This window comes from Labeo rohita, chromosome 4, assembly GCF_022985175.1.
Source record: "Labeo rohita strain BAU-BD-2019 chromosome 4, IGBB_LRoh.1.0, whole genome shotgun sequence".
Taxonomy (NCBI): Eukaryota; Metazoa; Chordata; class Actinopteri; order Cypriniformes; family Cyprinidae; genus Labeo; species Labeo rohita.
Window position 1 is genome coordinate 33,725,347 of NC_066872.1, and position 139,784 is coordinate 33,865,130.

A 139,784-nucleotide genomic window follows, 5' to 3' on the forward strand; every position below is an offset into this window, starting at 1 on the left:
AACTTGCAATTGCAAGAAAAAGTCAGAATTGGGAGGTACAAACTTACAATTTTGAGTTATAAAGTCAGAATAGCAAGAAATAAATTCAGAATTGCAGGATTTAAACATGCAGTTGCGAGAAAAAGTCAGAAATGGGAGATATAAACAATTTTGAGTTATGAAGTCATAATTGTGGGATATAAAGTCATAATTGTGGGATATAAACTCGCAGTTGTGAGAAATAAAGTTAGAATTGCAAGATATAAACTTAATTCTGACTTTTTTTCTCAGAATTTTGAAACTCGCAATGGGCAGTCATAAAGTCATAACTGTGGGATATAAACACGCAGTTGCAAGAAAAATTCAGAATTGGGAGATATTAACAATTTTGAGTTATAATGTCTGAAAAGGGAGATATAAAGTTATAAATATATATATGAACTGTTAACTTTAACTTTTACAAATATAAATACAAAATAAAAGTAAATTAAAATGGATATATTTATTTGTTGGAACCAGTGAAAACAAACGCATTACAGGAGCAAAAACTGCTGTTTCATGTAGACTTAAAAGAAATCAAATTACAGCACTGAAGCAAAAGAATCAAAGGGAGCGTTGTTATCGGTCTTCTAGATTACTAAATAAAAGAGTCAGACCTATGAAAACAATAAGAAGATAAAGTACACTAATTTAGCTAATCAAACCTTGTCTCTGTTGTTTCTGGTCTGCTGTTCTAGCTTTCATTCCCTTATCAGACCCAATGCAAAAGTGAGTCTGGGTAATTAGCTAGCAGACCTGAAATCTGATCTGGATGAGGAAGTCCTTGGCAAAACTCATTCACGTCAGCAAGCAAAACAGAAAAATTACTGCTGCTGGACTGTTGATGCTTTATCTCCTCATCCCTTGGAGAGATTGTGAAGAGGTGGTGGTATACTAAGAGTCCGTTATAGGATGAATTCCAAAAATCACTCTTCCTCTGCTGCTCTATCAGCATTTCTAGAGGCCATTACTTCTCTCTTAACCTCCAGGCCTTTAATAGGAAACCCCTGTTCCCCAAATAGCTCCTGATAGACAAGCAGTGACACTAGGGGCCGCCACTTAAGGCCCTAATGACAGGGCAGATAAGCTGCCACTCTGTGGCCACAGTGCCATTACCTGGCTGGGCGTCTGGATTGATGGAACAAACCTGAAATCTCATACCGAGACGACAGCATGCCTCTCTCTCCCCATTAACGACTCATTTCCCTTCGGATCCAAATTGAGTTTGGGCGTTTAATATTCAGAGGCTTCGGTACCCTCCGCTTGTTGTTGTCTGACATTATTCATCATTTAAGTGCTGAATATTAGATTGTGTCACTCATATTCGGTTTATAAGCAGGCGATGAGGGAAAGCGATAAATCTCGGATGTGCAGACCTCTGGCGATTTATTACAGACAGGGAAAAAGTAAGCGAGCGAGTGAGTGGAAGAAGTTTGCCATAAACTTCTCTCTGCATTTAGGCTAATTTTGTTGTGGAAATTCCCTGAGGTACCAAAAAGACGATGCAACAGAGCAAATAAAAGCAAAATCTAGTTTAAGGACTAAAAATGTGCGCAGCCCATGCATTTTCCCTCTCCATCAGTCTGCATTATGGGATTTTTTTTTGTGCTGGCACTGTGAAAGGCACTTTCAGTCAGACCTGCACTTGATAAATGGCTGGCCATCTAAATCCCACAATGCAATGAAGGTCAACAGTTCTCCAGGACGCACCGAGTAAGGAACAGATCCGCAGTGCTTATTATGAGTAAACTAGATGACAGAAGAGCTCTGAAAGTATGAAACACATTGAAAGTACCACTTCTGATTTAGTAAAGTGATTCCCATGGTGCCCTTCTTTCCTAACCATATCTCTGACAGTATATCATGTAATTAACTGACAAAAAACACTATTTTCATAACACCTACTGACTATTTTTACTGAAATCTGGCCATCTCCTGTCACACAAGCAATATTTCAGGGCTTTATGCATCATGTACTCTTATGAACGAACAAAAAGTATTCCCATAGCTTCATAACATTACGGTTGAACCACTGATGTCACATGAACTATATTAATGATGTCCTTCTGGGTCTCGACCGTGTCAGTTGTGTTGCTGCTAATGCAGGGTCAGAAAGCTCTCGAATTTTATCAAATATATCTTAATTTGTGTAAGGTCTTATGGGTTGGAATGACATGAGGTTGAGTAATTAATGACAGAATTTTCATTTTTGGGTGAACTATCCCTTAAATAAACTGTTTTGTCTTTGCTTTCTTATTCGATGAGTTATTTACAGTAAGTGTAGGAGAACCCCAGGTTACACAAACAACATGAATAACAGGCAGTGTTTGCAATGGCTTTGTGACTGGAAAAAGTTTGCATCAGATCTGAGCAGGATGCAAAGCATCGACTGCCTCCGATACTTTGAAACTTGCTGGATGTTGTCTGTGGGCCAATAAGGCCATTAACTCTGAAGAGAGTTCAGTCAAAGAAGCTGTTAACACCCACCCAGCTGCTCACACCAACTCCTTATGATTACGTAAATGAAGAAAATACGCTGAAATATTGGCTAGTGGGATGCCTGCATAAAACAAGACTGCAAACCAAACTTTTATCAACACAATTAGCAGTACTGCTATACGAATGAGCCTATACAGCAAGCGATAAAAGTTCAATTTGAAATTGAATTTAAACAAAACAGCAACAGGTGTTAACAATATGCGCACGGACAAACAAATTATCGCAGAGTAATTGAGAGATTAAATCTAATTTTTTGAACTCACGTCTCCCACTCTTCGCATATCTTCATCTCTCTTTCTCAATTAGGTGAGTTTTAGAGATTCTATTAAAGCTCAGGCATAATAATCAAGATGAGTGGGAGTGGGAGGGAGTAATATGAGAGCAGCTAATCTGTTTGTGATTAGTGAACTAATTTACAACATCTCAAGCCATCACTCTCCCAAACGGAAGAAAACAACAGCCGCTGGAACTTACTGGAAGCACCTTCATCTAAAGCAGCAACACAGTTATAAATACTAGGAGACTAATAGAGTCCATTAATTCTAGCGACACCAATACTAGCTTAAAGGTGCAGTCACAGAGGAAGAATTTCTGCAAAAAAATGGTAGTTCTTTATTTTCAATAATGTGGCTGTATCTCAACACCATTGTCAACGCATAATGACATTGCATTTTAGCAGGAATTCACCATGTGTTAAAGGAAACCCAGGTATTAAGACTTGTATGGCTTAATATAACGTAAATGTCTCTTACTAAAATATGTAAAAGAAAACTCATTAAAGATTTACGTTATTTATACATATTTTATACATATATACATATTTTGGACTATGAGGGGCGCCATTATTTCGATAATGTGAAAAGGTTGCACTCTGTGCGCTAGAGGCGCAACCTGTTGCCATTTTTACCACAACACAACTGAGAAAATAAAATACTGATACAATGACCACAGCTACTGAAAGAGCTTACAGGTGGTGATGGATATAGGTGTAGGCTTAAACCAAATGCCGTACCATTGATTTTTCCCCACAAGGAGTCTGAACGGCCCCAGATATCAAGTGAAATCCATGCTAAGAAACTCCTTCAAGTTGCTGCGCATGACAAACTTCGACATGACGTTTACATCCTGCCAGGATGACATCTAGCATTTCTTGTCTGCCGTTTGTAAGCTCTTTCAGTAGCTGTGGTCTATTAAAAGCCTCAAAGGCATCAAGGCTAAAGTGGAGAGAACAAAGATGTGGTCTTTAGGAAGTTTTATTCATTCATATGCGTCTTCCCATTCTTTTCTCCTCTTCTTATCACTAGGAAAAGCATGGAAGACTTGCATAGCTTCTCTTGTTGCCCTTCAACTAAAAATTACAACCAAAAGCTGCACAATGTGGCATCACATCAGTATTTTATTTTCCGATTTGTGTTGCGGTAAAAATAGCAACAGGTAGCGCCAGTAACTCACCGAGTGCGACCATTTGACGTCATTGAAATAACGGCACCCCCATAGTCCAAAATATGTGGACAACAATGTAAAATTTTTCATGGGTTTTCTACTTCATATTTCAGTATGAGACTTCATTTACATTATATTAAGCCATACAAGTCTTAATACATCTATCTCATGTAAAACGCTTTAAATAAACATATCATTATCCTAATCAAAAGCAACTAAATTGACGTTTGTCAATTAAATTTACCTTAATGTAAAAAGTCATTAAGGCATTAATGTGATAATTTTGTTTTCATTAATTTAACTGACTTTGAATATTAGGTAATATTACTAAACATTTGAAAATATGCTTTGAATTTAAGTGTTTTCATAAAGCATGCTTTAAAAAATAATAATTGGCTACTACTACGTTATTGAAACTGAAAAAAATATTGCTGTTTTATTAATGAAGACATAATATTGTTGTAATAACTTATTACAACTGATTTAAACTAATTGAATCATTGCACATTAGTGCCACTACTATGACAACTAGTATTAACGTGCGACTGCAGCATCAACATCAAACTTTATACATGTGCATACAGTATATAGTTGAATAATTTCAATGCTTATTGAGGTAAAAGAAAAGGAGTCATTGCATTTGTTAAGCAGATATCAGTACATCAGTATTTGGTTGAACTTTAGTAAGATTTAACTTGAAAAAGACAGCATTCAGATAAGAGACTGACGAACATTACCTCCCTATGTCACCGGTCAACCACTTTGATGAAATATAATACTTAATGTAACAAACTCCAATGATATAAATGACTGGGAAGTTAAGATTCAGAGTCAAAATGACCTCAGATATCTTTCTGCACCCACTGTTTTTGGCAAATGTGAGGAGAGATCACAGAAATGCACCATTTTAGGGGACAGCTTAATTGCAGATTTCTATGGGGGTTGAAATGAAAGACATGCTTCAGCAATGCCTATGGGCTATTATCGTAGTACTGTATGCTGGGGAGAGATTGTGTGGTTTAACAATCATTTTATAGGCAGAATGGCTTATTTTGCTGCCCACATTCATTCATAGGCCAGATAAACGATGACAATCTAGCTAGTGGGCCGACTTTGATGAGTCATTCTGACAACATTTCACTTGCACACCTACATAATGGCAACAAATATTGAACACTGGGTTGTAGACACGTCCACCCTTGATATTCAAATTAGTGGTCAGCTGATGGGGCTTGCAATGGTTTATTGTCAAATTATTATCTTTGATTGAATGTGATGACAAATAGTGCTAAAACTGAACTGGTTGAGGAGGACAATATGCCTACACAAAGAAAACATGCTGAATTTTAACAAACTGTTAGAGGCTGTGCGGCAGAAGGGAAAAAGGCGAGCGTCATTCAGACTTTTTGATTGTAATTACATGCCAGCACAGAAGGCAGTCAGACACACAAATTTGTATGATTTAATGATTTAGACATGTTGATGATACCATGGCTCATCTTTATTCCATTATCTGCTGGTACACGGATAGAGTGATTAAATGATGGTAAACATTGGATTTGATGAAAAGGAGTCACAGGCAGAGAAAAGAAAATATCGCTTTCTTGCTTTGACAGGCTAGACACACGACTGCAGTCACCCACATAAGATGCTATTCCATTGCTGTGGTAACTCTATGGCCTCTCATAGGATCCTCATGAAGCTGATTTGATTTGAGAATAGTATGCTGAGTGCCAGGATGGAGAGCCTGCGCTGATTTATTGTGATGCTGCTTCTGAGAGATTTCATCATCACATTTAGGCTCTCTAGATGAAAAAAAAAAAAAAAAACAATCTCTTGATCTTGCAACTTTTTTCTTGCACAGAAACTCAATGTCTTTGAGATCACTTTACTTTAAAAGTAGTGCTAGACAATGATTAATCGCGATTAATCGCATCCAAAATAAAAGTTTGTGTACAAAATATATGTGTGTGTGTACCGTGTATATTTATTATGTATATATAAATACACACATGCATGTATATATTTAAGAAAAATGTCATGTTTATATATTAAATAAATTTATATATAATATAAATTATACAAATATAAATACATGTAAATACATGTAAATATTTTCAAAATATATACTGCATGTGTGTGTCTTTATGTATACACATAATAAATATACACAGTACATGCACGTATATTCTATAAACAAAAACCTTTATTTTGGATGAGATTAATCACGATTAATCATTGCCCAGCACTATTTTAAGACTTAAGATTACTTCAAATTTCACGTTTGTATACTATAAAAAGAGTTTTAATATTTAAAACATTTTTGGTCACATGAAAATATTAGTAAAGTAAAATTAGCTGTGATAATTATGGTATATTTTGTATATAATTTTAAAATATGGTATATAATTTAAATATATACCATTTTTTTTTATTATTATATTTTACTGTTGTGTATTTTATTATAAATTGTGATAATTGTGGTATATTTGGCATATAATTTTAAAATTTATATTTTATATTTGTATATATTTTATTATACTTTATCACTGTATATTTTATTATATTATTAATTATAATTTATTTTATTATATTATATAAGAAATTATACATTTCAATTATATACCAAAAAAAGTTTAACAGTGGATATACATACACATTTTTGAAAAAAATCTATATATTTTTATGCTTTAGAAACAGTCATTTTTTTGAAATACGATGACAATTTAAAATATTTTTCTATTACAAAATATACATAATTCATTTAATAAAATGTAATTCATTTCTGTGATAGTAAAGCTGAATTATCTTTTTTCTAGATTTTTTTCCACTGAAAAACCAATTTACAAAAATATCCACCACATTTTCAAATTATCATTTATTTTGTGGTGAAAATGACATTTGAATATTTTTATAATAAAACAGCAATGTTATACATTTATGTATCTTAAACACACTACAAAACCTTTAGACAAAATTAAAGATTTTTAATTATGTACAATAATAATATTCTGTTCTAAAGTGGTATTTACATACATTTTTAAGTACACTTTTTGATAAAACTCCCTGTGGAACTAAAGGACAATTATAATTTGTGTAAAAGCTGATCAAAATTTTTTAAACAAATCCTGAAATGATCATATACCAGTTTAATCTTTGTTTAGATTATCATAGTTTGTATATATGGTGCATTTTTTATTTTAAGAGTGAAGGCTGGGTGTGGAGTAAAGGTATCTGTAAAAACTAAGGTTACTATGCACAAACTGTTGTATATTTTCAGAGTTTGACTGAAACATCAATACTGTGTGTATTACAACATGAACAGGTCAAACAGCAAGCTAAAAAAAAACAGCCTGGTTGCAGCAGATGTGGACTAATTTGAATGCATTTCTTCATCCAAAGCTTTAAATCTAAGCCTATAAAAGCAAATCTGTGCTTCAAAGCCTCAAAGCCAAGAAACCGAAAGTGCATTCATTTCTAATGGCTGATTTCTAAGAGTCTCTCTGCTTACTGTTATGGTAATATAGCCAGAAGATACAGTCACAGCCGCAACGTGTTCCAAATTCTATTTCTGCACTGACCCGGCTCATCCATCGCCACTATACATCTGAGCTACACACAGCACTGTCATCTGCAAGACACGTACACACTGCAGAAGAACGACCACAGATGGCATCTGAATCTTGTGCATCAGTGTGAAGGGAAAACTCATGGCACAGAAGGATAGGAGCCAGCGAATGCCAGCGTTCAAACCTGCGGCACACATACGCGCTCCTGCCTCCCACGCGCTCCTCAAAAACAGCTATATCTAATTATTCTTAATGAAACCCTCCATCTCAGTCACGGACGCCACAGTTTGCAGGGCGAGTTAGGTTGGATGGATGGGGCTCGGTCACAGCTGCGTCTCAGTTTTGCGCGATGAGACGTGTGAAGGCCTGAGGTTCTGTTTGACATCTTGAACTGTTGCGTTCAGCTTTAATGAAGAGCAAACTGGGGCATTAAGATGTAAACAATCACACGCACTCTACACAAAGGGCCAAACGATAATTGACAAGTGTTTCTGCTGCTTTAACAGACGCTTGCAGTGTCATCACTCACCATACTGATGGTGCTTTTATGTGCGTGATGATAAAACAATAAATCTTTTTTACAGTATAGTCTGGCTGGCACCATGGGGAATAAAGACTGACTCGGCACGCAGGATAAGCGCCCCCTGGTGGCCTCGCCGTGACCTCATCCAGCAGCCAAATTTAGCAGATTGATGGTGGCTGGATAATTTAACTACCAAAACAAATTAAGAAAATATTAAATTTGGCAAAAATGTACATGAGATATATTCTAGTGTCAAATGATCCTCTTTAAAAGGGTGAGCTGCTGTTTTAAGCTTGTACTTCGTAAAAACATTAAGAATATCTCACATTTTTGCCTTTTTTCATGGAATTCTGAGTTTATATCTCATAATTCTGGCTTTTTTCCCCCACACAATTCTCAGTTTATATCTTACATTTTGCAGTTCTGTTTTTTGTTTCCACAATGAAATAAATTGTGAACTTTTTATATCGCCTTATATTGACTCTCTGTATTTCCGAATTTCATTTTGTGCAATATAAACTCAGTTGTGCATTTCCTCAAAATTGCGAGATATAAACGTGCATTTCTAAGAAAAGAAATTAAGTTACAATAGCCTGATATAGGCCTAAACTCGCAATTGCAAGTTAAGAAGTCAGAATTGCGAGCATAAACTCGCATTTCTGAGAAATGAAGTCAGAATTGTGTGATATAAACTCGCAATTGTGAGTTGTAAAGTCAGAATTGCGAGATATAAAATCGCATTTCTGAGAAATGAAGCCACAATTATGAGATATAAACATGCAATTCAGAGAAATGAAGTCAGAATTGTCAGAAATAAAATTGCATTTCTGAGGAAAAAACTTGCAATTGTGAATTCACAATTACAAAATATAAACTTGCAATTCTGAAAAATGATCACAATTACAAGATATAAACTTGCAATTCTGAAAAATGAAATCAGAATTGCAATTCTGAAAAATGAAATCAGAATTGAAATGCATTTCTGAGAAATGAAGTTAGAACTGCCTGATATAAATTTGCAATTGCAAGTTATATAAAAAAAAAAAAATCACAATTATAAGATATAAACTTGTATTTCTGAGGAAAAAAAGTCTGAATTGCAAGATGTACACTTGCAATTGCGAGGAAAAAATGTCAGAACTGTGAGATAAAAACAAAATTTTTTTATTCAATGGCAGAAATGGGCTTCGATAGTCGTGACTGTTTCTAAAGCTCTGCCTGACTTAAAGGGTCCACTTGAAACTTGTTTTTTGTGTTTGTGTGTGTGTGTGTGTGTACAACAACCAAGGATACTCGGCGCCTTTGTATTTCTGTGTTTTAAAAGGTCTTGCTTGTATTTTTATTTCTTTTATTTCACTACTTTATCCTTGTAAAAGTGCCTCAAGGATTATCTCCACATTTAAAATGTAAGGCACCAGCAAAATTTGACAAGAGGAGGACAGCAGCAAATTTTGACAAGATTGTGTTCTGACAGGAAAGATGAACAAATGCTAAGGGCTGTAAGCACACTTCAGCTCCTCTGCAGATCTTCGGTTCAGGTTATCAGTCCCTGGACCTTGCAGGCATGTGACAAAGCGCTATACAGGATTATGCAGTCCACCGTAAACACGTTAGCTCAATCTCTACACTGGCTCAGAGCAAACAGGCAGCATAATATACTAATTTTTTCCCAATTTTACTAACACGGAAAATAGACTCTCTGGGAATTTACTAAATGCCATTATTGGATCATGTGAGATTTTCTATGAAAGTTTTTTACTTTAAAAGTTTGCATGTAAAAATTGGTTTGCATATGTTAAGCAGCACATCTGTTTTCCACATTGTTAATAATAAGAAGTGTTTCTCGAACAATAAATCAGTATATTAAACTGATTTCTGAAAGATCATGTAACACTAAAGATTGCTGGAAATTCAGCTTTGCATCACAGAAATAAATTACATTTTACATTATATTTTATAAAATAGAAAACAGGTATTTTAAATTGTAATAATATTTTACAATATTACTTTTTACTGTATTTTTATTTTTAAAAAATGCAGTTTTGGTAAGCATAAGAGATTTCTTCACAAAACAGAGCCACTACAAAAAAAGCGGTAACACTTCACAATGTCAATACATAAATGATTCATGCACTAATACCTAAATTAATGAATATATTAACTAACAAATATGTACTAACATAGTCAAGGTGGTCATTATTCAGATATGAACAACAAATATTGTAATTAATAAATGTAACAAGCCCTGGTCTCACTAATATGTTTGCCTTAGACAGAGAAAATGCTGTAAATCAGCAAACTGACAAGGCACATACAGTATATTTTTGACCTTGGTTTTTCAGCCTTACTTTATCCTAAAGCTTTTTTAGTTTTAGTAAAAAAACACTTTTCTCTGCTGTTTAGCACATCTATTTGTGGTCACTGCAAGCTAGTCAAATTCTGTCATCAGCTGTGCTAAAGGAACTCGTGAGACAAAAAAAATGAGGGTGCTGAGGAAAAAAAAGAGAAGAAGAGGAGGGAGAGATGGGGGAAAGTAATGGAAAAAGAAAGAGCTGACGCTGAGGGCGCTATAAAAAGGACAGATGATGGGGGAGAGAGAAAACCGGTTGATATATTGTGTGGACTTTTGCACATTTTAAATAATGTTTCACACATAAAGCCCAGCCAGACATGAAATTAGGCTTTTACTGTTTCTACAGCAAACACGCAGACCAGCAGAAGCAGCCCTAAACCGCCGCAATATCTGCCACACTGGAAGACTTCATAGTACAAAAACACAATTCCACAGACAGTAGTTTTGAATAGGTTCCCATCTTCATAAGTTATTTGTCTGTGAAAAAGGAAAATACAGCATGCTAAAAATTATCCAGTGCAGACAAAACGTCTGAAATGTAAATCTTTTACATATTTGTCAGTGGTTTAACATGGGCTCAACATTTTATTTTATTTTAGTTTAGTTTAGTTTAGTTTAGTTCCTTTTTTTTTTTTTTTTTTTTTGATAAGTCAGAAGTTATAAGTCTGTTTGTTGTAGATCTTTTCTCATAATTTAAATAAAATTATAATATTAAATTAGGAGGCATATATATGGCATATTTATATTATTATTTATATTATTTATAACGTTTTACATAGTATAACAGTACATCTTAAGTAAAATGTGGCAAGAAATAAAGCAAAGGACAAAAGCAAATGGAGAGGGAGAGAAAAAGTAAAATAAAATAAAATAAAATAAAATAAAACAAAACAAAATAAAAATTAAATTAAATTAAATTAAAGCAAAGCAAAGCAAAACAAAACAAAATAAATTTATTAAGCAAAATTTAAATGTGATGCACTGGATTATAGCTTGATAATACCTTATGCAATGTAAGCATCATAAAGTATGTTCATACCATATTATAGGAAAAATATGCATGACATTATAGGCCAGATATAAAATGCAACTCTTAAATTAGGAGGCATATATATATATATATATATATATAAAAAAAACCTTTTACATAGTATAACAGTACATCTTAAGTAAAATGTGGCAAGAAATAAAGAGAAAAATAAAATAAAATACATTTTTTAAGCAAAATTTAAATGTGATGCACTGGATTATAGTTTGATAATGCCTTAAGCAATGTAAGCATCATAAAGTATGTTCATACAGTATTATAGGAAAAATATGCATGACATTATAGGCCAGATTTAAAATGCAACACTCAGATTCACACAATATGTATCAGCGAATCCTTGATCCGTTTCTTTATCCATCAAGGGGTCTTTGGCCTGGAAAAGGTTCAGATTCTGCCTTAACTAAGTCTGTTTCAATTTATTCACAAATGTCCTTTGTTTCTGATGGATTTGTTTCATTTCAATCTCATTTCACCCCTCAAATGCATTAAAGACCGGTCAAATCAGGGTTACAACACATTTCATGAAGAACAAACTCTTAAAAGTTGAGGAGTGTTATTTACCTCAAACTCTGACTCTTTCCTCTTTCCACACTTCATTAAATAAAAAAAAGAGCTGAATGTGACATTTACATTTCAAAGTGATTTTCATTCTTTACAGCAGAGAAAGAAAAAAAACTCACATAAAAGGTCAATGGGCACATCTTTGAGCCCAGACGTGGGAGAGCGAGCCTGTGTGGATGTGTGTGTGTGTGTGAGAAAAGAAAAATGAAATGAGTTGATTTACAGAGACAGTAAATGAAAAGCTTGTCAAATTTTCCTCAACTCACAAACTCTCTTCTCTCTATTCTTTACTGCAATGCACCAGTATCTGCGTGCACAGTCCTCGCAGAGCAGCACTTATGACAACAGAACAGCACAAACCTGCGGTTCATCACAATGCTGTCTCCTTCTCTTACACACCTCTCCTAATCTTCGCCTTTCATTATCATGCTCTCATTCTTCCGCTCTCCCTCCATCTCCTTTCGCTTTTGTCCTACGTGACAGAGCCATTTTAACTCGACGTGTAACAATGGTTGCTGAAAGCATTTTTCAAACATCTACTGCCAATTGTCACTTCAGCTGGATTTCTGTTCCTCACAAAAAAGGTAATCAGTCACACAGAGAGAGTTTGCCTAATGCATCTTGATCTCTTCTACAAAAACCCTACAGAGTAAACCGTACATTGGCATTGTGCTGCAATTTTTGCAGCTTGATTTAGAGCACATTCATCGCTGCTACAAATTAACAAGCATTATTTGCTTCTCTCTTAAGAGCACAAACGGAGGAAAGAGTCTCACATTAACTGAATATTTTAAGCAGAAAGAAAGCTACTTGGCGTTTTAATTAAACAAATGTTCATTGTCAAAATAAACATATAAATTGGTCAACACATACTCCAAAACAATACCTATACATACAGTTTACTGCTGTTCTGACTTGGTAAAATTACTCTGTAGCTCACCCTGTACAACATTGTATACTTGCGATGTGTAGCACTTATAGTACGGATTAAAGACTAAGATTAAAGAAAATTACGTATTTACCGCCATTAACCACACATATTATTACTGCTGCAATTCACACAACAACCATAAAAAATAGCCAGATTTGCATTTAAAAAACGCAAATTTTTAGCACAACTAACTGGAAACATGCAAAAAGCAAGGTAATATCATTTTGCAGCAATGTCACCAATAGCACTTTTTTTTCCCAATAAGCCTGGGTTAAAACCGTTAGGTCTGATTTTGAATAATACCTTGCTTGCCAAACTGTTGTATAAAATAACTATACATACAATTTACTTCCAGCTAAAAATGAACACTGATTGCAATAAAACACCACCAGTGTTTATTCCTATTCGCACAAATTATGATTACAAGTCAGATTATCAATTAATGTAGACTTTTTTTGCGCAGTTCCTTGCACAATAATATGTTATGCCTTAAACACTTTTATCATAGTGCATAATTTGCAAACAAATACATTTTAACATTTACATCACTAAACCATCTCCACTCGGAACAGCATTGCATCTGCAATGTAGAGCACTTGCTTAAATGTTATGGTTGCTTTAGCAATTGTGTTTATATCGTACATTTGCTTTGGTTAACACTATTGGTTAGGTTTAGGGTAGATTTGCATTCATATGTTTTGGATAAAACTGAACATGCTTCAGTTGCGAAACATGAAAAATGTTGCGAAACATGAAGCATGTGCAGCAATGTTGCCACAGGCACGTTTTTTTCCAATAAGCCTGGGTTGTAATGGTTAGTTTTGATTTTGAATAAGATCTTGCTTGCAAAGCTGTTGTATAAAAGCAGTAATATCAATAAAAAAGCAATAATATCGAGCAACTCACATTTCAGAAAAAACGTGGCCAGTTCGTTCATAGCTTATTGTTTTAATATTTTAGTTTTCATTCTCTTTCCCCCTTTCATTTTCTCTCTATCCATTACAAACACACAGTAGCCTTCTCCAAAACGGACCCCCGAGTGTGCTGGAGTGTGACCCCGCTCTGTGGGTGAGTGTGTGCCCTCATTATAAATAACAGAAACACCCCAGTGCCATAACGGCAGGACAATTAGTGGCCGGCGAGGACCTAATTATGGCCCTATGATCTCCTTTAATGGCGTAGACTGAGCGCTCACGCCCGGGGCAATTTTCCTCCCTGTTAATTACGCAATTATTCTATTATTGCAGATTGAGTGATAGGCCTCGACCATGGGTGCAACCTTGTGGTCTTCAGCGATGAGGAGAGCTCTTCAGAGCTGACTGAGGAATGGCGCCAGTCTCTTGCCCAGTGATGAGAATCCGCAGAGCTGGCCAATTTCAGCTGAAGTCCCCACTCCTCCACTCTGCAATCTGCAGAGCTGCAAATGAATGCATTAGATCTATATTAATGGCAAACATGAATTATATAGCAGGGGTGACACAGTGAAGAGCTCCTGATGACACTGAGGAGAACTCTGAACACAGCTATATAGTATAAATGCTAAAGGTGCTTGCTTTTATTTAGAAACCTTTCATTTAATTTGGAAAATCTGGCTCCTTTACATATTATACCATGCGAAAGCTTGGGGTAAGTAAGGTTTTTGAATGTCTAGATGTCTGAAAACATAGATGTCTCAATGCTCATAACTCAGACTTTTAGGTTCTCTGAAGTATGCTCAAACTATTTCCCAACTAATGACTCCCCCTATAGGCAGAAGACACTTTCAGTGGATAAGATCATCTGTCCAGGGACTGTGAAGCACTTAGATCTGACCACATGGAATGATGTAACCATACATAATGGACTGTAATGATCCAGGGCATCTTTATGTTGGCAGGATGTACTAATGAACTGACCTCAATCTTCAGTGCCCGTCTCCACCTTGCAGACCGATCTTAAGACGTGTGCTAACATTTACTGTGGTCACATTAGATATCTTTTAGCAGTTTGGCATCAAGACAAAGACAAACAGCCCTGAAAAACATAAGAAGCTTCTCTGATGCACATTCACTGAATTGCATTCAAATCTTAAAGGTATAGTTTAACCAGAAATTAAAAAAAAGTTTGTATGACTAGTATGTAAGTACTGAATTCTGTTAAAACCAGTCCAGCGTTAGACTTACTTGCCCTTGTGTCAAGTGTTTTATAATGCTAACATACTTGCATATTTTTTTCTTTAGGGCATTTTCATTTGCTCAGGCCATCATGGATTGCACCATTAGCCCTGCCATTTAATGAAAGCCATTCATGTGAAACCACAAAGATGTGAACTCACATTAACATGTGTCCATACCGCTCACGGTACATGCAGTGACTTTAGACTTTATTGCATCTGCCTGAGGCTACAATCACCAACTCAATCTAAAGAAAATGGCATGCTAGAAAATGCATTTCAGCACTGTATCATTCACAACAAGGAAGCTGACACTGAAGGTGCAACTCACAAAAGTACATAAAGCAAGCAAACATATTCAGATCTCAAAGTATTTATGATAAATGTTGTTGTGACATCTACTTTATATGAGGAGGAGGACAACATGTACATGCAAATATTAATTAACGTACACGGAATAGAACCCAAACCCCAAAATCATCTGTATTCAGTCAGATTTACTAAATGGAAACAACCATGTACTTGTTACTATGCATGCCTATATTTCGAAATGTTGTACTAATAAATAATGCATTTTCAACACATTCTCTGTACGTTAAGTGTGGGTTACGGCAAAAACTGTATTCACGCCTGTTATGCTGCACTGTGTGTCAATACTCCAACCTGTTAACATGGCACTGTAATAAATACACACTGTTTCCCCATGCAGTTTGAAACAGGCTTTAGGCCACAGCAGCCTTCATGTTTTCTTGGCAGAGCTCTCCAAAGCCTCCTGAACGAAAACTGCTTGACATTTGCCTCGTTAAATTCATCAGAACTCACCATTTAAATGTGTTTCTTACTATGAGTAGGATGTCTTTGAAGAAAGGATGGCCTGTAGGTCACGAATGGGTTGTGAATGGACCGTGTGGTGGGGGTAAGCAGGCTGTGAATGTCGAAGAGAAAAATAAAGATGGCTGGAGACTCAATCTAATTGCGTGATGATGGTATTTTAAAGTCTTCTTGATTATAAAGCTCCAGCTAAGTGCTATTGATCTGGGACCTGTAGGGGATGTCTCAGTCATGCAGTATTAGGACCCAAACCGTTCCACCATGCATTATTCAACAGGCAGCTGACAAGCTCTACTGGCAGCCAGCAATCCCAGGGCAACAGGAGCTCAGCTGTGACTAACTTTCCTGGCCACACACACACACGCACACATGCTCGCTCGCTCACTCACATACCCACTGGCCCCTGGCTAGCCCGCTTTAGTGCCAGATTGTTGTCGAGAATTCATCGACCCAAAGCAGCCAGAGGTTAATATATGAACTGAGCGCACACTAGTTGTCTATACCTGCTGAAAATGAAGCAGACAATCTGAGATCACAACGCCCCCTGCTCTGACCCAGTGGAGGGCGGAAAACAACAAGAACAAAACAGTCCAAACATCCAGAGCAACCACCTGAAAGTCGAAGACTGACCTGGCATGGCAAGTCTGACAATTGTCGCCCTGGTTTTCTTGTTTTCTATCATGTTTGTGGACTTTTCACCTAAAGGGAAAGTTCACCCAAAAATGAAAATTCTGTCATTAATTACTCCCCTCAGGGCTCTACAGTGCGACCATTTCAGTCGCATTTGTGACTGAAAACTGCGTGCGACTACGAAAAATATTTAGGAGCACCAGTGCAACTGACCTGATCAGCATATTTGTGTTTGCGCTGAGGGGAGCTTCAAAGGTTTCTACATGTTTTTGCCGCGTTGACTAATGTATCCCAGACATATCTCACAAATTTTTTCATAAACTGAGTGTAGACAGGGTATAAATAAGAGATGCATTGTGCAGTGTAGGGAGCTTCGTTGATTATAACAGAACTTTGTGAGATTGTGATGAACTAAGATGAGACAGCTTGAGAGCTTTTAATGATTATTGAGGGAGTTTGTAAATGTGATATTGATTTTATACAATCAATATCACAAAAAGGAATATATTAAGGGACTTACATTGCCTGACTAAAACAGTATTGCCTGATTTTGCTCCATTTCGTCGACGAAAATAGTTGAAACAAAGTTACAGCTGAGCCGCTGTGCATCTCTATTCAAACACAGCAGTGTTTAGTTTATGAATGAACGTGTGTTTTTATGAATGTAGCGAGTCAATAAATCAACTACCCATTCATAAAGAGTCACTTGCTTTATTCCTGAATGAATCAGCTAGTCGAACAAATCAAATGAATGAATGATTCAGTAATAAAAATCAGTGACTTGCTGGCACCTACTGGCAGTTTTAGTTTCATTTTTAAAGTATCTTTTCAGTTATTTAAATCATTTCATATTTCTATATTCAAATTAGTGTATTTAAAACATTAATCTGAACATAAATTTATGAATTTAATTGCCACCTCTGAGCCTCATTAAACATATGAAAATACACTTATAGCCACTTGTGAGTTCTTCTGTGCCACCTCTGTAGTAGAAATTAATTTTGTTAATACTAATTTCATTTGATTAGTAACTTCTTATTCTGCTTGTTCTTACTCTTTTGCCTTAATTAGACATTTTAAAAAGCTTGTAAACATATTTTTGTAATTTGCCATAAAAGATACTTTTAATAAAGTTAGAAAAATGTGCACAAGTGCTCCTAAAAATAAAAGAACCTCATGTCGCTTCAAACCTGTAAGACCTTTGGTCATCTTCAGAACACAAATTAAGGTATTTTTGATGAAATCTAAGAGCTTAAACAGCAACGCAACTGACACGTTCAAGGCCCAGAAACGCACTTTGGCCGTGCGTCAAAGACTGACATGGAAGAGAAGAAATTATTAAATAAAGTAGTTATTTTTGTTTTCTTTGCACACAAAAAATATTCTCCTAGCTTCATTGAATGCGTCAGTCGTGTTGCGGTCTATGCAGGGTCAGAAAGCCCTCGGATTTCATCAAAAATATATTTTGTGTTCGGAACAAAGGTCTTGCGGGTTTCGAACAACATGGTTGTAAGTAATTAATGACAATTTTTTATTTTAAATTAATGCACACAGGAAACATTTTGTGTGCTTGTCTTAAAAATATTGAAAATATTAAAAAAAATAAATGGGAAAGCAGGTAATTGGAAATGACTTTTTAACAAGTTAATCAAGAGATCAATAAATCAAACTCATCCATTTAAAGCTCTTTACCATTCCATTCCTTCACCCAGTCCATGATCCACTGTAAGGTAAGCCCCACAAACCCTGCATAATGTATCTTTGTTTGCACCGATTGCAATTATCATGGGGATCAATGGACGTGATCAATACTTTACAGCAATTAACATTTAATATCCCTGCACAGCCACTTAGTCCATTAATGGGAGATTGATTATTCCACTGCCTTGCTGGAGCTCTGAGTGGCACAGATCTATTTCCTCTGTCTATCATGCAGAATCAGGGAAAACAGTGGCATATTTATGTTCTTAGCAGATCTTTTCTTACCAGAATTACTTAATATGCAGTGCACAATCACTTTATTGCCAAATAACAGGGCGGAGAGTTAAGAATACAAACAGGCTGGATTGCTAAAGTAGGCCTTAAGCTGTATTGCCCATGGGAAGTTTCCACTTACAGGTGAAACCATACCAGTGAACAGCACAGGATCCAAATTCAGTTAAAAATGCATTTTAAAGTGCAATAAAATGACATGAAAATATTGTAAAATACATCATAATGTTCATTAAAATTGTTGTGGTTCCTAAAATCACTTTTAGAACAATAGCATTTAAAACCATTTATTTTTTGCTTTTCGTGTATTTTTATTTATTTATTTTCATTAAATAGTATAAAATCGTATAGAATTTTCGTCCTTTAGTTGCCGGCTATAACATGATAATAAAGCTTATCAGTATCAACCAGAATTTAAATATCAGTGCATCCCTAACACACACTGTATAATTGCGGTTCATGGATATTTCAACATGCATGTAACACAAATATTGTCTGATAATAAGTTCAATAGACAGGGTTTTATAATGGATGGAAGACAATTAGAGCAGTGTAAATCACATTAATGAATAAATCGATCATTAATTCCACGCATGTGATCCTGCCATTGTTCCATCTCCCACAGAAAATCATTTACCTCCTTTCACATTTAATCTGCCGTGAAATAATTCTGTGTAGAAAAGGTTAAGACTGGCTGTGGTTGTCGCCGCCGTCAATGGCTGACCACAAAGACCTGCCATTTATGATCTGTCTGATATAATCACTGATATCAGTTGAGCGATCGGAATGAGAAATATCAATCTCTGCTGCCGAGAGCCAAACTTGCCCTCGGGAGTTCAACCCTGCTGCAGCGTCGCACACAAAACAAAGAACATTTTGCTTCAGTGACCAGGGAAAGTGTTTGTGTAAGCGAAAAAAGAAGGATCGGGCAATTAAGAATGCTGTCAGATAAACTCCTCTCGAGATGCTACAGGCATGCTTTACACTCAGGGGGTATTGACAGGAGAAGGGCCGGCACAGCCTTCGCCTCTGACGTTCACGCCACTGCAGCATCGCGAGGGCTTCTGCTATATAAACACTTTGTTTCTGCTGACGATCAGAGGGATGAGCTGGCCGCTACATCCACAGTATTGATCCTCTGATTAGTTTCCTGCAGTTACTGCTCTAAGAACCACTGTGGAAAAAGGGAGGATTATTTTAGGAAGGGGGAGAGGGATAAAAGGAAAACTGAGGGAAACGGAGGGTGGGAGAGAGAAAAAGGTTAGGAGAGAATAACCCTATTTGGACTAGTTTTCAATGGGGCGATTAAGTAATCAGGACATTACACAGATGTATTTTGAGATTTTAATCCTGTCTGAATAGTGCACATTTGTGTTTTTATTAATAAAAATTAGAGTGCCATACCTACTGTTTTTACAGCTCCTTAGAAAACTTGAATACTGCCAGAATAGAAACATTTTCTCCCCACAGTGCTTCTCACTTACTTTGACCGATAGTGAATGCCAATTACTGTTCAAAAGAATTGTTCATATCAAAAGACACAGAGTCACAAACTGCTCAGTTCATTATAGTAGCACCCCTTAATTCTGTCCCTCAATTACAGACATAATTTTGTATAATATATACACATAAAATGATATATGCACTAGTGTTTAAAAGTTGTGGTTGGTAATGTTTTTAAATGTTTTTTGATGTCTCTTATGCTTATCAAGGCATTTATTTGATTAAAAATACACTAAATAAACTCTAAAAAATGCTGGGTTAAATACAACCCAGCGCTGGGTAAAATATTAACAAACCCAGTGAATGGGTTGTTTAATCCATCTTTCTAGGTAGTTTAAACTCAGCTCAACTATTGTTTAAAGATTATTATATGGCTGGCTTAAAATGGACCAAAATAGACTGTAAATTAAAGATCAGGCACAATTACGAGAGGCATCAGCAATAAAAAATAAACATTTAATTTAAAAAGCAATTTAAAAATGTTTATTACTTATTATTTATTACATATATTAATAAATGTTCCTTTATTGAACATATTAATAAATGTTAATTTCCATTCATTTTAAGCAAGAAATATAATTTGTAAGCAATAGTTAGTCAATATTTTACATTGCTGGGTTGTTTTTAACCCAGCATTTTTAAGAGTGTATAAACATTAAACATATTTTAATATATTTTAAAATGTATATATGTGACCCAGGACCACAAAACCAGTCTTAAGTAGCTCAGGTATGTTTGTAGCAATAGCCAAAAATACATAGTATGGGTCAAAATGATCATTTTTTTCTTTTATGCCAAAAATCATTAGGATATTAAAGATCATGTTCCATGAATATGTTTTGTAAATTTTCCCACTGTGAATATATCAAAACTTAATTTTTGATTTGTAATATGCATTGCTAAGAACTTCATTTTGACAATTTTAAAGACAATTTTCTCAACATTAAGATTTTTTTTGCACCCCTTTAGATTCCAGATTTTCAAATAGTTGTATCTCGACCAAATATTGTCCTATCCTAACAAACCATGGATCAATCAATGGAAAGATTATTTATTCAGCTTTCAGATGTATAAATCTCAATTTCAAATTTACCCTTGTGACTAGTTTTGTGGTCCAGGTTCACATATTATAAAATTTATCAGATTACATGAAATAATGTCTGGGTCAACGGTATTCTTAACACCACAGAACAATTCAATTTCTCTCTTTTCTTGTTGGTTTTCATCTTTCTTTCTTTTTTAATAAGAGCTCGAACACAAACAGTTTTAGTTGCACAAAGCCACTAATTTTCCAAATTTACACAGATACAGGCAGAGAAAAAGAGAGGAAACAACTTTAACAGCAGAGCAATTTTTCGAGGAAACAGTAAACAAGCAAGAACATAACTGACAAAATTGCACTTGCCACTGTAACTCCTGTATCAGTTCCTTGCGCTTTGTTAATGCCTCTCCGAATTATGAGACTGGAAGTATTAAACGCTTTATAAATGCCGGTTCTGCCAGACACTGGATTATGGCACCACATCTAAGCTGTCAGATAATTAGGCTGTTCATTATTACATTCTGCCGCATGGACCAATTAGCAATCAAATTATACTCACTTCAGCCAATTACTTCTGGACTTCTGATTTATAAACCAATCGTCACTCTGATTATTTTAGTGCCTCTTAAGGCATACCCAGCAGTGCAATCGAATGGAGAAAAGAGATTCTCACGTACAATAAAAACTGTTCATTTTGTGATGCATTTTAAATTGTTTAATACGACTACTTTTGATGGCTGGTCACATTGCAGCCACAAAGCAGCATAATATTAATAAAACCCTAAAGCAGCTGAGAACTTTTGTTCTTTTGTTTTAGTACCTTTATACTCTCTGTACAAAGTACCTTTCACACTGTGTACTGTCCTCATTTATAACTCATTTGTTGCTTTCTGCTACAAAGAAAAACAGTAACAATAATAACAAGAAAAAATGATAATGGCATTTAAAGGAATATCAAACTGAAATAAAAAAAATGGAAAACACTGCCAGAGGTGAAGAGATAAGATGCAAGAAAATTAAATGGAAGTTATAGATGTCCTCTAGGCTATCTATATAAATATGTATTATTAAATGCTACATCACAGTGGACGTCAGACAGCCATTTCTCAGAGAAAATAGCTGCCGACTCCTGTTCTTGCCAATTAAATTCACCCCGGGGCCTTTCAGTTCTACGGCGCGTAATGCGGTAATCTTGACCGATCCTTTTGAGAAAGTGACAGAGTGCCGGTCACTGTGGGGTGGGCTGTAACAGCAGGGAGAAGGGAAAAGCAATCTTCCGAGCTGAAGCCACACCAGGCTGCGATATGCATTACAGCCAGAGGAGCCTATTTGTATCGAATCCATCACGTTCCGTCCGTACCCCTTCCTACTTTAATCACAAACAGTCTTTTATCTAAGCTTTGATATTGGCTGGGGTCTTCACACGCTATATGCGCCGCTGTCTGTCGTGAGGGAGAAGGTGAGAGTGAGCTGTTTAAAGTCCAATATTGTGGCAAGCTGGTAATAAAAATGACATTCCGAGTCGGAGAGTGCATGGCATGTCGACAGATCTCTGATAGAGAAATGTAAGGCCTGTGAAGAGAGTTATCAGCTTTCTTTCTCTGGGTCCCACACTCGGCGGACCGAAGAAATCATCACAATAATACAAACAGGAAGTCCTTTCCTTGGTCCAAAACTCAATATGATGTTTGGCGCAGATTAGAATAAAGAAACACAGCAGTGGTGAAGGTCACCAATATGAAAGCATAGTTAAGGTGGCTCTTTTTCAATGTAATCTGAAGTGCAGGATCAAGCACATAACACCTCTCAAAATCCTTCTTTAATATTGAAAAGATCAGCTTACATAGTGACTCAAAAGTAATCACCAAGCTGATATATTTCAAGGCTCCCGCTATTAAAATTCCAATCCTAGAATACAAAGCTAAAAATTAATGTTTTTTTTTTTTTTTTGTTTGCTTGTTTTTCATTTTATGAGCAGTTATGATTATGGATGTGTTTGTGTGTGCGCACACTTTTCTGTGTGATACTTACTCATGGCAGCCTTTTCAGCAGAAACCTAGAGACTGGGCTGTTCAGGAAGCTGAAGTAAAACAGACAAACAGAGTTATCTTGTTATTGTTATTCTGCAAGGGATGAAAGGTAAATCTGCGGTCTCAGCATGCCAAACCAAATGTGTGCAACGTGTCTCACTGCCTTCCCTGTGAGTGTGGTTTACAGGACTTACTGCAAAAACAACCTGACGGGGCGTCTCAATCAGCTCCCTAAATCAGTGGACTTTCCCATTGTCAAAATCAACCCAACCCACTGAAATGAGATCAGATGCACACTGTATTCACTTACTGGAAAAGTAGTCATGTTTAAGTTGTTAGAGGATAAGAATGAATACAAATCTGCACTGTAGATCCGCATATATATATATATATATATATATATATATATATATATATATATATATATATATATATATATATATACGCATGCATGTATATATGCATGTATTTACATACATGTATACATACATACCAGTTATGTATTAACTTTCTAGTAATTTGATCACATTTTATTGAGAATTGTCACTTAAATTCACAGAACCCAGGACCAATTTTTTCATCACAGCGTACGGACGATGTTCCCAGGCAGATACTTGGAAACACAATGCGAATAACATCTAATCTCGTCAAATGCTGCCCAAAGCAATCAGAGCGCAGATCTATTACAAGCAAGAGATAAGGATTAAATTAATAAATTTCCTCAGGGGCAAATCAAATTCTGGTCATTACCCACAGAGATTAACTTCAGGACAGATGGCAGGGGAAATAACAGGGAAGGGGGCAGGTTTTACATTTATTCACTGGAGGTTGTAATATTTAAGAGAATGAATTGCGCATTCTTGTAAAAAGATTCTGTTAGACAAAACAACATCCCTGTCAGATCATCACAGCTTCGAAAAGGTTAATAGTGTTAATGGAGGTCATCACTATCATTTACTAAGTCAACATGAAATCAAAATTAACTCAATTAACTTTCTTAAAGGAATAGTTCACCTAAAAATGAAAATTACCTCATCACCTAAAATCCAGGTGTATACCACTTTCTTCTTTCAGATGAATATAATCGGAAAAATATTAAAAAAAAAAATGCTCTGGCTCTTCCAAGCTTTATAATGGCAGTAAATGGGGTTTAAGATTTTGAAGCACAAAAAAAAATTGCATCCATACAACAAAAAAAAAAGTATTCCACAAGGCCTTCTGAAGTAAATCAATGTGTTTTTGTAAGAAAAACATCCATATTTAAGACTTTATAAACAGTAATCTCTAGCTTGCGATAACTATGGTACGTGTGTTCACGAGAGAATGGTGGTGACAAACATGGACGTGATTATTATTATTATTATACATTTTATTTATAGGCGCCTTCATTGCACTCAAGGACACATTACAAAGTCCATAAAACAGAGTGAAACAATGACATCAAACAATAAAAGCCAATACAAAAACAGATACTGCCTAAACAAGTTTTAAGACGAGATTTGGAAACTGCAAGATTGAACTATTGTGAACTTACAGGAAGTGAGTTTCATAAAAGGGGAGCCGCATAATTAAAAGCTTGTGACTCCATGTAAGTTGTCCAAGAACGTGGGAGGACAAGAGTAAGTGCAGAGGCTGATTTTAAAATACAGGAAGGAGTGTGTATATGAAGAAGTACTAGTGCTTTGTAAGTTAAAAGTAAAATTTGAATTACACAGAATTTAACTGGGAGTCAATGCAAATTTTGTATTAAAAAAAAAAAAAAAAGGAGAGAAATGTTCAGAGATGGATGTTTTGGTAATAACTCGAGCAGCAGCATTTTGTACCAACTGTAATTTGTGAAGTGATTTGGATGGAAGCCCATAAAACAAAGTATTACAATAATTGATTTGTGATGTTACAAGAGTATGCACAAAAGTAGCAGTACTTTTCAACAAAAGGACGGGACGCAGACGATTGATTTCTAATGTGAAAGAATGCAAAATGGGTAACACTGTTAATATGAGCTTCAAAAGACAACGTTTTATCAAAGATGACACCCAAATGCTTTACCTGATTAGACAGAGTAACAGCACAATTGTTAATATCACAGAGGAAATATTTTACTTATCTATTGTGTTTTCTGTGCCAACGAGAAGAATTTCTGTTTTACTGTTTAGTTACAGAAAATTACTTGAAACCAAAGGAGGGACGTTTGTGGAGGGTTAGAAGACAGATAAAGTTGGGCGTCATCAGCATAACAATGGATATGAATACCATATTTCCTAAAAATGGTGCCAATTGGTAAAAGGTAGATAAGAAACAGAAGAGGTCCCAGGACAGAACCCTGTGGAACACCAGTGACAACATAAGTGGGTTTTGATTTAAACTAGTGATGAACATGGAAGCACAGTGGAGAGAGCGAAACAAAACACTGGTCACAAATTAGAAGTACAAAACAAGGATTTGTAAAGAAAAATGTTGGCAGAAGCTATAGATTACGGTTTATAAAGTCTTAAATATGGATATTTTTCTTGCATAAATGCACCGATTCTCTTTAGAAGGCCTTTATATATATATAACCTTCAGGAGCCATGTGGAGCATGTTTTATAGTGTATGGACACATTTTTGGAGCTTCAAAATCTTAAACCCCATTTACTGCCATTATAAAGCTTGGAAGAGCAAGGACATTTTTTAATATAACTCTGATTGTTTTCAACTGAAAAACGAAAGTCATATACACCTAGGATGGCTTAAGGGTTTGCACATACTGGTGTACATTATGGAATGTGGAATAAAAGAGTTGCCTGTACGATTCTTTAATAGAAGAAAAAAGTGTCAATGACATGAGTGAGTAAATGACAGAAATTTAATTTCTGAATAAACTATCCCAGGGGTGGCAAACGTCGGTGCTGGAGAGCCGCAGCCCTGCATAGTTTTTCTTCAACCCTAATCAAACGCACCTGGACAAGCTAATCAAGGTCTGAAGCGTTACTAGAAAGCAACAGGCAGGTGAGTTTTAATTAGGGTTGGAGATGAACTCTGCAGAGCTGCGGCTCTCCAGGACCGGAGGTCGCCACCCCTGAACCATCCTTTTAATCAGTTTAGTCAAATGCACTATTGCTGAAAGCATCAATAAGGCTGATCATGCTAAATGCAATAGAGGGTAAAAGCATTATTTGTGATTATAGCCAAAGCCATTCATTAAGCAGAGCTCAATACTAGTCAATGACAGATGAAGAGTTATCTTGTTACACAAAAAGAAATATTCAATATGCACATTACTGAACGTTAATGGATGGACGAACCATGCAGAGAAAATGTGGAGGATGGTTTGCAAGAGAAGCAATAATTAGCACCAATATCAATCAAAGCTGTCTATAAGGGCAGGCTTAAGTGCCTGGAGTGCAGAAAAGAAGTATGGGAATGTGCAAGGGTCCGCAATTAACTTTTGACATGGCAGGTGCATTCAGAAAAATTACCATCCATAAATATATCTTACCAGCAATGAAAATGATATTTTGTAACTGCTGTAAATGTTTTTAATCTACATACACGTATAGAACAGTGCAAAATACAATATATACAATCCATATCACTTTAATTAATCCTTATAAAAACCTATTAATCATGTTAATGTAAGTTACCGTACCATAGTTTTTACTTTCAAAAACCATAAATTCAACATTAAAATGAAGTATACTACCTTAGTATACTTCATTTTACTGTGAAATACTGTTGAATTTATGGTTTTTGAAAGTAAAACTATGAACTACCATTTAATTTATGGTGAAAAATGTAAAGGACATTCACAGAAGTCCCTGTATGACACATTGCATATTATATTTTATTTTAAAGTTTAGTTTCTTCTCATGTTTGTAATCAGTAATGTACCTCAGAATGTTTGTTTTACATTTTATGATATTTTGCTCATGTTTATTGCATTATTTTAGTGTTGTGTGTTACCCTAATGTTGTGTACAATCCCATATTGTCCATGTTTTATGACGATGAAATCTAATTCATCATATGCCTTTAATAAAATATATTGTTAATAGCTATAAAATATGCAGGCACCAATATGCCATCCTGTAATTTTTTTACAGTTTAAAAAAAAATGAATTTAACAGGATATTGTGTGCGAATGGCAATTTGAAAAGTGAAAATGAAAAAGTTAAATATAAAATAGATATATAAATATATTTTAAAAATATATAATTTAAGTAATTTAAAAAATAATGAAATGAATTTGATTAATTGTAACCTTGTTACAACCTTATTATTTTTACTTTAAAATCATAACTTCTGTTGTACAGTTTTAACAAAGCATTAATCAACTCAAGTACCCCTCAAGTTACCACATGGCTATAAAATGAGCTAAAGGCACGCAGTGATTTTAGTAGCTTAGTGCAAAGAATATTCCACACCACATGAAGTCCCTTGGTCAGCCTACTTTGGATTGAAGTAAAAGTCTGAAGAGATGCACATTGGTTTACACATATTCATTCCAGCAGACTGTGCTTTCCCCTGCTGAAACAGTTCAGAGTCCTCCAAAGCATCGTGAGAGACGTTTGAAGCGACAGCACTGGAGAAAAGATGCTGGAACGGGACAAAGGCCCGGCTGGGGGCAGCTTGATGGGGGGACACATAAGAGAGACCCCCCTCCCTCACACGCAGATGAAGAGGAGCGGGGCCTCCTCGCTCTGATGGGAAGCCTCGGCGTCCAGCTTTTAAAGGGAAGGACGCAAACAGCGGGGTAGGGGTTTCTTCGCTTTCATCCGGAAAGGAGACGTGACCGGTGGCCGGCGTGGAGAAGCCATGCATTTCAAAACTACTCACATTCCTGTTACTAAGATCTGTCTGCACTGAAGCACACACACACACATATTTGATTTGCTTCCCGAGCCCCTGTGGAGACTGGAACATACGTATCTATCCCACAAACCAACACACACACAAACTCTCCAATTGTTGGATATCCTTCACAGGTTCCCTCCATGCATCTTCAGAACACACACTCTCATTTCCACACCTCACTTTTTCTCCCAGCTCACAGAAATGAGTTAAAGGAAGAGTTTCTGTTGTGTGGCTCAAATGGGCTTTGAGTGCTGCATTTCCAATCAGTCACAGCTGTGTCAAGGCATTTTTCTCAAGCTCTCCTTCCTCTTTTTTCTTATTTTTGGCGGTGGAAAGGCGAAAAGAAAGATAAACACATTTGGCACTTTCTGTTTAAGGTTCATTACACAGCCTCAATCTGGGGCGGGAGAGTCGGCGAAGAGTTAATTCCTCGCCGTGTGAGAGAAAATGCATTAACAGAGTCCTATCCATCTTCAAACTGACATATCCATTTAAATGTTTGCCTCTTATTTCTAAAGAGATGCAGGCCGAAGATCATTGCTCTCTTTCTTTCTTCTACGTACAAGCTCTTGTTCACTTACTTTCTGAGATACTTCTACTTTTTCCAAATTTTAAAATATTATGGGGTGAATTTACAACAGCTGCAATAATTAACAGTGCAAAACCTGCGTCTCCTTCACTAAACACTCGCAATACAGCTGTTAAATGCGTTGAAATAGCATTGTGCCAATCATTGCCATTTTTTATAGCACAAAATATAGGCTTACCTACATGAACTATATGCAGTGTTGCCAAGTCCACGTTCTTTCCGCAGAATTGGGCTACTTTAAAGGTGACATATCAGGAAAATCTGACTTTTTCCATTTTTAAGTGATATAATCATGTCCCCAGTGCATCTACCAACCCAGAAAACATAAAGTAACAACTTCTTATTAAAGTCTTCATAAGATATTATAATATTACTGCCCCTTATTTAGTTTTTGCAAGCGTTTAGTTTTAACAGTTTTAACGGCATGGCAAAAGTTCAGGCAAAGCATGCTAAATGTTCTTCACAGACATAACTGTTTTTGTACTCCTGTGTGTTTTTAACATAAACTTGTGTGTTTTTGACAGTTTAAGTGCAATAAGACATGAAAGAGAACATAGTTTAGTACTCACATGCCGTGTGGCAGACACTTTCTGTGTGCGTGCTTTGGATGTGTGTGCTCAGAAAAACATACATCAGAAGTTTAAACTAATATGGTGTAAAACGCATGATTTCAGTGTAATAGACATGACAATCAAAACCAAACAGATGTTTTTAGCAGAGTATCTGAGGTAGGAGCTGTAAAGGCATAGCAAGGAGGTGGGGAGCAGCAGCTCATTTGCATTTTAAAAAACATTCATGAAAATTGCGTGTTTCTGCTTCCACTCAAACAGGGCATTTTCAAAATGATGTAATAAATTATCTGTGGGGTATTTTGGGCTGAAACTTCACAGACACATTCTGGGGACACCTGCCACTTATAAAAATATACTGTAAAAAAGGGCACAATAGGTCTCTTTTAACACTGTTGCTGCAGGTTGAAGTGACCACAATAATGTCATATTTAGCCCATGGAATGCAAAATTTAGTAGGGTAACCCCGACAAAAAAAAAGTGTATTTAATCCCTGGAATGTGATTTTGAGTAGCAATTGGGAGGGTTTTGTTGTGGCAACCCTGACTATATATCTTTCTCTCTCCGATTTAAAAGTAAGGATAAATCCAATAATTTTTTTCCCAAGTAATAGTAATCAACATCCTCTGAAATTACGTGACATTTACAAATTGTGTACCAGAACAACCTTTTAAATTATTATTGGAGTAAAATATTATCTTCTGGAAAAGACGGCTGGAAGCAGCAGCTCATTTGCATTTAAAAAGACATGCATGTAAACACAAAGTAGTACAAGAAGTATATGCAGTGTTGCCAAGTCTGCATTTTTTCAGTGGAATCAGGCTACTTTAACACTGTTGTTGTGGGATGAAGTGACTCAAATAATGTGATATTTAGCACCTGGAATCCAGATTTTACCAGGGGAACCAGCCAACTCCCAGAATTTTAAGTAGCAATTGGGAGGGTTTTGTTGTGAAAACTTGGCAACCCTGTCAATATAAAGGTAAGAATAAATAATTTCTCAATTAATAGCAACTAACATCCTCTAAAATCAAGTGACAAATTACCAGTTGTATACCAGAACATCTTTTTAAATATTAATTTACAATTTACAGTGCAAAACTTGTGTCTAAACAATTGCAGTAGAGTTTAACCAGGTTTTCAAAGCGTTGAAATAGCATTGCGCCCTCATTTCCATTCTTTACAACATAAATTTTTTTTTCCTGATGGAGTGTGATATAGAGATTGCTCGGGGCGTAGCTGATTTTAATAACCCTGCAGATCCTTTCTAAAGCTGTTTATTAAACAGTACAATTGCAAACAGAGAAGACAACCTCCATGCATTCATTATTTCCAGAATAAATGAAAAGTGAAAGCTCTATATGGACACCAGTCAGGAAAATGCTGATGTTTTAATCCATTTATATTCTTCATGCGCATAAATGATCACAAATGTAATCTACTTTTGTGTAAATGACATTTTCATATTGCTATATATATTAAAAGGTGCATCAGGTTTACTGTGCAATCAAGACAGCACTCTCAGAGGAATGGGACCTTAAATATAGATTTCCCATGATGCTCTTCCTGATTTGTTGCATTGTGGATGTCTTTTTTTTAAGAACACATTTATTTAGGCATTAGCATAATTCAGAGTAGATTTTATACCAGTTTAATCTAATAAAATCAGTCAAAGTTATAGTACAAATAAAATTTGCTTTTAAACAGCATTTTAAGCCATCAGAACATTAGAGCTAATTTTACAAGCATAGTATCAGAAAATGGGCTTATTAGATGTTTAAATAAATTAATACATTCCAAAGAACACAAATTCCACCAAAGTACCAAAAAATAATTTAAATAACGGTCTATAAAATTGGCAGCAATGACATTATTTTAAAGGATGTTGGTTATTATTAAATAAGTTTTATTAGATGGGAAAGAGCAATGCATACAGTGCATGTTTACATAAGCCTAATTTACATTGAAAAGAGAAATCTCACAGTTTCTCTTCAACAAAAATGAACGAAAACCAAGAGAAAGAGAAAGATTTAAGACTCTGCAAAGGCATAGAGGGCACTTACTCAGAAATTAATATTAAAGTTGCTAATGAGGTTTAAAAAAAAAGAGGTTTGATTAAACTGAAGTGGATTAAAGTTATACACAGACATTAAAACTAATTACAATGTTTATATTCTTCCAAAAAGAATTCCTTCAAAATATCTCCCAGGCACAAACTGTTTATCGTTTGAATTGGATATAATTTTTCTTGTCAGGGCAGTGCAATAACCACCCGCCAGCCAAAAAGCAGACAGAAAGCCCACAGACAGAATGAGATGATCCAGGCCCTGTGAATCAGGGCAGAAAGTCTAATACCGAGCACCTTTGTGCCAGAGAATGAACATGACGAAGCGCTCTAACCTTCCTCAACACTTCAGTGGCCTTCAAAGCTGTTAGAATTCTCAACAAAGAAGAAAATAATTTCCAATACATATTAATGACTTGGACTAAAATCCATCCATGTCCTTGAGACTTCAGTGAGACAAACAAAGCCAACAGCTTCACTCTGTAAACACAAGGGCCTTGTCAATAAAACAATCATTACCTGAAACACAATGAGACATGTGAGACAGTGAGAGTAATCTGAAATTCACCATCACACCAAGCAGGAATTTATAATAAGTCTGAGGGCGGCACTGAGTCTTTAAATACTAAATAAAGGATGCTGTCAAAAGTGCTTGTAATATATCACCATAGAATTACTATTCATCATGATCACAATTCAAGCCAGTTGATTTGTTCAAAATGATTACACACACAAACACAAAATTATATATTTTCTTATTATTGTGTATTATTATTAAAATCATTTATTCTTATTATATTGTATATATAAAACATTTAATAAATATTAAATATATATTATAACAAGATTCAGATTTTATTAATTTATTATATTGTGTGTATAACATATAAATATAAATAAACATTTTATATAACATTTTATATTTAAAATAAATAAATAAAATAATTTATTATATTGTGTGTATAAACTATATATACAAACAAAATAAATAAAAAGGAATAAACAATTTACATTTTATAAAAAATATATTCATAAATGATAAAATATAAAAAAAAACTAAAAATATACAATTTCTTTATTTATTATGCTGTGTAAAATAATTATATTTACTTTATTGTGTGTATAAAATATTCTATAGATATTAAAATAAATAAGGAATAAAACAAAAAACAAAAATATTTTATATTATTTGCTATATAAAATTATATATTAATAAATGATCAAATATAAACCATAACTAAAAATACAGTATTTCTTTATTGTGCTGTGTGCATAAAATTTTCTATAGATAGTAAAAATAATGAAAATTAATAAACAATAGAATAATTAAAATAAATAAAAATGAATAAAACAATTTATAAAAATTAGATATGAAGAAATTATAAAATAAAACAATTAATCATTTGTTTTATTTATTTTGTACAAAAAAAATGACACATAATGTAAAATATAAAATTGTAAAATAATGATAAAATATAAAGCCAATGTAACTAAAAAAAAAGTAATTTCTTTATTTATTATGCTGTGTGTACAAAATATTCTACACAAAAAAAAAAAAAAAAATAAGTAATACATATATAATAATGAAATAAATAAAATCATAATCATTTATATTTATCACACACACACACACACAAACACACACACGTTATATATATATATATATATATTTTTTTAGTGTATATATATTTAATATATATATATATATATATATATATATATATACACATACACACACACACACACACACACACACACACACACACACACATATATAAAGAAAAAGATTCATATATATTCTATAAACGTTCATTAACATTAAAATATGTGAGATTTTTTTAATAAATAATATATATAAATAATATAGACTAAACTAAGATGTGTTGTTGTCCAAACCATATTAATGCTGTTATGTGGGTGATATTGGGGGTGCGAGATTGCAAAAATTTTAAAACATAAAATAAAAGGTTACAAACCAAGGTTATGAACCCTGGCTCTAATCACTTATTCAACAGTAGACCCAGAACACAACTAACAAGTAGGCGGAAAATGGCGAGGGCGGCCATAAGTTATCAACCCCATCTCTCCAGCCCACTTGACACCTCAACTGCTTTTGCAGCAGATCCTGAGGTCCAGCCCGGCCCGGCTCGATCCTTTTATCGGGCTCTCTGCATGTGGATCGATCGGGGAGGGAGTTACGGTGCAGACAGCAGTTCTCTGTTACAACCCTGACTCTGACACTAATAGCCTGACCGACAGCCCATTTACACTCTATGAATTACAAATTCAAACACGTATTAATAACACCTTCAGCCCTTTCTGGGGTCACATGTGTGATGCATACGCATGCACAAACGCACACACAGACAAACTTATAGTTGCAGACTCTGTATCATTAGATGTACACTCACACGCAGCTCATGGGATCTCATTTGCTATGCTGTGATGGTGCTCATGTGGGTGATGCTGCTGACCCATCACTGTTGTTATTTATAGACTCAAGACAAGAACTTAAGGGTCAGGGGAGTCAAAGCAGCACTCGTAATTACTGCTGACTCACTGCCTCTGCAGAGAAAAGGGTTATTACCCTTAGCATCCACACCGAAAGAGACTTAGGATGAAGACCTCGCCATCTTCAGTTTAGCATTACTTTTTTAATGAATTACTTTTTGTTTGAATCCATTATCTGCTACTTCATTTCTTTGTTTGACATCATTAGTCACATGGCCTGTGGGTGTAGTACTCCTAGCATATTTAGAGTAAAGAGGATGGCAAAGAGAGGGGAGAGAGAATTTAGGGCTTCTGTGCTGCCGAATCACTCTCCTCTTGACTGGACACTTTTAAAAGAAAATATAAAAGCTCTCCAGGTGCTTATCTCTGCCCTGTGTTCACAGATCCACCTGTTCACCCTGAGAGAGCACCGACTTCCCTGCTCGACCCTGCACTGCACCCTCAGATTGAAAACCACAGGAGAAGAATGGAAGCAATACCAGCATCAGCCGCTAGATGGATCTAATAAACACAGTCATGTAATAAAATAACATAAAACAAATTAATATTTTATTTAAAGTGGTTCTCAGCTGTGGTGAGTTGTAATTTGTAATTTTGTTGTTGTGAGAATAAAAAAAATAATTCTAAATGCAAATAATAAAATGCAACTGACCATATACACTGCTGTTAAAAAGTTTGGGATCAGTAAAATTTGTATTAAAGATGTTTCTGTTGTATTAAAGATGTTTCTGTCCTGTCATCTGTTCTGTGTTTAAAAATTTTATTTATTCCTGTGATGCAAATCTGAATTTTCAGCATCATTACACCAGTCTTCAGTGTCACATGATCCTCTGAAAATCATTCTAATATGCTGATTTATTATTAATTTTAGAAACAGTTGTGCTGCTTAATATTTTGGAACCCATGATACTTTTTCAGGATTTTTTATGAAATAAAAAGTTAAATATAACAGCATTTATTTAAAATATAAGTCCCTTGTAACAATATGAACTAACATTTTAAAGTTTGTGGTCAGTACATTTTTTTTTTCTTTTTTTGAAAGAAATTAATACTTTTATTCAGCAAAGATGTCTTAAATTGATAAAAAGTGATAGCAAAGACTTGAAAAGCAAAGAAAAGGTTTCTATTTTGAATAAATGCTGTTCTTTTAAACTTTTTAATCAAAGAATCCTGAAAAAACTATCACAGGTTGCAAAAAAATTACAGTAAAAACTGTAATATTTTGAAATATTATTACAATTTAAAATACCTGTTTTAATAAACTTTTAAATGTAATTTATTTTTGCGATGGCAAAGCTGAATTATTCAAAACAGAAGTCTTCAGTGTCACATGAACCTTCAGAAGCCGTGATACATTTTTTTTCAGGATTCTTTAATGAATAAAATGCAAAAAAAAAAAAAACTGTCCATAGCAACTGACATACTGGCCCCAAACTTTCAATCAATAGTATAACTGTGCATTTATGATAGTAAATAAAATGAAAAGTTAAAATCTGAAGAAAAAAAAAAAAAAAAAAAAAAACTTTTTGATAAGCCTATTAACAATACATGTTATGTACTATTACATAATAGTACTGTTAACAATACTATTATGTTGGGCATATGCAGTCATAATCATTTAAATACATTTCAGTATTAGATATTTGCTATTTTTGTGCACTAAAACACTTTTGGTACCATCTTGGGTCACCACTTGGTGTCAAATAAAGCAATAAGCCCCAACAAGCCATGGTTTACAGTGAATTTTTAACAGCTGAACAAAGGTGTATGTTTAAGAGTATTTTACAACAGCTCAGAATCAAGGACCAGAACAATTCGTTTTATAATAAAAGCAATAAGCCCCAAGAAGCTGTGGTTTACGGTAAATTTATAACAGCTAAGTGACGCTGTTAGGTACGACACAAACCAGTGCCTAAAACCCCCTTAGCTGTTATAAATTCACTGTAAACCATGGCTTCAGAGGGCTTATTACTTTTAGAAAATGGTTATTCCATATATGTAGTAAGGTTTAAAGTAATAAAACAGAGCAAATAAAGTGTAATGATATTAATACAAACATTATTCTTCCGCCAAACAATGTAGTTCCTCAGAAATGGTTGTGGTTGCAACAAAGTGGTGGGCAAGCAACACACAAACTTAAACAAAGGTGTATGTTTGTTGAGTAATTTACAACAGCTTCGAATGCAGCTCAACCAATCAGAATCAAGGACCGGAACTATTCGTTTTATAATATAAAAACTTGGTCATGAAACAAAATCAGAGAATCATTACTGGACTAAAAGTCAAAATATCCAATATGATTGAAATAAAATAAAAAAGATTCTATTTTCTAATTAAATCACTGATTCAATCACTTCTGTGCATGTCTAATATATGTATGAATGAATTATTCATGATGTGACGGAGAAATACTCCCACATGAGTCTTATTTGAATGAGTCCTGCAGATAAACAGCAGCTGAAAACTCTTTAAAACTTGTTCCGAGAGCTGCTGGCTTTTCAGCAGTGTGAGCTCTAAATGACAAAGGCGGCCTGCACTGCAGCAAGCACAATAACGGGCAAACACTCGCAGCACAGCAGAGCAGACGGGCCCAGGGATTCAGTGAGTACCGCGGGGGATTACAGATGGCCCTTCAAATTAAATCAAATAGTACAGCTCAGGATTGGGCTTACGGCCGCCTACGGGAGAGGTGTATATGACTGGAGCCTGAGCCAGCGGGTGTGGAGAGAGAGAAAATCACCTCCAAATGAGTTTCTGAAATATCTATAGATAAACTGAATTTGAAAATCTTGACAGTGAGTGATCTGAGGCTGGATGAGGAGTAAGTCAAAGGTTGGCAGTCGTTCTTTCACTGCTTCTCATAAACACACACATACACAAACAGAGAAAGAGATGTTTGGTTTTCTATCATGGTGGGACATTCCATTGACTTCTACTGTTTTTATACTGAGCGAATGATATTTTATATCACTTACTTCTTAATCTTTCAATAAGACATTAAGACGTAATCAAAACAAGTAGGCGTATGTCATTACAGTATGTTCTTCCTCCAAAATTAGTCCTGCAAGTCACGGAGTAAAAAAAAAAAACTTAACCTTGAAAGTCTATTTTAGTTTGTCTATTTATAAAATAGTGACCTTTATCTGAAGTGTTTCCAGACCTACTGATAGAGAATGCTACTTTGAGAGCCAAATTAAATAATCAATAGTTTCCATCTTTCAGTCTCTGAACAAGTTCAGGGAGTCATCAGCAACGAAAACTGAATAAGACCTTTTGGGGACAGAATTTACAGTTGAAAAAAACTTACAGTACAAACCAACAACTTCCAGACTTTTGTAGATTAAGTTTTACTTATGCAAACCAACATTAACATAATTCAAAGCCAGTAGAGGACAATGAAATGGTTTGCCCGCAAGTCCTTTTTCTCTTCATCTTATAGGCTTTTGGATGCCACTCTTCTGCTTCTTGTTTGAATAATACCTTAATTTCATGCATTTCTCATCTCTACAAGGTCCCTGTTCTTTCATTACTTATGATTCATATCACTTTCGCTGGCACATAATCATTAGGTAGGTTATTATAATACAAATACAAAAGGAGACGACATCCGTCTTTTCACTCTTGACTTTGAGAAAAATGATTATTGAGGAGAAACTCTCCTAAGAGTTCAGAAACCCAGCAGGATCCTGTAGAATCAATTACACTGGTATTTATGTGTTAAGTAACTGAGTAGATGTCTCTTTCTGACTGCTGGTATCTATACAGCACAGGGCTTTAAGATACTGAAAAAAGCACAAATGGCAGGGCATGTCAAAACTTCTCCAGGGCCCCAAAACACCTTCAGACCCCAGAGGGTTAGGCAGTTTAATGAACATGGCCAGTGCAATAAAATTTGAGGTACCAAACCATATCATAAAGAACATCACATGCACACTGTATCATAACTTCATAACTCAAGAATACATTAATCATTAATGAGACACAATTAGATGCATATACTTTATGAAAATACTTGCTTTGACAATGAATAGAACTTTTGATGATAATATTGATTATTGTGATTTGTGTATTTTTGAGTGCATATACAGATTTGGCTACACTTGTTGTGGCCAAATTTTAAAAGATGTAAAACATGTTTTTTATTATTATTATTATTATTATTATTATTATTATTATTATTATTATTATATCTAAAGCATCCTCACTATTTAAAATAAATAAATGTTATTAAAATATTTGTAAAAATAGATATTTCTGTAACCCTTGCAACAACCTAATAATAATAATAATAATGATGATGATGATGATGATGATGTTGAATTTCCCAATAAAAATATTTAAACAACAACAACAACAACAATAATAATAATAATAATAATAAATGGAATCATAAGATGTATGATACAATATGTATTGGAATGATGGTTTTCCCCATAAAAAGATTTAAACACAACAATAATAATAATAATAATAATAATAATAACAACAATTTGGAATCATAAGATATATGTTACAATGTGTATTAAACTATTTGATTCCCCAATAAAAAGATTTAAACATGATGATAATAATAATAATAATAATAATAATAATAATAATAACTATTATTATTATTATTATTATTATTATAGTAAATGTGGAATCATAAGATGCAAGTTAGAATGGGTATTGGAATGTTTGATTTCCCACTAAAAATATTTAATAATAATTACAATTATAATTATAAACATCTAAAGCATGTTAAAATGCTTAGACATCTGCTAAATTACAATTTCTTTGGTTTGGGTAAAGTAAAGAATATTATATTATTATGAAAATCCTTGATTTATTTTTTACTTAATATAAATCTGAACTTTTTATTTGCCTATATGTAGTTACATATAGATAACAGATATGCAAGCAAGCAAATAACAAAGAAACAAAGAAATAACTGTTATTAAAAATATTTTTAAAAATATATATTTTTGACACACCCAACAACCTTCTAACTATATATATATATATATATATATATATATATATATATATAAATTAGCAATTACTTCACAATCAAATGTAAACGTGTATTGTAAATATGTATAAAACATGTCATAGATAGATAGGTTTGTTTGAGTTCATTCCTCAAAAGACAGCAGGAGAAATTTTACAAGAACCACATTTAACAGGACATTTGCAGAAACATTGTAAATGTGTGTTTTCTATTTTGCTTTTCACTTTTGGTTTGTCTAGGATCATCACAGCAATGATTCAAATGAGACTTCCTGAGACACACACAGGCATCACCCTAATGTGTTTCTTTCTGCCACATCTCTTTACAAAGATAGACCATTAAAGCTGATCACAGAGGCATGTCTAGCATCAGTTCAGTCTTTTTTATTTGCTCGAGGGAGGATGCCCTTCATTAAAATAACAACGGTTCATCTCATGCATATGGAAATGGAACTTTCTCCATCTCCAGTACGGGGGTCTGGCCTGTCCTCTGAAAAGTCTTATGCAGGACACATTGCAGGATTAGGAGGAGGTCAGACCTTCATCTGCACGGCTCTACACACAGCCTATTCCATCCCCAAATCCTAACCTTGAGCAATGTGACCGAAACCACCAATGACAGTGAAACTCACCATCGAACAGAACCAAGATGTTTTATAACGCAACTTACTACGAACAATCAGGGCCAAAAAGTGAAACCCCTAATCACTCAAAAGCCTTCGTGATCAAAACAAGCCTGTTGAAATCAATGTTCCCACTTCAGACTGCCACACAGTCATCTAATTCCCCGGCATGTCCTTTTGTCTCGGTTGGATGAAAATGTTTGGGTGACGGGGATGAGAGGGCCTTGTGGAAGTGTGTCTCGCAAAGGGGTCAGCATAATAACAAGATTAGTGAGTTTTAATTTAGATTAAACAGGGTTTGGCTGTGATCGAGGCCCCCGCTGTCGTTCCCTCTGTACAAAGGAAGAACGTGCCGACATCAAACGGACATGAGAGTGACACACTGTTCACCGCTGCACTTCATTAGTCAGAACAGCTGGGTAAACGCATCAGCTTTGACTCGCCTGCTGCATTGACTCCGGAGATTTAAAAAGGATTCGCGTTCATCTGCATTATATTTATTCATGTCTAGCATTTTCCTTGCAAAACAGCATTTTCTGAGCTTGACAAAAAAAAAAAAAAAAAAAAAAAAAAAAAAAAAAAAATTGTACTTACTTTTGATGTCTTGAAAGTGTCCTGCTGTAACAACATCAGAATTTTCTTCTTGCTTATGATTTGAACAACAGTGTCCTGAAACTAAAGAGAGTTTTTGATTAATGTAGTATATATTTATTTATTTTTATTTATTTATTTATTTAATTATATTTAAGAATGGGACTTTTAAAAGTTGACCAATTAATTTTTAGGAGATAAAAACATTAAATTTTTCTGTTGTTTTTTTTCCAGAACAGATCAAAAATATTCTAGTACACACAGTATACAGTTTTATCCAATAAAATACTGTCTAAAACAGTGTCTCTCAATCTTTTTTGGCACAAAGGGCCCCGTTTTCTCCAACACAACCCCCGATATTCAGTATTTCTGCCATAATTATGACAAAGCTGTTTGTTTTGCTTTTTTTTTGTTGTTGTTAACAGAAACAGGCATATGTTTCATTAAATAATATAATTTAATTAATTTTATTTATTTAAATGATGTAATATATTTAATTAACCCTGGTTCACTGTGTGATTTAAAAAGTTGAGAACTTTAGATAAATTTCAATAATTTAAATACATTTGAGTTTCTATTTTGATCATCACTTTTAGCATTTTAATTTAGATGAAACGTTTTAATTATTTTAAAAAAATCTCTTGATTTACAAGGTTATTATAGTTAATCAAAGTCTTTTGTTACTTAAAATAAATAGCCTTTAATTTAAATAAAATAAAATAAAATAAAATAGTAAAATAATAAAAAAATTAAATTAAATTAAATTAAATTAAATAAACAAAGCTTGTTTTATTTTAGCTAGTTGCCAATGCAATATTTCTCATTTTCACTTAGTATCTTTCATTTAGTAACTTGATGTACTAAAATAACTAAAACTAAAATAATAAAAACAATACACATTTTATATTTTACAAAAATGAATAAAAATGTCAAAAACATGCAATAAAATAAATACATAAAAATAAAATAAAATAAAAAAATATATAAAAGTAAATAATGTTATATTAGCTAGATGCCAATGAAACATTTCTCATTTTCATTTAGTATCTTTCATAACTTTATGGACTAAAATAACTAAAACTAAATCTAAAACTAAAATAATAAAAATAAAATAAAATAAAATAATTAAAAAATATAAAAAATAAAATCATAAATAAAACAATTCTCATTTTAATTTAGTATCTTTTATAACTTGATGGACTAAAATAACTAGAACTAAATCTAAAATTAAATTCAAAATATTAATAAAAACTACATTAGAATCTCAATGTCACTAAAATAACACTGATAACACATTTATTAAATACTTTTTAGTCACCTTGTAGCCCATTTGGAAGTTTGCTGAGGCCCCCTAGTGGGTCCAGGGCCCCTGGTTGAAAACCACTGCTCTAAAACAAGAATGTCCCTTCCTCAAACCATAATAACCACCTGCCTCTGACAAGCAAAGTAGCAAATCATGGTTCTATGTGCCTTTGGTAGCACTAATGTTCATAATTTATTTTCTTTTTCCAGGCCATCAATTTGCAGCAAAAGAAGTGGCTAGAATTCATTCATTTTGAAAGTGACTTCATTTTTGTCCACGTACTTGTTAAGGGTGGTTTTGACAAACTAAAAGCTGTTAGGTATTAAAAAAAAAAGGAATTTGTGGCATTGTGACTGATATTAGCATAATGTGGATAAAATGTCGTTTCGTGCCTGTGAATTTTAAAAGCATTTCAATTCATCTAACCTACTTGTGAATATTAACGCAGATGACATGGAAAAAGAACCCTGAAAAATAGTTAAAGGCTGTTCTTTTGGACTTCAGAATTCGTTGACTCAATTACACCTCTGCTAGCATGGCAGTGGCAGCGATGCTAATGCAACTCCGAGCACACGTCAGCAGAACATTATGCATGTGCCCGATTTACGGCAACTGCCTTCATTACGCAAAACCTGATTAAATGTTCCCTCCAGGCCGAGGTAATGATCCCTCACCCATTGTTATTCATATTCGCTAAGGGTTTAGGGCTAAGCAGCTCCTTGTATCTCCACTTTGGGCTCCATTAATAAAGTCTATTCACAGCCGTAAGTTCGGCATTCGTAAATGACACCTGGGGGTGCCCGCAAATTGCAGATGGGGCCTGGTCGTGAGTGTATTAATGTCCATTTGTTTGTGTGTTTGTGTTTACGTGACAAGTGGACATATGTTATCTAGCATTTCTAGCAAAGGCCCAGATTGCCCTCACTAATGCTCAGATGCTCCCCAAAGAATCACAATGCACATATTTACATAATGCGGGAATGTAAAAACAATCAAACGAGCGGGCAGGAAGGAGGGAGGAGGTGGCGGCAGGAAGGAGGAGGAGAGGCTAAATTTCTCTCCCGTTCTCACTACAGCTATAATAGATGCTGCTGATTACCACTGATGGCGTCACACTTCTTTCAACTTCTGCATTAAACCCTCTGAATAGTCAAAGTGATTTATTTAAAATCATTTTTTGTGATGGCATGTTGTCTAAACTGTGGTATCAGTGAAAACGATGCCTTTTCACTCTGGACAGCCGAGCTAATTGGGCCTAGAGGGATTTAGGGAGGTTCTGATGAGCTGAACTGAATGTTCTTGTTTTGTTAAAGTTAAAAATGGAAATTTCAAATAACAGTAGGAAGTAATATAGACAAAATGTAGCACTTGAAGTTCAAAAGTTCACAGCTAAGATTCAGCCAACCCAACTTTAACATTCACTGATAGCATTCAAACTACAATTTGGTTGATTTTTTGTGGTTTGGGGTTTTCAGATGAATAAATTAATACATAAATTAATAATAATAACTACTTTGCAAGAGAAGAAAAAAAATAATGTGTCTATTAGTTTTTAAGTTTAAAATTTGGTATTTGGTGTCAGATACTTAGTTAAACACTGCTGTTCAAAAGTTTGAGATCAGTAAGATTTTTAATGATTTTAATGTCTCTTATGCTCATCAAGGCTGTATTTATTTGATCAAAAATACAGAAAAAAACATTATTCTTATGAAATATTATTGCAATTTCTAATATTGGTTTCCTATTTTAATATACTTTAAAATATAATTTATTTCTGTGATGAAGAGATGAATTTTCAGCATCATTACTCCAGTCTTCAGTATCACATGATCCTTCAGAAATCATTCTAAAATGCTGATTTATTATCAATGTTGAAACTGTTGTGCTGCCAAATATTTTTTGGAACCTATGATACTTTTTTATATTCTTTAATGACTAAAAACTTAAAAAGAAGACCATTTATTCAAAATAGAAACATGTTCTAACAATAATGTACTATCACTTTTATGAAAAGAAAAAAAAGGAAAAAAAAAATAAACACTGTTCTTTTTTACTTTTTATTTATCAAAGAATCCTGAAAAAAAGTATCACAGGTCAACAAATATGAAGCAGCACAACTGTTTCCAACATTGATTATAAATCAGCATATTAGAATGATTTTTGAAGGATCAATTGACATTAACGACTGATGCTAAAAATGTAGCTTTGCTTCACAGGAATAAATTATATTCTAAAGTATATTAAAATAGAAAATATTTTAAATTGCAATAATATAAGACAGTTTTTTTTCTGCACAAACAACATTAAAAATCTTACTGATCCCAAACTTTTGAATGCCAGTGTTTGTTTGTTTATTTATTTATTTGACAGTAACTTTTACACTGATACAAAGGATTTCTATTTCAAATAAATGCTGTTTTTCAACTTTTTAATTCATCAAATAATCCTAAAAAAAATTATCATGGTTTCCACTAAAATAAGCCGTTTTCAACACTGATAATAATCAATGATTCATGAATATCAAATCAGCATATTAGAATGATTTCTGAATAAAAGTAATGACTGCTTGTTATTCTTATTTATATTAATATTTCTCAATATTTATGTTTTTACTATATTTTGATCAAAGAAATGCATAGATATTCAACTTCAAAAGAATAACATTAATGTCTCCTTCCCACTGTTGATTCAAAAAGATTCTGCATAGTTCTCCAGTCATTACCATCGTCATCCTTCTGTTCAATCATCTCCGTACCACCACCGTTCCATCCGATACATTCTCTAAATCATCTTTCCTGGTTCAATACCTCCCCAGACCCCCAGCATGCAGACAATCAAGTGTTTTCTGAATCACTCCATGCCCCACCGCCTGATAAATTATTCAGCTGGATATAAGTAGACACTAAAAATTTAATGATTTGCCGAGTTGGATTCTGTAGAACAAACCGGAATACGAAGACAGGATCGATGTGGCCTGGATCTTAATATATTACTATAACCGCACAGCCGGGTTGTTTTAATAAAAGCCTTTTGAAATATTGGCCCATATACGCGGGATTTACTGATTTGTGATACTGTGAGCAGATGAAAGAAAACTGGAAGTGATATACACACATTCTAAGGTGAAAGTTATGTTCCTATGAATACAAATGCATTAACAAGCTGTATGTAAGGCAGCCCGAATCGCCATATAAAGCTGCATAAATAAATAAACACTCAATCTTCCATTCATCATCTTGGAAATGAAAGGTAAATTTAGATTTAATATGGGGTTGTGATTCACACACCTGCTGAATCCATATATCAACACAGCCACACAAGACAGTGTCAACTGGAGTGTAAAGAAGCACTTTACAGACACACACACGGTCGGGCTTTCTGCTATTTTTATACTTGGTTAATGATATGTTCCATACCCTACCCCTAAACCTAATATTTTCTGAAGTTGCACAGTATAGTTAACATTATATGGCAAATGTATACACACACACACCAAAAAAAAGGTCCTTCTTTGGGGTGGTTGAGGTGCTATATAGCACCGCTAGTGTATAAAAAACCTGTTAAGCCCAGAATGGTTCTTCAACGGTTCTTTGGGGTTTTCTTTAAAGTTTCTCTAACTCTCTCTTAGACTCTTAGTTTATTTGGGGAAAGGATAAAAAAATGACGTTAAAATTGTGTATTTCTTGAAGATATTGTGGTTCTCATCCTTTTTGCCCCCAAGGCCCCCTATAAAAATATTCCAGGGCCCCCTTGAGACTTTTTGACCTCAGAAAAGCATAACAGTGATTCAGTAGTAAATTCCCATTCACAGCAAACATATGAGAGCGTAGCAACATATCTAAAATCTAAGGGGTTCTACATAGCAACATTTGACAAAGGTGCTGTATAGCACCTTTAAAGATTAGGTGCTATATGTGACCCAGGATCATGAAACCAGTCATAAGTGTAAATTTTTCGAAATTGAGATTTATACATCATCTGAAAGCTGAATAAATAAGCTCACCTCCTCATGAGCCACTGAACCACTTTTAGCACTATTTTTGTTCAGAGAGATAGCAATAATGCAAAACTATTAAAAAACACAGCACATGCTGACTTCAGACATCTTAAATCAGGTTTTAATAATTGCTAACCTGGTTAGAATTTCCTGGTTCTTTGGTCAGGTTGTTCCGAACATTCACCTGATCCACTGAACTTCACCCAGGAGGACATTCTGGAAGACAAAAAGTCATAAAAAACAAGAGGTTACGTAGTGTTCCTTAGCTAAATTGTAATTGCAAATTAAATACACCAAGCTCCTGAAATCACACTTTAAAACCACAGGAAAATTCTCTGAATCTATTTTATGTGGAATATTAATACAATGAGTATTGATGAGTCACAGATGAGGTCAGAATCTAAAACTAGCTATGCAAATACTGAATGAGTACAGAACAAAACCCAGCAAGCCCAATTATGTAAAATGTATTTATACTGTGTTAAAAACAACCCAGCACTCGTGAAATATGGACAAATCTAGTGAGGAGGTTAAATGTTTAACCCAGCCTTCTGGGTAATTTTATTCAACTCAAGTATTGCTTAAATATATATATATATATATATATATATATATATATATATATATATATATATATATATAGGTTGGAAATTAACATTTATTAATATGTTCAATAAATGAACATTCATTAATGCACTGAATAAATAATTAATTAATAATAACAATTATTATTATTATTATTATTATTATTATTATGTGTCTGTTTTTTTTTTTTTTTATTTACAACATATTTTGGGTTCATTTTAAGCCAGCCATACGGTAATTTTTAAACGATAGTTGAGTTTAATAAAACTACTTTTTTGACACAAAAACTGCCCTTATAAAGGTAAAAAAATCCAGGTGCAAATTCTGATCCTTAATAGAAAAAGTACATTTTTGACACTAGTTAAAGGTCCGTTTGGATAATTTTAAGGACCATTTTAATGTTTTTAAAGAATGCTCATCAAGGCAACATTTATTGGATCAAAAATACATTTAAAAAAATTTAATATTGTAAAATATTATTGCAATTTAAAATACTGGTTTTCTATTTTCATGTACTTTAAAATATAATTTATTCAATGCTGAATTTTCATCATTATAACTCCAGTCTTAACTGTCAGATGATCCTTCAGAAATCATTCTAATATGCTGATTTATTATCAATGTTGAAAACAGTGACTCTTTTCATTTTTTGTTTATACATTTATACATTTATTTAGTTATTTGGAATCTGTGATACTTTTTTCAGGATTCTTTGATGAATAAAAAGTTTAAAAGAACAGTATTTCTTTAACATTTTTTTTTCTGCATTTTTGATCAAATAAATGCAGCCTTAAGGCATAAGAGACTTCTTTAAAAAACATTACAAATCTTACTGATCCCAAACTTTTATAATCAGATAAAAGATAAAAGAAAATACAGCCCAGACATTATAAATATGAGCACATTTGCAATTCACTCATATACAAAAGAAAGGGTATTGGATTACAGACCATGTTTTGTGTCAAGCAGAGCGTAGAAATATCATAATATTGATAAAGTAAAAGGTCTGAACTGAGGTATCCTGTTCATAAGTCTGTGGTATTGGAAATCTATGTCATTTCATTACTCTAGTTTACCTGCAAATCTCTACTGCCCCCAAATGGGATCAAGCAACTAGATAACATTTGCACAGAATGTACTATTCAATGGTCAGTTCTGCATTTTTGCACACAAGTTTGATTTATGGTTCCTATTGTTTCCCCTGTCCAATCCCTTTTTTTTCCTTCTTGCACCAAGCAAGAATCTCAGATGCCTGGTTGCTAACAATACACTGTTTATCACCAATGACGTCATTTCCCTTCACCTTACGTGAGCACTTACACAGAGGTGCAATTCAAGCAATAACCACACCGTGAAACAGCCTGCAGCCCTGCACGAATCAATGGCTGGGTTTTGTAAACCTAAACACGTAGCTCCAGAGTCAATTATAGAAAGGACAAGACATGTGCCCACCCTCAAGAGCCTGGCATTCAGACCACATTCCACCTTATATTCCATCCAAAAAAACACCACCAAACCCTTTCTCCCACAATGACTTTGCAAAAGCAAATGGTGTTAACACAATGAAAAACATCCGTGCTCATCTTTTATACACTAATAAGGGTGTCTGCACTCCCGTGCTTCGTATTCTAGCTAGTTGGCGCTTTGTTTTAAAAGCTTATCCTGTATGAATATAATTGTGCATGCAGAACAGATTTGGTCAACACTCTCAGAAGCAAGAAACGGCTGACAAATAAGTGCTGAGCGCGAGAACGCTCTTCTAGACCTGCAAGTCAACACTCACTGTGAATCAATAAGAGAAACAGAGCTCAGTTTCCCCATTTATTACTCCAAGAGGCGATAAATTACTGAACAGCACTTCACGCCGCAGCTAATAAGTTCAAAACAGGGGAGTTAGCAACTTTCCAGGGCATTATCATATTCCGTTTCAAATCCGAGCTATTGACATAATTGGGCAGCTGAACACTGCGGTGGCTATAGCAATCTGCACTCTATTCAGTGCCATGTCAGCCAAACTGGGTGTAAAGAGACTTAAAGTAATAAGGTCTCCTGTGAATTCAACCTATGAGAGAGGTGCCCTAGGATCCACCGTTTTGAGCTTCACAGTAAGCAGCGCTGCAGAGTTAAATGCCCCGTGTGTGTGTTGAATGGCCAATTCACAATGAGGAGTTTTGGTCAATCTCTTAAGGAAATGAATGCGGTGGAGTCTCTGAACTGTACACTCTTAAAAAAAAAGATGCTTTAAATGGTTCTTCAAGCGATGTCATAAAAGAAAACCCTTTTTTATTTCAACAAAGAACCATCTTTTCCTTACCTTTTTATAATCTGAAGAACCTTCTTTCGCCACAAAGAACCTTTGGTGAAACAGAAAGGTTCTTCAGATGTTAAAGGTTCTTTATGGGACCATTTAGACAAAAAAAGGTTCTTCTATTGCATCGTGAAGCACCTTTATTTTTAAGAGTGTAGGCACCTTCCAAATGGGTATTGAGGTACCTAAAGCTACTCAAATCCAATATTCACTCTTAAAAACAAAGGTGCTTCATGATGCCATAGAAGAACCTTTTTTGTCTAAATATTTCCATAAAGAAGCTTTAACATCTGAAAAACCTTTCTGTTTCATAAAAGGATCTTTGTGGCAAAAGAAGGTTCTTCAGATTATAAAACAGAGATAATTCTTTAAAGAACCTTTGACTGAATGGTTCTTTGTGGAAACAAAAATGGTTCTTCTATGGCACCGCTGTGAAGAACCTTTCAAGCACCTTTCTTTTTAAGAGTGTTGTACTTTATTATAATTAATAAAGTTATTAATAAGTATTTTTCTCAATTATCTGTTGAAATAATAAAATATGTCTTTAAACTTTCTGGGGGAAAAAAATGTAGGTTCGTAAGCATTCACACAAATGACTGAACAGTTAATTCTTCTATTGTGTGATATTTAATCATTTACATTTAAATAAATTTAAATAAATTTATAAAATAAAAATTTATTTATTAAATTATTTATTTATCTAAATATTTAATATAATATAATAGTTTAATATAATTTGAATGAAAAGTAACAAAAAAAAAATGAATTTGAAAGAAATAATGAACTTTAAATACGTGTTAAAAGTGTGAAGATGATTTTCTCCCAGAAATTTCATAAACAATTACATAAAATGGCATAAAAACATTTTTAAAAATAAATGTGAAATTTTGAAGCATTTGTGTTTTCTTGTAAAACAAGAGTCTGCCATCTTATTTATTTTTATTTTTTTCATTTATAACTTGGGAAAATAATATGATCATTGTCACAATTTTGATTATTTGATTAGTGACCTAAAAATCAGGGTCTAATAAGGCTCCTTAGTAGCATTAGCTAACATGAACCGAGAATGAACAATACGGAAACACTTTATTTTAAGGTGTCCTTGTTACATATGTTACATGTACTTACTATTATAGTAACAATTAATTATGCATAATTACATGCAAGTAACCCTAAGCCAACCTTAATCCTAACCCTATCCATATAGTAAATACATGTAGTTAATTAATATTACTAAGTACTTAAACGTATAATTACACTGTAACAAGAACACCTTACTCAACAATACTTCTAGAGCATTTATTAATCTCAGTTAATGTAATCTAATCTATTATTAAAATCACATGTGCTAAACATCAGTTAATGCACTGTGAACTAACACACAATGAACGACTGTATTTTTATTAACTATACTATATACTATAATAAAAAATAATAAAAAATACTTTTCCAGCACAGTAAAAATTACTTTCATATTTTCAGTCTTTAATTCAATGCATTACTTTCTAGCAATTTGAGTGAAAATTGTTTTTCTTCAGTAAGGTTTAAACAAAAACGAAAAGAAATCCAGATATTTAATGTGTTCTCAGACATTTGCACCCCACTGTCTGTCCCTGTCAAGAGAACAAAGATTTATTGTGGGGGTCAGGGGGATTGATTTGGACTGTTTGTACAGACCGCAATGTCTTTCTGTCTGTCGTTCTTTCTCTTCCTCTCGCTTTTAGCCCCCTCGCTCTTCCTCCATGCCCTGTCATTACTTGCAGAGCAAGAAATGTCACAGTGGGGCACTGATGTCAGAGCGGTACAGTCCCCTCCTGAGCGTTAAATTAAGCATTCACACCGAAGAGAGACAGAGAATGACCCTTTTAGTTCTACTGTAGACATGTGATACAAGACTGTTTAGACCACCCGGGCACATCGGCAGATGTGGTTTTCGGTTTTGTCCCCCTCTTCCGGACCTAAACCTTCTATAATAGAAGTCTACCTCTGAAATGACCTTCAGACCTGAGAAGCTCTGAATTTGAATTTTTTTTGTTCTTTTTTTAAATTCATTTTCTAATGAAAATGGCAGACACAATGGATATAGCATCTATACTGACGGTAAATTTGTTGAAATTACTAGCCAAGTTGCACAAAATACAACAGTACAGTATGGTTGAACATACAATAATATCATTGATATAATAAAAACATTAGCAAAAACTCTGCAAATGCATGGAAATGACCCGTCTTTGGCCTCCTTTCTGACATGCGACAAAGACACCATACGCAAAGTATTTTCGCCCTTTGTGAATGAGAGATAATTTTTGCACCTGTTCACCACAGGACTTGCGGGGGAGGAAGGCGCAGACGGAGAGAGAGAGAGGGGGGACAAAACAGAGGGAACACAGAACAGAGGAAGAGAAGGAGAGATAATATGAGATGAGAAGCAGGCATGGCAACAGGTTACGAGGGAAAAGCAAAAGGTGCCGATATCTTAATGGTTCAGTAAATTGGCTGTTTGCTACACATCAGCCCACAGACAGACACTCGGCACCACGGGGCCTCCCAGAAAACACAGCAGAACAACAGAGAATTCTCCTAATTATGAGCTGATTGCACTGACAGCAATCCGTGCTCTGATTACAGCTGGAATAAATTATACAAGCCTCTATTCATGGTTAAAGGGCTTGGGCTATTTCTGGCTTCATTCCTTCGTTCCCCACCACAGATAAGGCCTGTCTGACTGTGCTTGGCAAAGATTGCTCTAGTTGGCTGATTTGGTGTTACCCACATTTTGGGTTGCTATTTTTTCATATATTCATCCGTTTTTGAGTCATAAACAGTGCTTTGTTTTGACAGTTCCACTAATGAAACCCTATAATTTGTCAAATTTCTATGAAAACGTGCTTGAATTATTAAATTAACATGCATTATGTTGAAGAATACATTTGGGATACATCCTGCATCAGTGGTTCTCATCCTTTTTGATTGCTCTGATGAATTGCTGTCAGTGAAAAGAGCTCATATATATATATATATATATATATATATATATATATAATTAAAATTAGTTAAAATAATTATTCATTAATTCTGCTATAATTTAAAAAATTGCATACTTTTCAGATTTTTGTAATTTACGTAAATTTACGTAAATTAGTGGCAATATTTAAAAGAATATTTTCAAATTTAACATTAAATAAAATAATTAAATTAATTTTTCATTAAATGTTTTACCAATGAATCTACATAAATTAATTCTGCTATATTTAAATATATATATATTATTTACAGAAATTTGTGGCAATATTTATTTATTTATTTAATTTGGAATTAAATAAAATAATTCATTGAAATTATTATTTATTACATGTTTTACCAATGCATTTACATGACTTAATTCTGCTATAATGACAAAGCTGACATACCTTTCAGACTTTTTAATGTACAGAAATTATTGGCAATATTTAAAAAATAAACAATATATTCAAATTTAAAATTAAATAAAATTATTAATTAAAATAATTATTCATTACCTGTTTACCGATGAATCTGCATGACTTAATTCTGCTATAATGACAAAGCTGAGATACTTTTCAGACGTGTTCATCTACAGAAATTAGTGGCAATAAAAAAAAACTAATATTTAAAACATTTTAATTAAATGAAATTACAATTATTTATTACATTTTTACCAAGGAATTTACATGACTTAACTGTGAATTCTTAATTCTGACTTAAAGCTGAAATATATTTTTCAGGCTTTTTAATTTACTGAAATTATTTTACATTTTAAAATAAATAAATAATTACAAATTATTAAAATAATTACTTTTCCCATTGAATTTACATGACTTAATTGTGAATTCTTAATTCCTACTTAAAGCTGCAATACTTTTTCAGGCTTTTTAATTCACAGAAATTATTTTAAATTTTAAAATGAATAAGTAAATAAATTATTAAAATAATTATTCATTACATTTTACCAATTAATTTACATTATGTTTAAGATTCTATATATACAAGATTGTGATTATAGAATGTTTTTAAAAAAATATATATTTAATAATTATTTTTTAATTAAATGATTTTTACCCAATAAAATATTTTACAGCCTCATATTATGTTTATAAAAAGGACATTTAATTTGTTTATATAATAAAAATTGTAATCATTATAAACAAGAACCTTTAAAAATTCCATTCACAGCTTAAGTGTATACTTTTTTGTTTTTTGTAAACATATTTTCTCCTAGATTAATATGCAAAGACCTTCACATGTTGTTCTACCACATTACATTCAGTCATACCACAAATATGACATCCAAAAATGTCACGTCATTTTATCTTGTGTTTTTAAAGCCCAGCTATCATAGGAATGCAAGATTATTTGCCTGATGAATCAGGCAGCCATCGTAGACTGTATGATTATTTCATAAATTGCTTTAAAAAAGGGAAATCATTAGACATTCCAGAGGGAGCCAACAAAGAATTAGCCTTCCAGGCCCTACAAACTGACGTCATGTACAGGAAAGCAGTTTTAATTTTTTCATTAGTCACACAGAAATTACATGCTTCAGCTTTAAATCGAATAATCTTAATAAAAGCGACTTAAATGGTCCCATAGTGCACTCTGGCGGCTTTGTCTTCATTCATGAGTGTATTAGCCCGGTCTGATGTATAATAAGCAAAGCACAATTAGTTTTTCTCTCACAGTTCACTGCATTAACATAGTCTGTTTAGATCTGTGACCGGTCTCTTGGTCTGTCTTTGCCATGTAAGTGAGTGAAACGTCCATTATTCCTCCCTCAGTGGCTTCAAATCATGAGCTCCTCACTGGCCTGACAATTACCATGAATTATCTTCACTTCCAGACAATCAATTAAGAGAATTATTGAACTCCTCCGAAACCTTATCGGTTCTCCCCAGCAGGGCAACACAGTGAAGATCACAGATTGTGAAACCCCTAAAGACGACTCTTTATCACCTGAGAATTTGCTTTGCGTACTACCGCACTGGCCTGCAGTCACTCTGCCACAATGGTTAAGGATAGGCTGATCTAAACAAGCTTAAACTCAAGCTTTATGCAATACACTAAAGTGGACTGCAGGTCCTCTGCCAATAACAAAAGATGCCAAGCTAATGGAGTGAAATCATGCCTATTATACAATTTCCCCGGTGATTAAACAGCATTTTGAATACAGTGGCTTGCTTTAACTGGATTAGATGAAGACAATAACAACATTAAACGATCTGTATAAAGTCACACTCCATTTTGCTGTGTCTTAGAATAATATGAGATTCAGTCAAACACAAACAAACACACACTGTTGTCATTACAGTCCTGTGCACCATCAGTCTTCATCCAACAACCAAAAAATGATCATTTTCTGCCATCTAGTGTTACAGGTAAATCAAACGGACGAGGTGAAGCATTTGTGATACCATATTGCCCTCTTATGGATGTTCTTAAACTTAATAGCAGACATAGATATTAACTCTTATATCGTCTTGTCTAGTATCGTCATTAAGAGTTAGTAACAAGCTTAAACGTATAAGCAATTCACATTAGCTTTATTGTTTCATGGTTTTGGACATACTATCTGCAAAAACATGTTTTTAACGAAAAGTAAACCAAAAGGACTCACCAAATGCAAGGTTTTTATAGAAAAAACGAAGTATAACCATCCAATCGCGTTTTCCCCGTTCCTTCACACACGTCCCACAGTCATCAAGACTCATTAAGGCTTAATGCGAAACAGGTGTGTGCATTTTTATATTTTTTTCAGAGACTTTTATTTTGCATTCGTTTGATTTTGCATTTGACAACATAACAGCAAACATTGTATGATAACAAGGTAAAAACATTTAAATGACCAAAATAATATAAATGTAATGCACTAAAACGTGTAATAGAGATGCAATAAATAATAAACATATTTTGCACCATATTTAATGAACAAAGTTTCTTATTTTGTACTAGTTTAATTTACATTTAAATTTGAATGATCCGTTTTCATTTAAATCAATCAATATAAGGATAGATAACACATCTGAAAGCAATACAGATATATCTGTAAAAGTAATAAATGAATAAGTAATAAATAATAGCATTAAAGGCATATATTTTGGACAATACCAGACATTTTATTTAAATAACAACAATAAAATATTCTTAAACTACATATATTAAAACTAAATTGTTACAAATTAATACATTTACATAATATACATTTAATTAATTAATTAAAATACATTTATATCTTTGTTATTATATTATTATGTGTTGCAGCATCCTGTGATCCAGCATCTATTAATTATTTTAGAAAGAGAAAGCATAACAAATATTAACAATAATGAACATTAACAATAAAAACAGATTTAAATAATCAAGTTATTATAAACGCAGTGCAATAACAAATAAAACGTATAATAAAAATGTAATACATAATTAACACATATTCACATTAGTTTAATTTGTGAATGATCATGTAAATCCAAGAATACATAAGGACAGATAACACATCTGAAAGCAATGCAGTTACAAATATTTAAAAAAAAAAAAAAATGCTTTTGCTAACATAAAGTATATATTTTGAACAACATATAGAAATCAGACCTTTAATTTAAATAACAATAAAATATATTCAAAATAAATATGTAAACACTACATCATTCAAAATAAATAATTCTGACAACATAATATAAAATATTTTATTATAACAAGATAAATATTAACAATAAAAATAGACTAAAATGATCAAAATAAAATTAATGCAATGATATAATAAATAAAATGTATAATGAAAAAGCAATAAATAATAAACATATATTGCACTATATTTAATAAACAACTTATTTGCATTAGTTTAATTTACAAAATATGAATGATACATCTGAAATCAATGCAGTTACAAATACACTGTTACACACAAAAAAAGTTTATTAATAATAAACAGTACGATTTCTAATGTTTTTTAACGAAGTCTCTTCTGCTCACCAAGCCTGCATTTATTTGATCCAAAGTACAGCAAAAACAGTAATTATTTTTTCTATATTAAAATAACTGTTTTCTATTTGGATATATTTTAAAATGTAATTTATTCCTGTGATTTCAAAGCTGAATTTTTAGCATCATTACTCCAGTCACATGATCCTTCAGAAATAATTTTAATATTCTGATTTGCTGCTCAAAACATCTATTATTATTATTATTATTATTATTATTATTATTATTCTTGTGTTGTCAGGTTTTTTGATGAATAGAAAGTCAAGAAGAACAGCATTTATCTGAAGAAGAAATCTTTTATAACATTATGCCTTTGGAATGAAAATTTATCTTTGATCACAGGAATAAATTACATTTTAAAAAGTTTTCAAACTGAAAAGTTTAGATAGTAAAAATATTTACAAATTTTACTGTTTTTGCTAAATACTGGATCAAATAAATGCAGGCTTGGTAAACAGAAGAGACTTCTTTTGACAGGTAGTGTAAATAACAAATCATCAAAAATGAATCATTTAAAAACAAATTAAAAACATTTTTTTTTTTCATCATTTTACTCCCTGTTGCACCAAGTGTTTCAAACAACTGTGCGTTTAAAAGACATCATTAACACAAATGAAATATGTCAGACTCATAGAAATGTCTATTTCCCAAACGTGCTGCACCGTCTTGTAGTACAGGTTGTAGTATGCAGAATGAGAGGGAGGGGCGGGGTTTGTTCCGTGCACGGCGCTCGGGGCCGCGCATGAGCCGCTGAGCCCAGGACGCGCGCACTCTGCTGCTCGTTCTTTGTCCTCCATTGCAGCTGGTGTTCGCAGCTCCGCCGCACAGCGCAGGCCCGAAGTAGCGCAGCCGCTCTGAGGTTAGTGCCCTACCGCGCAATCTCCAGCCATTTCAGCCCCGGCGCAGCCGCACCAAACAACCCGGCAGCGTTTGCCTTTCACACACTCAGATGCAGATCGCGACGATGCGAAACAGAACTTGGGATGATATCGAGCGCATTTGACAGGATGGCAATTATTTTTTTACCCCGCTTAAATTGGGGCAAAAAAATCATCATGGCGCAGTCGCAGGCCTTTGGCCTACTGAATTTAGATCGAATCGAAACGCTACTGTTTTGTCCAGATGCTAAATGGGATTTCAACGCTTGATAGCTTGTGTTTATATTCTTGCTCGGGGAAATCAAATCTGAATGCATGTTTAATATCATATTAGCACAACAGTGTTATCGATCTCTCGACTGTTTATATCGCTTTATATGGAGTCGACAACGGTGCCCGGCTAAATTTTATGTAAAATGATTTCAGATGTTTTGCAGCTTAACAGAATGCTTTCTCAACAAAACGTGTTTATAATAACAGTTTTGAAGTGCGTTAGTGTTTAATATTTCTAAAAAACTGCCCGCTCTCTTTACACGTAACTGTTATTATTCACAGTTTGAAAATAACCGCCATTTATGTGTTTGTTATTGATGCTGGACCGAACTAACGTTAGTCCATATCGATTCACTTATTCTGTGGATTAAAACATACCTTTTTAACGACTATCTGTGGTTGTTGAAATGTCTTGTCGTGTTTGTGAACGTTTTTCGTCAAAATGTAGCGTTTTCCAGAGCTTCACTGTCAGGCCGTTGAATTGAACATAATGATACTGTAGCTCCGCGAGCTGCTTCATTTATCTGTATGGATAATTCATAGCACCTACGTCATCTTTAGTCTTTCAAACATACGTTTTTATTATTGTTTTTTATTTTTAAAAAACGCAAAACGTTTAGTAAAATGTAATCCACGCTGCTTGCTGTCAGAGATGTGTCATTACAGTGTCATATTATTCAATAAAAAACATAATTTAAGATTTTCAATATGATGTGTCGTTTAGTTTGTCACTGATACAGCTGTAAATTCTTCCTGAAAATTAATATTGGTGTTTTCGTATGATTGCACATTGCAAAAATATAATATATACAGCAAATGTATAAGTTGTTACTAATATTGTTTACATTACTCTTTTCTACAGAAAGCAGTCAGGCTTATAGACGTTCCTTCTGGTCAAAACATTATTAAGTTAAAATAAATATTAATCTTCTGAACAAATTATGTTGATTTTATGTGATGATTAGTGCCCTCTAGTGGATTAATGTTTAAAGAAACGATGATATATGAAATGCTTTATGAAAATGAATATTAGAAGTGAATAGACAGGAACAGGCTCTTTTCCCCAAACACTAAATGTAAACTCTTTAGAGTAAATAGCTGATACTGAATCATTTATGGCTGATTAAGGTCAGTTTTTAACAACGAAATCCCATCCAGTGGCCCGGTTTTCTTGGATTCACCTTAAATTAAATGTTTTATACAATTTCAATATAAAAGCACATCTGCCAAGACTGTATTAATAGAATGTGTTGTTACACCATTGAACCATATGTATTAATAAAAGGTTCAAAAGTTTTTGAACAGTAAGATTTTTAATGTTTTTTATAGGAGTCTCCTCTGCTCACTAAGCCTGCATTTATTTGATCTAAAATACAGCTGTAATATTGTTAAATATTTTTTACTGTTTAAAATAACTGCTTTCTATTTGAATATATTTTAAAATGTAATTTATTCCTGTGATCAAAGCTACATTTTCAGCATCGTTATTCCAGTCACACACAGCGAATCTGAATATTAAAATGATTTCTGAAGGATCTTAAATCTTAAAATTCAAATTAAAAATAGTTATTTTAAATAGTAAAAATATTTCTAAATTTTATTGCTTTTGCTCTACTTTGAATCAAATAAATGCAGGCTTGGTGACTTATTTTAAAAACATTACAAATCTTACTGTTCAAAAACTTTTGACTGGTAGTGTATGTGTTTTAAATGCATATGCAAATGAAAATGCATGTATTCGAGCACCTCTCAAAATAATGACACTCCTTACTTACGAATCTAAACGAAGCTGTTACTTGTAGAATGTGTGCTAATATATTGTTTGTGTGCATCTTAGTGTGTTTGAGAGAAACTGTATCGGGTGATGGAAGACCACACGGTGCATCAGACGGAGCACATGACCACTATCGAGGCCCATGCCGTCGCTCAGCAGGTCGGGCAGGTGCACGTGGCCACGTACACAGAGCATGGCATGTTGAGCGCCGACGAGGATTCGCCCTCCTCGCCTGATGATGACGCTTACGACGACTCTGATATCCTCAACTCAACTGGAACTGATGAAGTCACAGCACATCTGGCTGCTGCAGGTAGGATCAGACTTGCTTTTATCAGACAAACCACTAGATGGCGCACTTAAACCATTAATCGTCAGCTGCCTTATAGCTCAGGATTGAGCAATTTCCAAGCTCATGGGTTTAAGTTCCATGGAATACACAAAGGGATGCTATGCATATCCTGAATAATTTAGATTGTCTAAAAACTATTTTATTTAGATTTTATTGCACTAAATTGTTTTCAGGGCCTGTTGGCATGGCAGCAGCCGCAGCTGTGGCAACAGGGAAGAAACGGAAACGGCCGCACATCTTTGAATCGAACCCTTCAATCCGTAAAAGACAACAGACTCGCTTGCTTAGGTGAACCTTTATTCTCAGTATTGTTCATTGTATTGTGGTTGAATATGAATGGTTTTCACAACACAAAATAAAATAACTTAGGAGATAGATTAAAAATGTACTGTTACCAGTATTAAGTGTTATTATTTAATTACTATTTTGATTATCACTTCATTTGTTTATTAATTCATATTTGAATTGGGTTTTACTTTTAAATTTACTTTTTTTTCTTTAGTAATTTTATGTGCTCTTCTCATTTTATTACTTCTTTTAAATATTTCTGTTTATCATTTTTAAGTTTAAGGTTAAGTAATTTCAGTACTTTAAATAATTGTAAAATTTAAATTAAAATATTAAATATATATATTACTATATATCTATGTATGTATGCATGTTTGTATAAGAAATAACATACTCTTACAGTGCTGTTTTCATTTTTCTATGCAGTTATAGAATTTATTTTTATTTTAAATTTGTTTCAGTTTTAGTTCAGATTTGTAGTTTTAGTCACTTTAATCTGCTTTTGTTATTTTTATAATAATAATAAAAAAAAAACATTAATTGTGCTATTTTGTGATATATTTTTTTTATTTGAGTACTTAAACATTTTTCAGTTAGTTGCCAAAGGGGGAAAAAAACCAATATCTAATATTTATATTTTAGTTCAGCATTTTTTCAACCAATCATGCAGAATCCAGTTAGCCTTCATTTTGTTTTAAATCTTTACTTTCATTTTAGTTCAATTTAGATATTTCAATTTTAGTTCTGATTTGTAATTTTAGTCATTTTAATCTGCTTTTGGTATTTTAGAATATTTAAAACGTTTGAGCTATTTTCTATTATTATTTATTTATTTAATTTTAGTCAATTTAATACTTAAACAAACATTTTTCAAAAACATTTTTTAAATGTAAATTTTTCATGTAATATTTATATTTTAACTCAGCATTTTTATAATTTTTTATAACATATGTTTACTGAGCTATTTCTTTATTTCCTCTTAACTCCTTTATTTTAATTTCCGTTTTAGTAATTTTAGTACCTAAACATTTTTCAGTTAGTTGCCAAGGAGGAAAAACTATTAAATGAAGTTTTATTAAATTCACATTTTTCATCTAATATTTATATTTTACTTCAGCTTTATCATTTCTTTTTTTTTTTTTTTTTTTTTTTTTTTTGCAGCTATTTGATATATAGTTATTCAGCTATTTTCTTTCTTTCTTTCTTTTAAAGATTTATATTGGCGTTTTTGCCTTTATGACTGGACAGTGTGACAAGAAAAATTTAAATTTTTTCATGGAATATTTATATTTTCGTTCAGCAGTTTTTTTCCAGTTATCCCTATTCCAATAAAATTGAATTTAATAGTTCACACCAACAACCCTGACTTTTACTACGTTCACAGGAAGCTGAGAGCAACTCTAGATGAGTACACGACACGGGTTGGCCAGCAGGCTATTGTGTTGTGCATCTCTCCCTCTAAACCCAACCCTGTGTTTAGAGTATTTGGAGCGGCACCATTAGAGAATGTGGTAAGTATATTTATTGTGCTTTTTGCCTTTATATCATTTGCACTGTTTCATCCATTTCATCCCTGTTTTGGCATGTCTTGTGGTCAGGTGAGAAAATACAAGAGCATGATACTGGAGGATCTGGAAAACGCTCTGGCAGAACACGCGCCCCCTGGTGGTGGAGAACTCAGCTCTGAACTGCCTCCACTGACTATCGACGGCATACCAGTGTCTGTGGACAAGATGACACAGGTGGGCAGCAGGTGGCACTATGGGCCAGGAATGCAAGTTATTGAGTCTTCTGCTTCTTGAGATGCAAATTTGACATTTTCTATGCTCATGGGGCGGCAGTTAATCAAGACAGAGAATAAGTCTCACTTCATCCACTGCAGGGCTTTTGCATAAGTTATTTAAAGCCTTTTAACCTGATATAAGACCACATAACCACTACATTTACAAGCTCGCCCCTTACTCGTTACCCCACATGCTGTTTGGGGCCGGACTGCTGATAGTTAGCATCCCTCAGGACAGACACACCTTGCTTGGTTTGTGGCAGTTGGAGGCAGGTCTGTGCAGGGATCATCAGGTGAGGCTTGTACGCCCGAGTAATTATCCGGCACATCGTGGCCGAGCACAGAGGTTTCTGATTGGCTCCCAAGTGGATTAAGAGCAGAGCTGGGGGAGGGAATGGGCGGCTGATCGGTGTGTTTGGGGCGTGAGATTCCTCTTAATTCCTTCGCCACGTAATTAGACCATCTGCACAAACACAAGGAAGAGCCTACAACTCATGATGCCGATATGGACAATCTGTTACATGACTTTAAACAGTGTACTTAACCATATTTAAGTTCAGACATTTAGGTTTAAGCAGTCATCATGATTTATTATTGCCTTTTATTTGTAATTATATATATATATATATATATATATATATAATTGTTTACATTTTATTTTTTTATTTATTAGGTTTATCAAGGATTTATTGTTTTTATATACATAGACAGAGCACATAGCTATTATATGTCTATATATATTTCTGTATGTGTAGTTATGCCTGAATATATTGATCTTTGTGAATACAGTGTTAATTTTTTTTTTTTTTTTTTTTTTTTTTTTTTTTTTCAAATATCTAACAGTCATGACTGGAAATATCATTTAAGTTAGTTGGTGTTTTGTAGGTTTTTTTTATATTTCAATTAATTAACTTTTTAGCTCTTCCTGAAGTCCTTCCTCACTAGCTCTTCGCCATGTTGTCGTCTGTCACCATCCAATGTCAGGCTTACAGCAATTGTGTTTGTGACAGTGAGAGAGCGGGAGGGAGGGAGAAGCTCTTTTGGGAACTGATTTATTCCTCCCAAGCCAAATTTAGCCTGTGATGTCGAGGTGAACAGACGTTGCTACAAGAGTGCTGTGCAGTACAATCCCTGGCCTGCCTATGGAATTACCAAGGGCACTGAGGGCGCTGGGATAAACTCCAACCTCACCCCCAGGATGGAGTTGTCACTGGGCTAATGGACTGCCCCATACAACTCAGTGTGGTTTTAGAAGTCAATGGACTTAATACGCTCCGTTTATTGTCATGTTAATAGCTTAACAATTTCTCACTATTTTTTTTTTTTTTTTTTTAATTAGCTTACATTTCAAATCTAACCAAAAGCAAGTTGGCAAAAAATGTGAATTTCAATTGGTTATGCACTACCAATCAAAAGTTTTTGAACAGTAAGAAGTCCCTTTAGCACACCAAGCCTGCATTTATTTGATCCAAAGTACAGCAAAGCAGTAAAATTTTGAAATATTTTTACTATTTAAAAGAACTGTTTTCTATAGATATATTTTAAAAAGTAATTCCTGTGATTAAAGCTAAATTTCCAGTACTCTTTAGAGTCACATGATCCTTCAGAAATGATTCTAATATGTTAATTTGCTGTTCAAGAAACATTTTTTAGTATTATTATTATTACCAATATTTAAAACAGTTGAGTACTATTTTTCAGGATTCTTTGATGAATAGAAAGATCCAAAGATCAGCATTTATCTGAAATAAAATGCTTTTGTAACATTGTACACTTTACTGGAGTCAGTATAATTTTTTTTTTTTTTTTGTGGGAAAGAAATTATAAAAATTCTTTTATTTAGCAAGGATCCTTTAAACTGATCAAAAGTGGTGGTAAAGATATTTATAATGTTACAAAAGATTTCTATTTCAGATAAATGCTGTTCTTCTGAACTTTCTATTCATCAAAGAAGCCTAAAATATACTCAGCTGTTACACGATGATAATAATAAATGTTTTTTTAGCAGCAAGTCAGAATATTAGAATGATTTCTGAAGGATTGTGTGACTGTAGTAACGATGCTAAAAAATCAGCTTTGAAATCACAGGAATAAATTCCATTTTAAAATATGTTTAAATAGATAAGTTATTTTAAATAGTTAAAATATATCAAAATTTTGCTGTTTTTGCTTTACTTTGGATCAAATAAATGCAGGTTTGGAGAGCAAAAACATGAAAAACCTTACTGTTCAAAAACTTTTGACTGGTAGAGAATATTTAGCATATTTTAATGTTTTAAAATATAATGTATCCATTTGATGTCAAAGCTGAATTAATATAATCTTCACTGTCACATGAACCTTCAGAAATCATTTTAATATGCTGATTTGCTGCTCAAGGAACTTTTTTTTTTTTTTTTTTTCTTTTTTTTAAACACTCACTTTTGATTAATTTAATGCATCTCTGCTGAATAAAAGTACTAATCTTAAACTTTTGAATGTCCTTATCCTATCCTTAAATGTTTTTTTCTTCTGGTCTACACAATCTATAGTTCAGTGGTGTACGTTCCATCCTCTCAATCTCCTGCAGTCAGTGGAGCCTCACCCATAGATTAGCCTTTAAATAGAAACCTAATAGTTTACTTTTAGCTTTTCACAAGCTATATGTGTGGACAGACTGTCTGCACTCAGCTGCTGAAGGAAGAGGAAAATCAATGGCTTGCTGTTTTCAAACTCTTTTCACACAGATTTGATTTTTTCCAGAGGCCATGCTTTGCTGTGCCACTCCCAGTATAAAATCTCTCACAGTGATTATGTGCACCCTTTGTTGCTTCGCAGGCCCAACTCCGAGCGTTCATTCCAGAAATGCTAAAGTACTCCACAGGCCGTGGGAAGCCTGGCTGGGGGAAAGAGAGCTGCAAGCCCATCTGGTGGCCGGAGGACATTCCTTGGGCCAACGTACGCAGCGACGTCCGAACAGAGGAGCAGAAACAGAGGGTAGTATTGGGTGCTATCTATGTATCTATACATGTATGTTTTTGCTTAAAATGTAAAAAATTAGTTGTATTTAGAGCCTGTTTACTTATGTTACATTTTATTGTATGAAAAATGCCACAAGTGATGACGCAAACAAATTATTAATATATCAGCTACACCGTAGTTTTGTCAGCTTTCTGCAAAATGACATCTGAATTGAAACAAATGTGCTAAAGCTTGCATCATCTTGACTTATGGAGGGCTTATTTCCGTTGGAAACAGGTGTCATGGACGCAAGCCCTGAGGACTATAGTTAAAAACTGCTATAAGCAGCATGGGAGAGAGGACCTGCTCTACGCCTTTGAGGACCAGGTCACCACACAACAAGTTGCCACAACAGCCACACACAGCATTGCGCACCTGGTGCCGTCACAGACTGTAGTGCAGACTATCAGTAATCCTGATGGAACAGTCTCGCTCATTCAGGTGAGCTCAGGTCCCAGCTGTGGGAACAACTACACGGTTGTTTTTCACTACGACATAAACTCGCTCCACTGGAGGACTTCATTTAGATCAGGGGGAGACCAAAATATTGAATAATAGCTAATAAGTCATATTAAGGTCAACATGACAATATACATTTACTATTTATTTCTTGAATACATGCAACACAATTTAAAAAAAATAATTTTTTTTAAATAAATGTTTTTTTTTTTTTCCATTATATTGATCAAAAGTGGGAAAGATGAAGCCCGTGTCCACCACTGAATACATAGTTAAAAAAAGGCAATTGCAACTTTTATCTCACAATTTGAACTTTTTTCCTTGCAGTTGCAAATTTACATTTCACAATTCTGACTTTTTTCTCAGATTTGAGATAAACTCCAAAAATTGCGAGATGTAAACTTGCAGTTCTGATATTTTTTTTCAGAATTGTATGATACAAACTCACAGTTGTGAGTTATAAAGTCAGTATTGGGTGATATAAGTTCACAAATGCTTAAATCTCCCAATTCTGACTTTATAACTCGCAACTGTGAGTTAAGTCAGAATTGTGAGATATAAACTCGCAATTCTGAGAACGTAGTCTTTTTTTCCCTTCAAAATTGGACTTTATAACTCATAATTGCGAGTTTATATCTTATAATTCTGACTTTATAACTCAGTTATAAAATTGTGAAAAAAAAAGAATTGCGAGATATAAACTTGGAAGTGCAAGAAAAAAATACTTTACAATTCTGACTTTTTTTCTTGCAATTCTGAGTTTATATCTCGCTATTCTGACTTATATTCTGACATATTGTTTATATCAGAGTTTATATCATGCAATTGCAAGTTTGTATTGTGCATTTCTGGGAAAAAAATAAGAATTGCAAGATATAAACTCGGAATTGCGAGGGAAAAAAAGTGTCCGAATTCACAATTCTTTTTTTTTTTTTTTTCCTCAGAAATGTGAGTTTATAACTCGCTATTCTAATTTATAACTCGAAATTGTTTATATCAGAATTTATATTATGCAATTCTGAGAAAAAAGTCAGAATTGCAGGTTTGTTTTGCACAATTCTGAGTAAAAAAATAAGAATTTTGACATATAAACTCGGAATTGTGAGGGGGAAAAAAGGGAAATTTTTTTTTTTTTTTCTCTCGCAATTCAGACTTTTTTCCCATAAATGCGAGTTTAAGTTGCTATTCTGACTTTCTATCAGAATTTATATCTTGCAATTCTAGAAAAAAGTAAAGAAGGAAAAAAAAAAGAATTGTGAGATTAAACTTGGAATTGCAAAAAAAAAAAAAAAATTGTGAATTTTTGGTTTGTTTTTCTCGCAATTCTGACTTTTTTCCCTCAAATGCAAGTTTATATCTTGCTATTAAAACTTATAACTCACAATTGTTTATATCATGCAATTCTGGAAAAAAAAGTCAGATTTGCAAGTTTTGTATCGCGCAATTCTGAGAAAAATTAATAACTGCAAGATATAAACTCGGAATTGCAAGAAAAAAGTCAGAACTGTAAGAGCTTGCAATTACCTTTTTTTATTCAGTGGTGGAAACGGGCTTCCATCGAAAAGACTTGTTACCAATATAATACAGTACAATGTTACCAAAAAATCTCTTCAATAAAATGTTGTTCTTTTGCCATATTTATACCTCCAACAATCCTGAAAGAAATGTGCCTTGGTTTCAACAATAGTGTTAAGCTGCACAGCTGTTTTTAATACTGATAATAATAATGTGCTTTGAGCACAAGTCGGCCTATTACAATGATTTCTGAAGGATCATGTGACACTGAAAACTGGAGTAATGGATGCTGAAAATTCATCGCAGAAATAAATAAATTCATATGGAAAAGTTTTGTTATGCTTCTAATATGATTAAATAATTAAAAATGTAAACTCTCTAGTGGTCACATTACAGTTTTTAAATAGTATTGCAACAGTATTCTAATATCCAAATGAACTAATCCATAGGTTGGCACAGGAGCCACGGTCGCAACACTGGCAGATGCGTCAGAATTGCCAGGCACAGTGACGGTGGCCCAGGTGAATTACTCCACAGTGACAGATGGAGAGGTAACGTCAACACTCTTTCTTTCCTGAATATTTCATTAACTTGCATCTTGTGCGTTTTCTCCTGTCCTTACACACATCCTGTGCTTTTAGGTGATATCTTTCCCTTCACACCTCTCATGTGTTTCTAAGGTGGAACAGAATTGGGCCACACTACAGGGAGGCGAGATGACCATCCAAACAACGCAACCATCGGAGGCCACGCAGGCTGTGGCCTCCTTAGCCGAAGCTGCGGTCGCTGCCTCGCAAGAGATGCAGCAGGGGGCAACTGTTACCATGGCACTCAACAGGTACTCATGGGAAGTAGCGGTAAAGTCGGGGTCGGAGAAAGAGAGAAAGGAAATACTGAACCGCAGCAGCATCTAGGTGCAGGTTTATGTCCCCAGGGTCTTGTTACCTGAGCCTGTTCTCCTGTTTATCACAAGCAGGTAGCAGCCCAGAAATACAGCACAGCGGGAACAATTGGTTCATACTCCATTCCCACAACAATTAGGCTGAGGAGGCATTGTTTTCTGCTCAGCAGCCTTCATTAAAGCAGTAAATCCACCGTCAGTCTGCTGAGCATAGTCAGGACATCTATAAACGGAACTAAAAAAAATTTTTTTTTTCTCTACTAAATCCCTGTATCAATGTAAATAGTCTAATTTTTAGTATTATCTCAAAGGAAGTCATAATAGACAGCATTTAAAATCTATTTGGTATAGAAGCCCATGTGTATCATGCAAGATAATCGTGCTTTGTTCAATTTAAATTATGTAATAATAATAACAATTTCCATTTTGTCAATTTCATCTTTCATCTCATAATTAAGATTTATTATAATTAGGAAATTATGACTTTGTGGAAAATATGACTGGTCAGTTTCAGCTTTTTCATAATTATGATTTATGCATTTCAATTTAGATTTTTTTATATCAAAATTACGACTTAATATGTTAAAATAACGACAAACTTTGTCAAAATTATGGGTTGTAAGCTTCAGCTTTTCATGTCAGCTTATGTGTCAATTTTTTATCTTATCTCATAATTATAACACAAAATCTTGAAATAATGATAAACTGTCAAAATTATGACTTGTCAGTTTCAGCTTTTCACGTCAGGATTGTCTTAATTGTTTCAATTTTGACTTGGTGTCATTATTTCAACTTTTTATCTCATAATTACGACTCCAAATGTTAAAATAATGACAGACTTTGTCAAAATTATGACTTGTCAATTTCAGCTTTACATTGTGAGCTGTCGTAATTATGACTTGCGTGTTTCAATTTTGACTGTATCTCATTATTTCAACCTTTTTATTTTATAATTACGACTCAAAATGTTGAAAAAAATGACAAACCTTGTCAGAATTGTCATATACAGACATACAGCATTGTCAGAATTATGACTTATGTTTCAATTTTGACTTCTTATCTTATTATTTTAGCTTTTCATCTCATAATTACCCTCAAAATGTTAAAATTATGACAAATTTTGTGGAAATTATGACTTGTCAGTTTTAGCTTTTCATATCAGCTTTGTCATTATTATGACTTATTTCCATTTTGACACTTTATCTCTTTATTTCAACTTTTTATATCATAATTGCGAGGCATGTCAGTTTTGATTTTGTCATAATTATGACTTCGAATGTCAATTTCAGCTTTATGTTTCATAATTAAAAATTAGAAAGTCTCAATTATGGCATACTATGACTTGTCAATTTTGGCTATTCATGTCAATTTCCATTTTGACATTTTCAGATTTTTCTTTCTTAATTATTTACCAAATTTTTTCTAAAGTGACAGTAATGGGCTTTTACGTATTTTGGACATCTATTATGAGAGTCAGAAGAGCTTGTATAGGACAGTGGTTGTTATTTTCTGATGCCTTTTGAGTGACGTCCTGCACTAGGGGGCAGTACACACCAATCCACATTAATGCTTTTCAAATCCTGGTTAAATCTTGTATAAAGTATTGCGTGTTTATGAAAGTAGGGCTTTTGTTAGATTATTTCCTAATTTTTTTTTTATGTGTGTGTGTGTGTGTGTGTGTGTTTGCAGTGAAGCAGCAGCTCACGCAGTGGCGACATTAGCAGAAGCGACTCTTCAGGGCGGAGGACAGATCGTGTTAGCAGGAGAAACGGCGGCCGCAGTTGGAGCTTTAACTGGCGTCCCGGATGGCAGTGGTACGAACCTCCTTTATATCACAAGCAATCACATTTACACTCTTTACCCTCCTGGTACGCTCGTTGGGTCAAGCTGAAACACAACAAAGTGCAAAGTTTAGGGTGGGCAAACATATGAAAAAACATCCCTATTGTCATTACTCGTCTAGGTATGTGAGGGCATGTATGCCCCTCATGTAAGGTGTGTCAGAGCGTGAGGAAGCCCGTGGAGGTCTACTGTAATCCCCAGGGTGTTTGTGGGACAGATGGTGTGTGTGTGACCTGTGTCACAGACTCCAGCCTCTACACTTCTCGCTAATCCTCGCTTTGCTTCAACCACTAAGCGCTCTGCATATGCACGGCAGCCTCCAGTACTAGTGCTTACACATGCATTAGAAGGCATGTTACAGTGGAATAGCAGGACTAATGTGTAGTGGAGGTATTCGTTATGGTGTAGAGAACTGGCACATGACACGTTTTCTCTTTTAGCTACAATATATTGGAAGTTCAGTTGAAAGAACTAGAATATCATCAAAAATATATGCATTTTTGTGTTCTGACCATAGCATTCTATTTGCAACCCATTTTTTCCCATAATATGACATTTCTGATGTAAGCGAAAATGGAAAATTATTGCAGAGAAAGGGCAAGTAATAAGATTTTTATTTAAGTTTACAAAGACAAATATTTTTTAGGGATGCACTAAAATTCTGGCCAATGCAATAAGCCAATAAATCTTTTGAGGTTACGGCTAACAATTAATAAATAATAATAAAATGCTTTACAATAAGGTTCCATTTGATAACATTAGTTAAGACATACCTTTAACATGAACTGTGAAAAATAATTCAAAATTATAATTGTGTTTCGTAATTTTAGCATTACTAATATATTATTAAAAAAATGTTAATATTTAATGGACTCAAGCTAGTGTGAAATAACAATTTTTTTTTTTTTTTTTATTAACTAAAATTCACAAAGATTAATAAATACTTTAACAAATGCAAAAGTATTGCTCATGCTAGTTAATGTATTAACTAATGGGACCTCATAGCAAAGACAAAATTCTGTAGTAATTAATAAAATTGATAAAAAAAAAAAATAGCACTTATTATGGATTCAACTGTAACAATTAAAATCATCCAGTATCGGACAATATGTATTTAATATTTACTGACAACAGTCGATATGGTGCGATATGATGCACTCTTTTTTTCTTTTATAATAATTCATTGACAGCAAAGCAAGGAACATGCATTAGTTAAATTAAAATTATGACATTAAAAGTCAAAAGTATGACATGAGTTGAAATTATAAGGTACTAAGTCATAAGATTTTAACAAGTCATAATTATGAGATTAAAAAGTGAAAACAATTACAATTTGGACATTTAAATTCTTAAGTAGAACTGAAGTTAAAATAAGGTACTAAATCATTAATTTAAAAAATAAAACAATTATGAGATAAGTCAAAACAATTAAAATTGATACATTTGTGTGACATGAGTGGAAATTACAAGGTACTATATCACAAGATTTTAAAAAGTCATAATTATGAGAAAAATGTGCCTGATCAAATTGGGACATTAAAAGTCATAAGCATGACATGAGTTGAAATTATAAGGTACAAAGTCACAACAAGATTTTAAAAAGTCATAATTATGAGATAAAACAACAAAATTATAACATAAAAAGTCAAAACAATTCAAATTGGGACACTAAAAGTAATAAGTATGGCATGAATTGAACTTATAAGGTACTAAGTCATGAAAAGAGGAAAATTATTAGACAAAAAGTTAATTATAAAAAATTGACGCCATAATTTAGAAGTTTTCATAATGACTTTTTAATCATGATTGTGATTTAGACTTTGCATCATAGTAAGATAACGAACAAGGACAGTTGATTTAGTGCATCCTTAATTTGTTTGTTTATTTATTGCAGTTAATTAACAGTAAGACCGTGAATGTGCATTAACAAACTAATTGTCCATTTTAATGTAATGTTGAAAATGATTCTGCTTTAAGTTGGTCCAATCATACCTAGCCATTTCCCAGTGACCTATCTTACCTAGTGTCCTGACTTACCCCATTGCCTCCAGTGACCAATGAGAAGCCCCCCCCTCTTCCCTCTTCTAACCCACCAGGAACCCTCTTAAAGGGCTTTGATCCTCTCCATTATCAGTGCATAGTCTAATCACAGAGCCAGCTGTCAGCACCGGGAAGCCCAGTCTATAAAACACACACACGCTCACATGACATTAAGAGAATAGACAGGAGCAAGGGGTGTATTTAAACATAAAAGCTGATTAGCAGGCATTAAAACTACATTTAAAGACATGGGTGTCAGTGCCTTTCCCCACTCCTGGTATAAATATTCGACCGTGGTTGTTATATTTTATGTGTATTGGGTCACTCAAATGTACAAGTTTAGGTTTATTAGGAATCGTACAGTGAAATATAATTTGGCTAACATATTGAATTAAGTGTTTTAGGGAGATTGTAGACTCACTATCTCTTAATTGACGATCTGTTGATTTATTTTCACATCTTTTTTTTTTGTTTTTTTGTGAATGAAGGAAAAGAGTTGCATGATAAGAGGATGTCGCTTTATATAACACTGTACTGACCTTCCCTGGAAAGGTTAGTTGTGTACAGAGAATACTAGTACGCCCCGTTTCCGACATGCGTAACCGAGCGTGTTGACTGCTCATCTGAACCAGCAGTGAGTCCCAGAGAGCAGTCTTTGCCCAAAATTAGGCCCTCACCTTTAAACTACGCAATTAACCCTAATTTACGCTTCAGCACTGGGAGGCTTGGGGAGAGAGTGTAGTCAACAACAGACACTTGACGGACAGCCAGCGTTTATTGACCTTATTCAATCAGCGAAATGGCAGTGCGGGTGCAGCTTTGAAGTGGCTGGTCTGAGGTAATCGTGACTGATTTACGTTTCCTGCTCCAGTGCCCCTCTTTTGCTCCGTAAGCCTCGTAGAAACCCTCAGTGTCAGTGTGATTGAGGGTTTGTAGGCACTCGACTCAAAAAACAATGCTTCCAAACTCCTTGTCAATTATTGAGACATGACGTGATTACGAGAAATCAGAGCATTTGGATTGAGTCACTCATGCCGTGTGGAGAAAATGATTTTCTGATGTGCTTTTTAAGGCGTGAATCTCACAAAGAAATATCTGAGTATATGAACATACGTGTGTGTGTGTGTGTGTGTGTGTGTGTGTGTGTGTGTGTGTATACACACACACACAATATTATTCAGTTGTTATTTAAGTATTGTCATATTTATTTATCCATTATTTTATATTTATATTTATATTTTTATATATATATATATATATATATATATATATATATAAAAAATTGTTTTTAATTGACAATTATTAGGAAACTTCTTAGTCATTGTTTTTATACTTTATTTTAAGAATGTTACAGTTTTTTATATAGTTAGTACTTATCTAGTAATTTACAGTAATTTAAATTAGGTGAGTTGCTTCGTGAGTTGTCCTTAAAATTTGCCTATTTTTATTACTATTACTTATTTATTGTATTTTGTGATTAATATTTCTTGATAGGTTTCATGAGATTGAATAGAATTAAACTGATTCTTCAGAAATGAGACAAAATGGTCAATTTTTGTCATGCCTGTTTGGCAAGATGGATTTAACGTCAAAATTCAGGTGTTATTTTTTTTTTTTAAATAGTTAAATATTAAATCATATTTTTTTTTATATATTTTAATATGAATTAGGTTTTATAGTTTTATTTATGACAATGATTAGGAAACTCAATTCTCATTGTTTTTATACAATATTATAGGAACTTTACCATTTAAATGTATATAATTAGTATTAAAATTAGTATTAAAAATGAGCCTCATTTTATTTATTTATTTTGTATTTCGTGATTAATATTTCTTGACAGGTTTTGTGAGAATTGAATCGATTTGAAAGGATTCTAGGGCAATAACACAATTTTTATTAAATATTTTTGTAATATTTAAGTGTTAAATCATTTTTTTTTAGATTTTAATAAGTATTTTGTTTTATTAGTTTAAGTTATGACAATGATTAGAAGACTTACAAGAACTTTACCATTTACATTTATTTAATTAGTATTTATTTTAATTTACTGTAATTCAAATTAGGTGGGTTTGCCTACGTTGTCCTTAAAAATGAGCCTCATTTTATTTTATTTATTCATTTATTGTATTTTGTGATTAATATTTCTTGACCGGTTTTGTGAGAACTGAATAGAATTGAAAGGATTCTGGGGCAATAAGACAAAATGCTTTAAAAAATGATGCCTGTTTAAGACACATTTAACATCAAAATTCTAAAAAAAAATCTAAAATTCTACATTTTTAATTCAGATTAGGTGGGTTGCTTAAGTTGACCTTTTACTGATCTCCTTTTGTGTTAAGATGTGATTATAAGCAACTTCTAGCTTGGGTAGATTGTGTCTGCTTGAAAAGATGAAGTAACTCATAGGATAAATGGCAAGTTTGATTGAAATTTGAGCCTTTCCTTGAGACGCTGGGACAGGGTTGCGCATCATGAGACTATTTTAGGCACGCTTCTGTCAAAATAAACACGTAATGCACAAATCCAGTGCCCTACAGATACCTTCCCCCTTAACTGTAAAACTTACTGGATAGGTTAACTAGTCGCAGTTGGTTCTGACCTTCCGCTTTGCCCATATGAGTTTGCAGCCCAGACAGATTGGCTACCCTGCCGCCCGTTCGCCCCATGTGACTGCAGCAGTAATCCAGGCTGCTCCGCTCACAGCTGGGCATAGAAAAGAGAGGTAGATTGAGAAAGAGAGAGAGGGGTTTACCTCAAAAGAGAGAGAGAGAGAAACGGAAGCTGGGAGCGGCCGCCTCAATTACTCCATTGTTCCGCATTGCAGTGTGATGCAGTAGCCCTGCCCTCAGCCCGCTTTTTAGGGCCGGCCCCGTCCACGTAGCACGCAAACTCTAACATGGCCGCTCAATTGCGCACACGCTCTGCGGCCTCATCCGACCGCACTTCAAAAGTCCCCTCCCTCCGGCTGTCTCAAATAACAACTACGAACGTCCCAAACCACCAGGCCGCCACCTACGCTGATGACATCACAGTTGTGCTAAGCATCTTCAGCTAAAACAGTTTGTACCAACAAATGTAACGGGTCTATGTCTCATTCCAGGTCTCGTCCAGATTCCAGTCAGCATGTATCAGACTGTCGTCACCAGTTTGGCCCAGGGAAATCGACCCGTTCAGGTGGCCATGGCTCCCGTAGCCACTCGTATCGACAACACGGTTACGCTTGACGGACAGGCGGTGGAAGTGGTGACCCTAGAACAGTGACATACTCTACCCCTGCAGGTGTGTGGGACAGGACCTTCGGCGCCTATGTAAAATAGCTGCTGGAATAAAGTGTAAAAATAATATTTGGACCTGTTCACATACATCTGCAGGGGGGTTGGAACGTTTTTTCTTGTTATTTTGTACATTGTACACAGTTCGTTGTCTTTTCTTTTTTTTTTTTTTTTTTTTCCTAGTGTTTGTTAATGTTATTTTTTTTTAGCTAATGTTTGATTCATGTATTGCAGAGGATACTTAGAAATTACAGGCTAATTGTTTCTGTACAATTGCAATGAAAGAAAACAATCAACCACATTTTCAGCCTTCAAAAACTGGCATAATTTGTTATTTTCTTCCCTTACATGATTTGTGTTGGTCATTCTGGATATTTCCTCAGTTTTTAATCTAGGTTTGCATATGCGTGTATATATATTGTGAAGCATCTTGTGCCATATTTGAGTCATTTCATTAATATATTATGTGTAAATTGCATTACGATTTTAGTGTTAGATCCCATTGACTACTGAGATGCATGTTTTTTTTTTTCTTTTTGTCAGTCTGTATAATGTAGAATTCTTTGTATGCATTTCACATAACTCCAAATGTAAAAAAAAAATGTATGACCTTGAATGATTATGTGGTATATTGAATGAGACCACCATTTCCTGTCGGTACAGAATTGTTCTGAAATTTGAGCACTCAGTGCTATCTATAGACTTTCACTGAATTGTACTATTAATCGATAACTATAAATGTTGACGACTTACCAGTGATGAGGCTGAAGATGTAGCGCTCCATATCGTTCAACTTTTATACTTCGGAACATGAACAGAACTTGTGGTATATTAGCATTTTGAATTCTGTTATGAAACTGCTGGGGAAAATGTTTTATTTATTTTTATTTATTTTTCCTTAATGTTTTTGTTTAGATGTGTGCTCATATCCTTGAACAACACATTCACATATTGAAAAAGATTAGAGGACGTATTCTGATCTTACTGCATATATTGCGAAGTGAAACCATAAATTCATATCTTTTTCTTTATCTCTCAAGCTTTTCTGTATTGTTTCAATGCAAATTTGTGTGGCAAATATGGATGTTTTGTTACTGTTTAGCACCTCTGCTACCCATAACCCATCACGTTTTCTGCTCCTGGTCGGATTGAATTTTTATACGACTGTAAAACCTCAGAACGAGATCCTTTTTATGTACATTTTGTAAAATATAAGGTTTGATGAAACTGAGCTTTCCTGTGTTGCTGGTGAAAGAATGATGGTGACATTGGCAGAGTTTGTCTCTCCCTTTTTATCCAGTCTTGGAAATAAAATGGCCACTATTCAGAATTGTGCCTTTGAAAATCATTACGCAAAAATAATCATTATGTGACATAAAGAGCTTTTGCTTTTAGAATACATGAGAGTACATAATATTTGAGGGAGTTCACTAGGGCTGGGTTCTGACACATTCACATTTTGATTCAATTCTGATTCACAAGCATTCGATTCGATTCCCAATTTGTTTTGATATAGATCATATTGGATATATATCAGGTACAGTACTATCAACTACTGCTGTAAAACAGGCCTACATGAGAGTTAGTTGTACTACATTACTATAGCCTAATATTGACGGTTAAAAATAACTATACAAACGCTTAAATTATACTGTTTTAATAATAATACAGTTACTATTACATAATTACATTTCTACTCCAATTCGATTTTTGAAATTCAAACATCTAAACGGTGGCTGTCATAAAAACTACGGATTTATTCAAACATAAACATGAAAATATGCTATATGGTGCATATATTTAGCAAAATGCTACTTTCTGGAGTTTGTTTTTTATGTTCACGGAGTTTAGTTTTTTTTTTTTATGTTTTTTTCTGAGGTAAATTTGACGTTACGTGACATATTGTTTACAAGCTGTCATGCTGACGCCATTTCGCGGTATAAACAGACTGATTGGGACTACATGAGACAGGATACAGATTTCGGTAAGTTGTACTCTTTCTTTTAACATACCTTTGGATGTTCATTCATGTTATTTCGTGCTGAAACCGGTATTTAAGCGGAGGAGATGATCAGTTTATGTCCGCTTCTGTTGAACTAAGGCGCTGACGTTACCGCGACCGGTCACTCCATATTAACAGCGCCAAACGTCATGTATTCTTTTAATATTGTAATAAAATGAACTGAATTTAAATCTAAGATGTTGTTTTATATTAAAAGTAACAATGCACAACGCTTATTGTGATTTATTGGACAAATATTCTACTGAAAACAGGCCAGACTAATCGAGTATTGAGGTTTTAAGAATCGATTTCTTTTTGTTTCTCGCTTAAAATCGAGAAATCAATATTTTGAATCCAGCCCTAAAACTCACAGTGCCATAACAGTTCATTATATTCCAAATTAGTTAATATTTGGCTTCAATGGGAGCTATGCAGTGAGTTCAACAGGTGTTTTGTATCATACTTACAGTTGAGGTCAAAAGTTTACATACACCTTGCAGAATCTGCAAAATTGTAATTATTTTACCAAAATAAGAGGAATCATACAAAATGTGTGCTTTTTTAATTTAGTACTGACCTAAATAACATGTTTTGCATAAAAGATGTTTATAGTTCACAAAAAAAAAATAGTTTAATTTATAAAAATGCCCCTGTTCAAAAATTTACATACACTTTATTCTTAATACCTGAACAGCTGGGGTTTTTTTTTTCGTTTAGTGATAGTTATTAATGAGTCCCTTGTTTCTTCTGAACAGTTAACCTACCTGCTGTTCTTCAGAAAATTCTTCAGATCCCACAAATTCTTTGTTTTTTTAGGAATTTTGTGTATGTGAACCCCTTTCCAACAATGACTGTATGATTTTGAAATCTTTCTTTTCAAAGAGAACAACTGAGGGACTCATATGCAACTATTACAGAAGTTTCAAACACTCACTGATGCTTCAGGAGGAAACACAATGCATTAAGAGAAAGGGGTGTAAACTTTTAAACAGAATGAAGATGTGTACATTTTTCTTATTTTTCCTAAATATTGTATTTTTTCATTTAGTACATGTTTCCCAGAAGACAAAATAAGTTACATTAACCCAGATATTAAAATTCAAATAGTTTTCATGTGATTCATCTTATTCTGGTCAGTACTAAATAAAAAATAACACGCATTTTGTATGATTCCTGTTATTTTGGTAATATTAACATTTTGCAGATTCTGCAAGGTGTATGTAAACTTTTGACTTCAACTGTTCACATTGCTATACTGTGTATTTTAGCACAGCTGGAATGCTGTATTGACCAATCAGCATCCAGAACCATAACTTCATGACCCATACTAAATCAAATAGTGTCATGAATCCCAAAGTTTGAGACCAAAATCAATATAGATTGATGATTTATGTCACTCATCCTACTAGTCAGGGTCATTAGACTTCGTCCACTTTTTTTATGAAGTTAAATAATCTCATCACGAAAACTCCATGACCTCTTTTCCAAAAAACACATGGTGACATCCGCACCCCACCTCCAGCTTGTTGTGATGGATGGGGCTCCTGTTGCATCATAAGCCCTGATCCCTCCCCTCCTGGCTAAAACCTGGATTTAGGGCCTGTGTCCTTCTGCCGAGGGAGGAAGAGGAGGAGGGAAACGCACTAATCCATCAGGCACCGCACACATCCCAGCATCCCACTCCGCTTCCAGATTATCAGCGCGGAGCAGCACGATCAAAGAGAGATGTAAAGCGTGTGACTGTCTAATCCCTGTCCGACCACATCCGTTCTGAACAGAGCAAAACGAGAGGGAGACGTTAAGGGAAGCGTGTAGGGAGAGCGAGGACTTGTGTGTTTGTGGTTTCCAGGTCATGGTGGCAGCTGGCAGGAGCTGCTCAGCGCACGCGTGCGTCAGTCGTGAGCTGCAGATTAAGGGACTCTTATTAGCACGCTTTCTGAGAATCAGCCCCTGGCCCCGCCCTCATCCCGTCCAAGTGCTCGGGCCAATCTGTTCCTCAGTCGGGGCCGTGTTCACAGAACAGCGTTCAGCTCTAATCCGAATACATAACCACAATTCTATCTTAACATCAGAGTGTTACGTACCTGATTTAAGTGTGATGTCATATGTAAGATCATTGACAAGTGTAGTGCAATCACTGAGCAAATTTTTGCATAGCAGATACTTATGTAACCCAAATACAAAGGGTTCCAAAGGGTTGTATTTTTCTAATTTAATACATTAAAAAAATAAATAATGTTTTTAAAAAATAACATTTTTAAGTTTTACATTTCACAACATTTATTAATTTAGGTTAATTCATAAATATAGATTTGTGTACTTAGCTAATACTACAGTTGGATAGACAGACTGGAAATTACTGGCAAGAGCTTTGCTAACACAAACAGGCCAAAGTTACCATAACACTCTGTCTCAAAGCTGTAAATGTATAGGAATCCTCATTAGTTTTATCTTTTTATGAGGGTTGCCATTAGCCTGGACAAATGCTAAATGGCCGTCTGGTGGTATTGTGTCATCAGGGGAATATGGGGCAGAGGTATTGATTGTGTTAAGGAGAGGATATGGCTCTGACGGGGCTGACGGCTCCAGTCTCGGCAGGGGGCTTGTTCTTCCAGCCTGGAGCTGCACAAACTCTGTGGCAGAGCTTTAATCTCTACTAATCGTATCTTAATACACACTACATCCCTCTGGCCCTCTCTCTTACACACACACACACACACACACACATACACATGTGCATGCTAGCTGTATCTCTGAACTAATGGATTATCCTCTCTACTAAACCTAACCTACCTGTCTGTCTATCTATTTAATTGATATATTATTATGAAAATATTCAAATTGTTATTTAGAAATCTATCAATCTATGTGTGATTATAATATCCAGAATCATTCATATCATCTATCTGTCTATCTGTAATTATATGTTATTCAGAATATTTGGAAATCTGTCTATCAGTCCATCAGTCCATCCATCCATTTATCTATCCACTTATAAATCTATCTTCCATCCATTCGTTCATCCATTTATTCAGAATATTCAAAAATTCTGATTGATAATATTCAGTATATCAGAAATCTGTCTATATTTGATTATGATATCTATCTGTCTATCCATCTATCTGTCTATCTATCTGTAATTACAATGCTATTCAGAATATTTGGAAATCTGTCTATCAGTCCATCAGTCCATCCATCCATTTATCTATCCACTTATAAATCTATCTTCCATCCATTCGTTCATCCATTTATTCAATATATTTAAAAAAATCTGATTGATAATATTCAGTATATTCAGAAATCTGTCTGATTATGATATCTGTCTATCTATCTTATCCATTTATCTGTAATGATGTTATTCAGACTATTTGGAAATCTGTCTATCGATCTGTCAGTCCACCCATCCATTCATCTATCCATTTATTCATCTATCTTCCATCTGTTCGTCCATCCATTTTTTTCAGAATATTCAAAAAATCTGATTGATAAAATTTTGTATATTTAGAAATCTGTCTATAATGTTTATGCTATCTATCTATCTATCTATCTGTCTATCTATCTATCTATCTATCTGTCCATTTATTCAGAATTTGATTGATAATATTCTTCATATTCAGAATTCTATCTGATTATTATATTTATCTATCTATCTGTAATTATATTATTCAGAATATTTAGAGATCTGTCTGGTGATCCATCCATCCTTTTATTTATCTAGCTATCCATCTGTCCATCCATTTATTCAGAATATTAAAAAATCTGATTGATAATATTCAGTATATTCAAAAAGATCTGATTGATAATATTCTATCTATCTATCTATGTTTGTCTGTAATTATTTTGTATCCATCTATCATCCATAGTATATATTAGTAATAGTAGTTATCTATTTCTAAAACAGCTTGCATATATACACACACACTTATATTACGCTTTACATAATTATTTAGTCGAAACAAAATCATACAATGAATAAAAATGCTTAGATGCTTCCTGAGGTAGGTGATGTATTAGTCCCACCACCTCCATCATCATCGTCACTTTCTTACATCGATGATGTTCTCATCATCACACGCACCTCGGCACCAGACAGTGCGTAAGAGAGATGGACCCTAATCTCATTCCACTAATGCTCTCTTTACATTAGAGTACAGACCGAGCTCTGTCTCAGCCATGCTCTTTCTTTCTCTCCTAACCAGGGATTATTCACTGAATGAGAGAGGAGAGGTCGGTACAGAGGAGGGGGCCTGAAAAATGCTGTGTAACCCGACCCGGGCGGCCCATCTGGAGAAGGCCCACATGGACAGAGATTTCCCACAAAGCAATTACTGCAGCCGAAGTTTCGGCAGGAATCTGACACAATGTTCCTTTCTTCTCTAGCATACGCATATTTGCTTTGGATTTTCTGACACAGGCAGGTAAACAGCACAGAGGTGAACAGCACTAACAGAATGAAGATACTGATCAAAAACAATGAAGAATGCTACATTTAATAAGACATTGCAATGCAAAAGTGACCCACTATAGTGGTTTCTGCAAACACTATAGTGGGTCAAATTGGGTTCTTTGGCTGATTATGTTATCATAAACATAAATTGTCTAACAAATTCTCCATATTCTGCTTAATGAGGTTCAGATTCAGTACCTCCTCAACAGATGCATTCACCATCAACCAGAGACCTGAACAGAGTGATTGACACTAGAAATAACATTACACTTCAATGATGGCTAATGTTTTCATATTGTCATTCATTCTGTATGAATAGATTTATGCAAAAGGAGATAAAGAGGACTTAATCCAGCAATCCTCTCCTCACCTACATTAGCAGCCCCTGACCCAGATACAGGGACCGGCCTCTCCCTTTACCAAGCAACAAAACACAAGCTGTTTCACACAAATGCCAAACCACTGAGTTCTCCAAGAGCTATGTTTCATACAGTTGTTTTTTATTCATTTTGAGTATTTGCACGTTGGTTTCAGGAGATGTTGATTAGCAGCTTCTAATACACATAATTCAATGCTCTATTTTGGCAAACACAGCCCAAAAAAAGAGAAATAAGCCAGACCGATCCAACACAATGAGATTCACTAGAATGAAAACCAAACATGGCCGACTAGTATCAGCGAACAGCATGGATCAATGACCGAAGCATCAGGAGCTTTGAGACTGTGTTGTGCAGTGGGGGAATATTTGAATTTCACCCCAACCTGACACTACTCACAGTCACTCACTCGGGGGGGGGGGAACGCAGTTTCGAACCCATGCTCTCAATTCTTCAGAGATTGATATCCGTGCTTCACAGTGGAGATGTTCTCAGGTAGTAGTTGGCAAGTCTAGAACCACCGGATCTGACTACCTCACCAGTGTGAGTTCTACCATTGCCAAATACCGTCGGAGAACCTTCGGGTTTTGTCCTTGAACTCTGTAGCAGAGAAGAAAAGGACTGTTCTTTGCCACAGACAGTAGACAGACAGTAACACAAATGCACTTTTATTTCATACTAAAGATACTTTAAATAAAAGAAAAGATCTTAAGGTCTTAACTGTGTCAGAAGAATGGATCTTACTAGGGCCTAATACACTCTTCAAAAAAGTTCCAAATAAAAAAAATTCCAAAAAGAAGAATTTTTGATTCTCCATAGAACCTTTCTGTGAACAGTTAATAAAAGAAACCATTTTTTTCTTAGTATGAAGAAACTTTTTCCACTTTAATAACCTTTTGTGCAATGGAAAGGTGGTTCTTCATGGAACCATCAATGCCAATAATAATCATAAAAAGTTTATTTTTGAGAGCGTAGGCATGAAATCTCAACTGCACATCATTTTAGTCAGGCGCTATAGCATTGCACAGAAGCACAGAAGCAAAAGTTACATTGATCGATGAAGATGCAGTTGCTTCCAAGAGGAGATATATCTGAACGTCCTTCAGTTAAGACAGTTCATGGCGTCTGAGGTAGACAAACCATTTTAGTCTCAATAATGTGTCTGTGCAACTAATTTCTCTGCAAAAACCAGCATGACTACTTCTTTTGGTGTTCAGCTGCAGTGATCGAAAGGAAAATGTCTTCATGAAGATACGAGATTATTGAATTTTCGGCTTTGCGCAGCAAAGGTCGCTTCTTATGTTACACTGGGCAGAAGGACTGAAAATAGAACATGACTGCCAAAGAGAGGATCAATCACGCCAACGGCCTGCTGTCTGTCCTTTGTGATCACGTGATTTTTAGCAGCACTTCTGTCTTGTCCCATATTGGCACTACACATAATTGCTCAACGTATATATAAAAAAGCAAAAATGTGCTAGTGCCAAAACAGGCAAAGAAGAGGGACAAAAGAGCATCCGAGAGTTCCGCCGAGAGTTTCTAATCCGTACCCAGAAGCAAACTGGTCGTCATGTGGTTCTTTCTCTGCTCTGTTTATGGCCCTTTGGTAATTCACTGATAGTGAGCTTTCACAGTGAATTCTACCAGTGCCATACACAGAACAGGAGTCTGTCAGCTTCACCCCTTTAAGACAACCTGTGGCCTCCAGCAACACCAATGAAAGAACGACAGAGCAGCGGGGAAGGGAGGTGTACGAGGGAAGGTGAGGGGGGAGATTTGGTTAAGGAGGTTGAGAAGAACCCTTCTTCCTAAAGGGAAAAGAAAGAGACAGAGTGAGAAAGGAACGCAAAATTGCATCATAGGAGTTTCAGAAAGATAGCGAGCCAAGAATGCAGTACAGAATAACCCTGTGTAATGACAAAAAATGTTAAATCAGAGGAGAGTAAGACTTTTTGAGGAATCGAACCAATGACCTTGACTACCTTGGCTTTTCCATCACCAAGATCTACTGTTTGAGGTTACTTTGAGAAGGCACTTCTAATTTATTTCCATTTTGGAAAATGAAGATTTAAATCTAATTTCCGAAGGTTTTTCAATACTGTTTCTTTGTTTGATTGTCAGTGAGATAAAGGACACACTAATGATTCTCCACATGGATAGATTGACATTTTCAAACAACTGAATCACAAAATGCTGACTTATCCTCCATAATGTGCTCAACCAGACATTTTAATTAGCTGTTGAGGAGATTAAACCAAGTTGTATGCATAACCATAACACTTTATACTGAGAACGAACTTGCATCTCCTTAAGAACGAAAAGTCTCTTCCTCAGATAAAACCATCTTTAGATAATCTTTAGAGATTAGCAAACAAAGTTCTGGATTTACACCAAAAGGATGATCTCTTTACTGTGAAATGCATGTCCAAGTATATTGTCCTTCAAAACACAGCAGTAAAAGCCTGCAGAGATCCATCAAAATGCTCCTTTACTATCCTGAACATCATCATCACTATTGACTAAAGTGACACGAGAGACGCCATGTTGCCGGGTTCACTAGCCTTAAGCAAAAAACCCAACACTGCACCCAAGAGAGCTTGCAGCCTTCGAGACCCCATATCTTCTGGTTACACGCCATCTGCTATAGAAGAAGCCACCAGACCTAGAGCACCCTCCTCCCCTATAAGCGAAGCCTGCAGCCCCACCCAGGAGGACCCAGGAACAGCCATTAGCTCCTGCTCCCTCTGCTCCTGCAGGAGATGGAGGCCGGATTGATTCCAGATCAAAAATGATGTTCTAAGTGATTTTTCAGACGCCCAAATGGCTCCCGGAGCAGGACTCCTCTTGCAATTTCCTGGAATAATCAATACCTCTAAAAAGCCAAGTTGAGAAGCCAGCATAGTCAAATTGGTCTGGCTGGTTCTATTTGGCCCCCACCCCTGCGTAATGAAAGAAAAAATTCTCATATGATAACATCATGACGACTTAATGGTCTATTTTTGCTGGCTGGCTTGACACAAGGCAGCATTAAAAACGAAAGTGCTTAAAACAAAATGTCATCACCCTCACAATTTCACAAATCGTGAATACAAATGTGTGAAACGTCTAAAAGATTTAAATGAAATTATCACCATTTTTATTTTTTGTTTAAGCAACCTAACGCAACCCAACATGGCATTATGCCTGCACTGCGTCATATTCATGCCCGGTTGTTTTTGCGTTGAATAGATACCGAGTTATCAAAGTTTTTTGGAAGATTTCGGTCTTTTATCATCATTAATAAGTTGCTTGTGGGTGCGTTCGTCACCTCTTGGTAACCTCGGTCTCAAAGCTCCCGGTTAATCGCATTTGTCTAATTAGCGAGCATCTCCTCGAACTTTAGTTATTTTAGGAAAGATTTGGCCAGACCAGTTCAGTCTCAGTCTCCCCCAAAAGGACAACGCCCGGGGCCACTTGTGCTCTCAAGGTGACTGTAGACAAAACAATCGTTGTAGATATCTCGTGGGTTGTTTACCTGAAAATATAAAACTATTATCTTTTGTAGAAATTCTAAATACACGTATTTCATGTATATTTTAAATATATTTATTATTCATGTATTCGTGCATTTATATATTTTTGTGGTGAGGCGTAAAATTGAAAACATCAAAAATGCACTTAAATTAAAATGAAATACTAATTATATATATTTAAATATTATTATAAATTGTGAAGTGTTGGTCCTGAGACATCTAATTAGGTAACTGTTCATGTGGGCTTAATGTTTGGCATCGTACTAGAATCACTGTCATTGCTTCCTTTGTAATACAAAATATTTTATATCAAAGTTGTTAATATAAACAACCCAAGCATCTTGCGATTGATTCTGGGTTACCTCGACTACATGCAGTTGCCAGAATAACGACATGTACTTACTAAACAAATCTCTTTAAGCTTATGCAAATGACGTAGGGCAAACTGAAAAATCCAAAAGAAAAATAAAAGAATTACATTTTGCTAGATTTTGGCGGGACCCTAGAAAAAGGTGTAGATGGGTTAATGACATGAAATACTTTTGGGAAGCTGACATGCCCTGCGGTCTGACATGCAATACGCCATTTAATACCTTTTTAAACTCAAAACTATAAAATAATTCCTCATTCTTTTCCCGCTATTATAATCCAGCGTTTTTTATCCATTATACGTGAGGTTATTTTGAATTATTTGTACTTTAAAAATTATACAAATTACAACAAACGAATTAGTGAAGGCAAAAAGGTGTTTAAAATAGCAAAACGAAGTGGACCCAAAACACACGTTTTCTCAAATATCTAAATGAATTTGAACGTTAAAAAATTATGTTGATAAAACGTTGCGTCAACCATACAAACATCCAACCCTATTTTTTTTCCAGAAGGATGCTGTGAATACTCTTCCACACACGCTGCTTATTTTTTTGCATTGAGGCTACAATTATCCTGTGTGATATATAACTAAAAAAACATATAATTCAATATATAATCATGTTTTTAAAAAACGAATAAATAATTACAAATAATTTTTGTTTTGTCTTACTGCATAAAACCCGTAAAAATAAGTGTATTCAAAGGTAAACAGGCAGGGTAGTATTTCAAAAAAAAAGGACAGTAATTATATACACAGTCTATTATAAGTCTAAAATTTCCTTGTGATTTCAAAGAAATATTCAGGAGCTTACCTGATGCGCACGTCTCAAAATCCTAGTGACTTTTTCAGACTCGGCTTCTTCTTCTGTACACTTTAAAGCTTTAAACACAACTAAAATTTAAAACCCCGGTCTTACCGAGCTGATTTGCACAGATTCGACGAAAACCTGAACGACTGCTATTAAAAAACGACTTGACTTTTTCTCCAAACACCGCACGCCGAGCTTGATTTAAACTCATTCGCTTCCATGAGTGAACACGGACTTATCAAGCTCTCTCGCCGCATAATCGAGCATTTTTCAATGAGACAAAGAAGTCAAAGCGTCGTCACTGACTTCCTGAGTATCAAATAACAAATGCAGCCCAGTTTCCCCCCTCTTACATATTCTCCCTCTCTCTCTCTCATTTCCACCTGGAGAGTCGCTGTACCTGCGCAGCTCCATGTGCTCAAAAGACTCCCAGAATTTTCGTAACATGCAGCCAAAATGAAACGCGTTGAAACGCACAGAAGGCAGCTCTCTTGTTTAGTCTGCAACCGTGAGGATTTGCCAATGGAAAGATAATTAGTTAAGCATCTTACCCCAGTGCCGAAGGAATAATCCAACCCTCCTCTTGTCTCCTGCATTTTGCGATGTCACTAACTCAGGTGCTTTTTTTCTGGCCTTTTAAGGTGGAGCTGACGGGAGGCGAGGCTCTCTGATTGAGCTCTGCTGCAGTTCGACCATACAGCTGTCACTGGTTTACTTCATCTTCGGATTAAAAGATTTTCAAACCAGAATTATTCGGGAGACGGGTTTTAATTTTACCATACAAAAATGATGAAGCGAGCAGCTTTTTAATTGCAACGACAGCATCTTGTTTTTTCGATAGTCTCGAGCAGTGTGGGAATTATTACGAGATTTCCAAGGCGCTCTGGTTTTTAAAATAATTCCTGTCAGGAGGATTTCGTCCTGCGCAATTTAAATTGGGTTTGGCGCCTTTAGCGCAGCTAACCGTTAACTGACAAATAAACCGTTTTAAACGTAATACTAACGACTAACTCTACAACAAGATAAATGTCACTTAGCGTATATTTTTTATTATGTAGACTACTAATTTTGTCAGCGATAGCTGTTGCTATGTTTACCTCATCACGCGAATTTATTTAACGAATTCTGAGTAACTTTTGTCGTTACAGAAACGTTGTTGAAAGGGCTACTTAGATTTTGTTAAAGGATTTACACCCTTGCCCTCGGGGTACGACTTTGAAGTCGTGATATATTCGTTTGGCAAAAATACAGCGTCCAATACGTTTTGAATTTCGTGTTTCATCACGCAACGCACGTTTTTTTGATTTACGCGGTAACAGTTGCGTTTGAATTTAATTTCGTAACGTACATTTGATTCTTACACTGTACATTTTGACCTTTAATTATTAGTGTTGTAGTAGGCCTGTAAGTCTAAGTAATTTGAAAAATTATAGCCTTAATATAGTACAAACAGAATGGCTGAATATAAGCTCTGAAAATAGTTATTCACAACGTGTTTTAATATCCCAATCTTTTGCCTAAGTTGTCCTCCCATTTAGTAAAAATAAAGGCTCTGAATGGGTGTTTTTGCAGTGATGTAATAGAAGATCCATTTTTGGTTCTCCAAAGAACCTTTCAGGGAACAGTTTTTAAAAGAACTGTTCATTTTTTAAATCCAAAGAACCTTTTCTGCATTTGAAAGATTCTATGGATGTTCAAGGTTCTTCATAGAACCATCGATGCCAATAAAGATTCTTTATTTTTAAGAGTGTGAGGCACAGCCTCCTACAAACAAACACATCTTTGGACCAAATGTGACGTGTTGTGTCTGTAGAGGCCCAAGACAGGTGTTTACCTGTATTACTGGCAGACAAAGAGGCTCTGTCTGCATTGATAGAGAGAAAAAGAGAGAGAGAGAGAGAGAGAGAGCAAAAGGGAGAAATGTAAGAGCTCAGCTGAGGAAAAAAACCCATCTTGAACCAGACTAAATTGGTTTGCTGGTCTAAATTTTGAGCTGGTCTAATCAAAGATGATTATTGACTGGTTTTAATGATTAATTGGTGGTTTTGTGCACCTGCCAGTTGATCCGTCTGGAGGCTAAACCAGCTTAGGACCAGCTAGGCCAGGCCTTATCCAAAACCATTTTAGCCTTTCCCCCAAAACAACATTTCTATAATTATTATTAAAAAATAAAATACGATATTTAGCAAAGCCTATCAATATGTGATAATGCATTGCCTCGCTTTAGGATTTTCTCCCTGTGTGTGTCCCGCAGGTCTTGGGTTTTGGGATCAGATGACATCATCCAGATGGCCAGTAATGAACAAGCGTTCAAACGCACCATTTCATCTGCTCTATATGCCTGCAGGCCCTACCAGCTACGAGCATCCTTTTACATAACGGTCCTCCTCAGTTAGCAGCCTGAGTCCTTCTTTGTGCTCGGCATGTTGCTTAAAATGTTCAAAAATAATCATAAACAGGACCGTATGCTGTTTCATAGTTCTAAGCTTTTTAATTCTATCAATTTTAAATCTATGATAATACATTCGGGCCTGTCAGCCTGTGCCCCAGTGTCAACAACTTATAAGACTAGGACAAAATAGACATCTAAAAATAAAATGATCTCAAGTTAAACTGGTATAAATGGTTACCCCATGCAGGCGTCATCGCAGACATCATCTCTCCATCGTGGAAGGCATTAGGATCTCTTTCGGGCAGCCGCAGTGCAGTCGGTGCATCACACTCTAAGTGCTTCCACAGAGTCTGGAAGTGATGCTGTCCTCCATTGGGTCGCTCTTCATATATATACCGCTCCGCGTTACCCACAAGCCCCGAGTCCACTTACCTGCTGTTGATAGTTGAAGCCTACACTGACACCTCAGTGGAAAAAAACGGCTCTATATTTTTAAATTATGCCAGTGGTGTTGGTCTGGCGGCTCTGGTTACATCTATTCAAACCGAATAGCCAGGGTGAAATCTATCCCGAGGGCTCTTTGTTGACCAGTCAGCCCTGGTTGAGTCGTCCCCTCACCCATCCACCTGATTAACTTCTGGAAAAGTCGAAACACGAGCCACGGATCACCTGTATGAGGGAAGCTGAGTGAAGCTCTTGAATTTTTAAAATAGTCATTTCGTTGTAGCTACCTGTCAGTCCATATGACGTTTAGAGCCCTACCCACCTGCCAGGACGGGTATCGGGTGTAACCGGGCCACTCTTCTGGCACGACTGACGCCCCCCTAATCGAATGATACACGATACAGGCCCACGGAACAAAGAGCATGGTGGAATAGTTTACAGATGACCAACAGAGCATTTGATGAATTGACAAACGCCCATCCACTGCTTGAACCTCGTCTGTTATTTTATATATTAAATATTATAAACTTAAACTTATGATTATCAACACATGCTTAGACAATGTGTCACCAACAAGTCACCATTTGTGGCTGAAGTTTTATGATATTTTATGACATTTTAAGGTCAGTGTTACAATTTAAATGAAGGAATGTCTTACATTTAGGCAAAGAGTTCAGTCTTTATTGTGGGATTTTTTTTTTTTCTCACAACAAAAAATTATTTTGAAAAAAAAAGTATATATTTATTTAAATATATTTTAAATGTATACATTATTCTCATATAAATATTATATAATAATAGTATTTTTTTCTACATTATCTGTTTTAAAGGAATTCTTAAATTTCAGTTCGTGATATTAACAATATTACAAAATAAACACCACATTTTTGTATTTCTTTTCTATTTATATACATTTTTAATGAATGGTAAAAGTATTATGTATAGTAAATATACTATAAATAAATATTTTTTACAATTTACAAATAATCTAGATGAGAATGAAAAATGTTCATTCAATATGCTCCATACATAATAAACATAATCATGCTGTTGTTTTGAGTATTTTCACAATTAAAACACAAAATAAGAGAAACGAACAACTGAAGATAATGTTAACAATTTCTTGGAGCCAAAAGATTGATTTAGGGTGCCATTTCACTTATTTGTAAACGAATAAATGCATGCATTGCAGTTTAATTTATGAAAAATATTGCACAGCATCACTGAAAAGCTCTAAAACAATCTGCAAAGAAACAGGAAGTAAAATATTCATTGCAAACTGTCAAAAAGCTCATTTTATATCATGCTAGTGGGAATAATGGTTTGAAAATATATTGAGACGCTGTTAAAAGACTGCATAGGGATGTAATATAATTAATATTGATCTGATACTGTTAGTTTCGACTCTAAATGGCTAGAAACATTTCAGAAGATAACTTTGTATAAAAAAGCTTATGCATTTCGATAGTAATTGGATTAATCAAATAATGCAGTTATTTAGCATATATCTGAATGCAACGATATTTAACTAATATGAATACTAAGAGATTAGTTTATACAGTTTATACAGTCCTGTGTGACATTACCTTACTGACTAAGTTGGCATTATCAGTCGCCTTGGAGACGGTGAGTCAGAGCATCTGCCATTTGTGTCTTTGTCTGAGGCGTTTTTAATCAGACGGTCATCCATTAATAACGGAGTTTGGCTGGTTTAGTAACCGAGTCCTCGACATGAGAGACGCTCAGCCGGTCAAGATCCACCGTCTCACATGTCAGCATCAGGATGCCATTTCATATAAGCTGCACTGTAACATAAAAAGAAAATAAGGCAGGAGATTAGCGTATGAGCTTAGTTGTTTCTTACTTTCTTTTTGTTATATTTTATTTTATCAGCCACCTTGTCATATGATGCTTTGGTAACAGATGTGATGATTCTTAGGTGGATCTGGCAACTCATTTACTGATGAGAGTTCAAAAGTGCAGACGGTGATTATTATTGTGATGGCTATCAACTATCAAAACTGATGAAGTAAACAATTTTGTCCTTCATTCTGCAGCACTTTTTTTGTATAGCGTCGCATAATTGCGTTTTCTGCTTCTGCCATCTATCATTTCTTGCGATAACAAATCCCAACACATTACCTCTAGGCTCTGCAGTCCAAAATTGTTTTAAGTGAAAATAATGGAGACATTAACGAATATAAAACAGTATCAAGCTTCTTCTGTGAGTTCGGCGAACCGCTGGGACTGGTCACGTGACGGCAAACTCTACTTCCAGCCAATCACGGCGGCCGTCTGGGGCTGGGCATTACGTCATGCAGGCCTGTAGCCCTCTTGACCATCGCACTGCAGATAAAGGCCTCTAAATATTTCATTGAGGAGCTCAGGTTTCTCCAGCACTGGAGGTCAGGGCTTTGGAAAGAAGCGGTATACGCACTGTCCCGTTTCTAGCCGAGCCCGATGTCTCCTTCTCCTTGACTGTCTCAGTGGAAATGTTAATGGGGGAAAGACTGGTGTACGAGTTATAGGGGAGTAAAACAGGTGTGCTAAAAGCACAACAGAAAAGGGAATGAAACAGAGAGTGTGGGAGGGTGAGGGAGAGTTTATTTATTTTTAATTCCCTCTCTTTCTAAAGCATGAGAGACAGCTGCGTGACAGAGACATTTTGGCTGAAAAGATTAATTTGCCTTATGTTACTAAATTGTTTCTTTCCTTGTAAAATGAGTGACATCGACCCCTGGAGGCCACCAACGGTACTGCAGATGGATTAGGATTCTACTTTGTGTAGCTTGAGGGACACCTGGTGGTCAATGTTGAAATCTGTACATAAAATTGGAAACGTTGATCATATAATATAATATAATAAGTGACCATGGACCACAAAGAGAGATATTTTTTAAATCAGCTAAATAAATAAGCGTTCCATTAATGTATAGTTTGTTACGATAGGACAATATTTGGCCGAGATACAACTGCAAAAAACAACAACAACAAAAAAAAAAAAACGCTGTAATGTTGTCTAAATTAAGTTCTTAGCAATTAATTTTTACTAATTCAAAATTAAGTTTTGATATATTTACAGTAGGAAATTTACAAAATATCTTCATCAAACATGATTTTTTTTTTTTTGGCATAAAAAAATAATAATTTTGACCCGTACAATGTATTGTTTTTTTGTTAACAATTGTTTATTGAATTTTCTTCAAATAACAGTAATATAAAGCAAAAATCAATTGTGCAAATTAAGAACCCACCCCAACCCTGGTAGACTTTAAACAAAACAAAATAAACAACAACAAAAGAGATAAAGTAAAATACAATGTAGACCTTAATAATAATAATAAAAATAATAATAATAAACAAATAGATAAATAAGATATAATAAAATCATTTTACAACGATTTTAGAAAGGATGACACAACATTAAAAGCTGAATGCCATAGATTTACAGTTTTGACATTAGATCCATGTATACGAGAAGTTGAGAGTTCCATTGATATAATGCCGTACAATGTATTGTTGGCTATTGCTACAAATATACCTGTGCTACATATGACCAGGTTCACATATTGGCCTAATATAATAAAGATGATGTAATTCATAAGCACTTAATACATTAAAATGGCCTGAATTATTTCTGCTGTCGTTATGATGTAACCTATAAAGTCTATTTTTGTGAATCAAATGAAGAGGATTTTTGGTGTACTTGAAACTATTTTAAAATATTTTATTTGACTAACTTGTATTATTCTCCTCTTGGCTACTTTGCTAACATGTCTGTCATCTAGTGGCGGTACAGAGTAATAACAACATGCAAAGAAATGATAAGGCTGTGGGAATGTTTATTGAGCAAACAGCTCTAGAGGCTTTTACAATCTACCCACTTAGCGAATTTGAATTGTGGCTAGTGTTCAGAATATGTTTGAATATTTGACATAAACATTCAAATACAATGGAATATAATTTGGATCATTCCTGCAGTACCATTTTTTAGTTCTTCTAGGCTAGTTGTGATATTTTATTTTGTAAAGGATTGTATGATCAAGCTGTATTGGATGAAACGTTTTAGAGTGAAAACGACTAACCAATAACGCAGAACATAACCGAATTCATTAAACTATATTGTAATACTTACTAATATCTGTGCTCTTGTTTTCGCAACAAAAATGATGTCACTTCCTGTAAGATGGCCGTGAGGCACTGTCTCGTTAAAGAGACATTACAGGGTTTCTTCATGGAAGAATATTAAATGGAAGACAGTAAAACATTCAGACTTCTTACCAATTAAAACAAAATTCCCAAGAAAACGTGTATTTGCTAATTTTTTTTTTTTTTTTTGTAATAATAAATAAAAACCCAATTTCATGTTATAAGTTAGCAACCAAGCAAGAAACCTGGACATGACAAACAGCGCAACATACACTTGTTTAATATTCACCCCGTGTTCATTTAACCATAATATTGTTATAAAACAGAATGTAATTTTCTGCTTATAACATTTTTAAAACTTTGTACCAAATGTATTAAGATATGTATGATGGAGGCAATTGTGATATTGTCATCAACGCACATACACACACATCTACATGGGTTGAGCTGTTTTGAGTTTTTTCCCTATCTTTATAACCTTTGTTAACTTTAAAATTATAATACACCCCAAAATGAAATTTGTCATCATAGAGGGTTTGCACTTACCTCACGATTTGGTCAGTTACCGGGATTCGCGGCTGTGATACTCGCATGTAAACAACAGCATGGATTGCACGGTTAATGTACTACTGAATACGTTTTTCTGCTAATTTATGCTGTCTAAACCATGGAGAAACGTTTGAAAGCTGCTAAATCATATAGAAAAGGACTAACTAAGCACAATATTTTGACAAACTAAAGTTAATAGGCGAAAAAGATATGTACGAGGAGTATTATTCAACATATTAGCCTAATATTTCACCTACCTGACTGGAAAGAATACGAACAAACGTGAATGTTGTCAAGATTCTTGTCCTGGAAATCCTGGTTCAGTTTGGCCAACCGCAAACACCTTTTGTTCCTCACGACAGTTTTTTTTGCACTCTTCTCCTTGATTTGTTATAACTTATGGCAGACTATAGTACTCTGAATGTCTTTCCTGGTCTGACCGACTAGTACAGCCCAAAACATGACAATAATTGATCATTTTCCGCAGTAATAATCAGCAAAATATGCACATTTCAATTGTTTCAGTGGCATTGTTTACATTCATTCACTATATTTACTCTCATATTGTTCCCAACCTGTACAGCTTACTTTCTTCTGTTGAATAACATTTTTTAAAGAAATAGCTTCATTTGTGTTTAACAGAAGAAACCCATACACGATTGGAACATCTTGAGGTCAAATAATTGAAGACAGAATTTTCGTCTTTAGATGAAAGGTCCAGCTGTACACTGTAAAAAATAATTACGCTTAAAATAATTTGTTACCCTGCTGCCTTAAAATTTTAAGTTCAGTCAACTAAAATAAGTTTATTCAACTTGAAATGTTAAGTTGTACTAAGTAACAACTTAGATATTTGTGTTTGCTAAACTTAACATATGGGTAAGTAACCCAGCTGCATTAAAATTTTAAGTTAATTCAACTCAAATATCTAAGTTGTCACTTAGTATAATATAACATTTCAAGTTGAATAAACATTTTTTGAGTTGACTGAACTTAACATTTTAAGGCAATCAGTTTACAAATTATTTTAAGTTGACTCAACAAATTGTTTTTGACAGTGTAGTATTTTCATATTATATGTTTTTTAGAAAGTGTAGAAACTTTTTTTTTTAAGTTCACACACTCCAGACGAATGTCTTTTCAGGTTCAGACAAAGTTGGACATTTCTTTATTTTTAATTAGAAATTATAAAAACATTTCTTTTATTGAACCTACTGTATATAATGGAGGCACCAAAATGTTCTGAATAAAAAGAATGACCTTTTTTTCAGAGAAAACAAAGATGCAAAGCCGTTTGTACACATATTTAATATTTTATTAAAAAAAGAAGTTATTACAGTTTACTGTACACAGCTATTTAAGAGATTATAATCCTATAGATAAAGAGCATTTGTCCTTTGTGACAGGCATGCCCACTTCACAATGCAAAAGAAAAACAAAAAAGAATGGCAAAAATAAAGAGCAAGATTAATGGATAAGAAAACAAAAGGGGCAAATTACCATAATACCTGGGATAAAAAAAAAACTTAAAAGAAAAAGTGTAATTTTTAAGTGTAAAAGAAAAGTGTATTTTTCTTTTTAAATCAGCGTATCACACACTAGGTACTAGATACAGATACTATTTAAAAAAAAAAAAATCCATGCTGTGTGCCCACATAAGCCCCATGTCTGAGCACCCTCTTGAAGCACAGGTATAAGGGACTAAAGGAGTGGACAGCCAGGACTGAACTAGACTGGACTCTACACCGGACGCATGCAAAGTGCACTGGAGAGTTCATCAAAACAAATGCAAGAGACACCATGCCATTGGCTGAGAGGGCCAACAGGGGGAGCCTCTGAGGCCACGGCAGCAGCCGGAAGACAGATCTCTTCTCTCTCTTTCTTTCTCTCTCTCAGGCAAACAAACAGCTGGAGACCACAACAATAATAACTGCTGTCCCCTGGATGTGTGTTTGTGTAGATGTTTGTGCGCGTGTGTAAGCACTAGGGGCTTATGGGTGCAAAACACAAAGGACACACCGTCATTATTTATTCTCACCCCCACCCACTAAATAACTTAAAAGAAAAACTCCCTTCAATCCCAAACACTTTTTTTTTTTTTTATAAATCACGTTTACCTGCTCCAGATGGGCATCTCTGTTATTGACATGGGGGAAACAAAATAGGAAACCAAAATTAGTAAATAAATTCTCACAAAAATAAGAAGTATAATTTCTAATTATAATGGAAGCACACTTATACATGTTTATTCGAGACTTCTCAGTCTTAGTCATTTTAACTCTTTGAGACGTGAATTAAAAACTAAAGGAAAAAGATATAGTTCAAACTAAATTAAAGTCCAGGGATCAAAAATGAAGCAGAAATGAAATAGAGAAGCTAAGCTTGTCGTGTTTGTTAGGGTTCTTGTTGCTAGGCATGGCAAAATGTTTACCAATGATAGCAATGAAAGCGTTTTCTTCCATACGCATCTGAAAGATGCGAAGCAAAGCCGCCTCTAAACGTATGCCGTCTCTCTCTCCTTGTAAGATAACTTCCTTTTAATACAATACTGCATATAAGTGGTGTTTATCTTCTTTTTTTTTTAGAAAATATGACCCTTGTTAACAGATTTAGACTCAACTGAGACTTTTCTTTTTCTCCATTGCACAATTTTCAAATGTTTAGGTCATAAAACATCAATTTAATTAGAAAACAAAAAGGAGAATGTAAAAGCCACTCCATGGGGGAAAAAAAACAAAACTAAACAAAAAAAAAAAACAAAAAAAAAAACAGGCAGCTCTGGATCAAATCGCACGAGCCGAACTTAAACACCTCCTCTTTATGCCTTTACACTTCAACCCCGTTTCTTTTACACTCTGGACGATGAATGATCTGCAAGTGCATTCAGAATGCAAGATTTGTGAGAATACTGCAAAAAAACACACGCACACAAACTAAATCTGGTTCTTCATGGTACCAACATGCCACTGATGATATCTGCAGATGTTGAAATTCAAAAAGCTCTTTATACAGAAGATCTCTGCCCGTTTCCACACCTAAATGTTCCTCAGCGAGGCAGATCTTACCAAATGGGATCCTTCGGATAATATCTGTATAATATCGGACAAAAAGGTTACAAAAACCTAAATCCATATGAACATCTAATTTTGATTTCACCACCCAGTAAAACTAACTAGATCTACAATGAGGTCAAACAACAGCTATCATAGTTATGCACAAGCAATAGGAAAAGATGATGAACTCTACAAATGTTAGTAAAAATCTCTTTTTTTGTCTCTTTTTCTCTTTAAGGTTTCTTCTAGGCTAGACCAACAAAGTCCTACACGACTCCACTTCCGCATCATACAACAAATGTACAAAAAAGATGCTCGTAAATAGGGAGAGGGTGCGAGACAGAAAGAGGAAAATAAGACAAACACTCTGTGCATACATTGTTGGTACAAAATAAAAGATTTGTGCTCCGTAAAGCAGGACAGTCACTTCCTGGTCGTTTTGCGAAGGTCACTGTGGAAGCGTAGAGCCACGTTTGTTGGTGTGGGGCTTCCACAACGAAGGAACAAAAGCCAGAAACATCGAGCTAGTGGAAAAGTTGAGCTTCGGTGTGCTAGCCTCTACATCTACGTCATCCTTTAAAAAGACGCTCGAGGAACGCAAAGTCGTATTGATATTTTCCCGCTGGCGCTGTAGTATCGTGGGCTTGATCGGTGAGCGGCGTTCTGTAAAGTCCTGATGATTGCTTTTAACGTACAGCGTGGAAACGTTCCCCTTCCTCTCGAGCGTTTTTATCTTAAAACAGCTGTTTAAAGAGAAAACAAACAAACAACCAGGGAAGCAATGATAATGACTTGCGCTGGAGTGATCGAACGGGATCGATCAAGGGGAAGTAATGAGGCGAAACGTGTCCGATCCAACTGCGACAACTCCACCTGAAGACGAGCATCACGGACACAACTCTCACTACGTACAAGTGGACGAAAAAACGGGCACCCCCGTTTAAATACAGCCTCTGTCCGGTCAGCCTGCGTCGGAAAAGGTGGATTAGGGAGGGCGATGACATGCATTCCAGCTACGCAGCTACCAACGTGGAGTCGAGGGGGAACACTACAAGCCTTTCTTTTGTTGGGGTGACGGAGAGAGCGAGTGAGAGAGTGAAAGAGAGGGGAAAAAAAGGGGGAGGGGGCGAAACAACCACCAAGAAGTAGAGATAGAACACCTAGAGAGGGTGCCGTATTCATCATCAACGCTAGATATCCATAAAAATCCTGGTTTAGTAATAATAACGATAAAAAACAAAACAAAACAAAACAAAAAAAATCACCTTGTTTAAATATGAATCTTTTATAGTCTGCTTCGCATGGTTAGGAAATAATATAGTCTCTGTGGTAAAGGGGAGAAACTGTCACCCTTAACTACAACTCCATGTCCTGAGCTTCGTCCTCTGAAAAGTCAGACATGGAGCTTTCTGAAGAGGAATCGCCCGCTCCTTCCTCCTGCTCCTTCAGAGCCTCCTCTGTTGCATATTTCTGGATGTATTCTGTATAGAAACATATAAAAATATATTAGAGCAATTAAAAAAGCAAAACCGTTGTCCTGAACAGTTATACTGTTCTTCTGAAAAGTCCTTCAGGTTCCACAAATTCTTTGGTTTTTTAGCATTTTTGTGTATTTGAACCCTTTCCAACAATAACTGATTTTGAGATTCATCTTTTCACACTGAGGACAACTGAGGGACTTGTACGCAACTATTACAGAAGGTTCAAACGGTCACTGATGCTCCAGAAAGTCTCAATGCATTAAGAGCCGGGGGGTGAAAACTTTTGAACAGAATGAAGATGTGTACAATATTTTATTATTTTGCTTAAACATTTTTTTTTTAATTTAGTACTGCCCTTCAGAAGCTACAGAAGATACTTAGATGTTTACCAGAAGCCAAAATATGTTAAATTTACCCTGATCTTCAAATTCAAAAAGTTTTCACCCCCTGGCTCTTAAGGTGTCGTGTTTCCTTCTGAAGCATCAGAGAGCGTTTGAACCTTCTGTAATAGTTGCATATGAGTCCCTCAGATGTCCTTAGTGTGAAAAGATGGATCTCAAAATCACACAATCACTGTTGGAAAGGGTTCAAATACACAAAAATGCTGAAAAACTAAAGAATTTGTGGGACCTGAAGGATTTTTCTGAAGGACAGTGGGCAGTTTAACTGTTCCAGGACAAACAAGGAACGTTTTGCAGATTCTGGAAGGTGTATGTAAACTTTTGACTTCCACTGTATATTGCCAACCAGGGTCAGAAATGAACTTTTTTGACACAGAAACTGACACTTTTCATTAATTTTTACATTTAAATTCCATTGCAACAGCCGTAATACATTGTTTAATTGTGCAGGGGCATTTTTGGCCTCCTTGTCTTGAATTTATGGTGCATATTTGTTCATTTTGGTGGCATTTTTGCCATAAGCCATCATTAATTTCCGACTAATTTCATTCATTCATTACTTTTTATTTTTGTATGCTTAAACATCTTAAAAGTTTCTAAAATGATTCTCTCACACTTTGGTAACACTAAATTAACAAATTTGTATACCTATATTTACACTTTTTTTTTTTTTTTTTTTTTTTAAAGAAATGCTTACTAAGGCTGCATTTATTTGATCAAAAATACATTAAAAAAAGTAATAATGTGAAATATTTTTTTACAATTTAAAATAACATTTTTTATATATCTTAAAATGTAATTTATTCTTGTAATGGCAAGTATGAATTTTCAGCAGTTATTACTCCAGTCTTCAGTGTCACACAATACTTCAGAAATGAGTCTAAAATGTTGATTTGGTGATCAAGAAACAAATTATTATCAGTGTTGAAAACCATTGTTCTGCTCAATACAGAATAGCATTTATTTGAAACATCTTTACCGTCACATTTGATTAATTTAATGCATCCCTGCTGAATAAAAAAATCCAAAGCTTTTAAACTGTAGTATATATTTAACCAAAACATTTTAGAATACAAAAATGTCACAGGACAACCACTGACATTTTTAAGTGACGATGTAAACAAGCTGTTGAATCAATTAGAATGAGTCATAAGACAAGAAAGTCAAATGAAACTAGCATTCATGCTTTTGGAAAGTCACCTAAATGCACTGAAAGTATTAAGACATCCACAATGTTGCTTTGAAATACATACTGGTAAACACTTATTTGGCTTTTTTAATTCAAATAAACTTTAGGAAGACTCGTTAACTTTTACTTCATACTTGACGTTGGAATGAAAGGTCAGGCCGGGGTCAAGCAGAGCAGGATAAAGCATTACAGTGTGCTTTGTTTATATATTGCAGTAGTGTATAGAACAATTGCACACTGTGCGTATTGCAAAAATAGAAAGTCCAGTATGCTGCTAGTATACTATTCCAAACATACCCCTAACTCACAGAAGACATTGTAAAATGGTGATGTGAAACATGGTGACAGATGGAGGTTAAACCAAGAAAGCACTAAGTCAAACGACTGCAAATCTTCAAATCACCTTTGATTTTCTGTTTGTAGTCCTCTGGCCTGTGTAGGTACATGGCTGCGGCGTCCCCGTTCAGAGGGTCGATGGGGTTCGGGTAGGCAAGTAACTGTGGCAAAAACGACTCGAAGATATTGGTGAGATCTGTGAGGAGAGAGCAAGAGAGGAAGCAGAGCCTTTAATACAGGAGCAAAGCAAAAGTCTTATGAGCCCTACGTGCAGCACAAAATGGAGGATTTGTGTTGAGTGACATGATTATGGCCTAATCTCCCTTTCGGTGTGGGGGCTATAGCCACACATCTCTCTTTTTCTCTCTCTGTCTTTCTATTTTTCTCTCATTGCCAGTACTGTATGTTCTAGCTGTCGCTCTATTATACAAACACAACCTGGTCTGTGGCAGAAAGCAGCAGAGTACATCAAAATAAAATAAAATAGGGACTGTAAAAAGACAGACATCAGTGTGAATGGTCACTGGTGGGACGGGGCCGCTTAAGTGTGGTTGTTAGGGGAGCCGATGCTGTTTTCTGACCTTGCAGGTATTAGCTCATTCAGAGAGGGTAAGAGGATTACAGCACACTGCGATCCTGTCTAAGGGGCCGGAGACTTTATTCTACTCCTCAGGCAGCATCAATGCAAGCTATGGCTTTTCCTGAGCATTTATTCTCAATATGAAAACAGACATAACTACAATAAGCATGCTCACATATATACTTACCATAAAGAGCGGTCCATGTCTGGTTGATCACATCTAAACACACGGTCCCTGACCTGGACGAAGAATAACAGTTGTGACATTAGAGAGTAGGCGATATGACCAAAATTAACATCCTATGACACAGCATCACATTGTTTTACTTCTGCTTTTCCATTCCAGAATGGTGTTAGCGGTTACATATTGAAGGTATGCAAACTCTCTAAATAGATTTTTATTTGATTTGTCGTATGGCTCTTAGTGTCAATAGATATTATAAATAATAGAAGAAAAAAAAAGAAACAAAAATATCTTTGTGCTGAAAACCAGTGTTGTTACGGTTAACTAAAACAAAAAGTTACATTTTTCAGTAATTAAATAATTAGCTGGAATAAAATATAAATATTAGAAGACCGTACATGACAAGTAGAAATGTTTTTGCTATAAATGTTTAAATTGACGTATTAAAATAACTATATATATATATATATATATATATATATATATATATATATATATATATATATATATATACACACACACACACACACAGTAAAAAGATTTTGAACATTTTTAATGGTTCTTTTAAAGCCTGCATTTATTTGATCCAAAATACAGCAAAATATTATAACTATTTTTACTATTTAAAATAACTGCTATTTAACTTGCTATTTATTTACTATTTAAAATAAATGTAATTTATTCCTATTATTGAGCAGCAAATCAGAATATTAGAATGATTTCTGAGGGTTCATGTGACTGTAGTAATGATCCTAAAAACTCAGCTTTGAAATCACAGCAATAAATTACATTTTAAAATATATTAAAATAAAAAAAAGATTACTTTTAACAAAAATATTTCAAAATTGTACTGTTTTTGCTGTACTTTAGATCAAATAAATGCAGGCTTGGTGAAAAGAAGAGACTTCTTTATAAAAAAATTAAAAATCTTACTGTTCAAAAAGTTTTTTGACTGTTAGTGTAGAAATATATAAAAAGCATAAAATAAAATGAATGAAACGTCAGCTAATATATAAAAAAAATATATATATCAAAATAAATGCTAATTTGTTATTTATTAATTTAATAAATGCTAGTAAAAACATTAATAATACTACGATACTATACTACAGCTGTAAACAAAAGGAAAACAATATTTTGCCATAGTCAAATGTTTTATGGTATGTAGAGTTAAAATATGTGATCTGAAAATGGAAAGATGGATTAAAAAACAAAACAAAACTACTGGCTTGAAAAGACTGTGGATAAATTGTTTGGCCACTTTTTGGTCAATTCTGAGTTTGAAACCCCCTGCTAACTGAATATAAGAATATTAACTGAATATTTTGAATATAAGAGCAGTACAAACATTCTTTTAAAGCTCTACTTTTATGTTCCACAGAAGTAAAAAAAAATTTTTATAATAATAATAAAAAAGCACATATAAAAAGTCTAACTTTTTCACTTGTGAGCACACCAGAAGGCAATTAACAATCAAATTCAGACTAAAGAGACTTACGCTTCATCGATGTTCGGATGAAAAATCTTATTCATAAATCCTGTAGAGAGATTGAAGAAGAAAGATGGAGTGAGATCACAGAAACAAAAGCATTTAGTTGCATGTGTTAATCAGTTAAATTATTTTAATTTTTTTCTTTGCATTGCATTAACAAAAATTCAGGGGAAGGAGATATATGTAATTGTTATGAAAAATTGACTGATAAATGTCAAACATCTTAATGGTCTTAGATAGAAATGACAGTATCCGCTGAATGCACAACACAGGCTATTCCTAACCTTTCTCCTACCACACAGACCATTAAATATGACATCATAGGATGTCATGTGCTTTTTGCACTTTATTACACACCTCAAGTATGACAGTTTGAATGCACACAAGTATGACTCAACCCATCATTTCACAACCACACCAACGTTTGTGAGTTTTAATGGGCACTCAGTTGATAATGGCTCTTTGGGATACATGTACAGTAATACTTTACCTATAGAGGGAGATTTGAAGGGGTATTTGTCTGGAAGATCTACTCGCACCTTCCATACGCCCCCTTCATACGGTGCTGACAGGAAAAGCACAAAGAGACACATGACTACTCAAGAAACAATTCACGTCTGCTCTAGCATGTAACAGACTTTGAAATGCCAAGTGATAATCATATAATGCAAACTATAAATGACTAAGCGTAGAGGTCTTTGTATTTAAAAGTGACAGTGTGTGGGAGGAACCGTAATACTTAATTAGACGATTATGAATTATATGTGTAATGACACACGTGTGGGTGTGTACACATGTGGACGGGAAGCTGTGCTGCTGGCCTCGTGCGATATGGGGTATGGTGCAACGTGTGCTCGCTCCAAGAATAGCCCTTTGCAATTTGACCCTTGTGGCCAGTGGCTCAAACTACGAAAGGTAAAGCCCGGCTAGATAAGACCTGTTTCTACCTCTCAAACCGGAGAGTGGAAAGATTATAGAGAAAATGATATGACAATTAAAACGGTCGTGAGCTGTAAACAATGACGTCATGTCCCAAATCAAGAGTTGCGTGAGATGCGCATGTTTAAATATGCAGGTGTCATGACTGCTTCACGTGATAGCTAGGTAAAGAAATCTAATGAGACTGTGAATGTCATGAAACATGTCAAGGACGCGTGTCTTATTTCAGCCCAATTAGAAAGTAGTACGAATTTACGGTAACACTTTAGTATAGGACCGATTCTTACTCTTAACTAAAATGCTGAAATTAAAATTAACATAAACTAAGATTAATAAATGCTGTAGTATTGTTCATTTTTAGTTCATGTTAACTAATGTTAACTAATGAATCTTATTGTAAAAATTAATTAGTATAGTAGTTGCCTTTAAGTTTTGAAAGGTGTGTTGTTTTTTTGCATTATTACAATTATGAAAGTCATATTTATTTGTAAAATCCATCATATTATAGTCATATTATCAGTCATATTTATATTTTTTGCACAGTATTTCTATTTTGTATTAAATTATTCCTATAATTCAAATGACTGTATTATATTATATTATATTATATTATATTATATTATTAAATAAATGAAAAACAAAATCAATTAGTATTGTAGCTGCCTTTGATTTTTGCAAGAAAAAAATTAAAACATTTCTTTTTTGCATTACTGCAAGTATAAAAATTATACTTACTTGTATACTTACTTTTTTTTTTTTTTTTTTTTTTTTTTTTTTTTTTTACCTTTTTAGGTTTTGATACCATATGAAAGCTGGGTTCACACCCTTTCCAAAACTGTTTTTATTTTGAATGAAACCCTATCTTAAGTTGGCTGATTGCTATGATTTTCAGGAATGGAATTTTGAGAAAAACGGGTTTAAAGTGAGACGGTTTTCACTTTCAATTCACGGGTTTAATGAGAGCTGTCTGTCAAGTCAGGAGCACTAAACTGCATCATTACCCAAACAGACTAATGTCTGTTTTCTGTTGTTTATCACAGGCATAATCTCCAAACTTTTGATCACCCCTTGTACGTTTAGATTGCACGAATAGTGTACCTTGTAGTTTAGAAAAGCGAGCACTGCGCAACTGTTCGTGCACTGTGCATAAAACAGACTGTCATCTATATATATATATAGATGTATAGATGTATATATATATATATATATATATATATTTTTTTTTTTTTTTTTTTAATTTATTTATCACACTTAAGCATTTATATACAAGCATAAATAAAAAAAATTTTATTACAACTTTGAATATTATATTTATTTGTACATACTTATTTGCATAGTATTTCTATTTTGTATTAAACAACAATTTTATATAGAATGTTATTTTGCATTACAGTAATTAAAAATCAGTACAAGCAGTAATGAAATTAAATGAAATTTAAATGAAAAAGAAAATCAGTTAGTATAGTAGTTTTGATTTTTCTGAGAAATAAAACACATGACATGAATATTTACATGAATATTACAATTATTAATTATATTTATTTGTAAATATTATAATCATATTATGACACATTTTTTCACATAGTATTTTTATGTATTTAATAATTCCCTTAATTCAAATTACTACATTATACACACACACACACTTTTTATTAATTTAATTTATGACTTATCTGTATTACAGTAAAGAGAATTTGGGAAGAAATGAGACCTGCAATGTTTTCACAAGGTTCAATTTAGTGTAAATATATATTTCAGTATGTGTAAATAAGTTTAAACAGACTTACTTCCTTGTGGTCCATAAAACTTCACTACAAATTCATTGAGTCCACTCAGGATTGTGACTTCATGTTTACTCTCGATGCTGAAAGAGACTGTTAAGGCAAACTCACAAACTCTGATACTGACTTACATATAAAAAAAAAAAACATTTACGAAAGCAAAAACAAGCATTAAAACTCAAAATTAATTTATAGAAAATATTTCAGAAGAGCAAAAAGTTGAATGAAGTTTCATCAGGGTCAAATAAGAGAAACTCATCATCCAAATCAAAATGACAATCAAGTTGAAGGATGCACTAAAATGACCTTTGAACCCACAAAGAGAGCAGACGTACACCAACAGATCAATCTCTCAAACCGAGATTGTCATTTGGCCTTTATTCTTTGAGCATCAATAATTATCAAGAGGTTCAGCTGAGCAGATCGGATAGCAAAAACACAATCCGTGGGTCTGACCCGCAGCTCTCCGACTGATTCACACAGGGCATCAGGGCAACTCAATACGACACTCCCGTCATTAGCTATGGTTGTCAGGCTGTCGCTTCTCATATTGCTGGCGCAGAGCGCAGCAGTCAGACCCTCGCTGAGCAAGACAATACATGCTCACCAGCACACCAAGACCTGACGCTCTCAGAGACTCACACACAGTCTGCCATCACGGCTTGAACGCAACATGCGTCCAAAACGCAGTTCTCAAGCAGACTTTGTCACGGTTTGCGTTTTAATTGAAGGAGTTAGCGACGCAATGATGCTATCGTGTTTGTGTGTCATGTGTCAGCTGTTGTGTAGGCTGCACTGTGACTCAAACCGTACAATCACGCTGCCCAGACTGGCTCATGAAGGCAAACATGTTTACGGTCTGTTGAAACTGTGATGTGTCCTGTGACTCGTGCGAGATTTTAACCAGTTGAGCGCCCGTCTCAAGGGTGGCGGAATCAACCGATGATTCGCGGCTCTACTGGGAAACAGAGCTGTCAATTTCAAGTGGTCGCCTTCAAACATCTGGTGCGAGAGACTGCAGGGCTCCCGGGAGAGGTGTGGAAGCTGTTCTCCGTCAGATTATCGTTCATTGTGGCTTTTCGACGCCAAAGTCTCAAGTTGCATGAACTGAATGACTGTAATTACACAGATTTATCTCCAAAAATCTGACATTGTGGAGACAATGAATTTTATACCACAAAAGGTTGAAGAATCACTTCCAATATTCAATCATTTGAAATCTATCTAGGTGAATTTTTTTTTTTTAAAAGGAGCAGAACTAATGGAAAACTCGCTAAATGGAAGATTAACAGTGCCGTATATAGAAGACATTTTACATAATTAAATGTAAATTAAATGTAAATTAAAATTCACTCAAAAATTTTTGCCACCATTTACTCACCCTCTAGCCATTCCGAAAATATGACCTTAGTTCTGCGGAAGATAAAAAGATATTTTGAACGATGCTAGTAAGCCAGTTTTAGTTACCATAGTTACTTATCAACTGTACGTACAGTGAATTTTAAACATATTTTCTATATAAGGTTGATCAGATTTGGAACAACATTAGGGTATGTAAATAATGACAGAATTAAAAAATTTGAGTGAACCATCACTTTAAGTCTAAAAATGTTGTTAAATGACAAAAAAAAAAAAAAAAAAAAAAAAAAAAAAAAAAAAAAAAAAGTTACAAATAATATTAAAAACACTTTAAAAAACAAAATTATTTTTAAACTTCACTGATCTGTTTCTACATTTTAATGATTTCTTTACTATATCGCTAAATATCTAACTATACATTTAAAATAAGTATTAAATATTTAAAAAATAAATAAAAAATAAAAACTATTTTTTTTTTTATATATTTTATGGTTTTGATAACATTTTTGTTACCATTAAAGTTTTTACACATTAAATAAATCATTTTAAATATGTATATTTATTTGTGTAATTTACTTTTTTTTTTTTTAATTAGTATTTAATATTAATTTGTGTGTCAGTGTCAATTTAAACATTTATTCATAAGAATTTTAACAAATTTTAATGAAATGGAAATTAAAGTTCACTCAAAAAAAGTATTCACCCTTTTGTCATATTTAGTAATTTTAGTATTTAATTTTAGATATAGTATTGTTTACTATATAAACAAAACTTTATAGCATTTTCTTGTTTTACATTTTACACTTTAAATAAATCATTTTAAATATGTATATTTATTTGTGAATTTGTGTAATTTACATGTTTTATTTTTATTACTATTTTATATTTAAAAATTTCCAATTAATAAACTGATAATTATGTTTATCTTTACATTTATAAACTTAAAATAAAATGTAATTTAAATGTCAGTTTAAAAATTAATAAGAAACTTAAAATAAAATTATATACAAATTAAAGTACACTCAAAAAATGACATTTCTGTCACTATTCACCCTTTTGTCATTTTTAGTAATGTTAGTATTTAACTTTAAAATTTAGTGATTTTTTCTTATTATACTGACAAATATGTAACTATAAATAGGACTAAAATATTTTTAAAAAGCAAAAAATAAAATAAAATAATTTATGGTTTGCTAACTTTTTAACATTAACAAAATTTTACAATTTAAATGAAATCATTTTAAATATATACATTTATTTGTGAATTTGTGTAATTTATTTACATATTTTATTATTTTTATTACTATTTATATACATTTTTTTTTCAATTAATAAACTGATAATTCATTCCTTAATTTTTTTTAATACCACTAGTCCTTGATTGCATGAGGTTTAGCGTAACAGAGAGGGATAGCGTTTTCATTTTAAGACACCAACTGGCTTCTTCGTCAGTTGTAGCTCTAAGAGGCTGTGGTCACCAAGGTGTTAAACATCATGGGTTTATTTTAGGCTGTGAAGCATCTGCAGAGGCTGAGAGAATAGTGGAAGCACCCAGTAAGAGTGCATTTGTGCACAATGCTTTCATGCTTTTACACTCACAGATTGAACAGCGCAGCACCATCATTAGCTCCTTACCCTCAACGAAAAAAAAAACTCGAAACAAACCTAAAGATTGGACTGATGACTCACGCGTAATTTTCACACGCCTTTTTCTTTAACACACAAAATCAGATTCCGTTCAGGTAGGAATGCTGCCGTTTGGCAGACCGTACAGGTTGCTCTTGACGAGACTCGTGAAACAAAGGTGTGTGTGGAGCCTCAGCAGACCTGTTAAAGAATCCGTGCCCATTGCTGTGATCATCAGACCTCCAATGGAGAAGCGCCACACTGAGCTGTCTAGCTGTGCCCAATGACACATGGGACTACTTTTCGCCTGTATATTCAGCTACTTTTGAATAGACACAAAAGCAATTGCTCATGCATGTACAAATACACACATACACACTCAGGAAAGCAGAACCCTGGAGGCTGCAGGGGTTTTTCACCATTCCTCATGCCTTTGAGGCAGGTTTGATGCCTGCTGTTTTCCTTCATCCTAAAAACTACACAGAAGGAGACGGAGTCATACTGAAAATATAGGTTGTATTCCTCTCCACCTTCATCCTTCGAGAGTCATTTATTAGTACTGTACATTAAAACCTCTATTGATTTAATAATTCAATTTTACCTCAATTCTTCGTCTGAACTGCAAGGCACGTGTCTCTCCACTGAGGCATCGCTGACACAGATTTAAAATAGATCATTATTAACTGTCCAGAAATCCGGTACGCATTAAAGAAATGGTTCTGTCATTATCTACTCATCCTTAAGTCACCCCAATAATATATGATACGTGTTTTCCAGCGTGAAACACGAAAGGAGATACTCAGCAGATTGATCCAAGCTGCGCTGTTCTTTAAAACCAAAATATGATGCCAAGACACTTTTAAAGCAGCTTTGAGTCAGAAAGACAGTTTCAGACATTATTTACTACAGATTTCAGCATTAAACCTAACTTGAAACAGAACAAACAAGTAGTGCAGACTACTTTTATAGTGCCTTTTTGCCATTTTTGAAGCCAGACAGTACCAGCTCCCATTCACTTTCATTGTTTCGGAAAGAACAGCGTTAAAGGATTAGCTCACTTCCAGAATAATGTTTCCCTGGTCATTTCCTCACCCCCATGTCATCCAAGATGTTCATGTCTTTCTTCAGTCGAAAAGAAATTAAGGTTTTTAAGGAAATCATTCCAGGATTTTTCTCCATATAGTGGACTTCAATAGGGATCCACAAGCTGAAGGTCCAAATTGCAGTTTCAAATCAGCTTCAAAGAGTTTTACATGATCCCAGATGAAGAATAATGGTCTTATCTAGTGAAATGCTCAATCACTTAACAAACAAAAGTAACATTTACATACTTTTTAACCACAAATGCTCATCTTGCACTAGCTCTCCGATGCATAAATGCAACTTCACAAATGGGCGAAAAACTCTTCTTCTTTAACTTCAAAATCGTCCGACATCCCCGTTTTACCTTTTTTAGTAAAGGGCGTTTGACTTTCTTTGCACATTCGCTTTGTAAACACTGGGTCGGTATCTCCGTCTTCATCACGCGTGACCTTTACAATGTGAACGCAGAGCTATCGCAAGATGAGCATTTAAGGTTTTTAGGAAATGACCCATCGTTTTGCTAGATAAGATCCTTATTCCTCGTCTGGGATCGTGTAGAGCCTTTTGAAGCTGCATTGAAACTGCAATTTGGACCTAACCAGTTGATCCCCACTGAAGTCCACTATACGGAGAAAAATCCCGGAATGTTTTCCTCAAAAACCTTAATTTCTTTTAGACTGAAGAAGAAAAAAAAGAACATCTTGGATGACATAGGGGTGAGTCAATTATCAGGAAATTTTTACTCTGGAAGTGAACTAATCCTTTAACATTCTTCAAAATCACTGAACCAAGAAAATCATTACATGAATGAAAACTAAAACGATTAAAAATCATTTGTAGTAATTGAAAAACAAATCTGACAATCTAAATATTAGATAAATTATGGGTCAGTTTTTTTAAATCAAGATTTATACATAATCTAAAATCTGAATAAATACACTTTCCATTGATGTGTGGATTGTTAGGATAGGACAATATTTGGTTGAAAAACTATTTGAAAATGTACACTGTAAAAAACAATTTGCTGAGTCAACTTAAAATAATTTGTAACCTGGCTGCCTTAAAATTTTAAGTTCAGTCAACTCAAAAAAAGTTGATTTAAAATTGAAATGTTAAATTATACTAAAAGACAACTTAGATATTTGATCTGAATCAACTTAAAATTTTAAGGCAGCTGGGTTACTTACCCATCTGTTAAGTTTAGCAAACACAAATATCTAAGTTGTTACTTAGTACAACTTAACATTTCAAGTTGACTAAACTTATTTTAGTTGACTGAACTTAAATTAAGGCAGAAGGGTAACAAATTATTTTTAGCTGACTCAACAAATTGTGTATTTTATTTTTTACAGTGTAGAAAAAAATAAAAATATTTAGAAAAATCGCCTTTAAAGTTGCCCAAATGGATTTCTTAGAAATCCATATTACTAATCAAAAATTAATTTTTGATATATTTACGGTAGGAAATTTACAAAATCTCTTCATGGAACGTGATCTTAATCTAAAATCTTAATGATCTTTGGCATAAAAGAAAAATTGATCATTTAGACCCATAAAATGTATTGTTAGCTATTGCTACGAATATATCCGTGCTACTTATGATTGGTTTTGTGGTCCAGGGTCACAGATGTCAACTTTAAATTCCGCATCAACTACTTCTACAGTTCTTACAAAGTGAAACCACGCTGTACTATTTATCAAAGCAGTGATGCATCGTTTCCCCAAAACATGCAAGCAAGAGAAATGCTGCGTTTGCTTTGACAGCACTTCTGATATTGTTCAACGCACATAACCTTTAGCGAAATTCTCCAAAACAAGGGTTTAACTCCTGCCCAAGGCTCAATCCGGCTGCTGACAAAGCAACCCAGATGCGTTCTCTTCGCACAAGACGCTGTTTTGACACCCACCTGTTTTCACCAATCTCAGCGCTCCCTCCCCCTTCAATGGATTTGTATGGATTAAGCCATAATCTACAGGAGACCCTTGGGCCAATGTTCCTTTACGCACATGTATAATCTAATCACACACTAAAGAGCCTGATCAATCACCACACTCAGAAATATCAGATAAGTTTAAGAAGGAAGAACGAGCACCAATCATATTAGCGCATATGTACGTCGAAACACGTGCTTAGACACGGATTCCAACCAGCTGTTGCGGTTGGTTGCACAATGCCGTCTTATACACAGATGATTACGAGTGTTTATAAACCTGTGTGAGCGAACAGGTCTAGACAAGCACATGTCTAGGTATATGATGTTATAGAGAAGCTGCCTTGCTCTGCTGTGCCCTTTGGGTTAAAAAAGAACAAAAAGACAGTTATTGTACATCTGTGAGATCTGAAGTAAAACACAGGTATGCAGGCTGACAGTCAGGCGGAGTGTGATCTCAGTCATTTTAATAGCACCGTACAAGTCAACGGCCACCGCGCTGAATCACAGCATGAGTCACAGGGTACAATTACAATTAAATCCGTCTCTTGTGAAAAAGACACAAACACAATAGCCAGGTTTGCCCCCTCCCTGCAGGAGCAAATCCCTCCTGTTCATTGTGCACTGCCAAGGATGAAAGCAGCGGGCAGACATCAACTGCCAAGGCACGACGGAGTAGCAGCATGTTCTTTCCTGAGACGCATTCATTCATCATTACAGACAAACACAGAAAGGAGATAATCTTGTTTCTCTGACACCTAATGCTACTGGCTGGCCTTGGGGTGCAGGCAAAATATTTACCCACTGCCAACAGGGTGGAAAACACTGTCTGCTTGTTAGCGCCACATTATTTACAGATGATTAAAGACAATACATCACTATCCCACCGCAGGCCAGCTCATGTAAGAGTGTCTGGGTAAAAGCTTTGTGGTCTAAAATATTTATGTTTATGCCAAAGGCTGTGGACATTCTGTCCAAAGTGTTTCTATTTTGTAATCCGCTCAGACACCTCAGTCCACTAATAGTGTCAAGTCTACTAATGTTGGTTAAAAAAAACAGCTGGAGCTTGTGGTGCACATCTACAAATACAGACAGACACACTCAAGCCCTCACACAAGCTAAATGTGCTAACTATTTTTATCTAAACCTCATATTAAGGTATAATTGCATGCAGAAGCTACCACATGGAATTTTCCAAAAGCATCCTTAAAGGGATAGTTCACCCAAAAATGAAAATTCTGTCATTAATTACTCATGTTGTTCTAAATCCAAAGACCTTCGTTCAACTTCAGAACACAAATTAATATATTTTTGAGGAAGCCCGAAAGCTTTCATGTCCATGTGACATCAGTGAGAATACTTTTGTGAACACAGAAAACAAAAATTACGACTTTACGCAACAATTACTTCTCTTCGGTGTCAGTCTTTGACGCACATTTACACTTGAACCCATTCAAGCGAAATACTGTATGTGATCCTGGACCACAAAACCAGTCATAAGTAGCACGGGTATATTTGCAGCGAAAGCCAACAATACATTTTTCTTTTATGCCAAAAATCATTAGGAGTATTAAGTAAAGATCACGTTCCATCAAGATATTTAGTTAATTTCCTATTGTAAATATATCAAAAGTTCATTCTCAATTAGTAATATGCATTGCTAAGAACTTTATTTGGACAATTTTAAAGGCCATTTTCTCAATATTTAGTTTTTCCACCCTTAGATTCCAGATTTTTAAATAGCTGTGATGATGTATAAATTACAATTTCAAAAAAATGCACCCTTATGATCCTGGGTCACAAATCATATTGGTTCCTACTGAAATAACCAAATTTAGCTTGTAAAATTTCACATAACAAAAGAAAAAGTAAACTTTATGGGTTCCCAGAAGCATTTACCAACATTACCCAACAGCACAGTTCACTTCTGCTGACATTAAAGTAAAATAAATCACTTATTGATAAAATAGATTTTTTAAATTCCAGAACTGTTGGACTCTAATGGAGTATAGATAGGGTGGCTTTCTGTGAAAAGACACAGAGGTTTTTCTCTCTCTCTCACATTGTCATGCTGTCACAAGCACAGCATTTTGCTCAAGTTGGGCAGATGAAAGACAGGAAGTGTGGCAGTTTTTAAGTCTGCATGACGCTAAGAGGAAGTACACGGGTTCACTGATGGAGAAACAGACAAGACGCACCTTGAGGTTTAAGATTCCATTCAACTGTCTAGCGAACACAGGTCATGATTTGCATCAGGTGACGTCAAACCTAACAGGAAGCCATCTATGGCCAATGCCAGTGCCCCTCAAACAACTTCCTATCCTAGTGTAACCTCACACCCTTCCCCAGCTGCCTGGCTCAATGACTCGCTGTGTAAGTCTGCTCAGCTCAGGACTGAAGCTATGCTGTGTGCAGCTTACCTCTGGAGTCACATGTATGAAAGTTCAAGGATTTTTATTGAATCTGGTTAGATCTCAGAAAGAGATTGGGTGAATTAGTGAAAAGTGCACAGTATTACAACGCAAAACAGTCTGGCCACAGCAAACACACACACAAATACTGCACAGAAATTCCCTTGTCCTAACTCTAATAATAATAATAATATTTCATTCTATTTATGGGGGCCTCTCAAAACACATAAATAATAAAATACATAAACAATAAATCAAAATAAAACAATGCACAAATTATAAACAGAAGAGGGCCCAAAACTGAGCCCTGAGGTACACCACTAGTAATCTGAGATATCATGATCTGAAACTTTTAATTTGAACACACTGACTCTCTCCATTAGGGCTCTATTTAATTCCCTAATTAACTAGCTTTCATTTGATCAGCAGGCGCATGCACAGCTCTGAGACGGTCGTCTTCGCTCCTGGACATCTGCTGCACTCCAGACTAAGGCTGGGCAATATATCAAAAATTCATTATATGGTTGTGATTTGGCTGGTGATATGAAATGAAGTAACATTTTGAATATGGCAATGATTTTAAGGATTAATGGCTCCTTGGCCATTATGCTTCCTGAAGGCTTTGCCATCAGAAAAAATTCTTTGTAACTTAGTATGCAAGCTTTTATAGCAATTTAATCTTAGTGATTAATAGCAATAGAGATTACAGTTGGAATGTTTGATTTATTTCCTTAAATTAGCTCAAACTGTTCATTTCAGTTAATAAATTTTAAAACTTTAAATCCACAACTCATTATCAGGTTATCAGTCATTTTCAAAACCAATAAAATAATTTAAAAGCATTTAAAGAAAGTTTTTGTCAGAGCCCTTGTTATTCTTAATTTTGACACAAATTTTTCATTTTTACACCAAACATACATCAAAATACTGGTTATTGGTCTACTTGATCTGTAATAATCGGTATCAATTATTGCAAACACACACACACATACTGCATACAAATTCCCTTGTCCTAACTAATAATATTAATAATAATAATAATAATAACGTCACAAAACGTCAACAAATCAATACGTCACAAAACGTTCCCACAGGTACATTTTCGTAATGAGATCAAGTTGGTTAATTTATTAAAAGAAAAAAAGTGCCTCGGTTATTTTAAAAAGTTAATTTTAACCTTGTCATAAATCTTATATTAAGCATTTGAAATATACATGGCAACAATGGCTGTTTGGTTGACAGAAAGAAAAAAAGCTATACATTTTACACAGCCCTGTGGCAGAACAGAAACACCACCCTGCTCTAACACAACATACACTCTGTGATACATATACCACATCACAGCACATACTCACACAACTACAAGTGCAAACACCTATATAGGCTACGTGGGCCTCCTGTAGATGCATGCAATGCTAAGATCAAATCCAGATAGTCTGTTTGCATTATGTCTCATAAAGGTACAGTCATCTGTAGCCATCTTCACTAGTGAACTGTTGAATAAACATTATGACACAGTTGCATATTCGTTGGCAACATGCACATCACAAACATTATGCGCTGTGCCAGTATGTCCCATAAGTGTGCATTTGTTGATTTGAAAGCAACCAGCAGCTGCCTGGTTATATATGCGTGCATGTGTGTGTATGAGAGCGGATGAGTGAGGAGGGGGGGAAAAGAGTGGAATCTAGTATCGCCATTCACTTTTGGTAAAGGCGTAAGACCGTTTACCTGTAAGATTAGCAATTTGATCCACATCATACCTCATAGCTTTAACTAATAGCGTAGCCACCCAGGAAAACCACAGCAGGAAATTATTATGACTGAAACTCATCATTTACATTATCAGTGGCATTAAGAACTACAGATGATGAGTGGCTTAGAGAACAAATGGATGGATGGGTCATTATGAAGTCATGAAGTGAGATTCAGATCGAAACTAACCCTAACCTAAAAAAAAAAGAACACAGCAACCAAAATATAGCCCATTATTAGTGGTTGACATATATTATAAAGAGAAGCATGGCTGACGGCTGGTATAACTTTGATATGTTATTTTAGTATTTCTGAGATTTTTTTAATTGATAGTTTGAAACGTTTATTGGTAGTGGTTTTGATTTTAGTTATTTTAGTACATCAAGTTAAATTAAACAAATATGAGAAATTTCTTTGGGAACTAGCCATTTTTTTAACAATTTTTATTTTGTATTTTATTTCATATAACAATTTTCAATGGTTTTAGTTTTAAAACTATAATAACCCTGGTTGATATATAAGATTTAATTGATTGTAAAGACAGAAAATTAATTACCTATGCACTAACTTTATATTTATTTTACATAATATTTATAAAAACAATGTAACCATAATTGAATCACAATAATTAATATGCAATACTTTATTATAATTACTTTTAAAATAAAGCAATTTGAAAACAATTCAAACACAATAAAAAAAAAAATAAATAAAAGATGAATAATAATTAGATCCATGTTAGTTAAATAGCATGCATTTAATTTATATATTTTAAAAAATATAATAAGTCATCTTGTCATAACATAATAACTACTAATAAAATAATCCAAGATTAGGTAGTAATAATAGTTTTTTTTTTTTTTTTTTTTTTCACCCTTAAAAACATTGTCTCTTTCATAAGATTTGCTGGCATCTTCATATGTAATTTTTAAATGGTGACCAGTTGTTCTGCGACCTTAAACCACAATGGTAGTGCTGACTATCACTGCTATCCTCCGAGTCCAGCTGACCTCTGGCCAAAATGGACGCTGACTTTAAACACGCCGTGCCGTGCCCTCTAAATAAGTGGAGCTGTTGTAAAATAGCGTTCAGGGCAGTGACATACATGTGTGTCATTTCACACAGGGTCATGTAAAGACCTGGAGTTCACAGCCTGAACTAAACATAATAATGCTTTCTGTTAGCAACATTGGAGTACAAAGAGATTCAGTTAGATTGTGTTTGCTAACACTAACAGGACACAGCCTGAACATATCGGGTTTGGAGCGGATTGCACTCTGTCCCTTTAACTAAAAACTTACACAATCGATTTGATAATTATTGAATGATTATTTGTAGCAAAAGTGTTTATGCTGGAGGTTTTACATCTGTTACTGGTGACTAAACCTTAAACTATATGTGACCCTGGACCACAAAGCCAGTCATAAGGGTCAGTTTTTTTTAAATTGAGCTTTATACATCATCTGAAAGCTGAATAAATAAGCTTTCCATTGATGTATGGTTTGTTAGGATCGGACAATATTTGAAAATCTGGAATCTGAGGGTGCAAAAAAAAAAATTCATATTGAGAAAATCACCTTAAAAGTTGTCCAAATGAAGTTCTTAGCAATGCATATTACTAATAAAAAATGGAGTTTTGATACATTTACAGTAGGAAATGTACAAAATATATTCATGGAACATGATCTTTACTTAATATCCTAATGATTTTTAAAAAAAAATGTATAATCTTGACCCATACATCGTATTGTTGGCTATTGCCACAAATATACCCGTGCTACTTATGAAATATAAAACAAATGAAATAATTTAAGTAAAATAAAATACTAAAACATAAAAGTTAAAAGTAATAAACTAAAGTTAAATAATTTTTTTTTACAAAATGTCGAAAGCTACAATTAAAATGACAAATTTAAAAGAAAACTGAAAATATAATAGTATATAAAAATACAAAAATAACACTTGCACATGATTTTCTCTGTTGTAACTTTAAGGACAGGAAATGACATCACAGAACCTGACATGGCTCACGTTTTCTGCGTTTAAAATGGTTTCAGATGTGCATGTCTGTAGCCGTACTATGTTGCCGACACCAATATCATGGGACCCGACAAACCTTTGATTTAATCTAAAACCGGCAGCTGACTTCATTTGCGTTCTGATTCATTTGAGGTGCGCTTATTGTTCACTGCAAGGGAAATGATTGCTACTTGGAATCAGTGCTACTTTTTCCTAAAAGCCATTTTCAAAATGACCACCCACATTCTGGTCTCCTTCTAACAACCAAACTATTCATAAAGTTAGCAGTAACACTACAAAATGCCGTAAACCCATAGGTCACATATGGTACAGCATTAAAGTTGAGCGGGCCTGGCGTGTTGAGGTAAAGTATTCTGATCTACTGTAGCGCAGGATCCAAATCTGTTTTGATTTTAGCAGCTAACCTCCCTTCCGACATCACAAGTTTCTTATTCCGAGTGGAATGCTGCAATCTGAAGCGCTCTGTTAGGATGAAAACTCTGATCCCAGAGGCCTGAACATAGTCTGTGAATACTGATGGAGAAAAAGAGACAGGGAAAGAAAAGCCTCAGCACACTTTACATATCAATGCCTGTCTCAACTCAGTTCAAAGGCAGCGAAATCCAAATTGAAATACCCTTGTGTATAAAACTTCAACCTGTGCATTGGCACGCATGACCTGAGAATGTTTGTTGGCACACAGTGTACAACTTAACCGCATATTCACAAAGAACAGAAAATTAAGTACTTTCAGAGCTAAAATGCTCATGGAAAGTGAACACAGTGTTCATAACAACTTCTAAACAGAGCTGTGACTTTGACTAAGCATATATTTCAAGCTAATGACTAATAAATGAGGCCATAAAGTTTACGCAGTTGAGGCATCACAAGGCTACGGTGCTATTATGAGTTGCAGAATCTCTTGTGAGAGATCTTGATCTCTTTCCTGCTCTCTCAGGACTGGCTCCTGAAAACTCACAAACCAGCCAAACGCTGCCTCGCGCCAGAATCTCAATCACATGCTGCGGCCAAGTGGACCCTGCTCTTATTTCCATAGACAAACAGCAACAAAACAGAGCGCTACAATGAGCTTTCATTAATGTTAGTCTGCCTGACGCTGCTTGAGATGTTTATTTCGTCCCTTGGCATACTGACCTGCATTGCATTTAGTAGGGAGGCAGTGTATCCTCAACAAATTAGATGATAAAAAAAATTCATAGTACAAAAAAAACAACGCACATATTACGAAATGAGACATGAAGTGCATAAATCACTATTTTTCTAAATTAAAACCGTCCAAAAGCAGGTGAAGTTACAGAGGGAGTCCACGTCTCTCTCGCCTCCACTGAGCCCCTTTGAGTTTTAACAGACCCCGTAAAGCGTGCGGTAAGTTTGGTGGGGGGTAACTGAGAATGAACGGGGGAAAGTCACGTGAGAGGAGGCAATGCCTCCATTGTGATATGACTGGTTAAGATCATCTACGATTGGATCATGTGATAAATCCTGCCTCTTGTGTTTATTCAGGTTCGCAAATCACTCTGAATGAACAGAGTCAACACTAACTTTAAAAGTAAACAATTCGCACACTTCTATGAGACCAGTTTAAGTCAAACTTTGTCAAGTCAAATTTCAAATGGCCTGAAAACATGATTTGTGGGGGTTTTTAGTGAGCAGCTTGTTAAAAATTGAAAGTACATCTCCGGGTCTGTGACTAATCTTTACCAAGCTTTGATCACTTATGATCCGGAAATAAGGTTATTATGAAAAAGAACAGCTGAACATCAGTTTAGGGCTGTCATGATTCCTTGATTCAATCTGAATACTCTATTATATAAAAATAAAAAAATCCTCGGTTGCATTTTGCCCATGTCAAATAACCAGCAAAATACCAGAAGTGGTGCATTCCACTATTTTCTAAAGCTGTATTATATATTAAACCATTTTCAAAATCATAATAAATCATAATACTGTGAATTCACAAACGCTACAATTCAATTAAATTATTTATAAATTATTTATAAACCTAAGGCAGCACAGGAAAATGCATCATGTTTCTAAATATGCTAACTACTTATCGTGATTTCAAAGTAAAATCTCAAACCCTCACTGCGTTTACACGTTTTGATATCCACATATTCAATACATTTCAGTGGCTGTAGCATTTCTGTCGTAAAGAAACGGCCAAATATTAAAGATTAAGTGGCCATTTGAATTAGCTGTTGTGTAGTCAATATTAAAGATGAATTAGATCGTGCATTGAAGTGTAAAAACAACCATCAGGCCTTTGATATAATCCGTAATGTACGTTAGTTCTATTGTTTTATAATATATTATTTATTTTCAGTTTTGTTCCATACAACGATATGATTACTTACATTTGAAACTATTTGAATAAGGCAATTGTTTGCTTAGGTCTATATTCCTCAAAAAATATATAATTATCCGATCACTCAATTAATTGTCAGAATAATCAATTATTACTTGATTAATTGTCAGAATAATTGACTAATTATTCGATTACCAGAATAATTGTTAGTGACAGCCCTACGTCAGTTGATAAATAAAATATATAATTGCTTAAATTAAATATTTTGTTAAATTGTTACTGCCTTGAGTTATTATTTTGGAAAAAAAGGTAAAATGCTTTAAAAAAAAAAAAAAACTAAATAGATGAGTTTTATACTTGGTTTTAATAAACAGAATAGCCTATTATTAATAACATTTTTGTAATTAATTTACATTTTGTAAGTAATGCCGTTTTAACCAAAAAAAAAATGTGACCAGGACATGAATTTACATTTAATTAAAAAGAAAAAAAAAAAAAAAAAAAAAAAAAAAAAAAAAAAAAAAAGGACACCACTGAGATTATATATAAACATATATACATACATACACATACACACATTCATACTCTTTTTTTGGTTGCCCCAAACTGGTTTCTGTGGGTTGAAAAGGGCAGGGTCCATCAGTTTGCACCACACCATGGCTCAAGCAACCATATCACCTTAAACATCATGCAGCGTCACGATAAAGCGCCTGTGCACTCAGCTGATTACACCTCAACTTGTCCAAATGCTATACATCAAGCTTTTCCGTCAAATAAGGCCATCTAACCTTGACATACATTATGCATTAGTAGAGCAAGACAGGCTAATATAGGTCACAAAGATATTCATATACATCAAAGCTAATCTGATTATCTAGTTTCACCGTAGTGATTACATCTGTTTATCTGCAGCATTTAGATTTGATCTAATGGATAATCGTTGTGTGTTTTGGACCGTTGTAAAACACAACCCTTCTATTCTCAAAAGGGAAAAAAAGCGCACACGCAGCGCAGCCCCAAACATCATCAGACAAAGAGAGGAACTTCAGTCCATCTGTTTTCAGCCCGAGGTTGGCCATGCGTGCAGGAAACTGCAGTGTTATTGTGGGATTACAGAGGGCCTCAAATCTCACACTGTCAAGGGGCAGACGCATCCACGACCCGACCACTTGCCCTCCCTGTCCGTCAAACTCACTGTAACAGAAACAATCCTTTACAGTCAATAAACTCATCTACATTGAGACTCTTGTGGTGGAAAGTTTGAGCTTGTATACAGAAACAGTGGGTGACATCTGGCTATAGCTATAGAAATGATACGCTTTTGGCACAGAAACTGAAACAAAAGATAGATTTAAGGCAAAAATGTAAATTATGTCCTAATTCACATTCTCACTGCTCAAAAACCAAATAATGTTTTTCATCCAAGGAACATAAAAGGAGACGTTCAGCAGAATGTTCAGGCTACTGTTTATCATACAATCAAAATGGATGGCTAATCCAATTGTAAAGCTCCACAAAAAGACAAAGAAATGACACTAAATAAAAGAAATTATTAAATTAAATTTAATATTAATTAAAAATTATATTAAATGGAAAATCACCAGTCAAAAGTTTTTGAACAGTAAGATTTTTAATGTTTTTAAAGAAGTCTCTTCTGCTCACCAGAACTCCATTTATTTGATTCGAAGTACAGAAAAAGCTGTAAAATTTTGAAATATTTTTACTATTTAAATGAACCGTTTTCAATTTGAATATATTTTAAAATGTAATTTTAAAATATATTTCAAAGCTTCATTTTAGCATCATTACTCCAGTCACATGATCCTTCAGCAATCATTCTAATATTCATATTTGCTGCTCAAAAAACATTATAATTATTATCATCACTTTTGATCAATTTAAAGCATCCTCGCTAAATGAAAGTATTCATTTCTATCTATTTAAAGAATTTAAAAAAGTACTCAACTGTTTAAAATATTGATATTAATAATAACAATAATAATAATAATTGTTTCTCAGCAAATAAGCATATTAGAATGATTTCTGAAGGATCATGTGACACTGAAGAGTAATGATGCTGAAAATGTAGCTTTGATCACAGGAATAAATCACATTTTAAATTTACATAAGTAGAAAACAGTTATTTTAAATAGTAAAAACATTTCAAAATTTTACTGATTTTGTTGTACTTTGGATCAAATTAATGCAGACTTCTTTATAAAACATTGAAAAATCTTACTGCTAAAATACTTTCCATATACTATTTTGAAAGTTTTTCCAAAACCATATATCAAACAGCAAATGAAAATTTATTTTTGCATTTGCAAAGGTATATTTACGGTTTTATCCAAAGCAACTTACAGTTCATTCAAGCTACAACCCTGCATTTCATCAATAAACACATACCCTGAGAATCAAACCTGTAACGTTGACATTGCTAGCGCCATGCTCTACCAGTTGAGCAGCATGATCAACGCTTGGTAAACCTGACACCAAGCGTCAGCCTTTCTGAGCCATTTCAGTTCAACACACGCATTCTAACAGCAAAAACAGATGAGAATGATGGGGAATATCATTCTATAGCGCAGTCATAAGACTCCATGGGCAAATAAATAATAGCAGGCCGAGGCAGGCCGGATGTCAGCTCGTGCACAAAGCGGCCGATCGCACTAGATAAAGCCCTCGATTGGTCTTACACACCGGGGCCTCTGCCTCAGCACCACAGGGATCCGATACACACCACTAAACACAGGAGGCATTTCTAATGTCCCTGGTTTTCCATGCTGGCAAGGGCCCCGGAAAACTTTCGCTGCTCCCTGCATCTTTCCCCAATTTAGCGAAGCCCGAACAATGGATGCTGGTACACTAGGAATCCCCTCCCCCTCGCCGGCACACATGCATGGCGCTGAAGTGTTATGACAAACCTTCAGCATTTCAACTCATACCGCTGAGGTCACTTCCATTAACAAATTCTGTTTACAAACAGCGACGCCTGGGCATCTCAGGGAAGGTGGGATTGCGTAATCATCTTTCTAACTAACAGTCAGTCTCTTTATTTTTCCTGTGTAAAATCGCCTATGTGGCTTTTGTTTGCGCGTCTAAAGACCTGGCAGTCAAACAAGTGGATAGAGAAGCAAAGCATTCCTGAAGGAGACTGGCTGTCCGTTTATAATCCTCTACTTGTTTTTAAGCAGTCAAGATTAAACAAGGATACCTCAATAGGAACACCTAGATGTGTGTTTGCATATTCAAAGAACATGTAAGAGCTGGCAATGATGCCAGTGGCCATTATGCAGACTCTATAAACGCTGTTATTTGCCAAACAATTGCTCACAGTGGAAGCAAGTTTACAATAATCCAACACAAAAGTCCCTTGATTACAGATCAACGAGTTGTGCAAGAAAAACAGCAAGTAGTCATGGATCTACCGCACTTGTGTTAAGTGCATACCTCCATACGCAATGCTCAAACCTGGCTTAAGTCATCAAATCACCATTGAATGGGGAATTATAGTTTATGAATGCTGAACTTAACATGATATCATGTTCTAACCAGGCATAAAAGCAATTTCCAGTACATAATTTGTCTGGTCACACTGAAATGCTGCACAACATGACATAATAATAATGTAATTGTAGCTTGGATTCATCCAAGATTTATTCATACACTACCAGTCAAAAGTTTTTGAACAGTAAGATTTTTAGTGTTTTTAAAGAAGTCTCTTCTGCTCACCAAGCCTGCATTTATTTGATTCAAAGTACAGAAAAAGCTGTACAATTCTGAAATATTTTTACTATTTAAAATAACTGTTTTCTATTTGAATACATTTTAAAATGTAATTTATTTCTGTGATTTCAAGCTAAATTTTAGCATCATTACTCCAGTCACATGATCCTTCAGAAATCATTCTAATATTCTCATTTGCTGCTCGAAAAACATGAATTATTATTATTATGCTGAAAACAGCTGTGTAAAATTTGTTCAGGTTTCTTTGACAAAATAATATATATATATATATATATATATATATATATATATATATATATATATATATATATATATATATATATATATATATATATATATATATATATACACATATACAGATTCCAAGCTTTTGAATGGTATAGCATATAATGTTACAAAAGCCTTTTATTTCAGATGAACACTGATCTTTGGATCTTTCTATTCATCAAATAATCCCGAAAAAAAAAATCTACTCAACTGTTTTACATATTGATAATAATAATACAGTAATAAATGTTTCTTGAACAGCAAACAAATGCAGGCTTGGTGAGCAAAAGACACTTATTTAAAAAAAAAAAAAAAAAAAAAAAAAACACTTTAAAAATCTTTCTGCCCAAGAACTTTTGACTGGTAGTGTATGTAGGTCAAACTAAAAATCGTGAAAGGACAACCTCAGTTAAACTCTCAGGTGTGCAGTGAAATCTTAGCGATGACTTAGATTTCATAATGACAAATCATTAGGTAAACTGACCTTGCTAACTAGAGCACTTTGGTTACAGTTACTCCAGCTAATTAGATCAAGACGTGGTTTGGCAATGTGAGAAGAAAAAAAAACAAGATAAGAACCACTAGAGCTCAGTCCACACTGATTAAATCAGGAGGTCTTTGAGTTCCAGATAAATAAATTCAAAAGACCTACATCACTCGGCGAGCAGACGATAGGCTAAATGAGAAGTGCAACAGATGTTGCACAACATATTGACATTATGCTATTCCATGTTGCCCTGTCAAAGCCGACAGCCAGCTTTGACCTGTTCGAACATGTTTCAGAAGTATCTGGTGATGTCAAAGACGGGTCATCATCTCTCTCTCGAGCTTAGGAAGTGCTTAAGGCAGCTCGGCACGGCGAGGTCATTCTGACATTCATTTTGCGAATTCCCAATTGAGCATGCTCCAGATCCGCAGCTCTCTGGTGCCTGCAGCAAATTACCGAGCGTGGATGGCGGTGTCCGATCATAACAGCAACTCTCTCTTTCTCTCGCTCTAAACGGCCCTGCTGCTTGCCCTTCATAACGAAGGATAATGCAGAAAACAACTTATGCATGGAAAGCTCCATGCACATCCCAGTTGCAAACACTTGTCCCAAGCAACAGGAGGCACTTTGGAAACCTGCTCCCTGTTGTCACATGTCTGTCGGTTTCCCCTTCAGGGAACTGGGTCTTTAAGTTGTTTTCTCTCATGGCTGTCAGTGTGTATTTTGGGGGAGGGTGGACTTCTTTGCATGTGTTTTGCAATGACAGAAATGTGACAATCCACCCACCATATTGTTGCATGGCTGTCCTAGATCCCATGCATGAATTCTCACATGATTAAGTTAATTTAAATTAGACAAACATCACTAAAATGAGCAGGGGTTCTGATTAGGCTCTGGACAGCCTGGACAATTAAACTCGCTATGTTCTCCTAGTGAAAGGTTTGTGGGTTTGTGGGAACTTACATCAATTACATCATTACTGTAATTATCTTCCTTCGAACTTCCTTTTATTACTTTAAAAGGAAACCTTCAGAACATCTTTGCCACCTGCTTTAAGGGCTCTAAAAAAGTTGCATGTGCCCTCAGCTGTTTTCAGCTAATTAAAGCCCTTCACCTTTAACCTCTACCCTCAGCTTCAGAAGTGTGTATTTTCTGCACCACTTGTGTCACCAAACAGGCTTCCTTGTTTGCTACTGGTTAACAAACAGACTCCACCCTTAAACTCACCACAAACGCTGCCTTGTTTCCAAAAGTATTTTTCCCATTCATTTTAACTATAAGAATTCTAAAAAGATCCTTTTTGAAAAACTACAAGATGAATCATAACATTACAAACTGATTTGAAGCATAAAAATATTTAAAATCAAGCAAGAAGACAAAGGTATCCAGCTTTTTTATTTAATGCGGAAGTAAGCCTATGGGCGAGACGTCCAGTTTATTAGCCGCTTTAGAGAAATAATGAGAAGAATAACAATGTGCAGTAAACGGTAAAACTGTTTATCCATAATTAAGATAACACATTAAAATAACAAGGTAAGATGCACCAATTTGCAATATCAAGCAGCAATTGAGCTGTTTTGTACAGCTAAAAATAGCTGGATGCGTATGAGACCGGAAGCCAGACCCATAAAATTTACAAATGGCTGCGTCCGCTTTTACAGGAGGAAAAAGGTGGATAAGATTGTGTACTTATCAGCTTTAACAACTGAAAGGACTATAATCCCAAGATGCTTTGCAAATGGCAAAATATGCATCCAAAAATGTAAGCTATTTGAAAGTGGTATGGGAGTGGGTGTAAATAGCTTGTTGTAATTCTTTGCTGATTGTTGGAGATTTCTCTGGGTAATCTAGGTTTTCCATTAGGAATTCCACTGTTCAACACAAATGTGACCCTGGAACACAAAACCAGTCTTAAGTAGCCCGGGTTTATTTGTAGCAATAGCCAAAAATACATTGTATGGGTCAAAATGATCAACTTTTCTATTATGCCACAAAAAAACATTAGGATATTAAGTAAATATCATGTTCCATGAAAATATTTTGTACATTTTCTTACAGTAAATACATTAAAAATTAATTTTTGATTAGTAATACGGATTTCTAAGAACTCATTTGGACAACTTTATCTTGGCCAAATATTGTCCTATCCTAACAAACCATACATCAACGGAAAGCTTATTTATTAGCTTTCAGATGATGTTTAAACCTCAGTTTTTAAAAATTGACCCTTATGACTGGTTTTGTGGTCCAGGGTTACAAATATGTTCAGGTAATGGGGATCAATGGCTTCAAAAACACTATTACACCATTTACAACCTTGTAGCCCACAGTAAAGTACGGGCATCCCAAGTTTAAGGATCCCTTTCCCTACTTCACTTCATGTCTATATAAAGTTCTACCATAGTTAAAGCGAAATTGTCCAAAATACTTAAATATATATTTAAAAAAATACTAAAGAACTTGACTGTTGCACATACTCATATAAACAGTGGCTTGACAGCACCACACTTATCACAGTCTTCTTTTAGACAAATTAACCTAATAACAGCTTAATGATAAGTGTCAATGAATATTAAATAAGGGGGAAAGTATTTAACATCGAAAAAACATCCACTTCAGCTTTAACTAGGAAATACTGTCACTCAACTCATTGTTTAATCCCACCTACTTGCAGTTTCCGGGTAGTAACAGAGTGGCCAATCATAAGGCTAGTTCCTACTGCTGGAGACAAAAACATAACGAGACATTCCCAGAGCCTTTAACAAATATCTCCAAGAGTGTTTCATAATTTACCTTTTAATACGTAGACGTTATAATCATACACAAGGCGGAAATTAAACGACACGGACGAAAGAGTTCCGAGTCAAAAGCAAGAAAACTTTCTTGGGCTTTAAAGCAAACAAATATATGTGGGTTTCTTTTGTTCATAACTGCACTTCATAAATGATCAACCAAACGTTTAAAAAGCCAACAGAACTGCGTGTTCTAGATGCTTAGATAGACAAAACCCTCAACAAAACACATTGACAGCACAGCCAAGCCACGAATAAAGCATGTTGCACGCAAAATAGCCATGAGCGAAAGCGGACGAAAAACAACTGAACAAAACTTTCGCTGTCAATAATGTCATATGAACTAACTTAAAGGGATTCTTATGGACAAGTAGCATAGAGACAAACATCCGCACCCAAGCATTGTAGCAACAACACAACTTCCCCTGTTCTCATGTCAAAAGCTTTAAAATCAGAAAAAGCAAGATGGTAAATACATGGCTAAATTTCCTGTCAAAACATTTAACCCCCAAACGAGAACATTCGATCTTAACAAAAGCCAGAAAAACAAGATGGATCCTCCATGGAAAAAAAAAAACATAAGACATTCGGACAGAAATATATAAAACGACGCCGAATGTGAAGTTTATGTCATTTGTGATTTGTTGTTATTTAAAGAGCATTTATAAAACGTCCATGTTTAAATCAACAATCTGCATGTCTACATCTCATTGTTTTCGTGTAACACAAACAAATCCGTGGTAAAACGGTCCACGAATGTCTATTTTGATTCTGAAACAGCAACAAAAACAATCAACAAATAAATAAATAAGTGGCTTGTGAGGTAGTGCTAGCTCGCTAGCAGGCCAAATGCATAGTAACATCCACTATTTTGTTCAAAAACACGTCTAGCTTTGTCAGACATCGTATAAATATTGCTATCCCATCGGTATCTACACAAAAATGTGCTTAAATCCTGTGGATGTCAAGCGTTGGTGTGGATTTACAGAGAAAAGCGATGACAAAACACTCAAAGGACACAGAGCAACATATCTGCTATAAATAATCCTCAACATTTCTGCCTTTGAACACTGACAACGAACAAATCCCGTCGAGAAAAAACTGATTTCTAGGTTGAGTTGTGTTATTTGAGAAATTAACGTCTTTGAATCTTGGCTTTGTTGCTGGCCGCACTGACAACCATCAAAACACTTTTGTCGTCAAAAGCTGATCACCATCCAATAAACCATTATTACTGGCTTTGACAACTGTTTTTCAAAGCAGACGGACGCCCAGAATGGTTTTAAACCAGTAGGACAGGCGTTTCAGGGCTGTTTTCGTGAATATTGGAGGTATTTGACGGCTACAGCGTTACAGTAATTGTGTTGTTTATATTTTAAAGGATACAGTTTCACCACGTCGGTGTCCATTCGTCTTTTGCCCGGACTTGGAGACGACATCTTTATACACTCCTTTTTCAGATGACCGACGCTCGAATCTTCTGCGACTGATTCTCGATCCCTTGGCCTCTACCGAAACTGTATATTTTTGCACATTGGCATACGGCAAGCTGTCGTTTCGAGAGTTTTCGCCCTCCACTTTCTGTCCGCAGCGGATAGTACTGGTAGTCCTCTGCCCTCACTGCTCTCTCTCACAGCTATCTATCCCTCCGCCGATGACGTCATGTCTGCGCGCCGAAAGGTGTCCCCCTCCTTCTATGCGGTGTTTCGAGCTACGTCACAAACAGTGGACGACTCACATTTGTAGTCCGTTCATAAAATTGTAGTTCTAGTCTAGGATGACAGCTGGGTCACCGACCCCTGTTATAACGGCTGTTGTGTGTTATCAAACATATTTGTTTTGTATATATGCGTATGTGTTTTAAACAGTTGTTTAAATATATAAAAAAGTCATTTTCCTCACCATTTTTTTTTAAAAAAGGAACTAACACAGCATTTTACACACTCGTAGGAGTCAAAGGTTAAAAAGGTGCGGTATCCCTTTAAGACAACACAATGAAAGACATACCAGCAAAAAATGTTTATTAAATTTAGCCACACATGCACAAGAATAACATGCGTGATGCACTACAGGCAGCACTTACAAGGAAAGTGATTCAAAAGCAAAACCATTTACATTGGCACTCTTTTCTATTTAAGCTGGCATTAGGTGACAAAGGTGATAAACATCTTAAAAAATGTTAGAGATAAAAATGTTGTTCAGCCCATTCACATTCATGGAGGTAATTATAATATACCTACTTAGACAATGCAGAAAAAACAAAAACTTGAAAACACTAAACTATCATGTATAAAGCGTTGATACAACTAGCACATCTTCCAGTGTAGTTCTCGGAGCTTCACCTAAAGCGTTCCTAAATTTAGGCTAAAAGCCTTTGAAGCCTTGTGCTTAGGACTACTATGGCTGCCCGTGTGAAGTAAAGAGCGTTGGTCACCAGTTGATGTTTTAACGCCGGGTCCAGATTCAAAACAGTGTGGTAAAATTACAATTTCTCAGAACACTGCCGGGCTTTCGTGCTCCAAGCCAAGGTCTTTCAGCACAGGCCGCTTGATCCGTGTGGATTTACTGTCCCTTTCCCATTCAAACCCGATACTGTAAACAAGACTCACATGATCAAGAAACACTCTGAAACCTACTGTCATTGTTACAAAGGACAGCGTACCACTATGATAATCACCAGGGTTTCCCAGTCCACCTTCTGAAACACAACTTACTGGGACGGGGAAGATACCTGCCACTGTCGGAATATCGAAAACACCCTTTTTGATTTGTCATGAGGACCCTGAATAAAAACAAAACAGTGCGTTAGAGGGATGAAACAAAAAAATGTCTTTGCTGATTGCAAAATAAAGAGTTGTCATTGTGGTTCACCTGAGATGGACTGGCTCCTACTGGACTGAGGCTTCTCTTCATGGATAAGAACAGCGCAAGCACTGCTTTCCAGCCTGGCTGAGGGAGCTCAGCCTCAGAGCCAACAAAGACAGAGCCATCTAGATCGCCTTCCTCTTTTTCCACACTCACCCAAGGACACCAGTCTCTGTGCTGGGCTACTGGGTCAAAAACATTTCTGTGCATGGGGCCTTCCTATAAGAGAAAAACAAAACAGGCTTTAGTGCTTAGATATGGTGTTTAAAATTCAAAAGTGTTATTAATATTATTATATGTGATCCTGAACCACAAAACCAGTCATAAGGGTACATTTTTATTATTAATATTCTTTTTTTAATAAACTTTCCATTGATGTATGGTTTGTTAGAATAGAACAATATTTGTAAATCTGGAATCTGAGGGTGCAAAAAAATCTAAATATTGAGAAAAATCACCATTAAAGTTGCCCAAAGTTTTTAGCAATGCATGTTACTTTCAAAACTTAAGTGCTGATATATTTATGGTAGGAAATTAACAAAATATCTTCATGGAACATGATCTTTGCAAAAGATTTTTAGGCATGAAAAAAACAAAAAAGAATTTTGACCCAAACAAGGTATTGTTGGCTATTGCTACAACTATGTCCGTGCGAATTACGACTGTTTTTGTGGTCCAGGGTCACATATTTAAAAATGAATAATGGATTGTCCTTACAGGGCCACCGACAGAGGACAGACGTGGGCGTTTTGTCTTCCGCTGTGGACTAGAAGGTACATCAATGGCTAGGTTTTCTCCTTGGCCCCTGCTGCGAGTCATGGGTCTCTTGCCCCTGGACAGGGGGCTGGGAATCTCCTCATGCGGGATAGGAGAGTCCCTGCTTCTGGTGCGGAGGACCAGTGGGGATGGTGTACTCTCCATCTATATGCAAAAGTCAGGGATGACATAGTTTGATGGTTATGACTGTAAAACGTCAGCAAAATATAATAGGCACTGCTGGTTGTATAAATGGAAAGTTTTCACTTAAAGGATTAGTTCATTCCTGAATTAAATTTTCCTATAATTTACTCACCCTAATGTCATCCAAGATGTTCATGTCTTTCTTTCTTCAATCAAAGAGCACTTAACATTCCAGAATTTTTCTCCATATAGTGGACTTCAATGGGGATCAATGGGCTGAAAGTCCAAATTGCAGTATTAAAGGGCTCTACACAATCCCAACCAAGGAACAAGGGTCTTGTCCAGCAAAACAATTGGTCATTTTCTAAAGAAAATAATGTGTATACTTTTTAACCACAAATGCTCATCTTGCACTAGCTCTGCTTCTGACTTCACGCATTGGAAAGTTCACACATGGTTAATTCTTTGTCTGTTTTCCATTTTAAAAAGACAAACTTAATCTCATTTTCTCCTACAACTTCAAAATTGTCAGACGACGTCTTTTTACCTTTTTTTGTAAAGGCCATTTGACATTGTTTGCTCTGTAAACACTGGGTCAGTACTTCCATTTACATCATATGTGACCTTTCCAACGTGGCTACGCAATTTGTGATGTCACTGATGCAGAGCTAGTTCAAGACGAGCATTTGTGTTTAAAAAGCATATACATTTTTAGAAAATGTCAGTTTTGCTTGATAAGACCCTTATTCCTTGGCTGGGATTGTGTAGAGCCCTTTGAAGATGCATTGAAACTGCAATTTGGACCTTAAATTCGCTGATTCCCACTGAAGTCCACTATATGGAGAAATGTTTTTCTTGAAAACCTTCATTGCTTTTTGACTGAAGACATACATGAACATCTTGGATGACATTAGATGACATCAAGAAATTTTAATTCAGATATAACACAGACACACTGTGTAACATCAAAATGTAAAAGACTCACCTGCTCAGAGCGTGTGGAGTCTTGACTACGCAGTTTCATGCGGCATGGAGTGGGGGATTGGGATGGTGAGGTGGGTGCTCCTTTTTCCCCACTTATGCTTTGGGATGGAGTAGATGTCGTAGATGTTGGAGACTGTGGAGGGTTTTCACTTTCTGAAACGGTCTCCATTTGATAGAAGTTCCACATTCCCACCTTTCTCATGCAGTATGAGCAAGTGAGGATGGGGAGATTCATAGCGTGGAGTGACGGGCTAAATGGAAACATGGCAAAGAGCTACATTAAGCAGAAGTTAAGCAGAAAACTTGCACCCAAAGTCACTGATTGGATGTTTACCTGGCTGCCCAACCACAAAGAGCTGTGATACATGCCGCAACCTGTATAGAGAGTGGTTCTGCTGAGAGCTTGGAAGGAGAACCACCCTGCTTCACTTGCTCATCTTCAATCAACTGCAGGAGGACACTTATTACATCTTCAGTCAAGGTCTGAGGAAAAAAAAAAACAATTATAAAACGCATAGAAAATCATTCCTGGACTGATCTTTGAAAATATAATATCATACCATGGCTTTGAGTTGTTCTGGTTTCATAGCAGGCAGCTGCTGTTCTAGTGCGCAAGCACTTTTGAAACGGTCTAGAAAGGCACTAAGTAACACTGTAGGCTCATTAATAGGAACCATCCAGAAGCGATCTGCAAAACAAACAACAGTAATGACTAGAAATGTCTGATTAGGATTTCAAACAAACTAGTGAACTTCTCAAAATACCTGGACATGGAAAATCTGGCCAGGAACAAAACTTCTCATGTTGCGTTTGAAGCTGCTGTATCAGCTCCGAAATCCGTCCTTCATCTAAAAAAGTAAAATAAGCAAGCGAGTCTGTGCAGATACAAACATATACACTTTTAATAAAAACAGTCAAAAACTTACATTTCTGAAAGTCTAAGGTTGTTTGGATTGACGCACAGAGGAAAGCCTGGCAACTAGTACACTTCAGCATGTCACAGTCTACATTGATCCAGCCGTATCGCGCACATCTCAGCGGCGAGAGTGAACGGGGCTTCCCGGCCCATTTGAGACAGTGTTAATGTTAAGGATGAATTTTGCAAAAGTACAAAATGAGTGATCATCTTTTCTTCCCTATTTTGAGTGAAAAAAAAAAAAAAAAAAAAAAAAGTAGGGCAGGATATTATTAATTCACTGCAACATTCCGTCAAAAAAAACAAGAACTGTCAGTTCTGATTTCATGGTGACTACGTCAGATTTTAAGGATCTTATTTATCACAGATTGCCTCTTATAAATCAACGATGTGTGATGCAACATTTTGAAATCACTGAAGAATCAATGAGCTGAGTTTATGATTAATCTATAGAAAGCATGCGGTTTATTACACAACACAAACTGGTTGCTAGTCTCTCACATCAAGTGACACTCAAAAGGATATGGAGTAAGATTCCACTCTGTTGAAAAATGCTTCTTTGTTTGCCGCCTCACAAGGCGCTTTCCCAAGGCCGTTTGGAGACAGTGTGTTTGGATCCTGCTGAGAACTGAGATATGGAGAGGAAAGTGAATCAGCCTAGCATTATGCATAAATTATGCCGTCAACGTTTCCATTAATTCACTTTTTCCGGGCATAAATAGAACTGAAATGACTTTGCAGCATTGCAAGCACTTCTTTCACTCCAACAGGGGAAAAAAAACTTCCATGCACATCCATGCACCCTGCAGAAATATACATTTTAAGACTGATTTGAAAAAGGTGGTAGACAAGGACAAACTAGGACCATGCTATAAAAAAACCAGCCTCACGAGCTGGTTTATTACTAGTCTAAAATAGCTATAACCCAGCTACAGGTTGACAGGTAAATAGGTAACGTGGTTTGTTTTTAGACTAAAGTCTAACTGGAGGTCTTCTTTAGCTGCCTGATTTGATTTCCCAAGACTACTAGAAGTTTGCATCAGTTAATGTTTATTTTGCATCATCTCCCATGTTCCAAAACACAACTACCAGGGTTTTCAGTAAAAACTTCGTTTGCTGAATTGTTCATAGTCTCTGCCCTGTTTCCTTCGCGCACATTTTTACCTCCTTGCAAATTTTTCTCATTCTACTGAAACTCTTACCAATTTAATACGTTGTCTTCCGAAGCGACCCCTTCGTTGAGAAGTTCTCGCACTTTCAGAGGAGATACGAGTGGAGATTTGTTTTGCTTTTCGCCGTTTTCTGGCCGACTTGCACGGCCGCCGAGCGCCGCCATGTTCGGTGTCTGTCTCTAAACCCTCCCGCTGCAAGATATCAATTATCAGCATTTTTACACAGTTCCGCCCCCACCATAACTGAAATGAACTGTGGTAACCGTTCAAGAAGCTTCCTGTCACTTTTCTAAATTCTTTATTTTGATGACAGTGATTGCTAACACCAAAATTATAATAGTTTAAATGCAGTAACAGTTTCTTGCACTCCATGACCTTGTTCTGTTTTCATATAAACAACGTTTCTCCCATTAGCATCTAATCAGAGACAAATAAATACAAAACTATATGGTTTAACCACATATAAATATGGGGTTGAATTATATATAGCACATATAAATATGGGGATTGAATTGTAAGTTATTTGTTAGGAGGCTACTTTAGTGTAGTTACATTCATTTGATACAAACAGGCAGTTTGTGCAGTAACAGATAAAATCAGTTCATGAAAGAGAGGCATTTGTTTTCAGTAGCCAGTCCAACTTATTGTTAGAAGAAACTTTTAGCTTATTCAGACTCCAACATGTTGGCCAGTTGAGCTGGGAACAAAAATAACCACACCAACACGTCTCATATTGATGTTTGACACAATGGATTTTCAAGTAAAAGGATGAAAACTTTAAATGAAACAGCCTCTTTGGCTTTCAATGGAAGGAAGCAAACATAATGCACTGTGGGATTGAAGATTGCAGTTTGTGTTGTGAATAGATTTTACATTTCATAAGTGCTTCTTCAAATATATCCCCGTCTTAGGCTGCTCTCAATATGCAAAACCCTGACAATTCAGTCCTTCTCTAAATAATAAGTCACAGGTGAAAATTCAAGTACAAGTCGCACTTAAGTCGAAACATAAAATGTCTTCAGCAGTTCACTTGTGAACAATACGTGACCCTGGATCACAAAACCAGTCTTAAGGGTCATTTTTTCAAAACTGAGATTTCTACATCATATGAAAGCTGAATAAATAAGTTTTACATTGATGTATGGTTTGTTAGGATAGGACAATATTTGGCCGAGATACAACTATTTAAATATCAGGAATCTGAGGGTGCAAACAAATCAAAATATTGAGAAAATTGCCTAAGTTCTTCAAATAATGTTCTTAATGTATATGACTAATCAAAAATTAAGTTTTCATATGTTTACAGTAGGAATTTTACAAAATATCTTCATGGAACATGATCTTTACCTAATTTTCTAATGATTTTTGCCATAAAAGAAAATCAATAATTTTGACCCATACAATGTATTTTTGGCTATTGCTACAAATAAACCCCAGCGACTTAAGACTGGTTTTGTGGTCTAGGGTCACATATGTCTTTGTATTTTCTTAAAGCACCAGTGTTGCTTAAATGTTAGTCTCTCTCATGCAAAATCACAGATAAAATTCTTTTTAATTAACCATTTACAACAACAACAAAACTTAACTTGCTTAAATGTTGTTGTTTGTTTGTTTGTTTGGGAACACTTTACAATAAGGTGTCATTTGTTAACATTAGATAATGTGTTGACTAATATGAACAAACAATTAACAATACATTTATTACACTTTATTATTTATTCATCTTTGTTAATGTTAGTTCATAAAAATACAGTTGTTCATGTTAATTCACAGTGCATTAACTGATGTTACACAGTAAAAATAGATGGGTTATTTTTTTAACCCAATAGATGGGTTACACATATTGGGTCACTGTGTTGGGTTATTTTCTAAAACGTTGGGTTATTTTTTTTAAACATCGTTGGGTTGTTTTTAATAATAACCCAGCGTTGGGTTTAATTGGTTCCCGCGGCGACAGTTCAAATTTTAACGGTCGACAGTGTCTGACCACAGAAGAAGCTGCTGCTGCATCAGTGTGAGGTAAGTAATAGGGTTTAAATAACTCTTATAACATTATACTTATACGAAGAACGTGAAATGCACTTCAAAATTGAACTTTTGTTGTTGTATGTTTGTTTTTTTTTAACGAAGATGTAGTTTCCTTTAGTCAGTGTATTGTAACGTTACTGCAGAGAATGAGCTCCATTGTAAACGAATAACGTCACGTTAACTTAGCTGTCCCAGTTAGGTTGCTAGCAGTAATAAATTAAATAAACATTAGCAGAAAGTTGTAAAACTGTTTAGAGATGTATTACAGTAACCTAAAGTTAATAATGTATGGTGGAATGTATACAGGACTACTTACATTACTGAAATCACCGTCTACCATTACTACAGGTTTAGTATTATTTTACAGCTGATGAAGGGTTCTAGACATACGGTTTCTGACTACAGTTTGTTTGGTCGCATTAATGGTTATCACATTTAACTTTATATGGGAAATGGCTAATGTTAAATGAGACATTGTTGATTTAAACCGCGCCGCACGAACCTTTCAACTTCGGTCCAGTATGTAACCTTAGCTCAGCGGCAGCTCAGAGAGATGCGCTCAAATTCAGTTAATTCTCTGTTTAGAAAAGTCTACAAATAATCACATTTCCCAAAAGCAAGACGTGATGGGAGAAACGAAGCTTTTCAAAGTTTCGAATCAATTAAACGAATCGCTTAATTCGCAAAATGATTCACTGCTTCCAATCGTTCGTGACACAACGGCGACGCCTGCTGGTCAAAACAAGGCAAGCGTCAGTTGTTTGGAAAGCGAGCACTAATTGGAATAACACTAAATGTGTTTTTATGGTTTATTTATATTGAATATTGTTATGCATATATTAGATTCGCCTCTAATTACAGCCATTTCTATTATAAAGCTATGACAGATTTGCATGTTTTTTTAAATGTGTACTAAATGTGTTTATACTTATTTTTAGACATTGGGTTCTTCAGTGAAGGAAAAATTACAACAGTGGAATCTCATACATTAAACATCCACATGCCAATTAACTGAAATATTTCAAGGTAAGTAAACTATTTATATTAGTGATCCATATACATTACCAGTCAAAAGTTTTTGGACAGCAAGATTTTTAATGTTTTTAAAGAATTCCCTTCTGTCTAAGCCTGCATTTATTTCATCCAAAATACAGCATTTAAAATAACCGCTTTCTATTTGAATATATTTAAAATGTAATTGTCCAGTCTTTTCAAAGCTTTTAAAATAGAAAGCAGTTATTTAAAATAGTAAAAATATTTCACAATATTACTGCTTTTACTGTATTTTGGATCAAATAAATACAGGCTTAGTGAGTAGAAAAGAATTCTTTAAATAACTTTAAAAATCTTACTGTTCAAAAACTTCTGATTAGTAGTGTAGGTTTTCCAACAATTATGAAAAAATGTTTCTAGTTTATCTGTAAAATGTTTCTTCTTCTGCTTCATCTTATCACAGAGGAAAAGGAGTCAATGAAGGAAGTTTTATGCGACCGGATGACACCAGCATTGCTGCACTAACTCCAAGAGAAGAAGTTTTTAGCATTTTCAACGGTGAAACAGTGGAACAGAAGACCTTACTACAAGCAGTGGATCTGTGTTTCAGACATTTCTACATTTATGACATCTACTACCCAAAGCTCCTCTGCACCCATTTGCAGCACACAGTCTTTAATATTCCAGGAGTTCTTTCAACACATTACCTCTTCCTTAGAAACTTTGTATTTATTGATCCGTAAAAACTTTTTATGTTGCTGATTATCAGCAAGTCCAGCAGCCAGCAGATTTACTTTGTTTTATTATTATTATTATTATTATTATTATTACTTGTGTTTATGATTTTTTATTTTTGTTTTATTGATAAAAGTTTGTATGTTATGTTTGTTTTATTTGTGCACATTTGTGTATGTGTTGATATAAATAAATATGAATTGATACACATTTATGACCCTGGACAACAAAACCGGTCATAAGTATCATGGGTACATTTGTAGAAATAGCCAAAATTGCATTGTATGGGTCAAAATTATCAAATTTTCTTTCATGCCAAAAATCATTAGAATATTAAGTAAAGATCATGTTCCATGGAGATATTTTGTAAATCTCCTACCATAAGTATATTGAAACTGAATTTATTATTAGTAATATGTGTTGCTAATAACTTCACTTGGACAACTTTAAAGGCAATTTTCTCAATATTTAGATTTTTTTGCACCCTCAGATTCCAGATTTTCAAATAGTTGTTCTATCCTATCAAACCACATATTAATAGAAAGCTTATTTATTGAGCTTTCAGATGATGTTTATATTTAAATACAAAAAAACTTGACCCTTATGACAGGTTTTGTGGACCAGAATCAGATAAATAAACATTAGTTTTGAATAGTTGGTTTTGAATTCAGTGTACATCTTGAAAATATGTCAGTTGTGTGTGCATATTTGTGTTTTGAATGTATTATATTTTCACATTCTTGTACACTTATTTTGTAAACATTTGCAGTATGACTGTTTTACATTTAAAAATATATTTGTAAAAAAAAATATTTGCATATTTAAATAAAATATTTATTTGAAAACAAAGTAGTGTTATAGTGTATTTTTATAAAAAAAATAAATAAATAAATAAAAACTGATATAAATGAATCTAAATAATTAACTCAACTGTTGGGTTACTTTTAACCCAACTGGATTTTAACCCAATTCATTGGGTTAAAATAACCCATAGATGGGAAGGTGCTATACCAACCCATAGTTGGGTTACTAGTTGGGTTATTTTTAACCCAACATTTTTTTAGTGAGTAACAAACACAACTTGTGATTTTAATAATGCAGTAAATGCTGAAAATAATATTAACTAAGATTAATAAATGGTGTAGAAGAATTGTTCGTTCTTAGTTCATGTTAATGTTAACTAATGAACCTTACTGTAAAATGTTAACTTTTTAGTTAACTCGTCTTAAACACGTCTTAAATTTTGCTGATTTAGTGAATAATAAATTGTAAATTCTGAAATTAATGTATGACATTTGACATGTGACCCTGGACCACAAAACCAGTTTTAAGTCGCTGGGGTATATTTGTAGCAATAGCCAAAAATACATAGTATGGGTCAAAATGATTGATTTTTCTTTTATGCCAAAAATCATTAGGATATTACATAAAGATCATGTTCCATGAAGATATTTTGTAAAATTCCTACTGTAAATATATCAAAACTTATTATATATAAAGTAATATGCAATGTTAAGAACTTTATTTGGACAACTTTAAAGGTGATTTTCTCAATATTTTAATTTTTTTGCATCCTCAGATTCCAGATAAAATTGACCCTTATGAGTGGTTTTGTGGTCCAGGGTCACATTTAGTATTACTGATTTTTTTTTAAATCTAAAATATAAAAAACAAACCAAAATATGGTTTATGCAACAAGCTAACGTCAAGTATTTAAATCAAATTTATTTTCAACTCAATTGGTTTTATTGTACAGTTTGATGTTTATTATGACGACTTTTATTTTGAAAGGCATAAAATCCATCCAATTATGTCTGATTATTTTCATAGCTTGTATTTTTTGTGGCCATCTTGTGGGTTTTCACCAACGTTTCTACCTTCACTGCAAAGGAGATCCGGTTAGGTCCATCTTTTTAATTTAAGCATCTCTTCCCCGGGAGAATGGGCTGAGTTATGCTCTGCAATTCGCCTCTGTCTGTTGAAGGAAGCCCCGTTGTCTGCGAGTGCTTGTAGGTGGATGATTTCAGCGTGATTTCTGGAGCGATGTCTGCCGCAGAGGGAGCACACAGCCCGGACAGACTCAATCAGTTTGAGCGGCTGTCTGGAAGGCCTCCGCTAAGAGCCGCAGGTCAGTGAGGACTTCGTTAACAGCTTGAATTAAGCACAAAATAACAATATTTCTTCCAGAAACACTAATTTTTATCTATTTTCTATCATAATATAAAGCACAGTTATTTTGTGTTTCACATCTCTTGGACGGCTAGCATCTAGCGTTAGCCGTGTCGCTAACGGCTTTGTTTTGATTACAAACTTCACAAATTCACATGTGTTAATTATTATATTGATTACATTTTATATTTGAGAAAATGCTGTTGTAACCGTCATTTGTCTGTAAAAATATCGTATTTAATACTGGTAGCCTGTGGTTCGAGCTTGACAAGTTCATTTGCATTTTAGCTACAGCTGTCAGACTTATTTTTTTGATGTAAATGAAGTGATGGGAATATTTTTATTACTTGTATAACTGGGTTTAACATTTCCTCATATTTAATAAGCTATTTGATCAGCTTGTCAAATGACGTTTCAGCTATGCTGGTGTTATAAACAACGAAAATAGAGATGTTAAAATGTATAACAGTTGGTGCTTTAACTCTATGCAGTTGGTTTGCAGATTTAATTTGAATAAACAAACCTGTTTGCAATTATTTTGTTCTTGTTAGCATAGTGATCTACTGAATAATTTGGGTACATTTATAACTTGCATTTAATCTAGGAATATAAATAAATATTCTCAAGTTAAATCTGTTTGACTAAATGATTTTTAATGCACACCAGCAGTAAAAATTGGACGTGGAGAGGCTTACACACAGAATTCCTTGGTGTTTAGTGTAATGTTTATAGTTCAGAGATGTATTTCACTTGGCCGTTTGTTTGGACTCTTAACTAGTGCCGCAGATCAGCACATGGGTAAATACAACTCCATGAGTAAATAAAAGCCCTGATCTGTCATGGAGTCTGGTTTTACTCAAAGTCACAGTGTAAATATCCCGTAAGCTGTGCTTTTTTTTTTCATCATTCATCTGTAAGACATACGTAGTGATTCTTTCTGTAGCTGTAGAGCATTAAAACAGTGACTTCAGGACATTAATGATATTCTCACCACCCATCTCATAGCCTGCAGCCCTAGCCATCTGTATCCTCCTTCCTGTTTATATAGGATGAATGATTAAATGCCTGTTTAAACTTGCACAGAATCTACAGAGAGCGCATCTTATGTATTCATCACAGGCTGCATGGATTAAAACAAATGCAGAATGGAAGTTGTAAACATGTATTTTGAGGCTGTCAATGCACATACATAATACACACTTCTATTCTGGAGGGAACTGGTTCACTTCAGATGATGTTTTGCATATGACAATCATAAAAACCTCAAATTTA

The 139,784-nt window shown here is 34.7% G+C and overlaps 4 protein-coding genes and 1 long non-coding RNA gene across 8 annotated transcripts in view; 2 read left to right on the plus strand and 3 right to left on the minus strand.

Moving 5' to 3' along the window:
• Positions 1–14,210: 14,210 nt before the first annotated feature.
• On the minus strand, positions 14,211–53,807 carry LOC127163879 (uncharacterized). The gene is made up of 5 exons (XR_007827550.1): positions 53,718–53,807; positions 45,332–45,411; positions 39,899–39,979; positions 23,127–23,175; positions 14,211–14,362 (listed from the first exon to the last, which is right to left on the minus strand). It is a non-coding gene; the product is annotated as an uncharacterized LOC127163879 (long non-coding RNA).
• A 2,001-nt stretch (positions 53,808–55,808) lies between these two features.
• Positions 55,809–74,788, plus strand: nrf1 (nuclear respiratory factor 1). 2 transcript variants are annotated; one of them, XM_051108120.1, is made up of 11 exons: positions 55,809–55,937; positions 58,067–58,316; positions 58,529–58,643; positions 60,028–60,154; positions 60,242–60,385; positions 63,244–63,402; positions 63,664–63,867; positions 65,850–65,951; positions 66,042–66,238; positions 67,991–68,115; positions 73,287–74,788. In XM_051108120.1, exons 2-11 carry the CDS (start codon positions 58,094–58,096, stop codon positions 73,445–73,447), a joined length of 1,557 nt encoding a protein of 518 aa, XP_050964077.1. In that variant the 5' UTR covers positions 55,809–55,937; positions 58,067–58,093; the 3' UTR covers positions 73,448–74,788. The 2 variants fall into 2 exon arrangements, with proteins under 2 accessions (XP_050964077.1, XP_050964078.1); XM_051108121.1 differs by having other exon boundaries at positions 66,081–66,238.
• A 19,292-nt stretch (positions 74,789–94,080) lies between these two features.
• Positions 94,081–127,411, minus strand: ube2h (ubiquitin-conjugating enzyme E2H (UBC8 homolog, yeast)). Its single transcript, XM_051107430.1, has 7 exons — positions 127,137–127,411; positions 103,954–104,030; positions 101,718–101,792; positions 101,234–101,273; positions 99,739–99,791; positions 99,039–99,167; positions 94,081–97,045 (listed from the first exon to the last, which is right to left on the minus strand). The coding sequence occupies exons 1-7, from the start codon at positions 127,187–127,189 to the stop codon at positions 96,921–96,923; spliced, it is 552 nt and encodes a 183-aa protein (XP_050963387.1). The 5' UTR covers positions 127,190–127,411; the 3' UTR covers positions 94,081–96,920.
• A 350-nt stretch (positions 127,412–127,761) lies between these two features.
• On the minus strand, positions 127,762–132,766 carry zc3hc1 (zinc finger, C3HC-type containing 1). 2 transcript variants are annotated; one of them, XM_051106921.1, is made up of 10 exons: positions 132,618–132,766; positions 131,941–132,043; positions 131,426–131,576; positions 131,264–131,347; positions 131,060–131,187; positions 130,834–130,982; positions 130,501–130,750; positions 129,333–129,536; positions 128,622–128,834; positions 127,762–128,532 (listed from the first exon to the last, which is right to left on the minus strand). In XM_051106921.1, exons 1-10 carry the CDS (start codon positions 132,749–132,751, stop codon positions 128,461–128,463), a joined length of 1,488 nt encoding a protein of 495 aa, XP_050962878.1. In that variant the 5' UTR covers positions 132,752–132,766; the 3' UTR covers positions 127,762–128,460. The 2 variants fall into 2 exon arrangements, with proteins under 2 accessions (XP_050962878.1, XP_050962876.1); XM_051106919.1 differs by lacking the exons at positions 131,941–132,043; positions 132,618–132,766 and having other exon boundaries at positions 127,762–128,342; positions 128,465–128,532; positions 131,426–131,582.
• A 5,401-nt stretch (positions 132,767–138,167) lies between these two features.
• The window catches only part of klhdc10 (kelch domain containing 10), a 12,051-nt gene continuing 10,434 nt past the window's right edge, over positions 138,168–139,784 (plus strand). For both annotated transcript variants that reach the window (XM_051108253.1, XM_051108254.1), the window contains exon 1: positions 138,168–138,471. In XM_051108253.1, coding sequence (XP_050964210.1) covers positions 138,387–138,471 — 85 coding nt within the window. In that variant the 5' untranslated portion in view covers positions 138,168–138,386. The remainder of the gene's footprint in view (positions 138,472–139,784) is intronic.

Excerpts from the sequence above, each read along its gene's own strand:
- zc3hc1 (XM_051106921.1), bottom strand. The coding sequence starts at position 132,751 with ATGGCGGCGCTCGGCGGCCGTGCAAGTCGGCCAGAAAACGGCGAAAAG. Across the intron at positions 131,348-131,425 it reads AACCTTAGACTTTCAGAAAT|ATGAAGGACGGATTTCGGAG; the intron begins GTAAGTTTTTGA and ends TTACTTTTTTAG. Across the intron at positions 130,983-131,059 it reads CAGAACAACTCAAAGCCATG|ACCTTGACTGAAGATGTAAT; the intron begins GTATGATATTAT and ends TTTTTTCCTCAG.
- nrf1 (XM_051108120.1), top strand. The coding sequence starts at position 58,094 with ATGGAAGACCACACGGTGCATCAGACGGAGCACATGACCACTATCGAG. Across the intron at positions 63,403-63,663 it reads CAGAGGAGCAGAAACAGAGG|GTGTCATGGACGCAAGCCCT; the intron begins GTAGTATTGGGT and ends CGTTGGAAACAG. Across the intron at positions 66,239-67,990 it reads GTTACCATGGCACTCAACAG|TGAAGCAGCAGCTCACGCAG; the intron begins GTACTCATGGGA and ends GTGTGTTTGCAG.
- ube2h (XM_051107430.1), bottom strand. The coding sequence starts at position 127,189 with ATGTCGTCTCCAAGTCCGGGCAAAAGACGAATGGACACCGACGTGGTG. Across the intron at positions 104,031-127,136 it reads GACACCGACGTGGTGAAACT|CATCGAGAGTAAACATGAAG; the intron begins GTATCCTTTAAA and ends AGTCTCTTTCAG. Across the intron at positions 101,793-103,953 it reads GTTTTATGGACCACAAGGAA|CACCGTATGAAGGGGGCGTA; the intron begins GTAAGTCTGTTT and ends TTTTCCTGTCAG.